General features: G+C 43.4%; 7 non-coding genes across 7 annotated transcripts; 3 read left to right on the top strand and 4 right to left on the bottom strand.

Annotated features, from left to right (window-relative positions):
* Window positions 1-49,766: 49,766 nt before the first annotated feature.
* On the top strand, window positions 49,767-49,839 carry Trnar-ccu (transfer RNA arginine (anticodon CCU)). Its single transcript has one exon. It is a non-coding gene; the product is annotated as a tRNA-Arg (tRNA).
* A 15,231-nt stretch (window positions 49,840-65,070) lies between these two features.
* Window positions 65,071-65,143, top strand: Trnak-cuu (transfer RNA lysine (anticodon CUU)). The gene has a single exon. It is a non-coding gene; the product is annotated as a tRNA-Lys (tRNA).
* Window positions 65,144-80,240: 15,097 nt separating this feature from the next.
* Trnad-guc (transfer RNA aspartic acid (anticodon GUC)) lies at window positions 80,241-80,312 on the bottom strand. The gene has a single exon. It is a non-coding gene; the product is annotated as a tRNA-Asp (tRNA).
* Window positions 80,313-80,597: 285 nt separating this feature from the next.
* Window positions 80,598-80,689, bottom strand: Trnai-uau (transfer RNA isoleucine (anticodon UAU)). Its single transcript is given in 2 exon segments — window positions 80,598-80,633; window positions 80,652-80,689. It is a non-coding gene; the product is annotated as a tRNA-Ile (tRNA).
* Window positions 80,690-121,547: 40,858 nt separating this feature from the next.
* Window positions 121,548-121,620, bottom strand: Trnar-ccu (transfer RNA arginine (anticodon CCU)). Its single transcript has one exon. It is a non-coding gene; the product is annotated as a tRNA-Arg (tRNA).
* Window positions 121,621-126,825: 5,205 nt separating this feature from the next.
* On the bottom strand, window positions 126,826-126,899 carry Trnai-aau (transfer RNA isoleucine (anticodon AAU)). Its single transcript has one exon. It is a non-coding gene; the product is annotated as a tRNA-Ile (tRNA).
* Window positions 126,900-134,647: 7,748 nt separating this feature from the next.
* On the top strand, window positions 134,648-134,720 carry Trnak-cuu (transfer RNA lysine (anticodon CUU)). The gene has a single exon. It is a non-coding gene; the product is annotated as a tRNA-Lys (tRNA).
* The last annotated feature ends 9,459 nt before the right edge of the window (window positions 134,721-144,179 follow it).

Below are 144,179 nucleotides of genomic sequence, written 5' to 3'. Positions count from 1 at the left end.
CTCAGGGACAACTGTTGATGTTTTCGTGCCCTCTACAATATAATTCTGTTTCAGATTACCTAATGATTGGTATTTGGGCAGGAACATGTACTGGCACTATGCAGTGTCGGCACTTACCGCACGGAACAATCCCGTAACATTCAGTTAGAGCTGTGCAACTATCTCTACACAGAAGACAAATGCACCTACTACATGAAGATGAAAACAGAAGTTGGACGTGAATTATGTGGAAGAGATCAGTTTTTTAAAAAGGAGAAACCTTTTGAAAATAGATAAAAGTATTGAAATAATTATCAGCATATCAGCGTCAAACAAAAGAATTGCGTGTCTGGTTTTAATGGAGAACCTCCTAACAGCTGAAGCTGTGTAACATTTGTATTTGTCACTGGCACCAATTTTGATGAAGTGATTTTTTTTTAGGATGTAATTGTAAAACTGTTCCTTGAAACTGTATGTCACAATTACAAGCCCCCTTAATTGTATGTTACAAAATGCGGTTTCTTTCCTTTGTCGAGATGTCATTTAGGAAAAAACCTTTCATATTTAGCTTTATAGCTTGGACTGGAGAAATGGAACTTGCAAGTTTTAAAAAGTCCACGAAAACATTAAGGACATGCAGACTGTATGCAGTTGAAGAATTTACACCATTTTTCATTAAAGTTAAATCTATTTCTGTGCCACAATTATCTCAGCTGACGTAATGTTCCAGTAGCTTAGAATCAAGAACACTTACACTCTTGGATTGTAGGTATTGAACGCACAGCAAGATATCGTCAAACTTAATGTTTGTCATGTTTTCAAATTTCATTTTTGAGCAATGCAATTATCATCGTCATGTCGCAATTTTTGTAAATTTAATATCGGATTCTGTGGGACAGTTCAGTGACTGTATTACTTTTAGTGGTGTGAAGTCATCTTTCAACCTATCATGTAGAGACAATAAGAACAGGTAAAACTGTATCATGTACTTCCGCAGTAGAAGTGTTTCCTCATTCCACTGCTGAAATACAGGGATGGAACACAGACATCGTGAAGTAAGAGAACGAAAGATCCACTTCCGAGAACTCGTATGCAAAGAATAGTCTTGCAAGTACTGGAGAAGGTTTATGTGGTTGGGGGTTGAAGTACAGCTTTACAGCAAGAAACTCTTTAATAAGCAGCTGTAAACTAGGAACAAGCTCAGCCATCTACTTTTGCAAAATCTCAAATGTTACTGGTAATTAATATGAACAAACACACGGAACTATTTAAATCCGTCTACTCTAAATGTGTAGATAACAAAGAAATTGAAAATCTGCGTCTCTGTGGTTTTCTTGTGTTATTTTGTACATTGTAGAGTTTGTTGCCGTTCTGTAGTTCTTGTGGTTTTCTTTCCTCCAGGTTTTGTGGCTTTTTTTTTATTCTGTCCCTTGTGGACTTGTTTTATACGAAAAAGTAACGGATGACCAAGCAGTTTAGTCCCTTCCCCCCCTCCCCCTTAAACGAATCAACCAACCTGCAGTACTGCTGTTTCGACATCGATCATTAATAAGTATCGCCATCCTGCTGGCGGGCAGCTGTGCAAAATATGGGCCGGACAGCCAGCTATTGTGAAATTCTTGTTTATTTTATGCTTCAGCGATGAAAATATGTTAACAAATTTATTTGCGTGGCCAGTATGTTATTCATCTCCGAACAAAGAATACCCCCCGAAGTTGACAATAGTAATATCTCCAGGAAATGGAACGAATTTTAGGAAAATTTTATAATTCCATAAAGTCTCGGAAGTGTATTCATTTATTTTCTGTGATTTGTCGTTAGTAGTAGTGTGTAGAAATTCAAGATGTTCGTTTTTGAGTACCATCACTTTTCCATTCACAGTGTTTTGGAATTAAGTAAGTAATTTCAGAGGACCGAGGTTACTTACGCCGTATCTTCATTAAATGTTCCAATAACATTTTCAATAGAATGAGGAGCAAGTACACAGCTTCTGTTTTTGGTCCTACTACAATTTGTAGTGTGACGTGAAAACGGCTTCTCGCTCGTCGTTCGAACTTTGTTGTGTGACAAAATATCGTCAGATTTGAATCGCTAATAATTACGAGACAGATAATACGTAAACCGTGGTCGAGCTTTCAACGGAGAGATCATGTCTTTACGTGTTGTTCGCGTGCATCTCTATTTCTCTGTGGCGCTATCTTGTAAGTATAGCGCATGTGCTTGATTGTTACAAATTAGCTTTGTGTGAAGTAACAAATTTGTGTAGTGTGGAAATACGTTTTGTTAGAACTTTTGAGTGTCACTGTGAAGAGCGTACGTAGCGCTATTAGGATCCAGAGCGAGACACTAAAAATATTCATCGGAATATAAATGAAAATCAATGTTGGACTGAAAATTACAAAGCAATGAAAGACATCGTCTCGTACGATTCGTAATTATGCTTGGAATTATAGAAAACGCAAGTCAGAGGAAAGCTCGCGCCGAAACGAATCCAGAAAACCTAAAATGTCCAGTGTAGAGCGAATGCGAGAGCTACGGCAGCCTGGAAAAGGAAAGGAAAAAAATACGCAAGGCGCTGACGTAGCCGACACATTAGGTATACAGCTGCTAGCGACATTCAGTAGCGCTTGGATTTTTGATTGAAGTACGAGGGTCAGTCAAAAAGTAATGCCTCCTATTTTTTTTTCTACGTTTAATTGTCAGGAAATTTAAATGCAATTACATAGGTTGAAAACCACAACATTGAGGATCATTTTGTCATTTTTCAATGTAATCTCCGCCCATCTCTACAGTTTTGGTCCATCTTTGAACAAGGGCATGTATCCCAGCACGGTAAAAATCACAGCTCTGCTTCCTAAGCCATTGACGCACGGATGTTTTGACGGCCTCCTCATCTTCAAAATGAATCCCACGATGAGCTTCTTTTAGTGGCCCGAACAGATGGAAGTCTGATGGTGCCAGGTCAGGGCTGTATGGGGGATGAGGCAAAACTTCCCATCCAATTTTGACAATCTCGTCAGAGGTGTGACGACTGGTGTGTGGTCTTGCATTGTCATGCAAAAGAAGAACATCTGCCATTGATTTTGTTGGGCGAACTCGCTGAAGACGTGCTTTAAGTTTGTTGAGGGTTGTGACGTATTGAACAGAATTTATTGTGCATCCCTGCTCCAAAAAATCAACCAGAATCACACCCTCTGTATCCCAGAAAACTGTTGCCATAACTTTCCCTGCCGATCGCACAGTTTTGAATTTTTTCTTCCTCGGCGAGCTTGTGTGACGCCACTCCATTGACTGCCTCTTTGATTCGGGTTCAAAAAAATGCACCCATATTTCGTCCCCGGTCACAATTTTTTTCAGAAACTCATCTCCCTCCAAACGGAAGCGCTGCAAGTGTTGGGAGGCTATTGTTTTCCTTGCCTCTTTATTCTGATCGGTTAACATTCTTGGAACCCACCGTGCACAAACTTTTGAGTACCCCAATTGTTTAATAATCGTGATCACACTGCCTTTACTAAGAGAAATAATGCGACACACTTCATCTGCAGTCACCCGACGGTCACCACGAATGATGTCATCAACTTGCTGAATGTTGTGTGGAGTCACTGCACTCACCGGCCTGCCGCTCCGCTTTTCGTCAGTCAACGGTGTTTGCCCTTCAGCTTCCTTACAACGACGAACCCATCGTCTAACAGTGCTGACATCCACTGTCACAACACCATACACCTTCTTCAGTCTTTCATGAATGCGTATGGGCGTTTCACCTTCTGCATTCAAGAATTCAATCACACAACGCTGTCTCAAACGAACATCGATGTCGGCCATCTTACAAACTTCTGCTGTGCTGCCACCTGTTGACACAGAAAGTTTCTACTGCAGTGGATTGCAGAAGAAGGTTTGAGGAATGGCGCCAAATTCAAATTTTTCACTTAACTTAATTTCTTTAAGTAGAAAAAAAATGGGAGGCATTACTTTTTGACCGACCCTCGTAACTGTACTAGGTCAGCAGTGGAGCTCTGATTGACAATATTCTCTAACAGATCGCACTCACCTTAGTATCTTACAAAGTTCTTAGAGGTTGTTTTACTCATCAGTTTGTCGCAGCATAAGTCCTGGAGACAGTTACTGTAAAATTCCAACTTCAAAAAAGTTAAAATTAAAAATCAGTATTGTATTATGTTTTTTAAACACATTTATTGTACCTTAAAAACAATATTAAAGTACTATTACACAGGCAAACAATACAAAACGAGCAGCTACATGCTCACTGCTCAAAACCCAAAACCAGACTGACTCCCTGCCAACATGGCGTTCACTATTTATATTTTCTTAACAATCCCGAACAATCCTCGGCATTGTTTAAGATGAACATTTGATTAATTAATTAGCAATTAAAATTTATACAGAAAAACTGGAAATACATATATAAACGTATGGCTGCTCAGTACAGTAAGTGCACTATATTAGTACATGTCTGTTATTTCTTTCGAGAATAAGCTCTCACATAAGAAATTAAAATAATACATTTATATTTTTTCATTAATTACTAGGCTCTCCCTTCACGGGAATTACTCCCTTCATATACAGAGCTTCTACACTTTGAACTGAAATAGATTAAACAGTTATTTTCTCAGTCATAAGTTTTTCTGGATGAGTTTCGTATTTTGTTTACATGTGCAATCCTGAATTAGACTGGGAAACGTTCATTTTAAATAGGCCTTAATGGGCTGTTACGTTTCAATCTTCTGTCCCAGGCGACGGACTTTGTCTCTTCTGCAGTAAGAAACTGGTTTACGAAAGGGACAGTAGGGAAGCCACAGACAATGAAAGTCGGGGTAGTCTGGCGAAACATAATCGGAAATGAGCACACGAATTCAGAGGTAGCCCTGTCACAAGTTTTCATACGTTGTTACACACGGAATGTAGCCGCTGGCGACCATACTTGCTGTAGGACCAGTTGAAAGTACACAAGATGACTCACAAACCCGTCTTCAGTACGAAGACCAGTCCCCAGAGAGAGCACAGAAATGAAATAGCTGGTATCGCTACAGCCAGAGATACTAACCATGGGCCACGCTAACAGCAACAGGAGTCGGCCAAAACGGCTTACTACCATACATGACGGTCTGCGGCATTAGTACCTTGCTGTACATACGTAGAACTAACGTAGTCGTAACCATCGTAATTGCGGAGTGGTTCAGAAACATCGCGAGTGATTCCCGGCGACTAAATCTACGCAGTTCCAGGGCAGTGGAAAGCATTAGTCATTAAATGGCAGTAACTGCCGTACACTGAATTCTGCGATGCTGACTCCTGTAGAAACTGCAATGGAATGCAGGCTGGAGATGCTGAAGCAGACGCTATATGACGAGTCTGTCCTTGGCTCGAGATGGTGCAGTTTAAACAGAATTAAAATTCCTGCAGTTCCTAAGGGGGAGAGAAAAATCTTACCTGTCTTCTTGATTCGTCCTTGCTGCTGGAAATCTATAGACGAAGTAAACACATGCTGTTGGGGATTAATAAAAGTTAACCCCTCAGCAGGTGAGGCCAACGCGTGGTTGGCCTGTAGTGTGGTTGATGACCCAGTCCTCGTATGAGCCGGTTGTAGAAGTGGCCCGCTTTCTCGTAGAACCTCCTGGCGATGGCGCAGATCCTATCTCGGAGCGGCAGGATCCCGGTGTCCTCATGGAGTTGGTGTGTCGAACAGCGCCTCGTAAGATGGGGGCGGGGGGGGGGGGGGGGAAAGGAGGGGGGCTGCTATCCTGCTTATTTAAAGGCCCGGTCGATGAGCTACAGTGCACCTCCGCGGTACGCGAAAACGATCTCGTAGCCAACCTAACAGGGGTGAGAGGTGGAACTGTTCCTGCTGTTCTTGCCTTCCGGAGTTCCGACCCTCACGTTAGGCGGGAAGAATTCTCAGAAACCGGGGCCCCCCTGCGGGTTCGGGGGTTAGAATAGGCCCGCGGTATTCCTGCCTGTCGTAAGAGGCGACTAAAAGGAGTCTCACATGTTTTGGCCTTATGTGATGGTCCCCTCTCGGGTTTGACCTCCATCTTTCTAAATTATTCCGAAGAGCGAGCCAATTGGGGAAGGGCGCCTTACATGGTGCACTGTATCCGTCGTGCAATTAGACCTTTAGCCGGCTTTCACGTCGTTGCAATGGTGTCCCGCTCGTTTTCGATCTTTAGGACGGGGATACGTCCCTGGGTGCGATTACCACGCTGCCCTCTGCAGTGTTTCTTTTAACTGCGACGACGACCTTGGACAGTTTTGCACCTAAGATCCAGCACGGTAGCCAGTCCGTTGTGGTGGGGCCGCCATGTACCCTCTTGGTTGTAGCCCCCTGACAACACAGGGATCGCTCTACTGATGCCTGCGCCGTTAATTCCCCACGTATGCCAAGGAGTAGATGCCTATCCTCCTGGGGTATCAGGACTCCCGGCAACGGCCATCCTGCCAGGTGACCTTTGCTGTGGCTGGGTGGCGCCCGTGGGGAGGGCCCTTGGTCGGAGTAGGTGGCATCAGGGCGGATGACCCGCAATGAAGCGTGGTACATCATCTCTCGCTGGCGGCCAGCCGCCAGCAGTCTCTAAGCGTTCTCGGGCTCAATTTAATGCTCAGAAGTACGATCCGAAAACGTTCCCCTCCCTGGCCACGCCGTGGGAAGAGCGTAAGTCCCAGGATGGAGGTAACAGTTATTCGCCCCGATTCTTAGTTTGCACGAGAGCTGATGGGGAGTCTTTTCTCTCCACAAAGCCTCAGTTCTTCGTCGAGCATTTAGAGGACAAGTTTGGGGAGGTGGAGGGCTTGTCTAAAATGCGCTCTGGCTCAGTACTGATACAAACGGCATCCTCCGCCCAGTCACGCAGGTTACTTGCTTGTGACAAGTTGGGGGATGTTAACGTTACTATTACTCCACATAAGAGTTTAAATATGGTCCAGGGTGTTATTTTCCATAGGGACCTCCTTTTGCAGTCTGATGACGAGCTGCGCGCCAACTTAGAACGTAGAGGTGTTCATTTCGTCCGGCGCGTTCATCGGGGTCCGAGGGACAATCAGGTTGCTACCGGTGCCTTCATCTTGGCCTTCGAGGGTGATACGTTACCGGAAAAGGTTAAGGTGATGGTCTACCGATGTGACGTCAAGTCCTATATCCCTCCCCCGATGCGGTGCTTCAAGTGCTGGAAGTTCGGCCATATGTCTTCCCGCTGCACTTCCAGCCTCACATGTCGAGATTGCGGACGCCCATCTCATCCCGATACTCCATGTGCCCCGCCTCCCATCTGTGTCAACTGCGGGGAGCACCATTCACCTTGCTCGCCAGACTGCAGAATATTCCAGAAAGAGCGCAAAATCATGGAATATAAGACCCTGGACCGACTGACTTATACTGAGGCCAAACGGAAATACGACCGATTACATCCAGTGCGAATGACAACTTCCTACGCCGCTGCTACAACACCTGTGCTAGCCCCATCAGTTTCGCGCCTTCCGGCCGGATCGACGAGTGGTACAACTCCTCCTGCCCCCTTGCCAGTGGGGGGCTCTACCCACCGGGTTGCTCCTGTGCCACCTACCTCAGGAGCAACACCATCCCCCCCATCGGGGACGTTGGTCCCCGCTTCTAAGCCGGAGAAGTGTCCAACTTCTTCGGCTTCTCACGCTCGCAAGGGGTCCCTTGGGTCCCTCCCTTCCCAGGTTTCCACCGGCGGGAAGGCTGACGATAGACAGTGGCGTAAGTGCCCACAATCTGCAGGTCGAAGGGCTTCCCGATCCTCCTCAGTCCCGGAGACTGAATCGGTGAAGCCCTCCCAGCCAGTTAAACCCAAGGAGCAGCGTGAGAAATCAAAGAAGAGCAGCTCTAAGCCCAAGGAACGCGCGGTGGTAGCCACCCCATCGCTACCTTCTAGCTTTGCGTCTGAGGACGAGGTGGAGATTCTGGCGTCCGCTGAGGACTTCGATCTCGCCGGTCCCTCAGACGCCGTGAATAGCAATAGCACTAGCACGGGTGCTCAATCGGAGGCAGCAGGTGACCCAGCGGCGTAATCTGCCGTCCCAGTCCCGGCACGCCTTTCTCAGCCATGGACAAAACCATCCTCCAGTGGAACTGCAGCGGTTTCTTCCACCATCTAGCTGAGCTCCGCCAACTTATCAGCCTTCACCCTTTCCTCTGCATTGCTCTGCAGGAAACTTGGTTTCCAGCAATGCGCACCCCCGCCCTCCGTGGCTATCGGGGTTATTATAAGAACCGAGCAGCTTATGAAAGGGTGTCTGGTGGCGTCTGCATCTATGTCCTTAACTCTCTTCACAGCGAGTCTGTCCCTCTACAAACAGCTTTAGTGGCTGTCGCTGTTAGGGTGTGGACGCCGCAGGCTCTTACCATCTGCAGTCTTTACCTTCCACCGGAGGGTGATGTCGCGCAGCATGTCCTGGCTGCGCTGATAGCCCAATTGCCGCCACCTTTCTTATTACTGGGCGACTTTAACGCCCATAACCCTCTGTGGGGTGGGTCAGTGGCAACAGGTCGAGGCGCCACCGTTGAGCATTTATTGTCGCAGCTCGATCTCTCGATTTTGAATGATGGTGCCTCCACACACTTCAGTGTGGCGCATGGCACCTACTCCGCCATTGACCTTTCAATCTGTAGCCCTAGCCTCTTACCATCTGTCCACTGGAGTGTGCATGACGACCTGTGTGGTAGTGACCACTTTCCGATTTTTCTGTCACTACCACAGCGTCACTCTTCTGGGCGCCCTAGCAGATGGGCTATGAATAAGGCTGACTGGGACTTGTTCTCCTCCACTGCCGCTATTGAGCCTCTCTCAGCTGATGCCATTGATGCGGTGGTTACATCGGTCACCGCCGGCATCGTCACTGCCGCCGAGTCTGCCATTCCCCGTTCTTCTGGGTCCCCTCGGCGGAGGGCTGTGCCTTGGTGGTCGCCTGAGATCGCTGAAGCGATTAAAGATCGCCGGCGGGCGCTCCAGCGTCACAAGCGACATCCCTCCATGGACCACCTTATCGCCTTCAAACGGCTGCGTGCGCGGGCCCGCCTCCTTATCCGCCAAGGCAAGAAGGAGTGCTGGGAGCGGTATGTGTCCACCATTGGACTCCATGTCACTCCATCGCAGGTCTGGGCCAAGATTCGACGGGTCTTCGGCTATCGGACCCCTGCCAGCGTCCCTGCGCTCTCACTGAATGGAGCAGTTTGTACTGACTCCGACGTCATTGCAAACCGCTTAGCAGAGCATTTTGCTATGAGTTCCGCTTCTGCGAATTACCCCCAGGCCTTCCGCTCCATTAAAGAGCGGATGGAACGTCGGAGCCTTTCTTTTCGCACCAACGCTTCTGAACCCTACAACGCTCCATTCAGTGAGTGGGAATTTCAGAGTGCCCTTGCCACTTGCCCTGATACCGCTCCCGGGCCAGATCGCATCCACTGTCAGATGCTGAAACACCTTTCAGTGGACTGCAAGCGACGCCTCCTCGACCTTTACAACCGTCTCTGGGTCGAGGGTGAGTTTCCGTCGCAATGGCGGGAAAGTATTGTCATCCCCATTTTGAAACCTGGAACGAACCCTCTGGAGGTGGACAGCTACCGTCCCATTAGTCTCACCAACGTTCTTTGCAAGTTGCTTGAACGGATGGTGAGCCGGCGCTTAAATTGGGTGCTGGAGTCTCGGGGCCTTCTGGCTCCGTCTCAGGGTGGGTTCCGTAAAGGCCGCTCCGCCACCGACAATCTGGTGAGCCTTGAGTCGGCCATCCGTACAGCCTTTGCCCGCCGTCAGCACCTGGTCACTGTCTTTTTCGACATGCGGAAGGCGTACGATACGACATGGCGTCATCACATCCTTTCTACGCTTCATGGATGGGGTCTTTGGGGCCCTCTGCCGATCTTTATCAGAAATTTTCTGTCGTATCGTACCTTCCGCGTGCAAGTCGCGGCCTCGTATAGTTCCTCCCTCGTCCAGGAGAACGGGGTACCCCAGGGCTCTGTCCTCAGTGTCTGCCTGTTTTTAATTGCAATAAACGGTCTCGCTGCGGCAGTAGGAAATTCTGTCTCCGCTTCCCTGTATGCTGACGACTTCTGTCTTTACTATAGTTCTATTAGCATTGCAGCAGCTGAACGTCAGCTACAGGGCGCAATCCGCAAGGCGCAGTCTTGGGCTGTAGCGCGTGGTTTTCAGTTTTCGGCTGCCAAGACCCGCGTTATGCATTTCTCCCGGCGCCGAACGGTCCATCCTGAGCCGCGGCTTTATCTTGCCGACGAACTTCTTGCTGTGGTGGAGACCCACAGGTTTTTGGGTGTCCTTTTTGATGCCCGGTTGACTTGGCTGCCTCATATCCGGCAGCTTAAACAAGCGTGTTGGCGGCATCTCAACGCCCTGCGTTGTTTGAGCCACACCCGTTGGGGCGCCGACCGATCTACCCTGTTGCGGCTCTACCAGGCGTTAATCCAGTCTCGCCTGGATTATGGGTGCCTAGCTTATGGCTCAGCATCCCCATCTGCGTTGCGGGTGCTGGACCCAATTCTCCACAGCGGGATACGCCTTGCCACTGGTGCTTTCCGCACCAGCCCTGTGGACAGCGTCCTAGTGGAGGCAGGTGTACCTCCACTGCGGTTCCGACGCCAACGTTTGCTGGCCGCTTATGCTGCCCATGTTTTTAGCTTGCCCGGGCATCCAAATTATCGTGTCCTGTTCCCGCAGTCAGTCGTCCATCTGCCAGACCGTCGGCCCCGGTCGGGTTGTCCGATCGCCGTACGCATCAAGGAGCTTCTCTGCGGGCTTGGGTTTTTCCCAGTTCCACCTCCTTTCCGGGCGCCTCTGCGTACACCCCCGTGGTGTGTTCCTCGCCCTTGCCTTCGGCTCGACTTGGCACAGGGCTCGAAGGACTCGGTCCCTCCAGAGGCCTTCCGCCGCCGCTTTTATTCCATCCTGGCCACGTATCAGGGCTCTGGAATTGTTTACACCGACGGTTCGATGGTTGCTGGTCGTGTCGGGTATGCGCTAACTCTAGGGGACCATTCTGAACAACGGTCCTTGGCGGCTGGCTGCAGCGTTTACACTGCTGAGCTAGTCGCCATCTTTCGTGCCCTAGAGTATATCCGCTCCTGCTCAGGTGAGTCCTTCGTTATCTGTAGCGATTCCCTGAGCGGTTTACGAGCTCTCGACCAGTGTTTTCCTCGTTCTCGTCTGGTGATGGCTATCCATGAGTCCCTGCATACTCTTGCGCGTTGCGGCCGCTCTGTGGTCTTTGTGTGGACCCCCGGTCATGTCGGTATCCCGGGCAATGAACATGTTGACCGCCTGGCGAAAGAGGCCACGAGTAAACAGTCTCTGGACGTTGGCCTCCCAGAGACTGATTTACGGGCAGTCCTCCGCCGAAAAGTTTTTGCGCTTTGGGACGCTGAATGGCGCAATCGGATCATGCCCAATAAACTCCGTGCCATCAAGGAGACGACGACTGTGTGGCGGTCATCCCTGCGAGCCAACCGCAGGGACTCTGTCGTCCTTTGTCGGCTCCGCATTGGCCACTCCCACCTGACACACAGTTATTTACTGTGCCGGGAGGACCCTCCTGTATGCCGCTGCGGGGCGGCTTTGACAGTGGCCCACATTTTGTTGGCCTGCCCTCTTTTAGCTGTGGTCAGGCAGACATTTGCGCTGCCTGATACGCTCCCTGCCCTCTTATGTGATGACCCTGGTATGGCTGACTTAGTTTTCAGTTTTATTCGGGCAGGGGGTTTTTATTATTTACTCTGAGTGTTTGTTCTGTTCTTTTGTGTTGATTCTGGCCATTGGCCTACGATTTTACGCTGAGTTTTTAATGTGTTCTCGGCGGTTGGCTTTTCCTTTTTATCTCTATGGTCGGCCAACCACTGTCACACTCTGTGTGATTTTACTTTGTTTCGTCTGATCTCTGTAGGAGTATTTCTTGTCCTGTGTCGTCTGACGTCTTTCCTGTTGTTCGTTTTTTTATTCTCTTTGGGTGGTTTTAGTTTTTTTTTTTTTTTTGGAAAAAGGGACCTATGACCGTCGCAGTCTGGTCCCTTTAATCCCCCCCAAACCAACCAACCAATCAGAAACCGGGAGAACCGAGTGTGCCTCCGCCACCGCGTGGGTCCAACGACGATTTGAAATAGTGACCTGTAGAGCCAGCTACATTTCGCCATCTTGGGCGGTTTCTATATTAATTAAACGGGGAATGCTAAAATTATCCTGCCACTTCTAACCGATGGTCCTCCACGTAGACAATACCTCAGTAGTGTCTGTGGATTTGGGAAAATTAATTTAGTAGTATTAATTCAATGATCAAGTTTTATGAATTGTTAATTATTAGGCTGGTCGGAGACGGGTATCAGTTTACTTGGAATTTTATATAGAGTTCGAATCTGTGCTCAGAATTAAAGGATTAGTGTTATTTCTCTCTCCTGTTTTATGGTGAGGAGTGGTCCGGACAGATGCTGTAGCGTTGCCACGTGCTTGACAAGTCCAGACTTGTAATTTACCTATCCCGTAATCATTATACTATCCTGTGTAACCAATGTATTCAAGAGATAGTTAAATTACATATTAAAGCGAAACACTTGTCATGATTTTATCCCCACGTTTTCAGGAAAGATCCGCAACACGGACCCTAACTGCACGAACTGAAATTTTTTGCAATCTGACATTCCGAAAACAACGCTTCGTTTAATTTTGAGGTACAGTTAGTTGTTTTAAAAGACACACACACTGTGTGAAATGCCATAGTCGCCTCAAAAGATTATAACCTCCCTCCACATGTCCAGCAATGAAACGAGTCTTTGATTTTAATAACGTGCCGCTTGGAAACGTTTCATTCAACCGTCGGGTCCTGACGATAACACTGTACGCTTTTGAAACTGATATTATTTGTCATTGTTAAAGTAACCAGAAATGTATGTTGGTAGCTGTAGAGAAATAAAATAAATATAATTAAACTTAATCAAAATATTTTAATATTAAATTCCTAGAGTAATATCCCATACATGTGTACAAAATTTAAAAGTGCCTGCCGCACACGACCTTTTGCTGGACAGATAGTAACCCTGCAGACCCCGAGTCACAGCCACTGTCTTGTACGTATCTGCTGGTCTGCATTGCTTTTTTTTTTTTTTTTTTTTTTTACCGCCCGTTGTTGAAAAATACCCTTCTTCTATGATTCAACGAGGAACGGTTATCGCGTCTTTCTTTGTTTTGGTTGGTTGAATATAAGGACCGAAGTTGAGAATCTTACTGAGGTAATGCTGTGCCATCCTCAGGGCACCACGCTACCAAGCCCAACCGTCCTATAAAACTACCTTTCTCCAATTTTTGCTACACAGATTGAATACATTTTATTCTTGTAAGCAGGTGTACTAAAAGTAAGGAATTTCTGAATACTGCTTCACTGAGGTATATTGATGATAAACATTTCATACAAAACAGTAAATGTATCAATACGAGGGTTGGACCTTTATAGTGGCAACTATTTATTTACAATTCGTACAAAATAGATACATGTTTTAAAGTATTACTGACATTCAGAGTAGTCACCAGCATTGTGTATAACCCGTTCCCAGCGATGTGGAAGTCATAGGCTACTCTTAGCAGTGCCAGTTGTGTCGTCAGTTCGAGCGGTGCGGTCTGTTGCCCGACGAATTTGTAGCAGTTCTGAAGAGAATACCGTGAAGTGTTTTCTTCCGTTTAGAAATAGAGTTGAACTTACGAGGGCTTCAGTCAGGGGAGTGCAGTAGGTGGTATAGCACTTAGCTGCCCCATCAGTCAAACAAAAAGTAACAGCTTGCACTGTAAGTGCTTGAGCATTGTCCTGCAAAATGATGGTCAAGTCATGCAGAAACTGTCATCACTTCTGTGTCTAAGCTGGTCATAGGTTGTGTTCCCATGTTGGGAAAAGTGTCGGCTTAGTTGTTCAAAAACATTTTCTGATTGAGAGAGACAAAATATTTTTCAAGAGTACTGGAAAATGTGAGACTTACAGAGGCACCGTGATTACATCGCTGCTAACATGACAACCGTGCAGCCAAGGTACCGCTATCAGAAGGAAGATAGTCGGCACCGTCTTTACACTGCTTTTCATTTTTATCATAGTGGTGGAAAAGCAAGAGTGTGTAAAAAGTTTTTTGCTGCTACTTTATATGTAAGCGGACGAATGCTGGAATTGTTGAGGAAAAGAGAATTTCTGCTCAAGGAGGAGTTATTTACACTGATTTACGGGGAAAACATGGCAAACAACCGACTGTGTCAACAGAAATAAAAGAATACATTAGAATGCATATCAGCTCAGTTCCGAAGATTCCTAGTCATTACTGCCGTGCCAGAACTTCTAAACATTGCATTGAAGTTGGTAAAACAATGTGACCTTTATAGAGATTACAAAAAGATTTGCGGAGAAGAAAAGTTGGGAGTATGGTGATTACCTCATGTGTTACACAATTTTACCAGAGAATTTAATCTGGCTTTTTTTTTTTTTTACCCCGAAGAAGGATCAGTGTAAGCTCTGTATCAAATCTGAAAATGCATCTGATGAAGAAAAAGAAAAATTTGCAGTGCAATATGAGAATTTGAACGCTAACCACTCGGCTGCCGGCGCTTCCTGGTAAACAGCGGCCACGCAGGTGTATATACGTATATTTGACGATCGAAATTATCTTGAGATTTTCTCAATAACGCTTGAGAAGTACGCGCTACTGCTTACACATTTTGTTGTCCTAATGGAGTGCTACGAGTGTACGAAGTTTGCAGTAAATCCGCGATCCAAACGTCGTGGCCTCCCATTGTGTGTTTGACCGACGGTCGAGTGTGATGGCCCGGAGGCTCGGCACGAGAATTTCGGAAACTGCACGACTTTTCGGGTGTTCGAGGAGTACTGTGCTTACTGTTTTCAACACGTGGCGAAACCAAGGTGAAACCACGTCCAGGCGTCATGGGGTTGGGGCGGCCACATCTCATTACAGACGTCGTAGGCTGGGCAGACTGGTAAAACAGGAAAGGCGGCGACCTGCATGGCGGAACTAACGTCAGACTTAAATGCTGACCTGCTGACCAGAGTACAAATGTATCTCAACACACAGTGCACCGAACATTCCTAACGATGGGCCTCCGCAGCCGACGACCCATGCACGTGGCAATTTTAACACAACATCGGCAACTGCGACTGAGATGGACACGTGACTATCCGCGCTGAGCGTTGGCGCAGTGGCAGAGCTTTGCATGGTTTGATGAATCCCGCTACCTTCATCATGCCGATGGGAGTGCGCGAATCCGTCGTTCTTCCAGAGGAACAGCTCATGGACATCTGTAATACGGGACGGAAACATGCTGGCGATGACTCTTATTATGCTATGGAGAACATTCACATTGGCCATGACAGCCAAGAAGCACCGTACACTGGTTGCAGACAACGCACACCCCTTTACGAAGATCAAGTTTCACGACATCGACGCTATTTTTCAACAAGATAATGCGCCATGTCAAAAGGCTAGGAGTTTGATGGAGTGGTTCGAGGAACACAGTGGCGAGTTTCAGTTGGCTGGACCCTAACTTGGCGGAACTGAACCCGATCGAACGCATCAGGGATATGATTGAACGTAGCGCTGGAGCTCACAGCTCCTCTCCTCTGAATTTACGGGAATTAGGTGACTTTCGTGTGCCGATGGGGTTCCAACTCCTTCCAGCGACCTATCAGTCTCTTTGCTTCCATGCCACGACGTGTCGCCGCTGATATCCGCGCCAAAGATGGACATACCGGCTGCTGGGTGGGTGGTCATAATGTTGTGGCGGTCAGTGTGTACCAGGATGGCGAGTAGAGATTTGAAACCTGCTCGTCCTAAAAATGGGCCCATTGCCTTAACTGAAGCGCCACCTGACTCGCTGGCAAAGACGTCATGGTTTTTTATACACGACATTTCCATTTTATAGACACACATTATAGAGAAGCAGAGGACCACCTTTGCGAAGTATCCAACTTACTTCACTGTGGATAGTCCTGTGAACCTCGAAGATGTGGTTATAGTTTATTCGAGTGTTTCGCGCATTCATAAAACAAATCTCTTCCTTAATTTTACAAGCAGCGGCAGTTTCCATTCCGGCGCACAGGGTTTCTGGGTTTACAGCAGAGTTATCATTTTCACTTCACACAGTATTTCGACAACTTCTCATGTTGCCTTCGTCAGGTATCCCCCCCTGCGGGTCCGGGGTAAGAATAGGCCCGAGGTATTCCTGCCTGTTGTACGAGGCGACTAAAAGGAGTTTCACCGTTTCGGCCTTCCATGTGATGGTCCCCCTTGGGGTTTGACCTCCATTTTTCTAAATTTCTACAGAAGTACGAGCCTTTTGGGGAAGGACAACTTACGTGGTGTACCACTGGTCCTAAGTGCACTCAGACCTTGGCACTCAGCATTGCACCGGCGTTGTAACCATACCCACTATTACTCAAATTGGGCCTAAACGCCTTTTGGGTTGTCCCAGTTACGCCCATAGTGCGTCTCCATCTGCACCAGCGATCATGATGGACTTTCCATGGCACCAGAAATCCAGCACGGTAGCCAGCCCGTTGTGGTGGGGTCGTCATGTACCCTCTAGGTTGTAGCCCCCTGACAACACAGGGATCGTACTGCCGATACCTGAGCTGCACCCTCCCCACGTCGGCCAAGGAGTAGATGCCCGTCTCCTTGGGGCATCAGGACTCCCGGCAATGGTCATCCTGCCAGGTGGCCCTTGCTGCGGCTGGGTGGCGCCCGTGGGGAGAGCCCCTGGTCGGAGTGGGTGGTATCGGGGCGGACGTTTCGCAGATGAAACGTCACCACGTATCGGGTCGCTCTGCGGCCGAGTCTTTCAAAAGAAAAGGTACCGTTTCTAGTTCTGGTTCTCCTGCCCCTGCCCCTTCCCCCTTGGCCACTCCATGGGAGGAGGGACAGGCCCGCCGGCTTGGAGCGAAGTACTTCCCCCGCTATTTGGTCTGTTCTCGAACCGATGGGGGGACATTCGCCACCTCCAAGCCCACGTTCTTTGTTCAGCACATTGAGGACATCTTCGGGGAAATCGAGGCTCTCAGCAAGATGCGTTCAGGGTCCATTCTTATCAAGACCACGTCCGCCACACAGTCGGCGGCGCTCCAGGCGTGCGACCGCCTAGGGGACATCCCAGTCTCCATTGTCCCACATCTGGCACTCAATAGGACGCAGGGGGTTATTTTTCATCGTGACCTCCTGCTACAATCTGATGAGGAGCTCAGGGCCAACCTGGAGCGCCGAGGCGTGCATTTCGTCCGGCGAGTCCAGCGCGGCCCCAAAGACCGTCGCATCGACACTGGGGCCTTTATCCTCGCCTTCGAGGGGGACGTTCTCCCGGAGAAGGTAAAGGTAATGTGCTACCGGTGTGACGTGCGACCCTACGTTCCGCCTCCTATGCGCTGTTTCAGGTGTTTGCGCTTTGGGCACATGTCGTCACGGTGTGAGGCTGAACCCCTCTGTGGCGGTTGTGGACGTCCTCTTCGTGAGGAACATACATGCACCCCACCACCTCGGTGCATTAATTGTCCTGGCGTCCACTCGCCTAGATCCTCAGACTGCCCCGCATATCAGAAGGAGAAGAAGATACAAGAAATCAAAACTTTGGATCGGCTGTCTTATTCTGAGGCCAGGAAGAAGTACGACCGCCTCCATCCCGTGCCATTGACCACTTCGTTTGCCTCAGTTGTGTCCACTCCTTCCGCGGTATCCTCGCCCCTCTCCTGTCCCCCCTCCGCCTCCTCCGCCCATCAGGGGGCTCTGCCTCCGCCTCCCAAATCCCTCCCTTCCAAATCCTCCTCCCCCGTGGCCCCCACCCCCTCTGCCCCAGGGGCCACCCTTCCTCCTCCTTCTCCCCACACGCCACCTGAGAAGCGATCCTCTTCTCAGGCGTCCATCGGGGAAACGTTCCGGACCTCGGCTTCAGAGGTCCGGCGTTCCAAAACGGACCCCGCGCGTGAGGACCTTCTTCGGGTCCAGCCCACCATCCCTGTGCCTCCTCGGCCTTCCAAGAAGGCCTCCAAGAAGAAGTCTCTATCCCCTTCTCCACCCCGGCGCGTTTCGACTGACGCTCCATCCGTGAGTCGCCGCTCCCGGCCGTCCTCAGTTTCGCCGGGACGCTCTGCTGCCAGGCGCTCAGCTGGCCTTTCGTCGGCAAATGATGCTGCCCCTCCTACACAACCAGGGACAGCGGCCGCAGCTGGCGACCAGTCGATGGAACCGGATCCGCCTCCCGTCGGTTGTAGCGTTGTTCCCTCGCAACCTGGCCCTCCGCGGCCGTCGAGGTGACCAGCTCTTCCCCCGTCTCGTTCCCCCAACTTTTTGACTAGCGATGGCGTTGTTTCATTGGAACATAAGAGGTATTCGATCTCATCGGGAGGAATTACAACTGCTCCTCCGCCTGCACTGTCCGCTCGTCCTTGGACTCCAGGAAACCAAGTTGCGCCCGACTGACCGTATTGCCTTTAACCACTATACCTCGGAGCGGTATGACCTCACCCCTGTGGACGGTGTCCCAGCTCATGGTGGGGTCATGTTGCTCATTCGGGACGACGTCTATTACCATCCCATCCCATTGACCACCCCACTCCAAGCAATAGCTGTCCGCATTACTCTTTCTGCTTTTACTTTTTCAGTTTGTACCATCTACACTCCACCGTCGTCTGCTGTTAGTCGGGCTGACATGATGCACCTGATCGTTCAGCTTCCCCCGCCGTTTTTACTGTTTGGCGACTTCAGTGCCCATCATCCCCTTTGGGGCTCTCCTGCATCCTGTCCAAGAGGCTCACTCTTGGCAGATGTCTTAAACCATCTCAATCTTGTCTGCCTCAATACCTGCGCCCCGACTTTCCTCTCGGACTCCACTCATACCTACTCCCACTTGGACCTCTCGATATGTTCTACCACTCTTGCCCGTCGGTTCGAGTGGTATGTCCTTTCTGACACCTATTCGAGCGACCACTTCCCCTGTGTCGTTCGTCTGCTGCACCACACCCCATCCCCACGTCCTTCGAGCTGGAACATACTGAAAGCTGACTGGGGACTTTACTCATCCCTGGCGACCTTTCCGGACCACGATTTTCCCAGTTGTGACAGTCAGGTCGAATACCTCACGGCTGTTATCATCCATGCTGCCGAACGTTCCATTCCTCGTACTACTTCTTCACGTCGCGTTTCCGTCCCCTGGTGGAACGAGGCTTGTAGGGACGCTATCCGTGCTCGACGACGTGCTTTACGCACCTTTCGCCGCCATCCTACGATGGCGAATTGTATTGAATACAAACGACTCCGAGCGCAATGCCGTAGAGTCATCAAAGACAGCAAAAAAGCTTGTTGGGCCTCTTTCACCGGCTCCTTTAACAGTTTTACTCCCTCTTCCGTCGTTTGGGGTAGCCTGCGCCGGCTGTCGGGCATTAAGGCCCACTCCTCGGTACCTGGCCTGACCTCAGGTAATGCGGTCCTTGTTGATCCGGTGGCTGTCTCCAACGCCTTTGGCCGCTTTTTCGAGGAGGTTTCAAGCTCCGCCCATTACCATCCTGCCTTCCTTCCCAGGAAAGAGGCAGAAGAGGCTCGGCGACCTTCCTTCCACTCGCTGAATCTAGAAACCTATAATGCCCCCTTTACTATGCGGGAACTCGAACGTGCGCTTGCACTGTCCCGGTCCTCTGCTCCGGGGCCGGATGACATTCACGTTCAGATGCTGGCACACCTTTCTCCGGCGGGCAAAAGCTTCCTTCTCCATACCTACAATCGCGTCTGGACCGAAGGTCAAGTCCCCATGCGTTGGCGTGACGCCGTTGTTGTTCCTATACCCAAACCCGGGAAGGATAGACACCTTCCTTCTAGTTACCGCCCCATTTCTCTTACAAGCTGTGTCTGTAAGGTGATGGAGCGCATGGTTAATGCTCGGTTAGTCTGGATTCTTGAATCTACGGCTACTTACTAATGTCCAATGCGGCTTTCGTCGCCGCCGCTCCGCTGTTGACCACCTCGTGACCTTGTCGACATTCATCATGAACAACTTTTTGCGAAGGCGCCAAACGGTAGCCGTGTTCTTCGACTTGGAGAAGGCTTATGACACCTGTTGGAGAGGAGGTATCCTCCGCACTATGCACAGGTGGGGCCTACGCGGTCGCCTGCCCCTTTTTATTGATTCCTTTTTAACGGATCGAAAGTTTAGGGTACGTGTGGGCTCCGTATTGTCCGACGTCTTCCTCCAGGAGAACGGAGTGCCTCAGGGCTCCGTCTTGAGCGTAGCCCTTTTTGCCATCGCGATCAATCCAATTATGGATTGCATTCCACCTAATGTCTCAGGCTCTCTCTTTGTCGATGACTTCGCGATCTACTGCAGTGCTCAAAGAACATGCCTCCTGGAGCGCTGCCTTCAGCGTTGTCTAGACAGCCTCTACTCATGGAGCGTGGCAAATGGCTTCCGGTTCTCTGAAGAAAAGACGGTTTGTATCAACTTTTGGCGATATAAAGCGTTCCTTCCGCCATCCTTACATCTCGGTCCCGTTGTTCTCCCATTCGTGGACACAACTAAGTTTCTAGGGCTCACGTTGGACAGGAAACTGTGTTGGTCTCCACATGTCTCTTATTTGGCGGCCCGTTGTACACGTTCCCTTAATGTCCTCAGAGTTCTGAGTGGTTCATCCTGGGGAGCGGATCGCACTGTCCTGCTTCGCTTGTATCGGTCCATAGTCCGATCGAAGCTGGATTATGGGAGCTTCGTCTACTCGTCCGCTCGGCCGTCCCTCTTACGCCGGCTCAACTCCATCCACCATCGGGGGATACGTCTTGCGACCGGAGCCTTCTACACTAGTCCTGTCGAGAGTCTTTATGCTGAAGCTGCCGAGTTACCGTTGACCTACCGGCGCGACGTACTGCTGTGTCGGTATGCCTGCCGGCTGTCGTCTATGCCCGACCACCCCTCTTACAAGTCCTTCTTCGCCGATTCTCTCGACCGTCAGTACGGGTTGTATGTGTCTGCCCTGCTGCCCCCCGGAGTCCGCTTCCGTCGCCTGCTTCGACAATTGGATTTTGCCCTCCCTACCACCTTCAGAGAGGGTGAGAGCCCGACACCACCTTGGCTCCAGGCTCCGGTTCATATTTATCTCGACCTCAGCTCACTCCCGAAGGATGGTACTCCGGCTGCAATGTATTGCTCACGGTTTGCCGAACTTCGTGCTCGACTTGCCGGTCACACCTTTATTTACACCGATGGCTCCAAAACTGACGATGGTGTCGGCTGTGCCTTTGTCATCGGGGCCGCCACATTTAAATACCGGCTCCTCGACCAATGTTCCAGCTTTACGGCCGAGCTTTTTGCTCTCCATCAGACCGTTCAGTATGCCCGCCGCCACCACCATTCATCATATGTACTCTGCTCTGACTCACTCAGTGCTCTTCAGAGCCTTGGAGCTCCCTATCCGGTCCATCCCTTGATTCAACGGATACAGCAGTCCCTCCATTATTTCGCTGATAACGGTGGTTCTGTCAGCTTTCTGTGGGTTCCCGGACATGTGGGAGTGCCTGGGAATGAGGCTGCAGATGCTGCGGCCAAGGCTGCAGTCCACCTGCCTCGGCCAGCCTCCCATTGTGTCCCGTCATCCGACGTTCGTGGGGATGTCTGTAAGAGGCTTGTATCGTTGTGGTGGGATGCTTGGTCATCCCTCCAAGGAAACAAGCTCCGGGCAGTGAAACCGCTACCAACTGCTTGGACAACATCCTCCCGACCATCTCGGCGCGAGGAGGTCCTTCTGACCAGGTTGCGGATTGGGCATTGCCGGTTTAGCCACCGCTACCTGCTCTCCGGTGACCCAGCCCCGCAGTGCCCTTGTGGTCAGGCATTAACAGTGCGCCATGTTTTATTGTCGTGTCCCCGTTTTAGTCAATTTCGTGTTGTCCTGTCCCTGCCATCTACTTTACCGGATGTTTTAGCTGATGACGCTCGAGCAGCTGCTCGTATTCTGCGTTTTATAACTTTAACTGGCTTGTCCAAAGACATTTAATCTTTTTACTTATTTTGTCTGCATCTTTGTCGGGTCCTTCTGGTGTCCCCTCCATCCCCTTGAGTTTTACCAGATTCCATGTGCTCTAACAACAGTGACTGGGCGCTAATGACCTCAGCAGTTGAGCGCCCTTAAACCCAACCAAAAAAAAAAAAAAAAAAAAATTCGTCAGGTATCGAATGCAGATTTCGGTGACTGTTGTTTGAAATGCAGTCAGTACGAAATCTTCGCATCTAACGTCCAAAGTTCACAACTAAATGCGAGTGTGCGATAACGAGGTGTTATGCAGCCAGTAAAAAGGATAATGCGTAATTTCGGTTTATAGTGCAGTATACTTGACCAAACTGCTTAGCATTTACCTGTGGCCGCTCCAGAACCGACAGGAAACAAGACACCGCGTATTCCAGGAACCAGGAGGAAACCATTACTTGGTATTACCAAGCAAAAGTACAGTACAGAATTATGAGCTTTCCCGTTTGAAGGATTTCTCGATACACGGGTCAACTGGCCACAAGAAAATAGTCTTCCTGGTGGGGACACTTACTTTCGTGCTCCTGGCAAATCTAGTCATCGCCTTACCTTATTAAACAATAATATAGGAAACGGGATTTGACGTCCTGCAAGGACATTGTGTCTTTTTCTGATACAACCACCTCTCTGTACGTGATAAGCAGGTGTCCATATTCGATTGTTCTTCCTCGACAACCGTTAGCCGTCCGCATACCGTTGCTCTTAGTGAGTCACGCAGTTCACAGCCGACTGCTATCAGCGAGAGTTGTCAGTCTGCGTAACTGAGGAACAGAATGGTTCTACGTCACATCAGCCTTATGTGTTATAAACAACGTGCTCTTACAAAGAACAGTAAAGTATCCTGAGTTAAGTCAAAATATAGCGCCCAACGTGGGGCTCGAACCAACGACCATGAGATTTAGAATGTCATGCCCTACCAACTTCTTTTATTATTATTATTATTATTATTATTATTATTATTATTATTATTTACCTTTGCCTCTCGCGGACGAGTGCTCTACCATTTTTTAAAGAAAGGTAGGAAAACAGAAACCTGTATTATTCACAGAACCATATTACGTCCTCATAAATTATAACTTTCCTGTCAGGAACCTCGATGCCGTCCTACCGCGCAGCATGAAATAACAAAGTGGGGCCACCTCCGGCACCCTTTAAAAAAGTATTTATAGATATTAAAACAAAATTCGAAGAAACATTCCATTGCTAACTGTGCTAGTGTTAGTTCTTCCTGGGTCGCATACTCGGCGTAGATTTCCTTAGCAGATCACTTACTTTGTCGGTTTCACAACGGCAGCACCGCCGCTCATCTTTGCGCACCCAGCACACCCCAAGTATATGGCGGGTCCGTAAATACCGTTCCTAGGAAATTGGCATACCAGTCCTTGTACTTTCGTAGCCGTAACTGTGTGTCCACCTTGCAAGTGTTACCACTAATCCAGTACGCTCAGATGAGTTTTTCGATATTTGTAATGGACCGTCATATCTGTGATCCACGACACAGCGTTTTTCTAATGACGCGAAAAATACTTTTCCTCTGGAAAAAATACTGTCTGAAGAAATTGCTGTATATAAATGGCTCTGAGCACTATGGGACTTAACTTCTGAGGTCATCAGTCCTCTAGAACTTAGAACTACTTAAACCTAACTAACCTAAGGACATCACACACATCCATGTCCGAGGCAGGATTGGAACCTGCGACCGTAGCTGTCGCGCGGTTCCAGACTGTAGCGCCTAGAACCTTTCTACCACCTCGGCCGACATTGCTGTGTGTGTGTGTGTATATATATATATCCCTCTAACCGGAACATCGTTTACTCGGCGGTAAGATGGAACATCGGTCTGCTAGACCGCTAGGACATTTAAAGTGTATTTTTCTCTATTTTTATGACTTTTCCGCACTTCTACGTTGCTTCTCTCTCTCTTTAAGGTGTAATTAAACATAATAATAGGTTTTTGAACCATAATATTTGTTAAAATACCAGTAAATTCAAGTTTATTACTAGGAAAAACTTTAATTTGCAGTGTTTTGTTGTTTACACATTACTCCTTTAGAAATACTTTTTTTTACATTATTATAGTTACAACACAAAGAAAATGAATACTAAAATGTAATGCAAAGAAAAAATTTAACTTTTATTTTTAATTGCACAAGTCTTGCACACTTTTCGTGAACACTCCAAGCACGTTGGTTCTTCGCAAGAAATACACTTGTAGGCAGTTTTCCTCTTTTTTTGATATGGACAAAATCGACAGGTTTTTCTTTTACCAAGTGTGTCCGTCGGACACTCATCAACTCGAACAACAAATTTATTCCGTTGGCTAACGATTTGCTTTTCTTTTGCTGCCTCTTCTTCTAAAGATGAAATAATACTTTGTAGCTCTTGAGGCAGATTGGAGATTGCCAGTCGGGATTTTACGAAATCGTAGACCAAATATAGAGAAACTCTTTTCAGGAAATCAAAACGTGATACGGTTTTCTTCTCTCCAAAAAGTCCATAAAGTATACTTGCGTTTGATCCAGCCATGGCCACCATGTGGTAAAAAATAGCCAACGGCCACCTTCTTGTTTTGCGATTAGTAGAATAAACACTGCACTTCATATCTAGCGTGTCTATTCCACTTTTTGTGGCGTTATAAAAAGATATGATTTCAGGTTTATCATTTGAAACGTCAGTGTAATTGGAATGATGCATTGACGAAAGAAGTAGGACTGCCTTATTCCTTTTTGGGACATAAGAAAGCAGAGTCATTTCTTTCGTAAAGCCATAAAGGCTGGACCCAATTTCACGATCGCTTCTTGCTTGAAATTCTGCTGGTATCTGGGGTCTGTTTCTTTTTAGTGTCCCAACTAATGTCAAATTGTGAGCTAGTAGCTCCTGGGCAAGTTCCACAGAACAAAACCAATTGTCGCAACTAATATTTCTGTTTGTGCCATACAGCCCTTTAGATAGGCGGATTACAGACTGCGTGGGAATGCTCTTTTTCTTTTCTGCTGTAGAAAGTGTGGCTCCATCACAGCCTTTGCCGGAGTAGATGTAGGCATTGTAAATATATGCATTGTGTGCATCTGCCAGACCCATGACCTTAATGCCATATTTAGCCGGTTTATTCGGCATATATATACGAAATTTAACCCTCCCTCTGAAAGGCACCAAAGTTTCATCAACTGTCAAATGCGCTCCAGGGCTATAAATTTGTTGGCAGTTCCAAATAAACTTATTAAATATGTCTGTAATGGCAGCAGCTGGGTCATATTTTTCCCTCTGTTCCCTCGTGCTCGAGTCATCGAATCTAAATGCCCTAAGCAATATTCCTAATCGCTTTTCTGTTATTATTGATCGAAAAATTGGCCTCCCCAAGACCGAAGTGGAAAACAGCGAGGTCATAGGCTCCCTCGCAGATTTGAATATGCTGCAAAGAACTGTGACTCCAATCACAGCGTTCACTTCCTGCACAGTAGTGTCTCTGTAAGCTACACTTTCTTTTAGTTCAATAACAGAACGAATTTTGGCCAACTTTTCATTAGTATGCTTTACAATCGTCTCAATCATGTCGTCAGTAAACAAAAGGCGCCACACTTCACCTGGGAGTGGGTTTTTCCCCACGGTAAGAGCAGGCCCTTGTATCTTTGATAGCCGTACCTTTATTATATTGGATGCTGCTGTTCGCGTCTTAGAGCGAACAGGAGTTGATGACCATGTGAAACACTTGTTTCTTCCGTAGTAAGAAACTGGAAGACGACTCTCATCTAGAGTGTCATCAGAACGCGTAGATGAGCTAGCAACATCAGCAGGCTTCTGTGGAGTGATTAGTCTGCTTCCACCAGAAGTTATGTCAGACTGTGGTTGCTCTCCAGTTTCTTCGCGAACTGCGGTATTTTCGACTTCAAATATTTCTCGAATAGTTTCATCATCGCGATCATCATCATTGGGAGAGTCATCGTCATTATCTGTTTCATTGCGAAGATCTTGGATAGTAAGGTCCTCATCTGGAATGCATGATTCATCTGAATCCACTTCCGAGTCTGATTCTTCAAGGTAATTTTGAGAGCGTGCAAGGGCTACAATTCTTTTCGACCGATTTGAAACATATTTCGGACCTTCCATTGTAAACCTGCAAGGAAAAAGGGAAAAATGAGTTTTAACGAAATTTAATGGGGATAATTCTATCGCTGTAATAAGTTTGCGCGGTAAATTGGAGAATGTGTGTGAAAAACGGAAAGAGGAAAAATTAAAACGTTAAATACGAGTTGTTACACTTTTTTCTCGTTCTTCTATGAACACAAAAGTATTAAGCATCGTGTGGTGGCAAAAATTTCAATCAAATAGATGAAATGTTGCTACACAGAAAACAGAAGAGTTCAAAGAGTGGAACATCGGTCATACAGACCGACAAATGCGTGATACTTTAGGAACACCGGTCTGGGAGACCGGCAAAAATTTGACACTTTTAGGAACACCCGGTCTGTCAGACCGGGAGGGGAATGCATTTTTTCGGAACACGGTCTCACAGACCGACAATACGTAACAAAAATTCTACTTACTTGAAAACAATGCATGCGCCGACAATACGTTGTTGGCCAGCTGCGGTTCGGGACCCGACTGAAGATTACTGGGCTTCTCCCCACCCTCACGAACAATGCAGCGCCGTTAGCATTGTTAATGTCAACTATGGCGGTATCTCAGACCGATGTTCCGTTCAAAGGGATATATATATATATATATATATATATATATATATATGTATATATATATATATATATATAGTGCGCCACATGAACGCTATTAACTTCCTTGCTAGAGTCCAGACAGCCAATGCCTCGCCGCAGACCATTCTGTGGTCGTCCGCATGCAGCATGCTGCATTGCTGACACATGAGCGAATCCGCTAAATGTATTGCGTACTTTTTGTCATTCGTTGGGTATTTCCGGTTCACTACAATGTACCATGTTGACCTGACTGTTGTAAGTAGGTGCCGGCCGAGGTGGCCAAGCGGTTCTAGGCGCTTCGGAACCACGCGGCTGCTACGGTCGCAGGTTCGAATCCTGCCTCGGGCATGGATGTGTGTGATGTCCTTAGGTTAGTTCGGTTTAAGTAGTTCTAAGTGTAGGGGACTGATGACCTCAGCTATTAAGTCCCATAGAGCTCAGAGCCATTTGTGGTGTACTGTGCGCCACACAACGTGCCAATTAACTGCTGGATGTTTCCGTTCCACCTGTAAGTAGGCTGTTTATGTTTTCTTTATGTAAGTAGGCTGTTTATGTTTTCTTATTGGCAACGTTACGTAGCGCTCTGTATGAAAATCACTGGCTGTGCTGTGTGCAGCCTGTGGCTAGTTTGCATTGTTGTCTGCCATTGTAGTGTTAGGCAGCGGCAGCTGGATGTGAACAGCGCGTAGCGTTGCGCAGTTAGAGGTGAGCCGCCAGCAGTGGTGGATGTGAGGAGAGAGATGGCGGAGTTTTGAAATTACATATATTATGACTTTTGATGATATTAAGGTAAATACAGTGTTCTCTATTAAAATCTTTCATTTGCTAACTATCCCTATCAGTAGTTAGTGCCTTCAGTAGTTTGAATCTTTTATTTAGCTGGCAGTAGTGGCGCTCGCCGTATTGCAGTAGTTCGAGTAACGGAGATTTTTGTGAGGTAAGTGATTTGTGAAAGGTATAGGTTAATGTTAGTCAGGGCCATTCTTTTGCAGGGATCTTTGATAGTCAGATTGCGTTGCGCTAATTAATATTGTGTGTCAGGTTAAGCACAGTCTTGTATAAATTTTTCTAAGGGGACGTTTCACACCCTGTTCCGGGCGATCTGTCGAAGAAGCAGATGGTACACGTCCTACGATGTCGAATGTCAGGACGTCGATAAACGCTCTCGAATGTAACTGTGTTCAACGATGAACGTGCGCACATACGTTAACGGGGGCGATATATGGCCGACACTGACCGGGGGAAGATGCTCTGTCGGTACTAGTTCTTAGATGATCGTCCCCGTAAGCAAGTGAATGCTGTTGTGCCACCGTTTTAGCATAGTATTAATATACACGGCACGCGCCTTCTCGTAAACGCTCACTAAACCCAACATCCCCTTCTCGCGCTGGGAGGGTACGCGTGTTGTACCCTACCTTAAAGAGCTATCATAGGCTTACATATTACCCAAAAGCCGCCTAAATCCTCATAGCTATCATGCACGTCAAAGGGAGAAGGTGTGTCAGCTGGGACATCATGGGAGCGAGATGAGGGTTGACGAGTGACACTCGCTCAGCATATTCATCGACCGTTGGGCGTTTAGTTGTACTGACGTGCTGACTCTGAGCAACAGTCGTCGGTAGTTGTCCCGCAGTCGTTCCTGCCGTCTCCTTATGAAAGGTGATACCCAAACATCGGAGGATTTGCACCACAGGTGATGGTCCTTCCGATTCTGGGTCTCGTCCACGCCCCACGTTCATGAATTGTGATTTTCGCAAGTTGACCTCGTTGCCAGCTGCCATCCCATACGTCTGTAGCCAATCCAGTGCTGATTGAGTCTCCCCCTCATTCCGGACGAGGAACACAATGTCATCCGCGTATGCTCTACGTTTGAATGATAGATGCCGCAGGGAGATCCCGGTAAGACGGCGGCGAAGGGGCACGGTCATAAGGCGATCGCATATATGAGGATCGACAAGGGGAAACCCTGTCTGACTGATCTAAGATCTTAAAATACTGTTCTCCCTCCGTTGATCATCATCGTTGATCTGGCGCGGTGCAACAGCCGCATCACTGCAGTGGTCAATAATGGCGAGACACCCATACTATTCATCACCGCCGCAAGTACACATGTAAGCTTATCAGTCCGTCGCTTACATAGAAGACTGCAAACCTTATTTCCTTCTCGTCTGGGCAAGCTGTGCAGTGACTAGAGTACATGTAAAGCTTATTGGGACAGGGTAAATGCTAGTTACAATGAAGTCGATAATTCGATCGTAATATTGGCATTTTAATTTGATATTCCCCACAACTGACAAAATTTACAAAAAAAAATGTGAATCTTTGTCCACCCACCCACACCTGAGAATGGCACATTAACAATTTGCAGTTACGCGCCCCTTTTACCGGCAGCTGCGTTGATAAATACTCGGCACCTCGCGAGGATAACTTCTAGGTCGAGAATATTAGGTAAGTTGTTGGAAGTGGTTAGGCGTTGGTGAAAATCTCGATTCTGAGCACAAAAAGAGCTCTAACCGCAGAACTGCACGGAACACGCGTTGGTGCAATGCTGCGATACAGACCGTATATCTCCCTTCGAAGACGATGGCCAAGACGCCGTCTCCAAATCCGTACCGCTCAATGGCTGAAGGCGAAGTCCTTCCACAATTCTCTCGTCTCCCACGCGTACGAAAACGCGGCGGAAGAATACCCAGTTTCGGCCAATGTCGAACGCTCTATCATCGCCGAAATCCCTCCACTGAGATCTACCCAATGATCGAGTAGGTCATAACGCCCCTAGGCAAACGAAATTCCCGTCTTCGCCACGTGTTGCCCAGCACAGATGGCTCCGGATGCCGGACTATCCCCAAAAGCTCCGTATTGTCCCTCGTTTCCGGTGAGCGCTACCTGCCGCCCACGGCGGCCCGGCGAGCTACCGCCATCTGCAGACTTCACATTGCACAGTCCTCAACTTCCGATACTTTTCACCAACGCTTTAAGTTAGTGGCTCAATCATGCAGACATGCAGGGAATACTGCTCTAGAGTGCCTCATATTTATCATTCAATAGAATCATGATCTGATGCCCTTGCAAGTCCCTTTATTATTAATAATTTTTAATTATTTATTATTAATACTAATGTTGGTAAGCAAACTTGTGAGTGCCCATGTCCTGGTACCTTACACGCGTGATCCTTTCGATCAAAAGCATGATAGAAATCTACAGCAACCAGTGCCTCCCGGAGGTGGCATGCAGCCGCGAGGGCGACGACGTCACGTTAGTCTCCCAAGGCTCTGTGTACATTACTGATGCCACCAAGACAAGTCTGATCGGCCTGTATTCAATCCGCCAGAGACGTTTTGATACGGCTGCCCAGTACGTGCATAAAGATCTGTAGTCACTGTTAAGGAGGGTCAAGGGGCGATAATCACAAGGCCGTTTGCCACCACGGGTTTTGGGTATTGGGATCATGAGTCCTTCCGTGAATTGAATGTGAACCGGTACTTCTTGCCGCAGAAGCTCATTAAACATGCATAACCATATCGGTGTCATAATGGTCACAAAGGTACGGTAAAATTTCAACGGGAATCCGTCTGCCGTCTGGACCTGGGGACATGTTGCAGGTACCTCGTGAAATCGCTTCCTTGAGCTCCTCGGACGTAATTTCAGATAACACGTCCGCTTCGGCGTTCACACGCATGGCGTCTGGGATCTCTTTCAGGGCGTTCTCCAGGTCCCTCTGGCCCTCCCCGTCGCTCGCATAGAATCTGCTAAAATGATCCGTGAACGCCTGTACTATTCCCCTTTGTGTTGAAAAGCAACGGCCATCACCGAAATCGATCTCGTGAATTAACATTCTTCGTATTTTCCTTCTTTCCTTTATCACATAATGCATCGAGAAGACCTCGTTGGGCAGGCAATCCTGCGACCTCACGCGTATCAACGTACCCACCATCCTTAGCATCGCAAGTTGTACCAGCTTCTCCTTGACTCGGTGGACGGCTCTCTGGCGTTCTGGTGTAGGTGGTTGAGCGGACAGTTCCCGCAGGGCCGTAAAGTAAAATTCAGTGGTCGTGAGCTGCCATTGAGAAACCACCTTCCCATAACCTATTAACGTCCTCCGTGAAGCTGATTTCGCGCACTCGATCCACAACTGTAGTACAGAACCATAAGAATTTCGTTGACGGAGGCAGCCATGCCACGCGTCCTCCACCATGCGTCGGCATTCTGCATCACGCAGGTGGGAGACGTTCATGTTCCATACCTGCCGCCTATCAAGGTTAACCGTATAAATATGACTCATGGTCTGTAAACGCGGTCGGCCAGATTTCTGCGTCCACCGTCGACATCGCTAACGCCTTTGAAACGTAGATCCGATCCTTCGGCTTGCGGAATGGCTCGTAAAAAAATGTATATACTGGTTGGTTGCGATACTCCAGGTCGCATGTATGAACTAATTCCACCCCGATGACGACCAGCTCCCGAAGTTCTTGGCTAGGAGTGTAGTTAGGATATTGGTCGTTTCGGTCGAGCACACAATTAACATATCCGCCGAGTATGCAAGCATCGTGTGTAACCTCATGAGCGGAAAAATCGCCTCTGTCTCTTCTCTTATCATTGCCTGACGGTCCGCGTATATTGATCGAAGGTATTCCACCTATGGCCACCGCCGTACCACCGGCAGAAGGCAAATACTCTATTTCGTCTGCACGTATCCATTCCTTCAATAGTATCACAGTGCCAACGCCTCTCTTGTCACACGGGGAACAGTAAATATCGTAACCGTAAAATGCCGGGGGGGGGGGGGGGGGGGGGAAGCACCCGAACTTCCTGTTTTAGCGCTGTGTCTAAATCTGTAGCCTTTATCATGTCACTGAGCATCTTGGTTTTTACCGGCGTCCCAGTGGTATTGATGTTAACAGACCCTATCCAATAAAATTGTTGCATGGCTGTCAATGTAGATAGGCCACCTTGCGGTCGCTAATTCTTCCGTACACAGGCTGCTTTATTTCTAACGTCCCCCGCCGTCCCCTCATATGGTCTGTCGTTATTCCGTGCACTCTTCCGGTCTTACACCGGACCGCACGGGGTTGCCGTGCGGTCTAGGGCGTCTTGTCACGGTTCACGCGGCTCCCCCCGTCGGCGGTTCGAGTCCTCCCTCGGGCGTGTGTGTGTGTGTGTGTGTGTGTGTGTGTGTGTGTGTGTGTGTGTGTGTGTGTTTTGTCCTTAGCGTAAGTTAGTTTGTTAGCGTGTAAGCCTAGGGACCACAAATTTCCAAATTTTTTCTTACACCGGGAGTGTGTTTGGGAGCAGTTCCTCCACCATCCTCTGTTCCCCGCGGGGGGTGGGTCTTCCGACCAGTCCCCTACCGTTCCATCGTTGTCGTGCGTTGTAGGCGCCGTAGCCTCCTCAGTAGCCTCTTGCCGTCGATCGAACACCTCCGCTGTTTCTGGAGAATCGTCTTCGGTAGGTCGTGCCGCCGTCCTGCTGACCACCCTTGCTTCCACGCTAGGCAGTTCTGTCTTCACAGTCGTCTGCTCTGTACCAGAAAACGCCTCAGAGTTGCCTGCTGGATGAGATTGGTCGTCCTCCACCGTGAGGCGGCGCTTCTTCTGGCGTTTTGGTGATCGCAGTTTTCGTTTCCGAGCCTTGGAATCAGAGGTGAGCCCGGCCTCTTGTTGGTCGTGGAGGAGGTAGGAATTGTGCACCGTCGAATTATCGACGTCTGTGCGTTATCTGAAGGGGCCGCGAGCGGCACCAAAGAGAGGGCGTCCTGTGACTGCTCCAGGCGGTCCAGCGCAACGTCGATCTTCCGTGGATCGCCACGATCTGCCTGTCTGTCTTTCTCACGGACTAAGTCATCGCGGAATGCGGCGACATAGGTCATGGGGAACACAGTGGATGCGGTGTGAGTGGTGGATCATCCCGTGGCAGCTGTTAACAACCTTTGTTGAGTACACTCAGAACGTACGTGTCCCTCCTTCCCACACCCAGAGCACACCCTTTGTTGACCGTCGTAGATGACAATAGCCCTACAACCAGCGATGTACAAGTATGACGGATTTTCGGAGTTCTGTACGTATTTGTGTAACGCCATTGAGGACAGCATACGTTGTGAAACTCGCTCATTTTTCAGCCACATGGGATTGGACCGTTTCGTAAGGAGGCAGGGCGTCTGTCGCCAGTTCTTCTGGCACTTCGAATGGAAGCTCATAAGACACGGATCGTTCGTAGTCCCATGTCGGCGTGTTCGACTGTAACCGCTCCAACATTCCCATCCGAATGACAGAAACGAAGTCCTAGTCAGTGTCGGAGTAGTAGTTCGCCACATGCCGTTTCATTAATGAGCTTGACACAGAGCACGCTGCTGGCTGTAGATAAGTGTATTCCAACTAGAACGTCAGGTTCGATTTTTACCCCGTCCAGTAAATAACGTTCTATCTCGTAAGCCTTCGGTCGAGCTTATTCGTTAACAAAACTAAATTTCAATGTCGATTTGCGGAACGACAAGGCCATGAGTCGCTCTATGTATTACCGCGGCACACTGCTGCCCCACTTTAACGTTAATACCTCTCGCGCACACGTGCGACAGGGACGTTAACACCGCCCGAACCGCTGCGCCGCTCAAGACCGACTGAGCTAGCCCGGCTGTGCTAATAAATGGATTACAAATACACTGACATAGAAAATACCAAAGCCGAGGTAAATCATTTGACGTGCATTCCGTCACTATACACTGAGCGCGAATTAGTTTTCGTCATTGTATGGTGACTGAAAGTGTTACGCCTTAGCCGAACCAATCAACCTGTTACCTCAGTAGCCGGCCGGTGTGGCCGTGCGGTTCTAGGCGCTACAGTCTAGAACCGCGTGACCGCTACGGTCGCAGGTTCGAATCCTGCCTCGGACATGGATGTGTGTGATGTCCTTAGGTTAGTTAGGTTTAAGTAGTTCTAAGTTCTAGGGGACTGATGACCACAGATGTTAAGTCCCATAGTGCTCAGAGCCATTTTGTTACCTCAGTATTTCCATGCCTATGGTAAATGTACATTAAAATTTCATCCTTACCCAAAATTATTCTCACTGTACAGAGAGAGAGACCACTCCTGCTGATGAAGAATGATGTAAGTACACCTGTCTCCTGGGTGCGTGTAACGTTACTGGAACTTTCCTGCTAGGGATCGCAACTTAGCATGCACAGGGGACGTGCACGAGGAACTTGTAATCTTCCAGACTTCGGAGAAAGACTGAATCATTGCCATGAGGGATAAGGGAGCATCGTTGTACTTATTTCAGCTACAGGTCTTCGTTCCTCTCCCCTTATTTCGACACCAGTTTTAAGACAGAATACAACTTGTTATACAAATATACATGTATTCGTGTAAGGTTTTACAAAGTGCACAAGCCTGCTCGCTGCAACGCTTGGGTGATGGGAACTGTGTCCATTCGCTATGAGGTCCAGCATTGTTGCCAACTCATTTTAGATCGTGTCCCTACACGACGTGTAGTAACATTTCCTCATTATTAACAATTTTGTTTTCAAACAAAATGTTCACAATGTTATTTGAGACGCTGTTAGTGTTCTGGGCAATTTTCGACTCGACAAAAATGTCTTACGAGCTCATCCATATGACCTATTGTTGACAAGGCTAGTGAGTGTTCAACAAATGCTGTCTTATTTCAGCAGCTTTGATGTGCTCCTCGACCTTAAGACTTGCAGTGCTTATGCTTCGTTGATGCACCCACGATGGAAGCACTGATGGTTTATTAAACTGGGACATTAGACATTTGTAGGAAACGCAATTTGCATGTTTTAAAAATTCGCTTCTTCCAGCACACAAATCACTATCACGCGCCCTGCAAAGAGCACGATAACTGTCCTTGGGATCTGTTAAACAACGGTTCATTCTCTTGCCACACTTCCCGAAATTTCTGTTTTCGGCTTGGACTGCCACTGTTTTGTAACTCTCTTCTTTTTGGTGCTGAAGCGATAGTAAAAATGTACTAGAGTTGTGTTGTTGTGGTCGTCAGTCCTGAGACTGGTTTGATGCAGCTCTCCATGCTACTCTATCCTGTGCAAGCCTCTTCATCTCCCAGTACCTACTGCAGCCTACATCCTTCTGAATCTGCTTAGTGTATTCATCTCTTGGTGTTCCTCTACTAGAGTTACACACCCGAAAAAAAGAAACTTTAGAAGCTTATGTTAAGGCTAAAGGAACTGAACTGATCTACACGAGCTGTTTATCTTTAATTTTCAACATGTGAACGCACAACAAAGATTGAAACACAATTGTCGCAGACGTTAAGAATGTAATTGTGTAAGTAATTGATTGTCTTCCATTCGCAATTGTTGCAAGCGTGAGGATTTCTTCAACAGTTGTCGTTTTTCTTCTAATCTTTGCCTTGGATTCAAAATGGTTTAAATGGCCCTGAGCACTATGGGACTCAACTGCTATGGTCATAAGTCCCCTAGAACTTAGAACTACTTAAACCTAACTAACCTAAGGACAGCACACAACACCCAGCCATCACGAGGCAGAGAAAATCCCTGACCCCGCCGGGAATCGAACCCGGGCGTGGGAAGCGAGAACGCTACCGCACGACCACGAGATGCGGGCTGCCTTGGATTGGAACAACGGTAGTTTAATTTACGTTCTTTGCTACAAATAGCCGTCGCATTTGAAAATGATTGCCTGGAAATGCGCGTTCCGGAATCTATGTTGCATCGGTGCGAAATTTGTACCTTAGTAGGCAGCAGCACATCGGCACGAGGAGCACCAAGCAACAAACATGTCAGTAAGTCCCCTTTCACGTACCCTCTCCAGACAGTGACTATAGTGCGTTTAAAATAAGTTGCGACTTTAGACAGTTCAGCACAGAGCGAGTGGAGGGAAGCGTAGTTGCCAGAGTGTGTACCGCGCGTCAGCACGTGACCACAGTCTGAAAGGCGTGTCCTACTCGTCGCGGAACCTGGCGTAGTCGCTCGACTGCGTGAACAGCAAGCCGGTCGATCTGCGATCTTTCTGAAACGTTTCTGAAGAAACTATTCGGTAATAAACTCTCATTCTCATTCATCGTATAGTTTAAGTTGTCATCTCCATGACCAACCGCCTACCGTTTCGGTAATGCTTATAGTTATTGTGATATTTCGATAGTAGGTAAATTACGGCAAGAAATTCCTAGTTTGCAATGAAAAATAGGTTTCGCTTTGAATTTGTTTGATGCGTGATAGGTTACATGTTGCTGTGTATTAAATCTAGCATTACTCTTTAAATTTGCCAGGATATCGCTGTCTGTTTCCAATCTTGAGAAAGCGCTCCGACACGAACTCCGTGCCTCAGTGAAAAAATTAGAATGAAATATTCATACATTCCTCGTATCCCCTAAATGTTTTGAGATATCGAAACAAGATTTTGGCAAATGATAACGATTACGAGACTGTTGTGCCATATGATTAATAAGAGGAATTTCCATTTCTACAGCGATATTCAGCGACTATTAGATTTATTCAAAGAAATAATGTAATGATTGATGGCCATGGTGAAATGAGAACTGCTGTGGATTTTGTAACAATATAAATAAAGAAGTTATACGTTTACTTGCATACTGAAAATTTGCTGTTTCGTAAACTATTGACCTGACTTGCACCAGTTTAATAATACACGACCGGCCACTGTGGCCGAGCGGTTCTAGGCGCTTCAGTCCGGAACCGCGCGACTGCTACGGTCGTAGGTTCGAATCCTGCCGTGGGCATGGATGTGTGTGATGTCCTTAGGTTAGTTAGGTTTAAGTAGTTCTAAGTTCTAGGGGACTGATGATGACCTCAGATGTTAAGTCCCATAGCACTCTGAGGCATTTGAACCATTTTTAATAACACACTATTCAGGATTCTGTAGCAAGTTCAACTGCATTACAATGTTAGCGAAATGAATATTCCTAACTCTGCTGTATTTTAACAACAGAAGCAGATTTTAAAGTGGTAACAGGAGAAGTTACGTATTCCTCGAAACTCATCACAGTCCTTCGTGAATCAATGTCTCCTCACAACATTCTTGGTATTACGGCTGACAACTCGGAACGAGCCCTGTCGTCTAACATTTGCAGTGGCTTGTTTTATCAGTATTTCAATCTCAGCGAACGTAAATTTCTTGCTGTCTCTTGCCACATTACTTTGCACGTAGGCCCATATACTCAGTCGAATTTAAATGAGCATGATAAATATGAAGCCTGATTAATCTATGTCCTTTACCGTTAGTCAGTTCGTCGACGTGGTAGCGTGAAGTTTGGCTTGTACAACACTGAAAGTTCCATTAACTTCGCCTTATACATAGTTAGTTAAACTTTGTCATGGAACATTTCTTTGTTCCCAGAGCAAAATACCCGCTTTTGTTCACGGCATTGTCGCAGCTTCATGGATCACAACAGAGAGGGATGGCGTTTTGTCCATTACTATTGTCGAATTCCGAAAAATGTTTTACAGCAGAACGTTATCTTCCCAGCCTGTGAACGTGTTCTTGGGCGACTTTTTATTGAAAATCTCATGTTCAGACGTGCTGCACTGTTGTCGTTAATGCAAGGCCAACACAAAACACTTGTTCACAATTCCTGACGACTACAGAACACTTCAGTGCCAGAAAATACGACTTAACTACTTGAGCTGGCGAACGTTAATGCATCTAATGCGTGGAACCACGTTGTACTGTTGACTTTTGGTATTTCAACAGGGGTACTTTACCAACTTAACCGCCGGCGGTTTGGTAGGGAAAGCCGTCTCGCCATTGGTGTTACATGGACATCGCCGTCACGTCCCCCTCCGGTCAGTCAAAAGTCGCAAATAATTTTAAATGCACTATAAAATACTCTTCTTCTGCACTTCATCTCGTTCCTGAAGTGGGACCTTAGAGACCAACTTTTTGTGCGCATTGGTGACAGACAAAATACAGTGTCTAAAATTTATACAGCTCGCCAACTTTTTATTTTTTAATTATTTGTTTAGATTTGTAATGTTTCTTTCTTGGACAAAAAGGCCCTAAGTTTTGCAGAGGATTCGGAAATCCGTCCCAACGTACCTACATTTTGGAAAAAAGAGCCAAAAGTTCTACGCGTAGAGTCATGTCCTTACGGTTGGAAACTAAGATGGCAAGATATAATTCACTCATTGCGGTGCTTGTCACGCTGATGCCTGCTGCCTCCCCCCACTGCGGCCTCTCAGAAGTACCTGCCTGGATGCCTGCCCTGAACAAAGCGACAGGCAGGTGCTCACAAATACAGTTGCAAAGTTCCCGACAGAGAGCAGCTTCTACCGGTCAGGTTCACCTGTCCAGTTTGGTAGATTCGGTACTAGATGCCTCTGGGAGTGGCAAAAGCGCACGGGAGACATAATTATTGGTGGTACTTCCCTGTGACGTCGCTATGACGTATGCATGCCCACATTCGACCGTTTGGGGTGTCTATCGACTTTCATGGTCGTATCGAGTTCTAACAAGTGGAAGAATCTATACTGGATTTCGTCGTTATAGTTGAAGCTCGTATTTAATAAGTTTTAAATTATAACGTATGACCTTCAGATACTGAGCATATATCGTAAACGCATCGTTACTGGTAGGATTTATTACAAGTAAATGTAAGGCAAAGACTTATCAGCGGTTACAGTCTTCGGCAGGTATCCGTGAAAAGTAAATTCAGAAATTGGGAGTGAGTGCGATGGCATAATAGGGAAGTCAGGTTACGAAGAGAAATGTGACTAGTGCGCGAACTGGAATAACACAAAAAAGGTCCTTGTACATCCAGTTTCTCTCACTTTCGCTTTTATAAAGGTTCTCAGACCATCTTATTAATTTAATGAAAGTATTTTATATAATATTCGATGTTACGCACTAATAAGAGCGCTCTCTCATAGAAGTGAATTGTCGTTGTCAATAATTTACAAATTAAGCATGAAACATAGAAATGATAGTAATATCCGAAAGACGTTGATCTGGTAAAATAAACGAGGCACCAATTAGAAACAGAAGCATAAAAAAAAGACGGTCACATTTGAAAAAGAATTAAAGGGTAACGCAGTCTCCGCCGTGTATAAAGTATATAAAAAAATTTACGACCTAGTTATTGCAGGAGTCTTCTTTTCCAAACAAGAACATCTCAATTAATGTTGGACTACAAATGGTACAAGAATGTTCTTGCTGCTGTTTTTTGTCGTTTCAGTAACTTTAAACTGCAAAGTAAGAACGTTTTTCTTGCAGTGAATTGTAGTTTTTCGCACAAATTAAAACATAATTCTCACAACTGGGACTCTTTTACCATTTAGAGAGCTTAAATTTAAGTACTTTTCGTAATACTACGTAAATAACGAATATGAAGTTGGAAGGTTCTCACTTTCAGAGAAAGAAAAGATAACAATAGTTTCCAAAATTGTAGTGAATATACCAACTGAAGATATTAGTTGCTGCTTTAATTTATGCGCAAGAATTCCTGTCAGTCACAACGATACTCCGTATTTACGAACCTTTTACGTATTCAGAAGAGCGTTATGGAAGTACTCTCTGTGTTATTATCCTGGTGTGCAAAGGACATATACTTTTGTATATGTAAGTAGACGACATTAAGTTATGTATATAGTCCACAAATGAATAAACAGATCAATTAAAACGTAGTCAATAAACAGGCCAAGATGTGACTTACGCATTGGCACGCAACCTATAAATACGGATCCATTTGTTAATGATAATGAGGCACACATAATATTTGTGCATTTGCAGCAGCATTTCCTAAATGAACACAACCTGGTTAGCCACACACTACTTTCATGCTCGGAAGTAATTAGGTATTGAAAAGAGCAATTAGTTATATTTTTTTCTAAGAATCATTAAGTTAGACGCCCAAATGGTCGAAATTGGGCACTGAGATGGATAGTGACGTCACGAAGAGGTGAGGTCACTTCGATGAACCTAACGTCTTCCAGATTGCACAGATAGCTGTATTGGAATGACTGCAGTGCAGAACGAGCACTGACGCGATGGGTTCAAGAAAACAATGTGGCAACAAGAGTAGGCACCTGTCTTTCCAGGACTACACGATGAGAAAATAATAGGAGTGTTCGACTAGACGAAAATACGGATGACAACAGCTGAAATCCGGGCAGAGGTTACATGCAGATTGTCACAACGAACCGTTGAGAACAGATTACTGATAGTTCGGTTGAGATATCGAATTGACAGGCGTCGTTTACCGCTGAAACCGTACCACATACAACAGAGACTTGCTGGCTCACAGCCTAGAGTCATCCTGGAGATTGTATGTCACTCTGTGAGGTTCAGTGATGAGTCTTGCTTCTGTCTGCTGCGGTCAGATCGGTACTAATATGTCCGTAGACTACGTTGCGTGCGGTAAAAGAAAGCAGCGATTCTCGAGATCCATATCTATAACTTACTAGATATGATACAGGGACTGATTTGGCAGTTGTTAAAGGAGCGCTAAATATTCTGCAGTATGTGATAGTAATGGTAGATCCTGTTTCGTAACTTTCATCACCACGTGGCATATTCCGTCAGGGTTGTGTAACCCCCCAAACAGCTGTTCACATCAGGAAAGCTTTGAGGACTTCCAGATCCTTGACAGTCCTGAGTCTTGCCCGATCCTCTGGTCCATAGAGAATGGGAAAACTTTTGCGTTTTTGTTAGCCTCTGGCTAGCAGTCTTCATGAACTTGGACATCATTTCAGTATGCCAATAAATTCTTCAGAACGATGTTTGCCTTCATGCCACAATTAATGCAAGAGCGTATTATGCACACCTGTAGGGGACACACTTCATACTGATATTGGTTAAAATGGCTCTGAGCACTACGGGACTTCTGAGGTCAACAGTCCCCTAGATAGCGATACATCTGGCTGATGTATTAACTTATCTAACCTCTCCTATACATGTACACTGCATAAAATAGAAGAGACTACCAGTATTTTGCTGCAAAAGCTACTCATAATTGCATCATGTCCTCATTAGTTCAAATGGCTCTCAGCAGTACGGGACTTAACATCTGAGGTCATCAGTCCCCTAGACTTAGAACTACTGAAACCTAACTAACCTAAAGACATCACACACACCCATGCCCGCGGCAGTATTCGAACCTGCGATCGTAGCGGTCGTGCGGTTCCAGACTGAAGCGCCTAGAACCGCATGGCCACCGCGGCCGGCTTACACAGCTCAGACTCTCCACTTTTACAAAAGATGATGAAATGATGCGGAAAACATAAACACCCAGTCCCTGAGCGGAGAAAATCCACTAATCGGCCGGGAATCGAAACCGGGACCCCGTGATTCCTAGGCAGCAACGCACAAAGTTCAATGAACATAGGACTAGTGCTTCATGGGCTAACACCTACCCTATTTGTCAGTCTGCTTCCCATATCGGGGGATGGACAATCTAACCTTGTTACCTTTGCGTTTCCGGTATAGATATTCTATGGGCTTCTGAAAACACTGAACTTCAAGAATATGTCATTGCGTATGCTTCTGCGGCCAGAGACAGTTGACAAAAAAGTTTTTTTAGTTTGTTACCGCGTCATTATGTAAAAAAAAACAGTTCCGGAAAAACCTAACATTGCGACCAATGTTGCAGTGGCCTTCTTCTGTATGTACTGACAGACCTAAAACAAAGACCACTGAAACCGTGGCCGAAAAGTTTGTTTCTCTACTGCAGTTTTTAACAAATCATATCACGGTATCACACTTACTTTTATATCATATCAAGAATATATGCCACCACTTCGTCAGATTTATATTTTCTGTTAGACAGTGACCAAACACTCCTTACTAAAATCACCCATTCTACTATTTCCAGCATTTTTTTAAGATTGCAGTAACATGCCATGGTTTTTTTGTAACTTTTGATGATTGACTCCTGTGTATCTTGGTGCTTTGAACCCGAAAATGACCTTAGTTCTGTTCCATCACCTCAGAATTTTTGGAAAACCCATTTTGACAAGTGTAGTATATGTAGAAAACTATCACGAATATGAGATTTAATGAAAGAGTGAAATATGTTTGTTTCGTATAAAAGTATAAAAATGTGTGTGAATTCCTAAGGGACCAAACTGCTGAGGTCATCAGTCCCTAGACTTACAAACTACTTAAACGGAACGCAAAGGACAACACTCACACCCATGCCCGAGGGAGGACTGGAACCTCCGGCGGAAGGGGCCGCACGGTTAGGGACATGGCGCCTCTAACCGCTCGGCCACTCCGCGCGGCCGTATCAAAGTATAACTTGCGGCTTATAGTTGACAATAATATAATAGAACATAGAAGATAAAAAAACTCCCTATTTTAGCCGCCGTCTCGACATCTCTTTGGGCCAGCCGTGCTTTGTTTCAGGCCTTTCCGTGCATGTGCTCCTCTGGGATCATCTCGCTAAAAGACCCAGCAGTAGTCCGCCATCATTGTACTATCCCATCCTCTTTGGTAACGCTTTTCCATTTGTTTGATGCCCGGATGGGATCTCTTCTATCTTTTCACTAATAGATCCAGATTCTCACGAAAGTAGTCCTGATGTGAATGCAGGAATGAACCTTCAGACTCATGGAACAGTCTAAATTTTGGTACTTCTGCAGCATAACCTCAACAGTAGACTTGAAATTCGAATCCTTCTTGTTGCCCAGTAATATGGTTACTTAGTCTTTAAAGGCAATCCACGGTTCTTTTTCTTCAGCTTTCATTTCCTTTTCAAAATTGCCATATTTCCAAAGTTTTCTTATGTCCGAATCCGTAAGTCGCCCTTTTTTATTTTTGTGGTTGACAAGACTGGAAATTTGTTACAAATGCACTGGAAACAGCCTTTTACCAAAACTTTCACAAATTTCTTTATCGATCTTAATTCAATAGGTAAAGGTGGGAAGGAGAAATTTCGTCAACACGATGACAGGTTTTTGGAGCACATTTTTTACTCCAGATTGTAATGAAGATCGCTGTCGCCAATGTGTCTTTTTCCAAAGATTTTTTTCCTGCCTCTGCTATCCCACTCACATAAAAAGAAGGAAACTGTGTACCCGCTTTGCTGTCCTAGGATTATCAATATTACTTTGAGATCACCACACATAATGCACTTACGATCGTCGTATTTAATTTTCTGGAGAACAATTGTAAATTGACGTACCGTTCTTTTAAGTGTGTAGAACGCGCTGTGGGTATTGACGCAATGTTTCCATTGTGAAGCAGGAAAACTTTACGGCTTCGCTTCGACGAATCGATTAATAGTCTCCAGTCAGAGCATTCGTACGGAATGTTGAATGTCTTTAACGCACACATTAATGCAGGACACGTAAGTCTCCTTTTTCCGAAAAGTACGGAATAAAATCTTTTTCTCTGTACATGAACAAGGAAAACGAAGCGCCATCTGCGAACAAATTCTTATCTTTAAGCCTTGTACTGCTCAATTTTGAAACCTGTTTGGTCAGATGTAAATCGCGAATCAAAATTTTCAGTTCAGTTTGTGTAAATGGTTGTGGTGCAGGATTGCCAGGTTCGTACTCAGTTATCTTCGGTGTCTTACTTGACTCAGTTTCTGAACTATTTCAGGTAAATGTTCTGGCTGCATAGGCACTGGTACTTCTGCACCATGAGGGACAGGACTTACACCGTATCAGTCCTTCAACGCACGCATATCAAACATGAGGAGTTTCTCAAGTTTTGTTTTGATCTCCTAATTGCGAGATACATTTGCTGCACGAATGTATTAAGTCTTTTTTGCCTTGACATCATTAACTCACCACAAATGTAACAAAAGGAATGTGCAGACCTTTTACATCTTCTTGACGCCATTTTGATCACTGTGTTTGGTTTTTAGCATATATCCACCGACACAAGCACTTCTGATCGCGTAGGATATGTACGATCGGTTGTAGCAACACTAACAGTTGAGACATACGACATATTTAATGACGGAAGTGCTGCTGGTTTATGACGTCAACAGTTCGTTTTTATCGTAAACCAACAGTTGGCAGCATTTCCGATGTATTTAAATCTCACAGTACATCTTATACTTGGGATTTTTCTATAACACATTTTGACAAACTTTGGTTTGCAAAAAAGCTGACGTGATGGGAAAACTGTCAATTTTGGATTGAGCACACAAACATTACATACATAGGAATCCATAATCAAAAGTTGAAAAACATGATACAACTGAAAAAATGCAGGCTACTTAACATTTGACTGCCACTAGACTGAAATTAACACCAGCGGGCGATAATAAGTCTCCCTGCTGTAAAGAAACAACTGAAAGAGCTGCAAACAAATGTGAGGTCCGGATGGAATCCCAGTTCGGTTTTACAAAGAGTACTGAACGCCATTTGCCCCTTATTTAGCATTTATCACGAATCTCTCGACCAGCGAAAAGTCCCAAGAGACTGTAAAACAGCGCAGGTGACTCCTGTACGTAAGAAAGGTAAAAGAACGGACCCGCAAAATTGCAGACCTTTATCCTTAACATCAGTTTCTTGCAGTACTCGAAAGCATATTCTGAGTTCGAACATAATAAATTTTCTAGAGACCGAAAAAATCATCTCCACGAATCAGCACGGCTTTAGAAAGCATCGTTCGTGCGAAACCCAACTTGCTGTTTCCTCACATGATACAGCCTACTGCGAAACTATGGATGACGGGCAGCAGGCTGATACCATATTTCTAGATTTCCGAAAAGCATTCGACACGGTATCTCAACTGCAGACTGTTGACGGAAGTATGTGCTTACGGAATAGGCTTCCAGATATGTGAGACTGGCTCGAAGACTTCGTAAGTAGTAGAAGCCAGTGTGTTGTCCTGTCCTCGACGGCGAGTGTTCATCGGAGACCGGGGGTAACATCAGGAGTGTCCGAGGGAAGTGTGATAGGACCGTTGCTATTTTCTATACACGTAAATGATCTGACAGACAGGCCAGCTGCTGTGATGTACAGGAAGGTGTCGAAGATAAGTGACTAGGTTGATACAATATGACGTAGCAAAATTTCTAGTTGGTTCGTGAGTCGCAGCTGGCTGGCTCTTAATGTAGAAAAATGTGAGTTAACGCGGATGAGTAGGAAAAACAAACCAGTAATGCATTAGTAGTATCCTACTTGCATTAGTAGTATCCAATTTGACCCAGTGACGTCGTTCAAATATCTGGGCGTAACGTTGCGATGCGATATGAAATGGAACGAGCACATGAGGATTGTGGTAGGGAAGGTGAATGGTCGACTTCTATTTATTGGGAGAATTTAAAAAGGTGTACAACTTTGCTTCCGCCGTTTCTCCCCAACATTTGAGGTTTTAATGACACATTTTTGTTACACATGTATCATGCGAAGTATTTTCCGTTGCTGGCCACTACTTTCTCCCATCTTTCGGGCAGTGTACGAATCCCGCGTCGAAAAAAATTGTTCTTCTTTTGAAGCGATCCACGAATCGATCCAGTTTGTGACTTCTTCATGAGATCGGAAGTGTTCGTCAGGCAGATCATGCGCCATTGATCTAAACAGGTGATAGTCAGAGGGAGCAATGTCTGGAGAACACGGCGGGTGGTGTAGGACTTCCCATTTTAACGTTTCCAAGCACGTTTTGACCTCTTTTGCAACGTGGGGTCGAGCGTTGTCGTGCTGCAAAATCACTTTATCGTGCCTGTTGCTGTATTGCGGCCGTTTGTCTTTTAATGCTCTGCTCAGACGCATTAATTTCGTTCGATAACGAGCACCTGTGATTTTTTCACTTGGTTTCAACACCTCATAGTACAAGACGCCGAGCTGGTCCCACCAAATGCAGAGAATGATCTTTGAGCCGTGTATATTCGGTTTGGCCGTCGACGTGGAAGCATGGCCGGATATCCCCACGATTTTTTGCGTTTAGGGTTATCTTAATGAACCCATATTTCGACCCCGGTCACAATGCAATGCAGGAATCCCTTCCGTTTTTGACTCGGAAGAAACTTCACAAACACAGAAACCCAGTTCAACGTCTCCTGGTTTCAGCTCACGCGGGACCCAAGTTCCTTTTTTCTGAATCATGCCCATAGCCTTGAATCGTTTTGAAATGGCTTGCTGTGTCACTCCCACAAATCGTGACACTTCTTCTTGAGTTTGACGCGGGTCTTCGCTCAACAATGTCTCTAATTCTGCAGCTTCGAAAACATTCTCTCTTCCACCACTCTGCGACGTCAAAGTCACCGTTCTGGAAGTGTTGAAACCACTCATGACACGTTCTTTCACTAATAACGTCCTTATCACAGGTACATAAGAGCATTCGATGAGACTCAGCCGCTGTTTTCTTCATATTGAAACAAAACAGTAACACCTCCCGCAAATAACGAGAATTAGGCTCGTAAACTGACATTTTCAATCAAGAACCACTTTGTGATGCATACACAGATCGACTAAAGTTTGAGTGAGGCTATGTTGCCCGACGTCCAAGCTAACTGCCTGACGTCTGCGATCTGTTTCTTTCGACCGCCACTTACCGTTGTCGCCACCTATCGGCAAACGGCGGAAGCAGAGTTGTACACCTTGTAGGAAAATGTGGTTCATCTATAAAGGAGACCGCATGTAGGACGCTAGTGTGAGCTGTTCTTGAGTAGTGCCCGAGTATGTATTTAGGATCCGCACCAGGTCGGATTGAAGGAAGACATCGAAGCAAGTCAAAGGCGAGCTGCTAGGTTAGTTACCGGCAGGTTCCAACAGCATGCAAGTGTTACGGATATACTTCGGGAGAGCAAGTGGTGATCCCTGGACGGAAGAAGACATTCATTTTGAAGAACACTACTGAGAAAATCGAGAGAACCGACATTCGAACGAGACTGCAGAACGATCCTACTGCGACCAAAATACATTTCGCGTAGGGACCACTAAGATAAGATACGAGAAATTATGGCTCATACGGAGGCATATAGGCAAAAGTTTTTTCCTACGCAACGAACGGTGGTATGTGGAGTGTGTATGTAGATGGAGGTCACCTTTAAATCTGCTAAAATACTTCACACACAGACCTTATCACATAGCTGTGATACTAGTTCCTGGAACAATTAGTTTCATAGCAGCATTGTTAATATTAGAAATTTAGTCTTTCTTGTGGTCGCTTCAGATAAAGAATTTATTGGTAATTATCTGTTACGTTACTAAGCAGATACCCTCGTAATAGCTTCTTAAAATTCTATTAAATTCAGCGCAAGGGGGAAAAAATCGCCGATATCTGCGGAAGAGCGAGAATGAGAGTACGTTCTACAACTGCAACATACTAATTCACACACAGATTGGTATGAAACCTTCTGATCATTCAACTGCGCGGATTTTGAAAAGAGAAACACCCAGCTGTCACTGTATCTTAATCTGTCACGAAGTATCGAATCTTCACTAATACCGCTTCATCTTTTGCCTTTGCAGATACGCGTTCGCAATGTGACTATTACTACACCACCGTTCTGTTTCTACTAGATTGATCACCCAACATATATTTCAAGTAATTCAAAAGTTTTCCTTTGGGGAAGCTGCTTTATATGAAAGGTCTAGCAAGGAAGTGTGTAACAATAATTTACACTAGGCTGTGGTTTCTTAGGCTTACTGTTAATTAAAAAAAATAATTTTACCATGAATTTTATTTTTCATATTATGCAGTGCACTCATTGCCTTAGCTGTAAGCGATATCCGGTTGTGCTGGATACAATGGTAATACTGTTTTGTTGCAAAAGTAGTACTTTGGAAGATACTATCATCTGCTTCCATCGAAAATAAAGCGTCGCAAATCGCGTGATTTCCAATCTCTTAGACAGTGGGAACAGACATTGCTGCCGGTAAAAACATTCTGATTAATGCCCAAATAAAATGAAGACACGAGCGTATTTGCACCAAGTTCAACTCGTGCCGTGGAGTGCTGAACAATTAGACTGCATATCCGAGACAGCTTAGTTTGTACTACACTTTTTAACTATTATTGCGAGCTCGCACTCAATTTTGAAATGGGCATGATTTCCAGATCTGTAATCGCGACACATAATTTGCTTTTATTTAAAAATGACACCCAACACGCGCCATATCTGTTGCAATTTTGAAAGGGAACGACGTATTACTGACAGTCAGGAAACGGCAGTCTCTATTGAGCAGATGTTTGGCTACTTACAGTGAGGCAGAGCATGTGTGAAGTCAGAGTCTGAGTATTCATAATATTAGATATTGCTATGAGTTCTCCGTGTGTAGTGATGGAAATACTTTCGTATGCCTAGTTTAGAATGTACCGACCGTTATTACGCATTCAGATTTCCTATACTATCGTTCAGTAGATCTTTCGACACACAGTTTCTTTCTTAAAGCTAATGCTTAAAAATGATACTGTGTATCTCTTTGATGGCATTCTACATTTATGGGGAAATGAGTTTATTATTGCATGTTATGTTTTACAGTATTTAAAAATCCGATCATTTCTTTTAATCAAGTGTAGTTTCTTCGTTTTATTAAAATTAATTCGATGGTTAACATTCAAGAGTACGTTGTTCACTTTCTATTACAAGTGAAGCACTAGTTTAAACGAGAGAACACCGAAACTTTTTATTTTTGCTCTAAAACTCCCTTTATATCAACGAAAACTCCCTTTGTATCAACGATATGTTGCGCTAACGTGATTTAAGTGAGTATATGTGAAAGAAGGGACCATGGGGGTAACAATTTCAACATGTTGTTCCCTATCAGTTATAAACAACGAACTGCTGATTTATGTGAGTCATCTTCGAAAACTGTGACTATTTTTTCTTTACTAGCTTTCTATATTCCAACGATATATCAAACTAGCGTGAAGTTACATTTATATATTCAGGAGAAGAGCACGTGGGCGTATTAATTTCTTAGTAGTTGCTTGGAGCATTTTATTGATATTTGTGTTTCTTCCAACTTAAATATGCTGATAGCCATAATTCCTTTTATGCACAATGAATTAACGTCCCTTAATTGTAGATGGGGCTGGATAAATTCATGACCAAAAATATATTACTTTCGTAGTGAACACACTGAAAGGGAGGGGGGAGTTTTACCTAGATTATAGACTTGTACGGAAGTGAAACGTGGACGACTCATATTAGTGACAAACGCTGTCATAGCAGGCAAGATGTTAGGTACTGCTATGTGGTATATATCCAACAGTTAAAAAAACTTCATTGAAAGATTGACCTTTCCTACTGCTATAGGCTTAAATAAAAAAATCTTAGATGTCGTTAGTTTTAGTAAGCTAATCAAAGGGAGTAAACTAGTTCTGCTATTTGGACGACACACAGCAGATAAACCGTTACTGAAAAAAGAAATTTTTATAAATTTAGGTGTTGCGAAATCTTTTCTGAAGCTATTTGTTTGGAGTGTAGTCTTGTGCGGAAATGAAACTTGAACTACACACATTCCAGCCAAGAATAGAATAGAAGCTTTTGAAATGGTGATGCTACAGAAGTTGGTGATGAACAGGTGGACCGATTGGAAAATATATCGAATGGAATTTTGAAGAAAAGGAATTTGTCGCACAACTTGATTTAAAGAAGACATCATTTGACAGGACAGATTCTGAGTCATCAAGGATCGGCAGTTCGATAATATAGGGAAGTACAGAGAGTAAAAATTGTAGATGGAGACCAAGATTTGACTGCGTTAAGCAGGTTCGAATGGATGTAAGTTGCTGAGAAACTGGGAAGAGGGGTTTGCACGGGCACTGCTGATAACCTTACGTGGAGAGCTGCATCAAGGTTCTTCTTATTTTATGTCAGAAGCTTCACATATGCTGATCATAACTTAGTGGAACTTCTCTCGAAAATAAATAGCAGCGGCGAGGCTGGTCAGTATTCCATGATTGTCTTTGAAATCTCTCTGTGAACAGGATACGACTTCACTCATGCGTTTCTTGCGTGTTATTATCTCCTTCAACACAGCTACCAAGGGACAGGCGAAAGCCGCGTACAGTGCAGTGGTGGGGAGACACCCGTTACCGTATACAGCTTCCTGCTCTGTCTGACGTCATCCTCGTCTGGAGCACCTTTATCTCGTGAGCCCCTGTGGCCTAATGGATAAGGCATCGGTCTCCTAAACCGGGGATTGTGGGTTCGAGTCCCACCAGGGGTACACATTTTAGTTTTCATTGTTAGTCCGAGAAGCCAAAAATTCTGGCGAGAACATACGCAAAATCTCAGCTGCTCGCTCAGAGATCCCAAGGAATTGTGTACAAATCTTCTCCGAACCCATTCCGTAACTGCACAACCTGCTGCGTGTTCCACTATTTGTGTGTTCAACTATTTTTGCCGCTTTACTCGCAATATCATCTACGTTTATATTTTCAATACTGTCTCTCGTACCTCCTGAATAACAAAAAATTCTGTTTAATTTCGCATAGTTCGTCAAATTTTTTCGACTGTCACATTACTATTTGCCAAAAAATTTGAAGTATTACTTCGCCGTTGTCCATCGTGAGATTATTGCAAGTTGAGAAAAAATTTCGCTTTCTTTGCGAAGCACCCTCATTGATGATTCTGTAAACATTTGAATACATAATTACTTCCGATATTTCGATAACAATCCTAGTTTGATGTATTGCAAGTTATTTACATCGTTTTCGTGCCCTATGTTAAATGGAGTTTGTTTTCTTTCTCAGCAGAGATTGAAAAGCAAAAGTTGCGCTGCACATGCACTTGTTCCTTTTATCCAGCTTTTCGAAACCTGTGTGTTCTTTAATTGCGTTTGGTTGTTGTGCACTTCACTTTCAATTTTAAAACTGAATTACACGCATCCTTTGTAGGAATACTCAGAGAATAACTGAACTGAATTGGGGGAGCGGGCGGGGTTTATTGGCAATTCCTTCATAGTTATAAGCGTGTGTCAGTTTTACATGCTACTGATCTTGAAAACAGAAAGTTAGCTTAATTTTGATGCACCGCGATAGGACACTTAAACATACAAACCTGGGGAATGCACTGCAGTTCTGCACGTTACAACTTTGCTTGAAAAACGACGTAACTGTAAAGCTGCTCAGACAGACGGTCGACACCGAGGCGATGCGAGAGAAATACACACAGTTGTTGCCCAGTAGTTCCATATTTAGTTTATTTTTCAAGTAATATTGGTACAAGCAGATCCCTAATGTATACGCCGAATTTGTACGCAGTGGCACAACTCTGCAGATCACGGATGATTCCTGCATCCTTTCAAGTTGGCTACAGGCGAGGCCATCAATCTTAGCGATCGATAGTATGTAAAAGTGTCACTAATAAATCCAAGGTATCCCGGGAGGAATGGTCTACATTCAGGAATACGACAGAAACGCTCATTCGAAGAAAAATAGTCTAATAAACATGGGCTCTAAAAGGCATACATTAAGAGCTGTCAGAACTTGTTCATCCACGCTACTGTGAAAAACATTTCTTCTATTGAACAACTGGTCATAGCTCTTCAGATACGCATTTGAGAGTCCATGTTTACTAGACAGGTTTTTCTTGATATGCTCCATACTACAAACTCTCGAACTGTGGAAAGCAAGTACTCTTATGGTATTCATTTTAGAGCCCATGTTTAATGGACAATTTTTTCTTCATTTGGTCCATACTACCTACTCCAGAAATCTGGAAAGCAAATAGAAGTGGTTTGTTTCACAGTATCGAAGAAGGTATGCATTTTAGATTTCATTTTTACTAGACTTGCATCGAATGGTCGTTGCTGTCATATCCTTGAATGTTGACCATTCCTCCTGGGACACCCTGTGTAGCTGACGGAAGAAACAATTTTCTTTCAGTAATTAACATATGACATGCCTCCTCTGCGTGACAGAAGTGCACACAGCAAGACTGCAAACCGCCACAGATCATACCAGACATGTTCTGTGGGATTCAGGTTAGAAGATAGAATTGGCCATTCCAAACGCTATATATTTGACGAAGAAACAAGTCCTATGATGTCAAACGTTGACTTTCGTAGAATGAAATCATCATCAAGGATGTCATCTTCACACTCCTGTACAGACACAATGTGAAGTGAGAGGACGCTGATTCAGTACGCCCTCTTCAAGCCGTCCTGTACAACGCACACATACTGCCTTTTTCCCAAGACGACATTATTACGGGTGCTTTATGACGATAACAACTAGCATATCTACTTTACGATCTTCAACATCAATAGTATGTAAATACTGGGATCCATCATCGATGTGTTCATGTTGACGTAACCACTGCAGTCAAGTGTTCTATATAAAGCGGTATCGTCGTGTCGCAAAGAGTCGATGACAACCGTTTTCCGACACTTGAATTAAGAACTGAATGTGACATGTCTTTTAACTAAATGCCGATATTTGATCCAATACCTTAAGGGCTCAATTATGAAATTGAGTGAGAAATTAGTAAATACGACAGCGTGACTAAAACTGGAGACAACGTTGTAGGATATCGTAGGAGTCGTAACGCGGCCTAAACAAGTACTGCTCGTCACGTCTTTCATGCGACGTCCAATGTCGACGGAAAGGGCAGTTTTGTTTCTTGTTACAAACAAAATGATTTTTAGTGCGGAATTCTACGAGACTGTTCGATAAAGCCGTTCCAAATAGTCTTGTGCGATATTCGTTTTATCAGCATATACAGGGTGGTCCATTGATAGTGACCGGGCCAAATATCTCACGAAATAAACGTCAAACGAAAAAACTACTAAGAATGAAATTCGTCTAGCTTGAAGGGGGAAACCAGGTGGCGCTATGGTTGCCCCGCTAGATCGCGCTGCCATAAGTCAAACGGATATCAGCTGCGTTTTTTAAAAATACGAACCCCCATTTTTATTAATATTCGTGTAGTACGTAAAGAAATATGAATGTTTTAGTTGGACCCCTTTTTTCGCTTTGTGATAGATGGCGCTCTAATAGTCACAAACGTGTAAGTACGTGGTATCACGTAACATTCCGCCAGTGAGGACGGAATTTGCTTCGTGATACATTACCCGTGTTAAAATGGACAGTTTACCAATTGCAGAAAAGGTCGATATCGTATTGATGTCTGGCTATTGTGCTCAAAATGCCCAACGAGCGTGTGCTATGTATGCTGCTCGGTATCCTGGACGACATCATCCAAGTATCTGGACCGTTCGCCGGATAGTTACGTTATTTAAAGAAACAGGAAGTGTTAAGCCACATGTGAAACGTCAACCACGATCTGCAACAAATGATGATGCCCAAGTAGGTGTTTCAGCGGCTGTCGCGGCTAATCTGTACATCAGTAGCAGACAAACTGCGCGAGAATCGGGAATCTCAAAAACGTCGGTGTTGAGAATGCTACATCAACATCGATTGCACCCGTACCATATTTCTATGGACCAGAAATTGCATGGCGTCGACTTTGAACGTCGTGTACAGTTCTGCCAATGGGCACGAGAGAAATTACGGGACGATGACAGATTTTTTACACGCGTTCTGTTTAGCGACGAAGCGTCATTCACTAACAGCGGTAACGTAAACCGGCATAATATGCACTATTGGGCAACGGAAAGTTCACGATGGCTGCGACAAGTGGAGCATCAGCGACCTTGGCGGGTTAATGTATGGTGCGGCATTATGGGAGGATGGATAATTGGCCCCCATTTTATCGATGGCAATCTACATGGTGCAATGTATGCTAATTTCCTACGTAATGTTCTACCGATGTTACTACAAGATGTTTCACTGCATGACAGAATGGCGATGTACATCCTACATGATGGATGTCCGGCACATAGCTCGCGTGCGGTTGAAGCGGTGTTGAATAGCATATTTCATGACAGGTGGGTTGGTCGTTGAAGCACCCGCACGTTCACCGGATCTGACGTCCCCGGATTTCTTTCTGTGGGGAAAGTTGGAAGGATATTTGCTATCGTGATCCACCGACAACGCCTGACAACATGCGTCAGCGCATTGTTAATGCATGTGCGATCATTACGGAAGGCGAACTAAAACGCTGTTGAGAGGAATGTGGTTACACGTATTGCCAAATGCATTGAGGTTGAGGGACATCATTTTGAGCATTTATTGCATTAATGTGGTATTTACCGGTAATCACGCTATTAACAGTATGCGTTCTGAGAAATGATAAGTACACAAAGGTACATGTATCACGCTGGAAAAACCGAAATGAAACGTTCAAACGTACCTACGTTCTGAATTTTAATTGAAAAAACCTACCTGTTACCAGCTGTTCGTCTAAAATTGTGAGCCATATGTTTGTGACTATTGCAGCGCCATCTGTCACAAAGCGAAAAAAGTGGTCCAACTAAAACATTCATGTTTCTTTACATACTACACGAATATGTATTAAAATGGGGTTCCTATTTAAAAAAAAAAACGCCGTTGATATCTGTTTGACCTATGGCAGCGCCATCTAGCGGGTCAACCATAGCGCCGTCTGGTTTCCCCCTTCAAGCTAGACAAGTTTCGTTGTTTGTAGTTTTTTCGTTTGACGCTTATTTCGTGAGATATTTGGCCCGGTCACGATCAATGGACAACCCTGTATTAGCGGGAACAGCAAACCACAATGAATGAACTGTACTGCAGCACTGAGAGGCCACCACGGTGCGCGCTGACTGCTACCACAATGCACCAGCGCTGCTCAGTCACTGCTGTAGTATGGTTACTTTTCGTGTCTTACTGTCCCTGTTAATACGTACCGCCAAACCGAATATCACACAAGACTAATTTGGGACAGCTCTGCCGAGCAGGCACGAAAAAGTGCCAATTTAAAAATGGTTTTGTTTGTAACGCGAAAAAACCGGCACTTTCCGTCGACACTGGACGGCGCTTGAAACAAGTGATGAACTGTGTTTGTTTGCGTAAACGAATTTGCAGATATCTTCCGACACATCAGAGAAAACACTCCTGACAAAGTTTAGAAGAGAAACCATATATACAGCGGGAAACCGACAAACTGCAGGGGCGGATTCCTGGCTGGAAAGGGAGGAATAAAGATACTATGAACATGTGTCCGGAAATGCATCGTTGCCACGGTAGACGGCGCTGACGAATCCTCCTCTGACCGCGAGCGTGTTCTTCGTGCGTTGCAGGCTGAGAGATCGTCGCAGCGTACTGTAACCAGCGGAATGGTCCGGTATTCATGTCGGGAAGGAGCCGTAAAGGTGTTTGAGTACGGCCAAGCAAATGGAAACGGTTATACCAAAACAAGTACTCTGAGACCCCAACGACATAACACAATAGTTCAAGCCCGCTTTGGGCGGTAATGTGATCATGGGGCCTTTCAGACAGACAAATGTGCAAGGAGGCGGCGGACTGTGCGCACAGCAGATCTGGAGGACCGGGTTCGACAGGATACGCAAGGGAAATTGTTGTCCAATCAGAGTTGATGCCCATCCTAGCTGCATCTTCCCGGATATTCTCCATCCACCTAATTCGAGGTCTTCCTCTTCTTCTCTTTCCTTCTAATTTCTTAGTGGATGCTATTTTGGGTAGTCTGTTCTCCGGCATCCTTGCTACATGACCAGCCCCCATCGTGCACATCTCGTGAATGACTTCCTTCAGGATAACGGCATCGCTCGACTAGAGTGGCCAGCATGTTCTCCAGACATGAACCCTATCGACAATGTCTGGGATAGATTGAAAAGGGCTGTTTATGGACGACGCGACCCACCAACCGCTCTTACGGACATCGCCGTTAAGGAGTGGGACAGTCTGGACCAACAGTGCCTTGATGAACTTGTGGATAGTATGCCACGACGAATACAGGCATGCATCAATGCAAGAGGATGTGCTACTGTGTATTAGAGGTACCGGTGTGTACAGCAATCTGGACCACCACCTCTGAAGGTATTGCTGTATGGTGGTTCAGCATGCAATGTGTGGTTTTCATGAGCAGTAAAAAGGGCGAAAATGATGATTATGTTGATCTCTCTTCCAATTTTGTGTACAGGTGATGCAAAACCTTTTTTCTGTAACGATGTTTTGTCTTGAAGCAGTTGGGGTAGGTAATAATTAGGACCGTCTGTTTTCTTCAATTCAGTGAGAAAGCAGTAAAAAAAAGGACTACTGGGTAGGTGGCTCTTTAGAAACAGTCGATAACGCACCATTTTATTTAAATTTGCTGCATTTTGCTAAAAACGAGCTCCTTCTGTGCTATCGGGAATCCCTGCTAAATTCACGATGATGGTGATGGTGGTGACGGTGATGGTGATGATGAGTTCGTGGGACGCTTATCTGCGCCCATACAGATTTACAACTTGTACACAGTCCAATCTAGCCACTTTCACGAATGATGAGGAATGATGAAGACAACACAAACACCCAGTCCCCAGGCAGAGAAAATCCCCAACCTTTATAGACTTTTATTCACAAAATAAAAAAATTTCGTTTTACAAATGGTTTAAATTTTACGCTTTTCAGTAGACAATGTTTTGTTCTTGTTTTTTGTGTTGTTGTCCTGGTAATTGTCTCTGTACTGCATTTTGCTAATGTCTGTCAGCCTGAGTTTGCTAGTACTTGCTTACGCTGTTTACTATGTCAGTTTAGCATTTTCTGAAGCTTGATACATCACATTTATACATTTTAATAGAAGGAAGTCGGAAAGAAACATTGATTGCAAAAACCGAGCTAAGTAGAGAAATAATAGTGATGGTAAAGTATTTTTACTTAATGCTTATTTTATTTTTTATTATAATATATTATACAGGGCTATTACAAATGATTGAAGCGATTTCATAAATTCACTGTAGCTCCATTCATTAACATATGGTCACGACACACGACAGATACGTAGAAAAACTCATAGTTTTGTTCGGCTGAAGCCGCACTTCAGGTTTCTGCCGCCAGAGCGCTCGAGAGCGCAGTGAGAGAAAATGGCGACACGAGCCGAGAAAGTGTATGTCGTGCTTGAAATGCACTCACATCAGTCAGTCATAACAGTGCAACGACACTTCAGGACGAAGTTCAACAAAGATCCACCAACTGCTAACTCCATTCGGCGATGGTATGCGCAGTTTAAAGCTTCTGGATGCCTCTGTAAGGGGAAATCAACGGGTCGGCCAACAGTGAGCGAAGAAACGGTTGAACGCGTGCGGGCAAGTTTCACGCGTAGCCCGCGGAAGTCGACGAATAAAGCAAGCAGGGAGCTAAACGTACCACAGCCGACGGTTTGGAAAATCTTACGGAAAAGGCTAAAGCAGAAGCCTTACCGTTTACAATTGCTACAAGCCCTGACACCCGATGACAAAGTCAAACGCTTTGAATTTTCGGCGCGGTTGCAACAGCTCATGGAAGAGGATGCGTTCAGTGCGAAACGTGTTTTCAGTGATGAAGCAACATTTTTTCTTAATGGTGAAGTGAACAGACACAATGTGCGAATCTGGGCGGTAGAGAATCCTCACGCATTCGTGCAGCAAATTCGCAATTAACCAAAAGTTAACGTGTTTTTTGCAATCTCACGGTTTAAAGTTTACGGCCTCTTTTTTTTCTGCGAAAAAAACGTTACAGGACACGTGTATCTGGACATGCTGGAAAATTGGCTCATGCCACAGCTGGAGACCGACAGCGCCGACTTCATCTTTCAACAGGATGGTGCTCCACCACACTTCCATCATGATGTTCGGCATTTCTTAAACAGGAGATTGGAAAACCGATGGATCGGTCGTGGTGGAGATCATGATCAGCAATTCATGTCATGGCCTCCACACTCTCCCGACTTAACCCCATGCGATTTCTTTCTGTGGGGTTATGTGAAAGATTCAGTGTTTAAACCTCCTCTACCAAGAAACGTGCCAGAACTGCGAGCTCGCATCAACGATGCTTTCGAACTCATTGATGGGGACATGCTGTGCCGAGTGTGGGAGGAACTTGATTATCGGCTTGGTGTCTGCCGAATCACTAAAGGGGCAAATATCGAACATTTGTGAATGCCTAAAAAAACTTTTTGAGTTTTTGTATGTGTGTGCAAAGCATTGTGAAAATATCTCAAATAATAAAGTTATTGTAGAGCTGTGAAATCGCTTCAATCGTTTGTAATAACCCTGTATTATAAAGTGATATGTTATGTTGTGTGTGTTTCTATGCATTTAAAATCATGTTGTATTTTAACTATTTGCTTGTTATGTCTAAATGTTGGGGAGCAAAAGGAAAAACACGTTTCGCAGGGCCACGAAACAACCCATGGAGGATTTTGTCAGATCGAACGAGGAACAACACTCCAGGAAGCAGTAGTCAGATCAAATGTAGCGCTGATTTGACAATGATGGCGAGCGAGTGTAAAAGTGACTGGGAGGAGAGGGAGGAGGTTATTCATGGTGGAGGAAAGAGCATATTTAAGCATGTGAACACTACTTGTTTTAACTGTTAAACTGTTTTGATATAGAGCTACTCACTGTTCGGCACACGTATTGATTACATACGAGTGAAGATAAAAAAAACAGTAAAAACAAAAAAACAAGGGTAACGATGGCACTGTAAGGAGAACTTTACATGTGAGAGACTTTAAGGAAGAGAGAGAGAGAAAAAAAAGACAATTTTCACTGCCAGTTTTTACCCTTTGGGACAACACGCATCACTATTAGCGATTTCAGGGTGTGGGAGGGCATCGGCGGCGGCGAAGAGGGCGTGGTGGGTGTGAGGGTGGGCGTCGGAGGTCACGTCACGTGGCAATTTCATAAATAATGTACAAACTACAACAGCTACTATGTGATTTCACTTAAATGCACTGCTGTTGTTCTGTTTTTTCACTGAACGATACAGAAGAATACTCATTTCAAAGTTAGGAAACGACTGGAACAACTCACTAACAGTTGTCAACAATGGAATTCTTAATGGCAAGCAAACAAATGTACTTGTATAATAATCGTTGCTTCTCTTAGAAGGGTTGTGTTTCAAAGTAGCGAAGATCAACAGGTACTCACAGCTGTTAAGGCATGCGTTTTAGACCACATGTTACTGGACCTTTTTTTTTTTTGTTCATACAATCACTGCCCAAAATATGGAAAGCAAAGAGTCTACAGTAGAAGAGACGTTTCACAGTACCGGAAATCAAGAATTGCTCATAGCTCTTAAGGTATGCGTCTTAGAGCCCATATTTACTTGGCTTTTTTTTGTCTCGAATGATCATCCCTGTCATATCCCTGAATATTGACCATCACTTCTGGAACACCCTGTGTATTAATTTTGGTATTTCATTCACCGACGTCCTGATATGGTCTTTCATTTTTCTGCATAACTGCACCTTATCATTTATAGTCATCTGTACCACTTCTGCTTTTATCTCTGCATTTTGCTCTTGTCTTGGGTATACCACCATTTGTTTAGGGAAACATCATTTCATTTCTTTAGATATTTGGTGTATAATTTATTAGAGCTACTCAAGTTTCGCTCCCGTACATAATAATGGAAAGAAACACCGGTACTCGTAATTGTTCCGAGAATTTTAGGTTTATTTTGTTCAATTTACGTTGTAAAGTTCGATGGATACACAAACTTATCTTAATGAAACCTATTATCTTATGTTGAAAACCAATGTATTTCGTGTGATACTTTATTTCCAATGTGTTTCAGATTTATTTCTGGTTCTACTATTTTTTTTCGTTTACTACAGTGTTGTAGACCTAATTTTGTTTTCGGCATAGAGTGCTGTGACATTTCTTTTGTTGCCTTATGTATGTTGGTTGTTCTGTATAATTAATGAGCTGCTGTTTTTACTTCATTTCATTACTTGCAGTAATACCTTCTTTATCTGTAAATACCATCGTCAGTACATTGTAGGATTTTTAGGATCAAAAGACTAAAACGACAGAACTTTTTTCCGTTGCAAAAGGATCTTGCTTGTACAAGTATTAAATCCACAGACGATTAACTGCATCCTCGTCTTAAACCTAGGTTGATATGCTGGCTTACTTCCGTCTACAAGTGAAAGGTGTTGCTAACTATCACGGGAGTTATCGACGAAAGACTGCAATGAAAGTTATATGAATGATACGCGCCCTGACCCAAATTGCACCAAGAGCCTTTCAGTCTTGACCATGAAGATATTAAAGCAAGCATCTCGCCAAATAACGGAACCTCCTCAACTTGACGGAACTTTTATTGGATTCAACTGTAACTGATGAAGGGGTGGATAGCAAAGCATTGCTGTTATAATGAACAGAAAGTGGGGCGCCGTGGCCCACATGCATTGTGACACTGGATAAAAGTTATTTGCGGTGGGGAAGATCGCAGCAGGACTCATTTAGAGGAGAATTTTTTCACGATGAATGCAGAGTGAGGAGATCTCGCCTAAAATGGCGGCTGATTTGTAACTAACAGTTGGTTTGACGCTGCTAATAGCGCAAAGTGGCCAGTCTAAAACGGCTGAGAAAATAAAGATACACATCAGCTTTAGACTGCTCATTGATACACTTACAGATCACACATTTCGATTAAACGCCTTTAAAGTCTTCGGTTTGAGACTTCAATCTGAGATGACACGTAGCTTTTTTCTCATGAGCGAAGACTCAAGTTATCACCCAGACGTTGCAGATACAGTGTAGTACAAGGCAGGTAGAAATTGAAGGTGTATGATGCCATGCTGCCACTTTTACTGCCGACCACCCCATGAAATTTACATACGTGTATTCTTGACCATACACATGACTACGTGCGTTAGTATTTGACCTTTCCCAAAAATATATATTTAACTGTTCATTGAGACACTTAATGTACGATTCTTTGAGTCGTCAGTCTTTTGACGTGTTGGATGCTCACCCCACGGATTCCTCCCCTGTGTCAAAACTTTTCATCTGAGAGTAGCACTTGCAATCTTCGTCCTCAGTTATTGGATGTATCCCAGTCTCTGTCTTCCTCTACAGTTTCTGCCCTCTACAGCCCTCTCTAGCAACGTGGAAGTTATTCCATGATTCCTAATACATTTCCTGTCATCATGTCCTCCTCCTTGTCAGTGTTTTCCATATATTCCTTCCCTCTGCGGAGAGCCTCTTCATTTCTTTCTCTTATCAGTCCACTCTTGTACAGTACAAGAAATATAATGAAGCGCAGAATATTATAAAGTTCTCGCAGGATATGATTGACTTACCAGTGTATATGTTTGTAGGTTTAACCGTAAACGCTCTGGAAAGGAATTCTTTCTCTCTTAGTCCTGTCTCCTATACACTGGCGACATGCTCGAACCATTAGGCTCAGATGAGTTACTCTCCATCTGAAGTCCATCCTTCGAAACGTTACAGAAGATCGCTTAATGCCCCCTGTTATGGAGGTGTGTAGGAATGTGCCACTTGTAGAATAGCAGTCTTTTCTGTGTGGAAGTATAGCTGTTGCTTTAAATTAAAAATGCCACTGCCAGTGACAAAGAATACACAGCCGTGTGTGTGTGTGTGTGTGTGTGTGTGTGTGTGTGTGTGAGAGAGAGAGAGAGAGAGAGAGAGAGAGAGAGAGAGAGAGAGAGAGAGAGTCAGTTGGGACATACACTTTCATATACAGCAATTACTAGATAATGGTTCGTTCATTACTCACGACTGGACGGACTACGTCAAAATTACACACGTACGTTAATACTGGTACATAAAAGCTGTTAACCGTTTTTCATATAACCTATATGTGTGTAGAAATTTGTTCACAGTGAAGTCATACATAACAAACAATAACAATATTATTTTGTCCAGTCATTGCTGAAAAATTCTCCAATAGAGTATAATGGGTGTTTCAAATCCTGGGCAATATTCCTTCTGAATAATCCTGGTGGCAGAAGTTGCACTTCTCGAGCCAGTGTGTTATACATTGCTAGAGCAACCATTGCTTGCTAAGCTATTCTGTGTGCCAGACAGTCGACAGCTTGGTATTTTAATGTTCCTCTTGTGTGTTTCTTGCCTCAAGCTGATTAGACGTAAACACACATACTGACTGAAAATTGTCATTATTATTCCTGATCGGATGAATATAGGCTTGCAGTGCTCCCGTGTTTTGCTTGAAGTGATGATCCTGACAGCTTTTTTGTAGCATTAACATGTTCTTGCAACCAGAAGAGTGGCCTCATAACAGCAGGTCATCTTTATTATTGTGGCCATTAAAATGGCGCATAATACACTGTCATAAGGTACTGGTCGGTTAATACACCCTTTAGTCTCCTGGAAAGGCGTATTACATGGGAGAGCTTGGAGCACACATATACTGTGTGCTCGTTCATTGATAGTTTGCTGTCAGTTGTGGAACCCAATACTTTGACAGCCTCCATGTAATCCTGGTATTCAGTGTTGCCCAGGCAGCAAATCAGATCTTTTTTCTTCATTCATTTCTATTTAATTGTTGAACCACTCTCTGATGTTTTCAAAGAACACATTTGTTGCTTGTAGAGCTTGCGCAGTAGTTTTTCTATCGGCAAAAAAGTTGGTGTTATTTGCAAACTGCAACCTGTGCTTGTTACAGCCTATATCACTGACATAAATAAGAAGCTGGAGAAGTTCTGTGATGGGTTCCAGCACCACATCATTCTCCAGTTTTCGTTATTGGGAGATTGCTCTATGGCCGATACTACCTCCCTTCGATTTTCAAGGTAAGACGGAAGAGTTGCCAGAACAGTACCTCAAATACACTACTTTAGCTTATTAAGTAGTATCTTGTGCGAGATACAGTTGAATGCCTTGCTGAGGTCACAGTGTGTCAGTGCCACATTTCCTCTGTTCTCAGCCCATTGCCTTATCTTCATAATTAAGTCCAGTGTTGCTGTAATTATTGATTTTCCTTTTCGAAAACCACGTTGTCTGTCCTGGAAGAGTTTATTGCCTTCAAAACAACTTAGTATTGGGTGTTCTATCATAAATCCTACAACTTTAGCTGAAATCGGGATTATTGAAACAGGTCTAAAACTGGGCGCTTCACAAGGGTCACAATTTTTGTGGACTGGTATTGTCCATGCCAGTTTCAGGAATTCTGGGGAGAGTAAACATTTGTTGGATACAATGGCTACTGCTGGAGCAAGCTGCAAAATAATTGTCTTCAGGGCTGTGTAGGACATGCCGCACTGTCCGAATGTTAATATGAAATTCAGTATTTTTACAATGTTCTTATAGTGCACTTATTCTAATTTTTAATAGTGCAAAAATTTACATTTTTATATGAGTTGTAGAATGTAAGCCTTAGTCTGGAATCTAACTTAGTGTTTTTCACTGTCCTAACAAAATAATTATTGAAGATATTATGACTTCATTAATTTAAGGCAGAGGATGACCTTAGTATGGAAGATTTATATGAAGAGTTTTGCATCTGTAAAATTGATTTACAATGTATTTGTGGATGTGAACGAAGTCAGTTAGCAAAATGGACTGTTGTTTTAATGAAACATGGCACAGCAAACCTTAAAGTGTTCAAAAGTTTGTGTCCTTCATTTTTTATTTATTTTTAGTGCTCTTGATTTGGCCAATTTTTATTTGCTCAACATGAAACAGTGGACAAATAAAAGAAACACATGTTCAGCTTCTCTGATTAAGAGAGAACTTATGATTAGTATGATTAGTATTATTAATAATATGCCTTGGCAGCCAGTGACCATTTTCTAATTTACTGTAGCACATTGTAAATATTGCACTAAAATTATGCCATTTCTCTTCGAATGTTCGCCTGACTGGATGATGGGAAAACGTAAGACACTATCCAAAGATTTGGAAGTAAACTGTGAGAGATTTTTGAGCAATAATGGATGTAGTGGTGTCGAGGTACAGTAGTTAAGTGCACCAGACTGGCAATTCATTGGTTTGGGTTTCATTCTCGCAGCTGCCACCATTTTTCTTCATTTTATTTTATCCTTCGCAATTAATTATAAAATTAAAATATATTTAAACATATTTTACATATATAAAATTAATAAATTCAATTTAGCCACGATTACTAACGATGTAACTCAGATAACTGTAGGTCGAAGTAAAAAGACCGAATATACCAGGAATTTTAGTATGAAAGAGTGTGAAAATAGCTGGGTCTGTGATGTTCACAATGCACTTCTTTTGCTTTCCATGTTTGTTGTTAGGAACATTGATATGTAGACTACAAGGGGAGTGAAACATCTAGGACATATTAATGCATTAATAAAAAATAATGGAAATAATAAACATACAAACAGTGTACTTGATCTTAGTGCATTAGGTAAAGCTAATATAAAAAAATAGTATTCATGCATTTATTTTTGTCATATTGTAGCACACAGGTAAAATATTGTTCAAGATGCCACTGATCATGTCTCGCAAGGAATTGTATAATGTGCTGAAAAATGACTTTACACTCATGATAGCAGCTAAATCTGACTTGAAATGCATTTTTAAAATTTTGGCTGTCAACTTATGGAAGAAAACAAACATTTTAAGGTTAAATTTCACATGTTGTTTTCTTAAATTATTCTAATTAATGATGTAAAACCTGTAAGTTTATTGTTGAGTGTCTAACCTTCACATTTTCTGATGTAGTGTAGGCATCTGAAAGTTGATTTTTTTTCATGATCTAACCAAATGACATGGTACATATAAAACTACCCCCTCAAAATAAGTGGTAGCATTATGTGGGAGAGAATAAAGGCAAAAAAAGCACTGAAGATGTCACAGAAAATGCTAGAATATTTTTGGGTAAAGCGTAAATAAACATTGTGTCTTGCATAAGACGGAATTTCTTTCTAATTCTTCTTGGCAAGCAGTGAAAGCATCAATAGCTGAAGCATCCAAAAGATGATTATACATGATTGCTTATTTTTATACCGAAATGATCCTACACTGAATTTTAATTTTTCTACTTGTGTACAGTCTGTCTTCTCCAATACTTGCAACGTAGATTTTTATTCGCCGTTGTCAGTATCAGTAACACTCTGCTGTAAATGTGGCCGTCGTGTCCATTTTATTGAAAACAAGCCCTCTATGTAAGTATAAATGATGTAGGGACAAATGAAAACATTATTTCTAGTTCTGTTACAACCACCATCTCATACTATGATACAGACAGTTACGCCACTTATCCACAATTCGGAATAAAGTAACTACATTAGGACGTTGTCTTAGCGTGCACGAAACTGTTGGAATATTTATTCTTTTGGCACGTGTATACTGCGTCATCAAAGCAGCACCGCCAAAAGGATTTCGGTAATCAAAGGCGAACGCAAAATGCTAACAGTACGATCAATGTACACGAAGGCATCATTGGAAAGTTCGAGGTGTGCTAAGGGTGCTGTGCGGTGGACACTGTTCGGGTGACGCTTACTGGCGTTTCTAAGGAGAAAGCGGAACTCGAAATAACTTACCGAAAAAAGAATGGAGGCATTTCTTATTGCACGTTAAAGAAAAATAAAATTTCAGCTTACTACGGAATGTCAAATGCTAATAGGAAGATATTTTCAATTAATTCAGGGCGCCCGGCTAGCTCAGTCGGTAGAGCATGAGACTCTTAATCTCAGGGTCGTGGGTTCGAGCCCCACGTTGGGCGTAAAATTTTTAACATCGCTTTGGAATTTCTACAGTTTTTCCTTAGAAAATTCGATATAGTATGCAACAAATGTATTTGACTTGGTGATGTGTTCCACCGCGTTATGCAAACCTCTGTTACTTTATTTTACTTTTCGCAAACATATTTCAGCAATTTCTTTGCAGTCATCAGTGGGATATTTTTATGTTCTCGCCTGAAAAGTAGTGTGATACTGCTACATTTCAATTTCAGCCTAATGTTTTTTTTATATACATATGAAGGAGTAGTGACTAGGCATCAGTTTTCCATAGATTTACATACCTAGTTAACTGCCCATGTCAACTGGCTGATACACGGAGTATTGCATGTTTTCATTGTGGAGAAGGTAAGGCATAGAACACAGGCGTGGATGACAAAAATTTATACAGTTTTGCACATACCTCAAATAACACTAATAAGGTGTATTTATGTTGGTAGACGCGTAACTACCATAGACTAGGGGTGGCTATATTTTCTACGTAAAAAAAGGAATACTTCTGAAAAGTAGAAATGAGAAAACGGGACATTACGTTCAAAGAAAATATACTTCATATATGCCAGCACTGCTTGAAAGAGACAAATGAAAACTAACGTTCATACGCGGAAATAGCTATTTATTTTAACATACTTAAAAACATACGTATCATGACGCTGAATCATATTCTAATACATTATTTTTCCAAGAATTCTGCCAGAATTTGAAATACTAAGGAAAAAGTAAACAATATCGTAGATATCAAATACCTGCTGAACATGGACTTCTGGATCCTGAACCAAGAACATCACTATTAACTTTTTACTTATCAGAAGACCTACCGTCTTGCAAGAATTTTGGATAGCGTAATAGCAGGTTGTACAATTCATTGCACGTAACGTATTGAAAATGAGTTAACAGTTGAAATCGCGTCAGTAATTTCGGTAGTAAAACGATTTTTTCATCAGTCCAAAGGGAGTTAACGACTGAAAACACTTCTTCAGCAACAGCATTTGTGTCTGCTATCCAGCAAGAGAAAAAGTATTATATATTTATACATGAAATGCCTACTTTTTAAGTTTGTGGAATACATCAGTCATCTCGTATCAGTATCTACATTAACTTTTCCCCTTTCTTCAAGTTTCTACGAACAACTTTGTTCACATCTCCTAATTCATCAAATAATTCATCTTCATTGATCTGAATCTTTGAACCTGAATCTACTGTCTTAAGAATTTTCTGTTATTTTTAAAAACCTCACTCCAAGATGCAAGTTTTTCAGTGTCATCCAGTGAAATGATTTTAGAATATTATATAGAGAAACACACTTTTCTAAATAGCTTAAAAAACTATAATAAAATACATTTGTAATAGTTTCATATTTGAATGAGTGAAAATACCTTCATTTTCTAAGTTAATTATCTTTGAAGAAATAACTTACTATGTTTCCTGTTAATTTTTTTATTTAAGCAACTATTTCCTGTACTGATTCAGTAGTAGAAATTTTGGTTCTTCCCAATTTTTGGATTGAATTTGAGAACATTTTCAATTGGTTTTGTGTGAAATGAAGACAAAGAAGTGAATGATTTGTCAAAAATACTGTTTTGGCAATGTAGGAGACCTATCCTGAGAGATGAAATAAGACTTTAGAGGGGCATACATTCCAATAATTTTTGTAACCTCTGGCAACAATAACAACCATCTGGTTTTAACACTACCTAGAAACTGAACAAAAAGCACTACCTAGAACCTGCTTATATTCAGTAGCAAAAAAATCACAAAATGATTTCAGTTCTTACACATGCACAGTATAAAAATGAAAATATTGTAGTAGTTTATTTGCTACAGTTTATGCATCGGTAGGCAGAATGTCTGCACTCTTTTGTACAGTCGTGTGTACGACCAATGCTTTGAATGTTCATTTGGAGCACACTGTTAAATTTGTAACAAACTTTGAAATGTTGTTTGTCCCAGCCCCCTTGTACCCACCAAAATTAGAGATACGGCTATCTGCACAAAACGCAACGATCTTGTCAATTAAATTCTTAAGATGCCCACGAGGTACTAGCTAATAGTTCTGCTGGTTGTCCACCAATGTTCTGGAAAAAAGATTATTTTGCACTGAATACCTTTGGTAGAAGTGATATATCTTACTATAATCGGGACTAATTTTAAGCTTTTGTGATTTGCATCAACCATGACAGACACGTACTTAGCGTCTTTAAGTTCTTATTATTCTTCATGCATTACATATGGCGATAAAACATTCACTAAAATCGACTCGCCCTTTGTCTTGAAAGATGTGAATTTCTTTTCAAAAAGTACTTTGTAGATAAATGCTGTGCAATCCATTGAACGGAATGAGTAGTTGTTTTGCAGTGTGAAAGGCAAACAGCCTTTCTTCAGCAGCGATGCATTTATCCTGCTCAGTTTGCAGTCGATTCGTTCTTACGAGGGAAGCTACACTACTGGAAGTTCTCGCGGAAGCTGCCAACTCTTGCTTCTTAAACGTGCTGTGTTTTATCGGCACATCCTCCATGTTCAGTGGAGAAAACTGAACGATGTAAAGAACATTCTACGTTCGTAGATGTTACCTTCTGCTTCCAGAAAGGAAACTCTTTAGTTTTGGAGAAAGTGTATTTTCTTTTCCCCGTATTAACACGGACGTATGTCGCGAATAAAGCGTATAATAAACAATAGAATGCAGTGGCGGAAACTCGCCGTGTCATAATTGTTAAAAACTTTTAATTCTTATAGGTTCTTTTCGGTAGAATTCGGGAGACTGAACCGCTTGCTGTTACTGCCAATCTGAGAGATCTTAACAATGTGTATTCATTATTATAGATAAGCGCGACTTTTGAATTTTAACACCCTAGAACGGGCATTCACACAACCTTGTTAATTCTGTGCATCTCTACAAAAAAAATAAAAAAAAAATAAAAAAAAATCAGTACGAAGTCGTTGCCAGAGTTGCCAGCACTGAGGCTCATTGACTGAGTAAAATATCGGAATGTCTTCTCTCCGTACCTCTACTGTCAACGTGTATTTTCGCTCCCCTCTCTCGTTACGCTGAAGGACGAAGAAAACTTTATGCCTAAAACATGACAGCTAGGAAAATATTGCGTTCCGTTGAACATTCAAGTTAGGCCTGGATCTACGTACGAAAGTATGGAAAATGTATGGGACGAAGCTGGCGCATACAACAAATAACCCATAACCGAGGCAGAACTAAATGAAAACGTTACAATTATTGACAAGTAAGAGCCTACGGAAAAACGTCCAGTCAAAAATTGTCGGAACAACGGGATACGTAAGGAAAAAAGGGACAGTCCCGATAAAAATGGGGCACCTGGTAAGTCCACCACAGACGTTCTTACAGACTGTCATCAACAAAACAAAACAAAGGTCTCTGTTTCTGTATTATTTCAGATCGAAATCCAAGTTATTTATATTGTTACTTGCGAGTTTTGCTTCTTCTAGCCTTTATTCCTCTTATTTACGACGTGTTGAGGTACCTATTTTATTTTTAACGGAAACGTTTAAAATTAACTACATATGTAAGCCAATGCAAAGCTGATGCCTAAACATCAATCCTTCATATGCATATAAAAAATTTCCGGTACAACTGTTTAATCAAAACCTGTATTTTAAGCCTAATTTTCGCCATAACAAAACCCATGCAGTATTTCTTGTATCAGCTGGGTGAACATGGACACTTAACTGTGTATGTGAACCAATGCAAAATTGGTGCCTAATTATCACATATTTTACAAGAGGTCAATTTCAGTAGCTACAGTGTAATATTTATTTGCTTGTGTCTAGCTACTCCTGCACAACAAGCTTGTCCGTTTCGACTTACAGCGCAATATGCAGGTGAACCTGTGGTTGTTGTAAATAATGAAACTTATTTACATCTTACTTATCAACAATAACGTATTTTTGTAGATTACATTTCTACTTATGTTTAGGTGAAGTTGAGGATTATATGACATCCAGTGGCCAATTTTGAGCTTTGTGTTGTGAAATACTGTTATATTCACGTGGCTTATTTTATTTTATTTTATTTTTTTTTTCGCGATAGTGATGTTTCAGATATTTGACAGTTGGGTTCCTTTGGTGCTACATGTGTACAGATTATTTCACTTCGGGTGTCAGGGATGGTGCGTTTGTTGCATAGATATTATAGGGTTAATTTTGTGTGTGTGTAATCTGTTATTTCATATGTTATCCTTTCTAGTGACAGAAAATTTCAATAAAATTTTCTAAATAGGGCTTGTGTTTCAGGTCAGTTTGTTCAGTGAGTGAGTCTTCGGGAAATTTTTCGTGAGAGTGTGTATTTCCAATTTTTTCAAAACATTCATACCAAGTCCTTTATTTTTATTATTTATTTACCAGATGTAGACGTATGAAACCGGAATGCCCCTATAGATTGTGCTAACCGTCAGTGTAGTGCCCGTGAGACCGCATCTGCAGCGCCATTTGCGTTCTGTAACGCCTGATGATGAATGTCAACACACAGTAACCCGAGTTCCATACATCGGTATGTTTCAAACCAGTAAACATGTCCAGCGGACAAGACAGCAGCTCTCAAAAAACAGTTTTAACAAATAACCTTATTAAGCAGCAAGATCTAGGATTTCTGGACGAAATCAGTGACCACGAACTGGACGATAACAGACAGTTAACTGTACCAAATTAATTTAGGGTAATGTCTCATATGCAGCTGCTATTAATTATAAAACACCTTTCATACACTGAAACGAATTATAGGTTTCCTCGTAAGTGACAAACAACTAATTTTAAAAGAGGGGGCGCAGACAAGACAGCAGGCTTCAAAGAAACAGGTATAGCAAATAAACGTATTGCAGTGTGATTGATCACGCTTGAAGGTAACACAAAACCCACCGAAGGTGAAAGACGAGAAGGAGAGTAGAGTGGCAGTTCACTTAACGTCGGCAGGACGGGGTCGTTCTTCCGCTCCTTAGGACGTCAAGAGACCGGGCTGCCTCCGCTGGCGTCGAAATGATCAAACCAACTCCAAGTAGTTGTCGGCTCCAAACCACGCTAGGATGGCCTCTAATAGAAACCACTTGGTGGGACAGACAGCTATCGCATGTGAACCAGACTCTCCACCTCCACCAGGCTTGACAGTTGGGCCCCACACCGTCAAAAGCGTCGAGCCACTCGCACTTCCAAAACAAACTCCTGTTCTTCAAATGGTCAAATGGCTCTGAGCACTATGGGACTCAACATCTGAGGTCATCAGTACCCTAGAACTGAGAACTACTCGAACCTACTAACCTAACGACATCACACACACCATGGCCGAGGCAGGATTCGGACCTGCGACCGTAGCGGTCGCGCGAGTCCAGACTGAAGCGCCTAGAACCGCTCGGCCACACCGGCCGGCATGTCCTGTTCCTCACCGACCTTTCTGATCTCGAAGCCTTCACGGATTGCGCTTTTATCGTTAACGAGGACGCCACTCGCGAGGTCCATAGCTAAGAGGCAAAGACGTTCCTAGAGGGAGGAAATCGATTGAATATTGAGCCCACAAGGCTCAGTAATAATATTTCACAACAGAAAGCTCACAGTTGACCCCTGGATACCATATGATCCTCAGCTCCACCTTGACGTATGTAGAAATGTAATCTATAAATATACGTTCTTGATCGTAAGAAAGATGTAAATTTAATTATTCACAGCACCGACTGGTGCACTTGAAAATGGCATAGTAAGCCAAAACAGGCAAGCTTGTTCTGCAGAAATATCTAAGAGACAGGCGAATAAATATTACATTGCAGCTACTGGAATTGACGTAATGTAAAATGTCATATTTCGACGTAGTTCATTGTGCAGGCCCTACTGACAAAAAACTATCACTCACTCATATATATATATGAAAAAATGGAGGTTGAAATTCAAATGTAACTGTATTATTATAATCTTCAGACAGTAAATTAAAAATCCCCCACTGATGATAGCATAGAAAATATGTTTGGGAAAAGTAAAACAAGTTTCTTGTATAAGGCGAAATATCTCACCAATTTTTCTCAGCAAGCACGCACAGGAAGAAGAGCATCAACAGTCAACAGATGATTAAATGGAATTGAAATAGGAGAGACATTTTGTTCGGAATAATCCACGGATCGGTTTGCCACTTAGTGCAGCTAACAGAAGAGTGACAAGAGGAAGGCTACCAGGACCGTGGTGATGCTGCTGTAAACAGCAATAAGACTTTTACATCTCCTTTGGCTATTGATCGTGGTATTTACTCCATCGTATGAAGTCGCTAGTTCTCTGTGCTCATTTCCGTACAGCAGGGTGTGGGTGGTAAATCAATGCATCTACTAACGAAAATGTGCATGTCGTTTTTCCTCGGGCTGTTTCCCCGTCAGGTATGGCAGCTTCCATCAAAATATCTACTACTACTACTACTAATAATAATAATCACGACTGACGCGGGAAGTATAATTGAGGGTGCGTACGTTTCCAACTTAAAAGACGTATAAAATCCGCACTTTCCTAGGAGATAGAACAGCAGTTTCCTGACTTCATTCTAGTTGGTTTATAAGCAGTTCGAGTGGTAGATGTACACCGATGATACCTTTGCAGTGTGGTAAAGCTCAATCACTTCCAAGGACCCGTGAACAGTATGGAAGGAAGTAGTTTTATGATTTTAAAGTTTGTCGCCATAGTGATCGGAGTAAAAAAGTTGCAGGGTGGTTGTATGTCAGATGGACATATATGTACTGCTTTAGAGTGTTAAGAGCGTTGTATTTCGCGTAACTAATACTTCAAAACCACATCAGTTTAACAACATAGTGTTGTTAGGTGCAGAACTGTGCCCTTGGGAGTGCATGTGTGTATGCTCTACGATCATATCTGTGTTGCCGGTACCTCCCTGGAACTGGCTCAGGCAGTAGAATAATAGTCCAGAATTGATATCGCAGTTGACCTACATAAAATATTTCAAGCTCCATCCGTCTGGAGCTCCATCGTGCATAAGTCACAGGTTTGTTCTTAACCATCTGTTATATCACATCATCATTCTCATGACTACTATACACCGTTGAGTTACAGACTCAAGATCATTCGGTTCTTTCACAAGATGTGGAATGTAGTGGATATAGTATCCTCCTACTTCTGGTCAATTGCAAATTAAATCGGAACAGTGTTGCCGAAAGTCCTGGTCAAGGATAATGCGGGGGGATCTTATTCTATAAATGCAAGAATACTCTGTAACTCCTGTCAACATAGGGAGACATCGTAATTGTAAATTCTGCTCTATGATCAATGTGCTAGAAACATGTAGATAACCTAACTGCATCGGCATGGGACACTGTGTGGTGTACTTCGGTGTAGATGACTCAGTGGACGTACTGTCATCTATCTGCACTCACAGTCTAGTATACGATACTCACCATTTAGTGGAGGGGTGATTTAGTGACGGTACAGAAATTGGAATGCATTCTCCTGCGTCATTGGCTGGCATTGAAATTATGAAAAAACTGGTAAAATTGCAAAAATTGACCATGCTCTCAACTGCAGTGCTTATTACAGTACGTTGTCCCATATCGACGGGTTTTCCATCCCATCCTTGTATTGATGTGCTGTTATTTACTTATAATGATTGATTGACACCACTTGTTTGTGATGGATAGAGTGTCGGCAGAACACTGGACATCTGATACTTGTCACTATGGGCATGGGGGTAAATGTAGAGGTCATCACCTTCAGACTGCTGTTGGAGACATTCCTCAGTGCTGCAGTCTCACCCTATATCCGTATGCTGTAATGCTTGCCACTTCTTTTTTTTTTTTTTCGCGAATAAGGTAACAGTACCTCTATTTATTTCTACTATGCTGTGTGTGTTGTGAACAGCACCTTCTGTGGATCAACCACCCTCCGCTATCCTGTCAGATTGAAAGATGAGATTAAACATATAGGTCATCACCTTCGGACAGCTGTTTGGAAACGCTTCACAATGCCGCAAACTCTTCCAGTTTCCATATGTTGTGATGGCTTCCACATTTTTGTCAATGAGAAACATCACCTCCGTGTTTTATTTCTACCACCCTGTGTGTTGTGGGAGCAGCATAGCTTACACCATGCAATGGCCAGCTTTCTGTGAGAGCCAGTGAATCGAAACTTGTTTAAGTCAGTTTAGCACTTGACACAGATCTCAAAGTCACGACAGAAAAACAAAATTTATGGCTGTAGTCATACATTGCTTGGATGTGTTACAGCAGAAAAACAATGTTATCAGACTGCTTGTGAAATAACAACACAGGAACCCTCTCTTGTGATTGATAGTCTGTGGGCAACAAAACTTTACACAGGTTTGTGCAAGCGACTTCGATCACTGGCCACCTGCTGCAGTGAACCAGTACATGTATATGTAATATGACCAATGTCAACACTCAGATGGTATTTGTCTTTCGATGTATCGGAAGAGAGAGAGGCGGTAAAATGTCATAGGCGGTTCTATTACAGGGAGTGATATGACTGGTTAAAGTTTGGATGCAGATAGTTAGTAGTTTTTTTCTTTACCTGCTCTGTATGTGTCAAAATAACGATGAGAAGTGCTATCGAACGTAATAAATAACTGCATGGATGTTGATGTGTATTGGTATTTCATACGTCTGAAATAAATGTAATGCCCTCACGCATGACAGTTTGTAATGTGAACATGTGAAATGCTCTCAAACTCTACCGATTTTGCTCATAAAACTAAGAGAAATCGACTGTATATAAATTTCGTGGAATCATGACTGTTTTTATTCTTATGATCACAATCACATGTTTAAAAAATGTTTTACCACAAGTCCTGTGTTATTTCATACTCGACAGCCTTCAATTTTAGTAGACACCACTTGAATAATAGCTTGTTGTAGAACCTAGAAACGAAAAGTTTTTCCCTACATATCAGTATATTGCATAAAACAGGCTGTTCTGTGATGACCAAATCGCTTGTGAAGCTACAGCACAAGAATCTGCTATTGCAAATGATGGTCCGGTTGAGGCGAATCATGGAGCAAATGTGCGAATTGTTAGCATGCAGACAATATTTGTTTTTGATGTACTGGTGGAATCTTACGGAGTTCTCTACTAAGTGACTGTAGGAAGTTCTGCTACAACCCATGTTGTCACGACTTGTTTTTTACGTTTCTTAAACATGAACATAATACAGCATCGAATTGGTAATACGGGACCTGCCATAGTGTACCAAAACAGCGACGACCTCTTGAATTATAGCTTGTTGCTGCTGAATGTACAATGATATTTCTTTTCCGACCTATGAGCAGGTAGTTTTATTTATTTATGGCTGGGGCCACCCCGTCGGGCAGACCGTTCGCCGGGTGCCGGTCTTTCAATTTCACGCCACTTTGGCGACCTGCAGTCGATGAGGATGATAGGCTGATGACAGCACAACACCCAGTCCCTGGACGGAGAAAATTAGCCTACCCAGCCAGGGATCGAACCCAGGAAGATTGACAATCCGTCACGCTGACCATTCAACTACCGGGGACGGACTGAGCAGGTAGTGTGAAAAGGTTGTATTCTGTAATGTTATTTCGTGTGTCAGAAATGTTTTTAATACACACGTGCATGGCAATTTATTTACAGACACCAATCAGAATGCCAGGTACCGTCTCAAACCATGTAATTTTGTCCATCAAACTGAAAGAAATTGCTTAAGATAGATGTTACGTTAGACTAATTTTTTTCTTAGGGGTTTAATAAATTCTCGTTTTTTCTTTACTCTGGTGGAAGTTTCGAGATGACAAGGACATTCTGCAGTGATCGATTGTTTTCGCAGCAACATACTGGAAGTTTCTTTGATTTTATGCAGGGTGTACATGCATAGGAGATGTGAGATAAGTTGATAAATCTTCAGACGCGTCGCTATAGAGCTCTGACCTTTGCAGTTTGGTCATCAGTAAACAGGAGCAGTGCCGTAGTTTTTTTTTTTTTCACATCATTGGATGCCACAGAATAACAGGATGCAAGGGGAGGGAGAAAGATGCGAACTGTGTATCCTGCAGGTCGAACGTAAAAGAATGACTGTCATTCTGTGTTGGTAATTAGTTCGTGTGAAAAGAATGTAATGTCTTTGTTCACCACAGTTCATAATTTGAACACTAGGAATGCTCTCAAACTGTACATATTTTCCACAGACAGCTAAAAGATAAAGGACTGCGCCTATTTTTGTGGAAACAAGACTTTATTATTCTCATCATGAATGTGTTATGTTAATAGATGCTCGCTTATATGAGGTGCATTGACGGTTAATATAACTGTTATACTGAAGTGATTTCTCTCTCAGAATTCTCGGCGCCAACAGAAGCACTCGATCATGGCAGGGGCAGTGCGGCACAACTGCAGTTTTAGACAAACAGCACGCGGTCAGTATAGCCGTCATTTTTCCCGCTTGGTTCTGCCTACCGTTGACAGCCCCCAGCCGCGTGCTTCGCCGCGGAGACAGCATATCCCACTGCGTCTGGTCGAAGACTGCTTGCTGGGGCGGCTTGGGGAGCAGCATGCAGAAGCAGTAGCAGCTGCCCATTTCCCCAACCATCGGACATTAGAAAAAGTTTTGGAGAATTGTCTAGAATTTCGTTGTTGTTACGGGGGGGGGGGGGGGGGTCTGTTCGAGAAATACGTTCAACAGCTTATTGGAAGTGTCCTCTTCTTGAGTCTTTTGTCCATCTGTGACTGATTTCTGCAGACTGGAGACGGTACATCACTAACACCAGATGGATCTCTTTGTGGACCACAGTGTAAAGATAGAACTAGTCTGTATCCCTACCTGTGGTGAGGAGAGGGTGGGATCAGGGACGGTAAGGGGGGAGGTAAGACTGGCTCTAAGCTGGTTAGTTTGTGACTAGATATCGATGCGAACACAGATGCATCTGTATCCCCTCTCTCCTTGTGCGATGTTTTGGGGTCGGTTTTTGTGGTAGTTGTGTTATTACGATAATTTTTCTCAATTCACGTGTTGCATTATGACTCGTTGTTTACGAGTGCTGGCTTTATTTCACGACAATTTCAATGAGTAATTAGGAGCGATATTTGTAATCAGTTACCTACTTAGGACCGATCTTTACTTCAGTTTCCCAACCAAAGTACACTAACCTAACTTTCCTCTTCTGCATGTGGAAAGTTTCCCAATTTTGGGGGGTGCACTTGGGCTTTCCACCCAAAACTCCGTTTCGACTCCCGGAAAGGTGACTGTCATTTTGAATTTCCCGCAAATTCCCGCGCGGTGGCACATCAGCAAAGCCTTGGGACAAATTCCCGCTATTTTTGAAACTTACAGCATTTTTTAAATTTACCGCCAAAATTCGAAATTTCTGTGAATAGAGCAGATGGGGGAGGGGACCCACAAGCCGGTTGGCGAAAACCCATGATGTCCTCTAGGGTTGGCCGGCCGCTGTGGCAGAGCAGTTCTAGGCGCTTCAGTCCGGAACCGCGCTGCTGCTACGTTCGCGGGTTGGAATCCTGCCTCGGGTATGGATGTGTGTGATGTTCTTAGGTTATTTAGGTTTGAATAGTTCTAAGTCTAGGGCACTGATGACCTCAGATGTTAAGTCCCATAGTGCTTAGAGCCATTAGAACCATTTGATCATCTGGGGTTGGGGTGAAGGTAATGAATTCATCCATTTAATTGGTCTGCATATTAATTTGATATCACTTGTGTCATAGTACTGCCATCAGCCCACTACTCGTATGAATATCTGCGATGCTATGGTTTTCCGCTGAAAGAAAATTACATCTCTCTGCCTGGAACGAGCTTCTGTTGCAGACGCCGTTTGGAAAGCTATGTACAGTCCAGTAACCTACTGGAACTTCATGAAACTATAGGTGCTGAAGGGTTGAACTAGTTCTCAGTTTTCTCCGTGAGAGTAGTTTGTATTCTCAGTTATAAGGTTGTAATCTATCTCTGAAGTCGGGCTGGGGTAGCTGGGGATAGGCGTCTCCTGCTAGTTGGGGGACACCGATCTTACCTACTGCACTTTACCATGCTACTCTTTCATTCCTCGTTTTACTCTATTTCGATCCTTTTCTACTTGTCGCATGCAGAGCGCTGGGGCCGCCCAAGTGCTGACTTCGCCATCTGCTTCGTCTTAATTTTATTACTGATGGTGCAAAAGATGCCCATTACGTTTTTAGTCTTCTCGCTTTTACTGTTATGAATCTCCCGACTAGATCAGAAAACATTCTCAGTGGATGTCTGTGCTTTTGGATATACCACCACGGAATTACGACCTCTTTGTTCCCAATCAACCAAACAACCAACCAATTAAGGGCTTTCCAGGCGAAGCTGAGCACTTCCTTCCGTCACTCTAATAAAGTTTCCCAAAAAAATTAACGCATACGGTCGGTTTTCCCCTCCGACAGAAAGAAAAGCAAATGTTACCATCTTCTCCCATTTATGCTTCTCGATCTTCTCATTTCTCAGTTATTCACATCACATTCTTTTTTACTGTATTCGTTAACTGTTTATTCTCTGTCTCTCCTATCAACTCTATCGGCAGTCTCGATCTCCACCAGTACAAACAGAATTCCCTCAATCCAAAATCTTCGTCTTCTTCTCTTGAGACTTCATAGATACCTTGATCTTCAACTTCTTTTATGTGTCTTGTCTCATCTAAATACCTTAAATTTGCTGGATGGATTTTTCTTTGAAAACGACTTTATTCTGCCTGCAAGCGTCAGTCGAGACAAGTCAAGCTGAGGAGATGTTACGCAATTAAATATAGGCGTGTGAAAGCGACGCAGACAACACTTTCCAAGTGTCCCACGTCACGTGACCAAGAGCCAGTACACCTCCACACAGCAGTGGCGCAATGGAAGCGTGCTGGGCCCATAACCCAACAGTGGTACCGAGTGACAAACAACCATAGGGCACTCGGAGTGGAACTACAACAGTGCCCATTGAAAATGGCAGCACAAAACTGGCGCAGCGTCTTGAACACAACGAGAGGGCTCGTGAGGACACACGCGAACCGGAGCCTGACGCTGAGCCAAAGAGTGCAGTTGGTAAACGAAACGATCCTGTCGAAATACTATGTGCTCCGACAGAAATTGCGCGAGCGATAGGAGGCGCGGCGTACTACCTGCTGTGGAGGCGGGAAATCTTCAAGGTCTCCCAGGCGACGGGTTTCCTATCGAGGGATGAAGGCGGACTCGGACTGACGGACGTAAAAACAAAATGCGCGGCACTGCTCCTACGCCGTGCGATGAAAATGGAGCACCAGAAAAACAGCAGCATAACGTCCAGCCTGACCAACGAATACAAGCCGGCATCTGAAGAGGCTCCTGTAGACGCTACCCACATTCCATTCAAGTTGCGGCACATAAAACAAATGGCAATCGACAAGAGTTACATCACCGCGGTTGTTGCCAACCCACAACAAAGAACGGCGAGGAAGATATACAGCGCTCTGAGGGGGAAGGCAAGCAAGACCAAAATAGAGACGAGACTTCCAGATCACGACTGGCCACAGGTCTGGAAGAACATCTCGGAACGGATACTTCTGAGCACGCCAGGGACACGTGGTATAAAATCATCCACCAAACAGTGCCGACAAATGAAAAACTAGCACGCATAAAAATGCGGGAATCCCCAAACTGCGAACTCTGCAACCAGACCGATACCATCGAGCATCGTTTTGGTTGCAGAGAGAGCGGGGAAATATGGGCGACAGCGAGAAGAATGATCGCCCACATCAACAGAACCGACTAGAGGGCGATACATGTCACAGTTGTCACTGTCCCGGACGCGAAGCCTTTCCCCAACGCAAAACGCCTGGCCACAATGTGGATCATCGCCATGACGGCACACGCCATCGTCAGCAAACGGCAGACCGACAAGGCGCAGTTCCTCACGGGCCTGTGGGAGGAACACAGGAGGGCCAAACAACGTTCCAATACCTCGAGACCTTCCAGAACTTCCAGCAGGTCCCGCTGGACGCCGCCTTCCGAGACGCCTTCAACACGACGTGACCGACGCCCTCCCACAACACCCACACCCCGGTCGCTGAGGACGTCGCCCACCGATCCTTCCAAAGCCCCGATGTCAAGTGTGGTGCAGCGCGGAAAGCGTTTGCGAAAATGTGCGCAAAGTGAAAGTGTGTACGTGTAGCAGTGCCAAAGTGAGAGTGACGTGTGCCAATTATAGCCATACAGTGTCCAGTGGCCAATAGCCAAATAAAGCAGGCAAAAAGGAAATGATCAGTCATTAATTTAGTGCAAAGGATAGAAAGAAGTGTTCCAAAATAACATCGAAATGTCAAACGGTGTATTTCATGTAATTAATTTGCTCTCTCTCTCTCTCTCTCTCTCTCTCTCTCTCCATTCAAGGTACTTTTTTTCCTCTTTTCGTTACTCATTTTTTGTTGTTGTTTTTGTTTGCTGTGTTTATTCCTGTATATATTTCGGCTCCTCATGTTGCGTTCACCCTCACTCAGTACATTAATAACCTGCTGCATTCATTAATTTATTCACATAGATGTTCTGGTCTATATTCCCCTTTCGCCTTTGGCAAACATATAGCAAACTTGCCAAAGTAGGTGCATTTCTAATACTATAGAGGAAAATTAAAAAAAAATCAAAGCAACGCAAGTTTGTAATTAAAAAAAAGATACATAAACAATTGACAGGAAAAATTTATCTGAAGGACACTCAGAGAATAAGTGTTGTAACTCAACGAAAATACTACTAAAAGAACCATCAGAACAGAAAACGAGAAAATGAACATGACCGCTCGATAATCAAGCACACCATTTCATGTAAAGATATGTAATTGTTAAAAATTGTAAATAAAAGTTTATATACGTTACAAAAAAAAGAGGTCCGTGGATCGAAACCACGCTCTGCTAAAATTATTTCTTTTCCTCATTGTGTCGAGATCGATTATTACGCCTAGAGCGTCGGCTGGGGGGCATTGATTCAGCGTCAACAGCAAACCCCGTAATTCTGAAGTGTAGCATTTCTTTTTTAAGATTTTGCAGCAAGTACACTCCTTGATCGCAAAGTTAATGTTCTTCCGCACCACACGCGCAACACTCGAGCAGGTTTGTGAGATAAAAATCGCGTCTCCCCGGCGGGGAATCGAACCCCGGTCTCCCGCGTGACAGGCGGGGATACTAACCACTATACTACCGAGGATGCGTTACAGGCAGCTGCCTGTGTGGGAGACACTTGTTGCAAGTAGCCGTAAACGTTCTACACTAAGTTCGGAGAGTGATAGTGCAGTAATGATAAATCGTATATGCCTCCCCGGCGAGGAATCGAATCCCGGTCTCCCGCGTGACAGGCGGGGATACTAACCACTATACTACCGAGGAAGACGTAGCTAGCGAATAGAATGCACATTAATCTTACTCAAATAGCTGATACATCTCAAACCTAGCCTCCTGATGCTGTCAGAGACAGCTGCTACGAAAAAAAGTATGCCCCAGGTGAGGCTCGAACTCACAACCCCGGCATTGCTCACGGCTACTGCCTTATAAGTACCGTGCGCTAACCAATTGCGCCACTGGGGCTACATCACAGTGCTCTCAGTTAGCGGTATTCACTTAGCTGCAAACCAGTGGTGGCCACTTCGAAGTGAAGTAACCCAGCAGGCGGGAAATTTCACATCCTGCTGTATCCGAAGTAATTGCGTATAGTAGCAGATTCGGGTCTCTTTTTTTTTTTGCAGATCTGAATGTAAGAAATGAATTCAGTTTCAGTACCAGATAACTCTTTTAAAGCTGTCGCAATCAAGTATTATTCGTTCTCCTTGATACTCGTTGCTACGCCAACCAGCAGCGATCTCTTCTCAACGAACTTTTAATGTGTTACTGGTCGATATTTAATTGGTTTAGTAAATATTAATAGACAGTCTCGTTCACTGCTTCACCGAAATTAAGTAAATCGTGTCCATTAAATTAACTTCAAAAGTAACTAACACACTCGCAGGCGTAATTTGAGTTAACCAGAGATGTTGCAGCCCGACCTTTCGTTGACAATTGCTGCTGTGAAAAGCAAAGTTATTAATTCCCCAGAGTTTAAAAAATAAACGTGTTTGCTCGTCAGACAGAAGCACAATCTTTTTATCGCACTTAAACGCATAACCAAAATGTCAATTTAGTAAGAAGTCAAATGTAAGCCGACTTCCCAAAAACGGGTTAACGTTTATTGCATGTCACTGCCCCCATTTTATCTTTAAAGTTGCCTGCCACAAACTGAGTGGTCTCTAGGTAGCGGAGTATTCTACCGTCAAAGATATGCATGCATATTTTCCTTCACTCAAATTTAAGCTTGAATTGTATTTCCATTTGTCAGAATTTCACCCGATAGGATCTATTCAAAGTTCTTTATAAATCACAGTACCGATACTGGCGGTTTTTCGATAAACGCTTTTTCATCCAGTTTTATTGACGTAATAAATACAACCTGAGCGTCTACACAATACACATTTCATGTACACTGAGGTGACAAAATTCGTGGCATAGCGATATGCACATATACAGATGTCGGTAACCAAACTTCAGGTAGTAACTCTCACTACGGACATGCAGTGGCCGACGGCCGTCACTTAACGACCGGGAGCAGCGGTGTTTGCGTAGAGTTGTCAGTGCTGACAGACAACGAACACTGCGTGAACTAAGCGCAGAAATCAACGTGGGACGTACGACGAACGTATCCGTTAAGGCAGTGCGTCGAAATTTGGGGTTAATGGGCTGCGGCAGCAGTCGACCGACGCGAGTGCCTTTGCTAACACCACGACATCGATTTGGTGACCGATGGATTAGTAGAGGCGGACCAATTCCATGGCATCCACGCTCTCCTGACCTCAGCCCTCTTGACTTTCATTTATGGGGGCATTTGCAAGCTCTTGTCTACGCAAACCCGGTACCAAATGTAGAGACTCCTCATGCTCGTATTGTGGACGGCTGTGATAAGCCATTCTCCAGGGCTGCATCAGCGCATCAGGGATTCCATGCGACGGAGGGTGCATCCATGTATCTTCGCTAACGGAGGACATTTTCAACGTTTCCTATAACAAAGTGTTTGAAGTCACGCTGGTACGTTCTGTTGCTGTGTGTTTCCATTCCATGATTAATGTGATTTGAAGAGAAGTAATAAAATGAGCTCTAACGTGGAAAGTAAGCGTTTCCGGACACACGTCCACATAACATACGAGGTGCATTCAAGTTCTAAGGCCTCCGATTATTTTTCTCCGGTCTGGAAAGAGATAGAAACATGCGCATTGTTTTAAAATGAGGCCGCGTTCATTGTCAATACGTCCTAGAGATGGCAGCACCATACGGCAGATGGAATTTTACCGCCAGCGGCGAAAATTAGAACTGTTTTAAATACTTAAAATGGCGACGTTTTCCTCACTTGAACAGCGTGCAATCATTCGTTTTCTGAATTTGCGTGGTGTGAAACCAATTGAAATTCATCGACAGTTGAAGGAGACATGTGGTGATGGAGTTATGGATGTGTCGAAAGTGCGTTCGTGGGTGCGGCAGTTTAATGAAGGCAGAACATCGTGTGACAACAAACCGAAACAACCTCTGGCTCGCACAAGCCGGTCTGACGACATGATCGGGAAAGTGGAGAGAATTGTTTTGGGGGATCGCCGAATGACTGTTGAACAGATCGCCTCCAGAGTTGGCATTTCTGCGGGTTCTGTGCACACAATCCTGCATGACGACCTGAAAATGCGAAAAGTGTATCCAGGTGGGTGCCACGAATGCTGACGGACGACCACATGGCTGCCCGTGTGGCATGTTGCCAAGCAATGTTGACGCGCAACGACAGCATGAATGGGACTTTCTTTTCGTCGGTTGTGACAATGGATGAGACGTGGATGCCATTTTTCAATCTAGAAACAAAGCGCCAGTCAGCTCAATGGAAGCATACAGATTCACCGCCACCAAAAAAATTTCGGGTAACCGCCAGTGCTGAAAAAATGGTGTCCATGTTCTGGGACAGCGAGGGCGTAATCCTTACCCATAGCGTTCCAAAGGGCACTACGGTAACAGGTGCATCCTACGAAAATGTTTTGAAGAACAAATTCCTTCCTGCACTGCAACAAAAACGTCCGGGAAGGGCTGCGCGTGTGCTGTTTCACCAAGCCAACGCACCCGCACATCGAACTAACGTTACGCAACAGTTTCTTCATGATAACAACTTTGAAGTGATTCCTCATGCTCCCTACTCACCTGACCTGGCTCCTAGTGACTTATGGCTTTTTCCAACAATGAAAGACACTCTCTGTGGCTGCACATTCACCAGCCGTGCTGCTATTGCCTCAGCGATTTTCCAGTGGTCAAAACAGACTCCTAAAGAAGCCTTCGCCGCTGCCATGGAATCATGGCGTCAGCGTTGTGAAAAATGTGTACGTCTGCAGGGCGATTACGTCGAGAAGTAACGCCAGTTTCATCGATTTCGTGTGAGTAGTTAATTAGAAAAAAAATCGGAGGCCTTAGAACTTGAATGCACCTCGTATTTTCTTTCTCTGTGTGTGAGAAATGTTTCCTGAAAGTTTGGCCGTACCGTTTTGTAACACAATGTATAAACAGCCTCATCTCAGCGTTTATGGACTGCTCGTTTCTATAGATGTTACAGGACACTGCCTTGGGATAGGCCATTCTTTTGCCTCCAGCGGCTGTGCCTCCCCTAGCGTAAAAAAAAAGTTTATTTTGGAGGAGACATTCCACTGCTTTTATCACTCGAAAGTTTTAAATTAAGGAGCAACCATCGGTGGTTGACAGTATCATAGGCACCTGAGAGATCTATGAAATAGACTACAGTTACCTGTTTCCGTTCGAAGCCGTCTTCTGTGTGTTGGGCGAGGTTGAGTATTTGGCCCCAACATTACTTACTAGGCATAAATCCTGGTTGTTCTGATATGATTTTGGTCTCTATTGCGCCAGAAATACCTAGTATATTGTTGTAAGTAGATCTATGAAAGTGAAATGCTGTGTCAAAACTATTTCTTGGAATTTGTGATTTTCATTAATTTTTTGTTAAATATATAATGTGCAACTTGTTTTTTTTCCTTCTCTTTTGTATCAGTAATTTGAAAACTATTAGATCTTAGTTCGTTACCCAGCAAATAGATAAACATGGAACTGGCAGACACGGCAGTCCCGCAGTACGACAGCCGTTCTCTGCAGTGACAAGCCACGGCGACGCACAACCACTTGGCGTGGCTTGTGGGAGCACGCAGACGTGTGTAGAGCCGCCGGCAAAATTTGATGCACCTTGCCCCTTCTGTCCCCAGCTCGGTAAACCTCGTGAATCATGCGATGTCTCACTCCTCACCCAGCGTTTTGTAAGCTCAGAGTAAAGTTCACCGCGCTTCTGGAAACTAGAACCACGATTCCCGCTATTACTCATCCAGCCTGAAGCAATGAGACTGATTTAGACAGCAGAGGTTGGGAGGTTATCGACTGCTAAAGAAGATCGTCACGTAAGCAAAGCGTAGACAGACGCCTTGCCCAGTCTGTTCTATGGCAGCGTGGCTGAGGAGGTTATCTTGTTAGAGGCAGGCGGTCACGGAAAGAAGCGCGCTACACTAATAACTAATCCTTAATTGATAAGGAGTAGATAGTTGCGTTTTTAAGTGGACGAAATAAACTTTACTTACAATACTTACTGTAACAACTAACAGTCAGTCTTTTCTGAACAGAGTTGGAATTAAAGGTACATAATTAACAATTATTAACCAGATTTATGAAGTATTGTGGGTGAAAGTATATCACATTCGTTGCAAGTTGTAAGGTAGTCGATTGTACACTCCTGGAAATGGAAAAAAGAACACATTGACACCGGTGTGTCAGACCCACCATACTTGCTCCGGACACTGCAAGAGACCTGTACAAGCAATGATCACACGCACGGCACAGCGGACACACCAGGAACCGCGGTGTTGGCCGTTGAATGGCGCTAGCTGCGCAACATTTGTGCACCGCCGCCGTCAGTGTCAGCCAGTTTGCCGTGGCATACGGAGCTCCATCGCAGTCTTTAACACTGGTAGCATGCCGCGACAGCGTGGACGTGAACGTATGTGCAGTTGACGGACTTTGAGCGAGGGCGTATAGTGGGCACGCGGGAGGCCGGGTGGACGTACCGCCGAATTGCTCAACACGTGGGGCGTGAGGTCTCCACAGTAAATCGATGTTGTCGCCGGTGGTCGGCGGAAGGTGCATGTGCCCGTCGACCTGGGACCGGACCGCAGCGACGCACGGATGCACGCCAAGACCGTAGGATCCTACGCAGTGCCGTAGGGGACCGCACCGCCACTTCCCAGCAAATTAGGGACACTGTTGCTCCTGGGGTATCGGCGAGGACCATTCGCAACCGTCTCCATGAAGCTGCGCTACGGTCCCGCACACCGTTAGGCCGTCTTCCGCTCACGCCCCAACATCGTGCAGCCCGCCTCCAGTGGTGTCGCGACAGGCGTGAATGGAGGGACGAATGGAGACGTGTCGTCTTCAGCGATGAGAGTCGCTTCTGCCTTGGTGCCAATGATGGTCGTATGCGTGTTTGGCGCCGTGCAGGTGAGCGCCACAATCAGGACTGCATACGACCGAGGCACACAGGGCAACACCCGGCATAATGGTGTGGGGAGCGATCTCCTACACTGGCCGTACACCACTGGTGATCGTCGAGGGGACACTGAATAGTGCACGGTACATCCAAACCGTCATCGAACCCATCGTTCTACCATTCCTAGACCGGCAAGGGAACTTGCTGTTCCAACAGGACAATGCACGTCCGCATGTATCCTGTGCCACCCAACGTGCTCTAGAAGGTGTAAGTCAACTACCCTGGCCAGCAAGATCTCCGGATCTGTCCCCCATTGAGCATGTTTGGGACTGTATGAAGCGTCGTCTCACGCGGTCTGCACGTCCAGCATGAACGCTGGTCCAACTGAGGCGCCAGGTGGAAATGGCATGGCAAGCCGTTCCACAGGTCTTCATCCAGCATCTCTACGATCGTCTCCATGGGAGAATAGCAGCCTGCATTGCTGCGAAAGGTGGATATACACTGTACTAGTGCCGACATTGTGCATGCTCTGTTGCCTGTGTCTATGTGCCTGTGGTTCTGTCAGTGTGATCATGTGATGTATCTGACCCCAGGAATGTGTCAATAAAGTTTCCCCTTCCTGGGACAATGAATTCACGGTGTTCTTATTTCAATTTCCAGGAGTGTATATCCTGCACTTCTCCATTCTCATACTGTAATATGTTTAATTGGAAATGATAGCAATGAAGTATTCTTCATTCAACAGCATCTGCTAATTTTCTACGACTTTCTTGAAGTGAACTTCGAGTTAAGAACAAGTCATATTAATCTGATGTAGTTTAGGCGGACTTACTTCATGAACAATCTACTATCAATTAATAACAACAATTTGCTTTATTCCCATTATCTTCTCCCAACCATGGTCCTAGCGTGGACTGTGAGGCTTCGTTATTTCGTTAATACGGTCTTTTCAAGAATTTTATGGTCTCCTACGAATCCTTCAGCTCAGCGGTTTTTATTCCATTTTGTTCAAATTTTAATTAAAATTACTTCAGTCACCTACATTTTTGTAATTTTGATCTGAAGCACTGCTTAACATCCATGATTAATATATTGAACTAGATGCAGAGTTGCACATTCCGCTAACACACGGCATTTCTGTTGTGAACACACACTCCGTTTCAGTTTAAAAACTGTAGACCGTAGCAGGGTGCAATGCCCAACTGAAAATAAAAAAGAGTGCTGTGGTTCTTGCGTTGTGTTAAAACAGTGGTTACCAATTTGGGTGCAAAATGAAATTTTCTAAAGCGTAAAAACGAAACAAATGGCTAGTTATTATTTTTAAGAGCTCATTATTACTGTCAGTATTGTGTAAGACTGTCATACTGATTACGTAATCCAGCAATATCTACATTTAAAAAAAAAATACTAGCATTAATGCATGGCACAAAGTTTTATTAGAGTTTAGAGCTTGTGAAACGAATGTATTAATATCGTCTTTCTCACATAGTCCACGCATACTTCCTACTTTATACCATGCATATGTGACAGTAAGATTGAGACATGTATATTACAAATAAATATCCCAAAAAAATGCCTTGTCCTGGTTGTAAGTCGTTCCCACAGTGGACTAGATATTGCTTCGTTATTCAGTTCACAACAAATAAATGAATAGTTTGACAACACCACACTGCAGTAACTATGTAATACCTATTACACTGCTGTAGCGCCTACACGCTACTCGCTTCCCACGCCCGGGTTCCCGGGTTCGATTCCCGGCGGGGTCAGGGATTTTCTCTGCCTCGTGATGGCTGGGTGTTGTGTGCTGTCCTTAGGTTAGTTAGGTTTAAGTAGTTCTAAGTTCTAGGGGACTTATGACCACAGCAGTTGAGTCCCATAGTGCTCAGAGCCATTTGAACCATTTACACGCTACTATTATTGGCAGTGACAGTGGTCAGACACACAGCATTGTCAACCTGTAGTCTTACAAATTCTGTCAGTTCAGATGTCGTGTCCAGAAAGCAAATGATTTGCAAACTCAGCATAGAGTGCATCTACATCTACATTTATACTCCGCAAGCCACCCAACGGTGTGTGGCGGAGGGCACTTTACGTGCCAATGTCATTACCTCCCTTTCCTGTTCCAGTCGCGTATGGTTCGCGGGAAGAACGACTGTCTGAAAGCCTCCGTGCGCGCTCTAATCTCTCTAATTTTACAATCGTGATCTCCTCGGGAGGTATAAGTAGGGGGAAGCAATATATTCGATACCTCATCCAGAAACGCACCCTCTCGAAACCTGGACAGCAAGCTACACCGCGATGCTGAGCGCCTCTCTTGCAGAGTCTGCCACTTGAGTTTGTTAAACATCTCCGTAACGCTATCACGGTTACCAAATAACCCTGTGACGAAACGCGCCGCTCTTCTTTGGATCTTCTCTATCTCCTCCGTCAACCCGATCTGGTACGGATCCCACACTGATGAGCAATACTCAAGTATAGGTCGAACGAGTATTTTGTAAGCCACCTCTTTTGTTGATGGACTACATTTTCTAAGGACTCTCCGAATGAATCTCAACCTGGTACCCGCCTTACCAACAATTAATTTTATATGATCATTCCACTTCAAATCGTTCTGCACGCATACTCCCAGATATTTTACCTAAGTAACTGCTACCAGTGTTTGTTCTGCTATCATATAATCATACAATAAAGGATCCTTCTTTCTATGTATTCGCAATACATTACATTTGTCTATGTTAAGGGTCAGTTGCCACTCCCTGCACCAAGTGCCTATCCGCTGCAGATCTCCTGCATTTCGCTACAATTTTCTAATGCTGCAACTTCTCTGTATATTACAGCATCATCCACGAAAAGCCGCATGGAACTTCCGACACTATCTACTAGGTCATTTATATATATTGTGAAAAGCAATGGTCCCATAACACTCCCCTGTGGCACGCCAGAAGTTACTTTAACGTCTGTAGACGTCTCTCCATTAATAACAACATACTGTGTTCTGTTTGCTAAAAACTCTTCAATCCAGCCACACAGCTGGTCTGATATTCCGTAGGCTCTTACTTTGTTTATCAGGCGACAGTGCGGAACTGTATCTAACGCCTTCCGGAAGTCAAGGAAAATAGCATCTACCTGGGAGCCTGTATCTAATATTTTCTGGGTCTCATGAACTAATAAAGCGAGTTGGGTCTCACAGGATCGCTGTTTCCGGAATCCATGTTGATTCCTACATAGTAGATTCTGGGTTTCCAAAAACGACATGATACTCGAGCAAAAAACATTTTCTAAAATTCTACAACAGATCGACGTCAGAGATATAGGTCTATAATTTTGCGCATCTGCTCGACGACCCTTCTTGAAGACTGGGACTACCTGTGCTCTTTTCCAATCATTTGGAACCTTCCGTTCCTCTAGAGACTTGCGGTACACGGCTGTTAGAAGGGGGGCAAGTTCTTTCGCGTACTATGTGTAGAATCGAATTGGTATCCCGTCAGGCCCAGTGGTTGGTTTTTAATGGCTGTGGGGAATGTGGCTGAAGGTAGTGTCGCTAGAGAGAGAAGTGATGCAGGGGAAGCATGTTTCGTACCAGGTGTCTACCATCCATGTGGATAGTTAGCTTTCTCTACTGATAAGGAGTTGTAGGTAGCATTCACAGTACACTAAGAATTGCTTCATCACTCTACGAAAAGACATTGTTAAAAATAAGCAGTACCGTTTGTCTCACTGTCTCATTACTTCCTGGTTTGACAAGATGCCTACAAAAACTAAGCGTTATTTCTCTTTCGTCATTCTGAAAATAAAAGTTTTGAAAGAAAGTGATTCCTCATTATAAAGTTTAGTTAAGTCCTAATGTTAATGATGGTGGGGGAAGGGTGGGAAATGGGGCGGTACTTGTGATATTATCTGATCGTACTCAGGGGTAATGGTCTCAGAAAGGTTAGGAACCACTGTCTTAAATCCACATAAATATATGATTAGAAATAACTGTCGATGTTTTGTTTCAAAGAAGACACAAATACAAAAATTAAAATGCTAGTGTGAAGGAATCCCGATGGAGGGTGTTAATAAGAAAGAGAAGACGTTGAGGTGAAACACGCAGTAAGGTGGAACTCGCAGCTGGCTGTGAAGAAGGAAGGAAGGTTAATTAGGGTTCAGCATCCTGTAGAGGACGAGGTGGGTAGAGACTGCGAACCCTCAGACTGGTGAAGGAGTTAAGACGTGTTATTCCAAAGGAACAGTCTAGCCATTTACTAACATTTACGGAAATCACAGGACACATGGAATGACTTGCACATATAATATATATTAACAATGTTAAAACGCACTACGCTTGTTATACTTAAGACACTATATACATTTAAAGAGTCAGAGCTTTGCACGAGGACTGCACTATAGCTGATTCCAAGTGACAGTTAGGACCCTCTTGCACGGGAGGCCGTGCATCCAGCTGCTGAGAGCTGAAGCAGTTCGCTGTTACATTGGACCTCATGCGGCCTTGTCACACGACTCAGAGCTTCAAATTTGGTTCACGGAGTCACAGTGTTGCTTGTCGAAAGTGCGTCGCCTGCTACTCACTTCAAACAGAGCGTTATGGGATCTTTCACACAGGATACAGTGAGCCTCTTGTCGCCCTCCACGCGAAGTTTCAGCATATATTCTTGACTCAGCCAGAGTCAAGTTTTACATAAATGTATTAATTACAACCATCATATTTTTTAGGGTATGATATGCAAAAGATGTGGAAGACTATGACCTTATCATATGTGAGGGTTATGAAACGATCTACAGAAATAAAGCGTGGTGTTGCAGCAACTGACAAAACTAAATATATTTATTTCCAATCTGTCATTCCTATCACCTGTTATTCAACACAAAATGTAAGCAAACAGAATATATGGTAGTCATGTACACTACTGGTCATTAAAATTGCTATACCAAGAAGAAATGCAGATGATAAACGGGTATTCATTGGGCAAGTATATTAAGGTTCAAATGGCTCTGAGCACTATGGGACTTAACATCTATGGTCATCAGTCCCCTAGAACTTAGAACGACTTAAACCTAACTAACCTAAGGACATCACACAATACCCAGTCATCACGAGGCAGAGAAAATCCCTGACCCCGCCGGGAATCGAACCCGGGCGCGGGAAGCGAGACCGCTACCGCACGACCACGAGCTGCGGACAAGTATATTATGCTAGAACTGACATGTCATTACATTTTCACGCAATTTGGGTGCATAGATCCTGACAAATCAGTACCTATGGCCGTAATAACGGCCTTTATACGCCTGGGCATTGAGTCAAACAGAGCTTGGATGGCGTGTACAGGTACAGCTGCCCATGCAGCTTCAACACGATACCACAGTTCATAAAGAGTAGTGACTGGCGTATTGTGACGAGCCAGTTGCTTGGCCACCATTGACCAGACGTTTTCAGTTGGTGAGAGATTTGGAGAATGTGCTGGCCAGGGCAGCAGTCGAACATTTTCTGTATCCAGAAAGGCCCGTACAGGACCTGCAACACGCGGTCGTGCATTATCCTGCTGAAATGTCGGGTTTCGCAGGGATCGAATGAAGGGTAGAGCCACGGGTCGTAACACATCTGAAATACAACGTCCACTGTTCAAAATGCCGTCAGTGTGAACAAGAAGTGACGGAGACGTGTAACCAATGGCACACCATACCATCACGCCGGGTGATACGCCAGTATCACCACTCTTCCAATGTGCGTTCACCGCGATGTCACCAAACACGGATGCTACCATCAGGATGTTGTAAACAGAACCTGGATTCATGCGAAAAAATGACGTTTTGCCATTCGTGCACCCAGGTTCGTCGTTGAGTACACCATCGCAGGCGCTCCTGTCTGTGATGCAGCGTCAAGAGTAACCGCAGCCATTGTCCCCGAGCTGATAGTCCATCCTGCTGCAAACATCCGCAAACTGTTCGTGCAGATGTTTGTTGTCTTGCAAAGGTCCCCGTCTGTTGACTCAGGGATCCAGACGTGGCTGCACTATCCGTTACAGCCATGCGGATAAGATGCCTGTCCTCTCGACTCGACTGCTAGTGATACGAAGCCGTTGGGATCCAGCACGGATTTCCGTATTGCCCTCCTGAACACAGTCATTGGATCTCGACCAACGCGAGCAGCAATGTCTCGATACGATAAACCGCAATCGCGATAGCCTGCAATCCGACCGTTATCAAAGTCGGAAACGTGATGGTACGCATTTCTCCTCATTACACGAGGCATCACAACAACGTTTCACCAGGCAACGCCGGTCAACTGCTGTTAGTGTATGAGAAATCGGTTGGGAACTTTCCTCATGTCAGCACGTTGTAGGTGTCGCCACCGGCGTCAACGTTGTGTGAATGCTCTGAAAAGCTAATCATTTGCATATCACAGCATCATCTTCTTGTCTGTTAAATTTCTCGTCTGTAGCACATCATCTCCGTGGTGTAGCAATTTTAATGGCCAGTAGTGTATTATTTTATTCTATTGTAAGGTGTTAAACAAATAACACACCTTACATTGAATTAATGAAACAATTCGGGTTAAATCGATATGTCACATGACATAGTTACGTGAAAATGTACGAATTATTGATAGACAAAGTGAATAAACGAGCCAGCATTTCGTGAATATAAACCATTAACACTCACACTATAGCTTGCGTCACGTAAGACGGCGCTTCCATGCATAGAGGCGGAGCAGTGTAGGGGTGAGAACTGCACATGTGCGACAGCAGAGAGTGGGCAAACAAAGCCCACGTTGCCAAACTGCAATGGTGCGGACAAATGGCTCTGAGCACTATGGGACTCAACTGCTGTGGTCATAAATCCCCTAGAACTTAGAACTACTTAAACCTAACTAACCTAAGGACATCACACACATCCATGCCCGAGGCAGGATTCGAACCAGCGACCGAAGTGGTCGTGCGGTTGCTGCGGACAAGTCAGGCTCATTTGCCTACGGTAAATCATATTATATGGACAAATGTATGAGGGGAATAGCATCAGTCATCATGAGAGAAATATTAATTCACGTCTCGATGACGTTGCGTCCACTGCTCCACGGATTTACTATGCGTGATGTCTAGAGGCGAGAACAGGTGACACAGCTTTGTGAAGATGTGAAGTACAGTTTTTCTCAAAATGACAAAATCTTTGAAGCTGCTTGCAATAATTATCATTTATTGCGATTTGAACTGTATTATTAGTAAAAATTTAATACACAACAAAATTAACTTCAAGCACAATCCGGAATCGTTATATTTGCTTGACAACTGCTCCTAATGAATAGAATTTTTAAAAACGTCTATAAGGTGTGTGTGTGTGTGTGTGTGTGTGTGTGTGTGTGTGTGTGTGTGTGTGTGTGTGTGTGTGTGTTTTGATGTGCTTGGGTGTAGTTAAGTGTAATCACACCGCATAAAAAAGCATTAGTGGCAGAAAAGACTAATGAAAAGACCATCGTAAAAATGGTCAATAAGTTGTCATATTTTCGCTGTTAATCGGCATTGTGAGTGTAAACTTACTCCTTCAACAGTACAGTGAGAGACCACATTAATAATCCATCGATCAGGCAAACAACCATCATCTGCGAATAACTCCAGGGAATGATAACCGATAACATCGATAACCACCAGTATCTCGACAAGTAACAGTTGCTGTCATTTTATTACCTCATCCAGTTCCTGGCTTGAAAATGACGGGGGTTTACAAGTGGAAATATAAGACTTCTGTCGAATTTATCCAGCTGCATTCTCGCATGTTATTAGAGCATACAACATGGTGGGAGAAACTCATCTTTTCCTTGGGCAATATGTTGAACATTATAGTCGGCATAATTCAAAGGATACAAAGTCCTAATCAAAAAGGCCAGGAAGTTTTCATTATTATGCACGCAACTGTTACGTTGACAAACATTTTTTTAAACCACGAGCCTTTAAAACTGAAAAACATTGTCTTGTCCCAAAGTCTACCTCGCAATACCACCATCACTTCTATTTGAGTCTGTTTCCAAACAATGTGATGGTAAATTTACGATGACAGGTTCAAGGCTTATATCCATCATCGCTTCCCTTTCAAATTATTCTTTTTGAAGCTTTTCAGCATGCCGCACCCTGTGCCCACGCTACAGGTGGGATGTTGCCTATGGCCTCATACACAAACGATTCAGTGAATGTTGCCTTGAATGTTTTTTTTTTCCTTCCACATAGCCTGATTCTTTGCCCAAATTAATTCAATAGGGCTACACTGACAGTGACACGTGGATAAACGCAAAATTTTGTCATCCCATTCATGTGCGAGGAAGTTTGTACGTTCTGTCACGTGACTTATATAGATTAACGAACTGCAGGAGATCGGCACGAATCTGGTTTATACGGTGCTGAATATTTTTATTTTTAAGCCAGTGAAAATATCCGCTTTTCTGGTGTTTATACGTGGTGTTTTCTGTGACAGTTGAATTATAACTGACAGTGACTGACTTGGAACCAAGGTATGACATGAATTGTGAATCACGTCACGAAACTGACAACGTTCATTTCCGAATGGTAGTAACTGCTGTCTTTCTTACACGTAAATGCATGTTTACTCTCAGAAACAAAACCAGAAGAAGAATCAGCATGCAGAATAATTATCCGAGAACCTATTCCCATGAAAACTTAAAACGACCAGTCCCATCACTCATTTTACAGCAGATATTCCTGGAATGATTTTAATTGACCCATGTTTCATTGAGGTAATACAATGTTGAACTACCTCCTTCTCTTGTATCGTGAATCTTTATATGGGATGTAGTTCGTGCTGCACTTCTTTCAACTAAAAACCCTCTTGTTAACATATCAGGAACCAACGTCTTTTAAAATTCTTTAAATTGATGAAGCGCTCACCATTGAAACTAATTTTCTCCTGCATAGCTGTAACACGTTTTTGTGATGTTGGCATCCATCATTCACATGGAGCACTTTAAAACATCATTGTTAAACCCATCCATTTGTGCTACAAGAGAGCAGGATGCGATTTCGACAGGAAATAAACTTTTGCTACTGTTCCTACAGATCTGACACCTTCGTTTACAATTATATTTGCAGTTATCTTGCCGACACCACATGGTTTTGGAGTCCGTTCTTGTCTTCAAATGTCAACAGTAGGAGATCTGCTTCCAAATTCACCTTTGAAAAAGTTATAAATGTGGTAAATAATCCACCTCGCCTGCATGTGAAGCACTTCACATTTTTTGTCGTCACTTGGCTTTTTGTTAATCGAACTTAAACATTTACAGATACACATTCACATCCATACTGCTACAAGAAGAAAAATACAAAAGAAACTGATATTTGAATGAATAATTTAGTTGCCGTAAAGTGCGGCAACTGTGCAGCATGTAGCAGCTAGATTCTCACTGCTAGCCACTCGGAAAAAAGAGTATGAATATTATTGGCTGCCAGTGGCTAGCGGAGGGGGATGTGGAGAACGGCTGAAAACTGGGCCGCCTTGGAACATGATGTGGTTCAAAAAATGGCTCTGAGCACTATGGGACTTAAAATCTGAGGTCATCAGTCCCCTAGAACTTAGAACTACTTAAACCTAACCGACCTGGACACACATGCATGCCCGAGGCAGGATTCGAACGTGCGACGGTAGCGGTCGCGCGGTTCCAGACTGAAGCGCCTAGAACCGCTCGGCCAAACATGTGGCCTTTAGTAATTGCATACAAGTAATTTCCCCGACCCAAGCTAGGAGACGCAGTTCGGAGGGAAGGAGTATTTTACGTTCGGCTGAAACCCAGACAGTGGGACACCTAACGGACACAATGAGATGCCGCAGCCACTGCGTAGACTGCCGGCCAAAGCCGCCTTGTCCCTGCTTTTAACGATGACTCTTCGAAAACCCTTTCTACAGGAAAACGGCTGGAGATAGCAGATAAATGTCTGGCGAAACCCAACATTGTTGACTCACTGTAGCCACCTGCATTAAAACTCGCGTGAAAGGGAAACCTGTTTATCTCAGTATTACATAGCAGAAGTTAAACTCTGCCCTATGAAACAAACAACACCTGTGATAACCTACAAAAATTCTAGTGGAAGGAGTTATAACAAGTTCGAACGCTCTGATTGGCCAGCAGGAAAACGCGTGGCCACCAGCTTTGGTATAGGCAAATGTAGATAGAATAATTCGCTCTTTCTTTTACAGCAAGTCTTCGAGTGTTTGAGCAAGGCGATTTGCGCCTCGCTGATAAGATTGCGAGAGTCATTATGTGAACAGTTGTTCACAGGCTCATCTTAACTCGTAAGGGGTTAATTTGCGAAGTCTCCTAGTATGGAGAATCGTGCCGAGCACTGACAGTTAACACTTGCTAACGATTTGAAGGCAACGATGTATGCGCTATTCCAGTCAAATAGAATGTACCATGCCAATTAATTTAAGAGTCTCGGCTTCACTGAAGATGTAGGAAATGTATCAGGTTGGGGTTTAACAGTCAAGAGAGATTTAGTATATATTCTCAGGTTCACAGCTCGCGCCGCCGCCGATGAAGGGTAAACATGCGCGCTCGCGCTATGCCAGCAAGTGATATTCAGTTGACACTTAGAACTGCGGTCGTCTGCCTCTCCCTTTTTTGTACATTCAACCATGACCTGTAGCTAAACATATTCACGATTGTTGGGCTTAATTGAAGTAGAAATGCAAGACATGTGATTTAACGGAAAGAATTGATCAGTGACTTTAGAGTCATTAGACCCTGAAGTTATTAAAGTGTTTCTTTGTGTACATCTTTCTGATTGCTCTTTACCTACCCCATCGGTTAATTGGTTATTTTAATTGTGAATTTTTAGCTTAATTGATATATGTGGCCACAATTGTATTCAATTTGTTTGTATGTTATCAAAAAATGGTTCAAATGGCTCTAAGCACGATGGGACTTAACATCTGAGGTCATCAGTCCCATGGACTTAGAACTACTTAAACCTAACTAACCTAAGGACATCACACACATCCATGCCTGAGGCAGGATTCGAACCTGCGACCGCAGCAGCAGTGCGGTTCCGGACTGAAGCGCCTAGAACAGCTCGGGCACAGCGGCGGCTTTTATGATATCGACCCCCAGACATAGTCATACACAATCTTACTATTTAAGAACCTTTGCTTCACACTTCTGAACACACCATATCAATATTTTACCATCCTGTACATATTATAATTATGAAGTCAGACTTAGACTTTGGTAGTCCCAGTCTTCAAGAAGGGTCGTCGAGCAGATGCGCAAAACTATAAACCTATATCTCTGACGTCGATCTAATGTAGAATTTTAGAACATGTTTTTTGCTCGCGTATCATGTCGTTTCTGGAAACCCAGAATCCACTCTGTAGGAATCAACATGGATTCTGGAAACAGCGATCGTGAGAGACCCAACTTGTTTTATTTGTTCACGAGACCCAGAAAATATTAGATACAGGCTCCTAGGTAGATGCTATTTTCCTTGACTTCCGGAAGGCGTTAGATACAGTTCCGCACTGTCGCCTGATAAACAAAGTAAGAGCCTACGGAATATCAGACCAGCTGTGTGGCTGTATTGAAGAGTTTTTAGCCAACAGAACACTGTTGTTCTAAATGGAGAGACGTCTACAGACGTTAAAGTAACCTCTGACGTGCCACAGGGGAGTGTTATGGGACCATGGCTTTTCACAATATATATAAATGACCTAGTAGATAGTATCGGAAGTTCAATGCGACTTTTCGCGGATGATGCTGTAGTATACAGAGAAGTTGCAGCATTAGAAAATTGTAGCAAAATGCAGGAAGATCTGCAGCGGATAGGAACTTGATGCAGGGAGTGGCAACTGACCCTTAACATAGACAAATGTAATGTATTACGAATACATAGAAAGAAGGATCATTTATTTTTTGATTATATGATAGCGGAACAAACACTGGTAGCAGTTACTTCTGTAAAATATCCGGGAGTGTGCGTACGCAACGATTTGAAGTGGAATGATCACATAAAATTAATTGTTGGTAAGGCGGGTACCAGGTTGAGATTCATTCGGAGAGTCCTTAGAAAATCGGGTTGACGGAGGAGACAGAGAAGATCTAAAGAAGAGCGGCGCGTTTCGTCACAGGGTTATTTTGTAAGCGTGTTAGCGTTACGGAGATGTTTAGCTAACTCAAGTGGCAGACTCTGCAAGAGAGGCGCTCTGCATCGCGGTGTATCTTGCTGTCCAGGTTTCGAGAGGGTGCGTTTCTGGATGAGGTATCGAATATATTGCTTCCCCCTACTTATACCTCCCGAGGAGATCACGATTGTAAAATTAGAGAGATTCGAGCGCGCACGGAGGCTTTCCAGCAGTCGTTCTTCCCGCGAACCATACGCGATTGGAACAGGAAAGGGAGGTAATGACAGTGACACGTGAAGTGCCCTCCGCCACACACCGTTGGGTAGCTTGCGGAGTGTAAATGTAGATGTAGAGTAAAACCTTAATAACGAAAATCTAAGATTTTCAGTTTTGCTAATGTATAGTTACGCCTGAACCTGTACACCAATTTCTGTTAGAAATAACGTTTCCTTTAGGTGGAACCGACATTGAAATCATTATCTGATCACATCACTGTCTGTACTGCTGCACTCTTCTGAACTCTGCATGAGATGGTATCTTCCTACCTTGCAGGCCGTAGGTTCAACACCAAAGTCCTAAAACACTCACAGAGGTTCTTACGCAGTTGTGGCAGGAAGTTAGATCAGAACCAATCTCACACACGTTAGACTATCTCACTGAACATATTCAAATTATTTTCTTTTTTAATGCTGTCATATACATGATTCTTTCAATAACATACTATAACTTACGTGAAGAAGACACGATTGAAAACGAAGAAGCTGAAGGGGACAGTGAGGAATTGCAAGTAGTATTAGTGAGGGAGAACGGATCCCTTCAGAAACAAGAATTGCAAAGCAAAGTCCAAAATCAGACATAGACAAACTGTGTAATGTTTTACACTGAAGCATCATCTAATGAGGATACCTTTTTACTCCCCTTGGTGAAAAGACTTGGCAGCTATTCCAGAATACAGCACACTTCAGGTAAAACGTGAAATAATGCAAGTGGTTGCTAAATATAGGCTATAGACCTGTACCACTATGAATCATCCAGGTTATGCACAGTTTACAGCACGCTTGGCACAACAGTGTGATGTTTGTTCAGTTGTTACCCACCCACAAACGTTTGCTAGAAACGCCTTTAAAACGAATCACCCAACTCCCCCACACTCATCCCTAGTTGTAGTAAACAGCAGTTTACACAACAGTCGTCTAGCTCACTCCAGAAATCGAAAACACAATCTGATAATTCGTCAATTCTGAGTCTTTGAAAAAACTCCTTGCTTCGTTAATACATATAATACTTCCGTTGTACAATTCGGAAAGGCTCCCATGGCATTAGATTCTATTATGTTGATAGATATTTGTATCTATGACAAGTTGTTACTATTTTAATAAAATGTATCATGTTTCTGCAACAAAGAAGTTCGTTTTGTATCCGCCTCAGAGTAACACACAGTCTCTCTTCCACTGTTAATATGCTTCTTCATGTTGATATGCGCCAACCGATAGAACGATTTAGGTGTTGCATAAAGTTCATCTAACGAAGTTAATGACATGTGATAGGAATTTCTCTGAATATTTTCGCAGTGTCCCGTGGAGGAAAAGAAAAGCTCCTAAGCTTAATCGATAGCTAATCATTGAGTGGAACCAAAGCATTCTTTTCTGCACGTAGCGTTTCCTCACAACAATTGCAGTAGCAAGGACTACTACTTCCTTTACAGGAAACATTTTGTTACTGTCTGGTTCTAGAAACAACACAACAAAAGGCAACAGTTCTTTTTAGATACGACGTGACAGCTGCAGTGGACGGGATTTCGGTTCTGAGAGGCGAAAACAGGCTCCAGTGAGCGGGACTTCCACTCTGTGCGCCGAAAACCGGCGACAAGTAGCGGCGAACTGCATCCAGATGCCCGGCCTCCCGCGTGAAAGTGCTCTGGTAAGCGTATACACGTGCTTTGCGCTCGAAGAAAGCTTGTATCCTGCGGATTATGTCTTTCGCTTATTTATTTAGAAATTACAGCTTACCACCATCATCAGCCTTGACAACTCGCAACAAATGGAATAAAAATTCACTAAATGACTCGCTGCGATCTCGATTAATGACCGCAGTAGCCATGGCGTTCCATCAGAGCGCTCAGGACACTTCTGAACGGTTCTTGGCATTCGGAGAATGCGTGATGTAGGTGCGCAGAAAGAGCCGAAAATAGGTTGCTATCGTTCGTGCCTCCAATTTATAAACAGTGTGGCGGAAGAGAGAGAATTTTGAGGTACGGGAGAGTGTTTCGAGAGCTATGATCACATGTTTTTTCTAGACTTTCAGCTACTAGCCCGTGTTTTTATGTGGACTCCGGCACGTATGGGTACTTTTAAGTAATTTCTGTTAAAATTAAAATGTGTACTCCTGGTAGAACTGGAACTCACAATCCCCAGTTCAGCAGACCAGTGCGGTATCCATTTTAGCCTCCTCCCACCCATTTAACCTATCTTTTCGCTCACCAATTTACTTTCTCGGCCTGGCTTTATTGTCGTTTCTGTACTGCAAAACTGAAGTAATCCAACTGTTATTTCAAGCTGAAAATACATTTCCTTACTTGTAAAACTTTTATATATTATGAATATGGACTACTACGATTGCGATGAATGAAAATTTTCAGAAATAACTGTAAGCGGTCGCGTTTCCTGATGGTACAATTTTTATTTTACTATTGTTGGCTTTAAGTCGCTAGGCGACTTGTCAGTTGATACTCAGTGATTATTTATAGCGTTACGTGGGTCGTTGTGTGGAATCAAGGATTCATTCTGGTGCGCAAATCCCCCTGGAAAACACTCTTCATGTTTTCCTATTCTGTTAATTTGTCACCTCTGGCAATGTTGGCTGATGTGAAAAAATACCGAGTTGTACCGTGGTTCGGAGTATATGTTAAACTGTAGCTCCCCCTGTAACTGTACATGTACACTGACGACTTCCAGTTGTATCAAAGTGGAAAACCTATGAACCTGAAGACTGCTGTCGAGAATCCCAGTACTAGCCCGTGTGCACTGTCAAAATAGGGACATAATGGGTTAAAACTCAACACGCCCAAAACTAAAGACGTACTTCTTCGTCATTCTAGGCTAAATACCCCGAAATACCGGGAATCCCTACCATCTTTAACACTTAATGGGAGAAGTACCAACTGTTCTCCTTCGACAAAGAGCCTAGGAGTAATAACAGATGAAAATCGAAATTGGACTGAGCACTTAACTGCAATGTGCAAGAAGACACCAGCATCTCTCAATGCCCTACAAAAATATAAAAAGTTCTTCCCTCTCGATCTGAAAAAGAAACTTATAAAAACACTTGGGTTATACTTCCAATTATTGATTATAGCGATATTTATTCTACAAGGAGAACCTCATGGCGCCCAGAACTGGTTATGAATGCTTGTGTTCGATATATCTGTGATGTTCGATCCTTTGATCACATTTCCCCATCATAAGTACAGCTGTGCAGACAAGCGCAGCGATTTCGATACCCTCTGTCTTCTCTACTGTCTTACCAACGAACACTGTCTCTCATACCTGTCCTCAAGCTTACTGCTCTTGTCTGAACAACATGGCAGAAACGTCGATTCCCATCAGAGCAAAATCCTTTCTGTTCCACTCCATCTTTCAGCCATTTTCGCGAAGTGCTTCTCAATAGAATATTATCTCCGGCTTTAGAAAACAGTAATGACATATCCACTAAAGCAGCAATAATGATAACCATTCTCCCTGGACACACTCGGTACCCTTGTACATCCTTGCCAACAGATGTTCTCCATTTCCCAATACTCTTAGTTGGAACAGTCTCCTTAAATTCCCTTTCCCCAGAACTCGCTATATCAGAAAAATCTCTGTTTTATACACCTATAAATTCTTTTTATATCTGCCACCGTCATTATAGCTGCTGTTATTATCACCATTGTTAGTGACAGCAGCAGCAACAGAAGTACAAGTACTGCCAGTATTAACTTTATTAGTTCGTCAGTGTTACTTACGCACGTTGTCGCTATTAACACTCAAACCATTTTAGTATTATTTATTACAGTTGTTTTCCTTAGGTAGCCGTGACGTAAAAAAGGTACTGTGTGTGTAAAACCTTGGTCCGGCGTAAGAGAGGGCGTGGTGGTCCTAATCAGGTGAGGTTACATAAATGATTGGCTGGGTGAGTCAGCTCAAAGGTCAGAGAAAGGCAACGGCATACTACTTCCAACAGGACCACGCGTAGTAAAGTGCTGTGGTGTTCAATGCAACCGTCATGTTGATGAGAGCATTATCTTGTTATATTAATTACAAAGCGTTGTACAAGGTTGCATGGGGGCTTTATTAAATAATTTTTACAATTATGCAAATAATTGTTTTTTTTTTTACTGTCTGTCCGATTACGCAAGTCTCGTAAACAGATGGCCCTGACTAGTTTTCGTACGCAATCTGACTGCTTAGAATGACAACAAAGAATGTAAGGAAATTTCTGTTAGCACAATTAATTAATTAAGTCCCCAGCAACTATAAAACCTACGAAGCCAACAAAGCACAAGTGTAGCTGTTCTGTGTGTGGAAGTGTGACTCAACGTACACATCTGGCACGGTTCTTCTTCAACAAGACAAGAATTTTTAAATACCAATTATATTGACGTGATAAAAGAAAATTAGAAATACTATAATTGCGCAAGAAAATCAGAATTACACTCTAATACAAGAACACACGCCAGATGCTTTGTTGACTGAACCTGTAATGACACATTATTCAGGACGCTGAAAGAATAAAAGAAATTAATGTTTATTACCTCCATATATATTGACGAAATGCACTCTGACCATTACAATATCTCCATTAGAACAACATCTGCTATCTCTCCCATCAAACCACAGCATAAAACATAGAACAACACTCTCCACTACCACGTCTCACTCTAACTTCAGCTACAAGCAGTGTCCACCACAACTTCTCGGCAAGAACTGCTTGCCGCTACGTCTCAATAATCACTGCCAGTGGAGGTGGCGGAACAATACTCCCTGGCGCGATTTCTGGCGCTGTGGCTCAGTGTAGCCACCTTTCATATGCCCTTCCTCCACGGGCTAGAATTTGATGGTATTTTTGCCAGCATTGGTGGTGAAAATACCACCAAATTCGTCAAAAAAATACAGACAAAAATAAAAGATAATATTAATACGTAAATATCATATAACTAGATAAAATTTTGGCTTTGCACTGACCTTTCAATAGCCTAATATATAAAATACACTAAGCAATACAAATTCTTTCATACATGTGACTTTACATAATAGTTTACACAAGTATTATGTGGTTAAACAGTTCAATCAATAGCGTCAGCAATGACGAATATGTACAGGTAAGAGTCTCATAACTTTTCACAAACAGTAATACACAAAAAATCAGTTTATACAAATATTCACATAAAATGTTTACACCTCAAGTGGTTGACAGTTCCAGCAGTAGCACCCAGCAATGTTGAGTAGGTGCAGACTCCAACAGGTGACATCATTTCAGTAGAAGCAGTCCATCAGTGGCACCCAGCATTGTGGAACAGGTGCAGACTCCAACAGGTGACATCATTTCAGTAGAAGCAGTCCATCAGTGGCACCCAGCATTGTGGAACAGGTGCAGACTCCAACAGGTGACATCATTTCAGTAGAAGCAGTCCATCAGTGGCACCCAGTAATGTTGAGTAGGTGCAGACTCCAACAGGTGACATCATTTCAGTAGAAGCAGTTCATCAGTGGCACCGAGCATTGTGGAGTAGGTTCAGACTCCAACAGGTGACATCATTTCAGTAGAAGCAGTTCATCAGTGGCACCCAGCAATGTTGAGTAGTTGCAGACAGCAAGAAGTAACATCATTTCAGTAGAAGCAGTTCCATCTGTGGTACCCAGCAATGTTGAAGAGGTACAGACAGAAAGAAGTAACATTTCTCAGTAGAAGCAGTTCATCAGTGGCACCCAGCATTGTGGAACAGGTGCAGGTGTGAACAACAGTTTGAATCCACACACAATTGCTTTTACAATGCTCTTACACTAAACATACAAATCATAACAAACACACAAATGATGTCAGATAATTGTCAATGTGAAAGGTGGCTACACTGAGCCACAGCGCCAGAAATCGCGCCAGAGAGTATTGTTCCGCCGCCTCCACTGGCAGTGATTATTGAGACGTAGCGGCAAGCAGTTCTTGCCGAGAAGTTGTGGTGGACACTGCTTGTAGCTGAAGTTAGAGTGAGATGTGGTAGTGGAGAGTGTTGTTCCATGTTTTATGCTGTGGTTTGATGGGAGAGATAGCAGATGTTGTTCTAATGGAGATGTTGTAATGGTCAGAGTGCATTTCGTCAATATATATGGAGGTAATAAACATTAATTTCTTTTATTCTTTCAGCGTCCTGAATAATGTGTCATTACAGGTTCAGTCAACAAAGCATCTGGCGTGTGTTCTTGTATTAGAGTGTAATTCTGATTTTCTTGCGCAATTATAGTATTTCTAATTTTCTTTTATCACGTCAATATAATTGGTATTTAAAAATTCTTGTCTTGTTGAAGAAGAACCGTGCCGGATGTGTACGTTGAGTCACACTTCCACACACAGAACAGCTACACTTGTGCTTTGTTGGCTTCGTAGGTTTTATAGTTGCTGGGGACTTAATTAATTAATTGTGCTAACAGAAATTTCCTTACATTCTTTGTTGTTGTTCTATGCAGTCAGATTGCGTAATAATACTAGTCGGGCCAGCCGTTTACGAAACAGCGTAATCGGACATACAGCTACTAAAAAATATTTTCATTAATATTTAATAAAGCCCCCATGCACGTGGCGACCGCTACTTCGGATCGTCCCTTGGAATCTTCTGATTGTAAAAATAGTAGACAGTAGTATTGTTGTAGTAATTTGTAGTTTAGTAATTGTAGTCTATTTTGCATGTGTGGATTTGGTAATTGTCATTCTTCTAATGGTATTTCATAATTTAATTTTGTTGTCTTGTATACGCGTTTGACAGTCTAGTGCAATTATTTCAATTGTTCGTTAATCGTGTTTGAGGGAAACATTGCATGTAAATGGTATTGTTGGAGATAAAGAGTCATTGTGTGTAATTTTCGTACAGTGACGAATTTTTTATGTTTTGTAAATGATTACGCGATCTATGAAAAAGGCAAAAATGATGAATAGTGAGAATGACGAAATTGTTAACATGGCGAACTCGCCAACAGAGGAAAACAGTGTGATGAATAATGAAGTGGAAAACAATGTAATAAGTCGGGAAAATAGTCCGGAACCATTTCAAAATTTTTCTCAATCAGAAAATTCACAGAATACGAGATTAACGATAGAAGATTCTGAAATAGTATCGAACACAGATAGCTTTACAGCTATGACGAAGGAAGCTGGTTTTGTGGGAAATGTTAGGGGCAAAAGGAATTTCGAACAAGTTAATATGGAGCAGTTGATGAGTGTAATATTAAATTTTCGATCTGAATTTAAAACAGAGATAGGAACAATTAAAACTGAGATGGGAACAATTAAAACTGATATGGGAACAATGGAAACACGGTTAGACTCACTTGGATCGCAGTTAGGATCTGAATTAAAAACAGAGATGGGAACTTTGGCAACACGATTAGAAACTGATATGGGAACAATGGAAACACGGCTAGACTCACGAATAGGGACATGTTTCAAAAACATGAAAGATGAATTAAAGAAAGAAATTAGAGAAGAAGTACAACCGATTTTGAATTCTCACAATAATAGATTAATTGCAGTAGAGATTAGACAAAAGGAACAGGATAGAGAACAGGAAGAAAGAGATCGCGTGATAGTACAGAAATTTTCAGAGTTAAATTTACAACGTGCAAACGATAAGGAAGAAATATTTGAAAGAATCGAGGAATCCGTACCAAATGACAGGTTAAATAACCTAACACAACAATATGAACAGCTAGCTACCAAATGTGTCAATACTGAAACCCGAGTCGCGACACTTACGGAAGACGTAAATAAACAGAAAGAACAATTAGGTGACTTATCGGAAAGAGTTGAGGAAATTTCAGATAAACTGACAAATCTTAGTTTACATGGGGACAGAGATTCGGATGATACAGCACCATTGCCATTTGCAGAAACCGAAGAGTATCAGAACATAAATAAACATGTTGAAAATAAGGGAAAATTTAATGAACGCGTGAAAAGGGAATTTGAGGCTTTAAAAAAGCAAGTCAAACAGATCGAAGGCGAAATTGTAGGAAAAGACAGCAAAAGAAATTTGGAATCACAGATAGCAGAGGGGTTTGAAGAAAATAATTTGTTTCATTTACGGAATGCGACAAGAGAGCGCCAGGCGCGCGAACTTGACAATAATCGTCATTGGGACTGGGACAGACGCGGTAGGTCTTTGTCGCCACGAGGCGAAAACTTTGACTATAAACACTTTTTGACTGTTCGGAAATTTAAGATCTTCCGCAATTCTAAGAATGACATACATCCATGTGCATGGTTAGATCAATTTATGTACGCACTTCCACCAAATTGGCCACTAAGTCACAAACTGGAATTTATGTGTGGATATTTAGAAAACGAACCGGCGACGCGGATGCGCGCACTCATTAGAGATTGTAATAATCTGAATGATTTTTATCATGCATTTCTATCGGCATATTGGTCCGAAAACACGCAAGACAGAGTCAAACACAGTCTTATCATGCAGCGTAATTTCAAACAGTCTGAATTCCGCACGCCAGCGGAATATTTTGAAGACATGATTCGAAAGAATCAGTTCCTTTCCAACCCTTATAGCCCGACTGAATTAATTCGCAATTGTTTAACTAAGCTGCCACAATCCATAAGACAAATTGCTTAAGCTGGAAGATGTAAAGACGACATCGAGACTTTTAAGACTTTGTTGCAAGAACTTGAGTATGACAACGACGACGGGACTTCTTGTAACTTTTTCAGTAACAGTAATTACAATAGATTTTCAAAGAAAAGGGATAGTGATCGGAACGGGCGTTATATGGGTAATTTTGACAATGACAGACGTAACAGACAGGACAATAGATATCAGCCTTATGACAATAACAGACGTTCTAACAGAAATTACACAGACAATTATAATAACGGTAATTTGTACCGGAATGATCAATCATACGGAAACAGTAATCGGTATTATCAAGACAGAAATTATTCATACAGTAATAGAAATTCTTACTACAGAAATAACCAGGGTAGTAGATACAACAATAATTTCAGAAGTGACAGTCGAAATTACACAACAAGTAGTTATGCAGACAGACAGGAAAACAGAAATTTTAATAACAGACACAACCAAGAATTTGTATCTAACAGACAGGAGGGACCTAATTGGCATCCTCCACGTGACAGAACTTCAGAGAGACAAGTGCAAATCGTAGAAATGGATCCGCGGAATGACGCGAATACTCAAAGACGTGACGCAAACAATCGACAATGACTTGCAGCTTCGGCTTCTGGCAGCAATATAGACGGTTCAGAAAGTAATGACACTACGACTTTACACTACGTACGCCTGGAAGACATGAGAGACATTTTGTTAGACGAAAAGGAAAATAATGTAGACTCATTTTTACATCCTGTTATTGAAGTATGTGTGGGTAAGAATAAGTTCACTGCAGTTTTAGATTCTGGGAGCCCATTGAACGTCATTAGTGAATCAGCTTTTCGTATATGTGAAAGGACTATTGCCTGTCCTGTGTTACCTATTTCTAAAACTACAATTCGAGGAGCGATTTCTGGAAAAGGTGTAGAAGTTAAACAACAGACCAACCTAAATTTCAATTGTCAAGGATACGAATTTTCTGCTAATTTTATTATTGTTCCATTACTCAGTACACAAATTATATTAGGTATGGAGTTTCTTAACGCACATAAGGCAATTTTGAACTTTAAAGAGGGAAGTGTGAATTTGACTGTTGCCGGAATGCCGAAATGTTTGAAATTTTTCGAGTGTTTAACAAGATCTGAGTCAGATACAAAATGTTTAAGGTTTCTTACTTCTGATGTTTTCGTTGAGCATCGACAATGTGTTTATTCATGACAATGACAATAGATACAGAGACGCGATGGATGATATAATTAATAGCGAAGAACTAATTAATGAAAAGGTTAAGAAAGCTGAAGTGCCAGATGATGTTGCAAGAGAAGAGCTGCACCAAATTTTGACTTCACATGCTACAGTGTTTAGTCATCACACGGGTACTATACAAGGCTTACAATATTTATTTAAAGTAAAAGAACACACACCATTTCGCGGGAAAACGTACGCTATTCCTTTGGCTTACAGAGACAAGGTTAAGAATGAACTTCAGTACATGTTAGATCAGGGCATTATTGAGCCTGCAGTCAGTCCTTATACTAGCCCATTACACGTTGTTCTTAAAAAGGATGGGTCAATTCGTTTGGTTCTGGACTCCAGACAGATAAATAATATCATCATTCCTGAAACTGACCGTCCACAAAATTCAGATGAACTTCTTCAACAAGACAAGAATTTTTAAATACCAATTATATTGACGTGATAAAAGAAAATTAGAAATACTATAATTGCGCAAGAAAATCAGAATTACACTATAATACAAGAACACACGCCAGATGCTTTGTTAACTGAACCTGTAATGACACATTATTCAGGACGCTGAAAGAATAAAAGAAATTAATGTTTATTACCTCCATATATATTGACGAAATGCACTCTGACCATTACAATATCTCCATTAGAACAACATCTGCTATCTCTCCCATCAAACCACAGCATAAAACATGGAACAACACTCTCCACTACCACATCTCACTCTAACTTCAGCTACAAGCAGTGTCCACCACAACTTCTCGGCAAGAACTGCTTGCCGCTACGTCTCAATAATCACTGCCAGTGGAGGTGGCGGAACAATACTCCCTGGCGCGATTTCTGGCGCTGTGGCTCAGTGTAGCCACCTTTCAAGGTTTACCACAGTCATTTGTGTACCAAGATTAATCCCATGAATCCATATAGTTCTATACAACGCCCCCCACAATGCTATAAGCAATCACTAGGAGATGTGTTCTGATGGATTTGGAAGACGACATTACACGACATAACAGAAAGCCTCTTAGCTGTCTTCTGTTTCATTGTGCTTGAAAATAAAAAGGAAAGTTAAAATACAATAAACTAAAATACTGCTCTTTTAATTTTAGTACTTAGTACCTTGCCTTCCATTGCACATGTAAGTATTTTACTTGGAAACATTCACACTTGTTGATCTGATAAGACAATAGATAAGTAGTAGGGCAGTCTGCGTTCGTCAGGGACCGCCGCAGCTGCGGAACCACGCTAATCCTCCGCAAAACCAGCATGCAAACACACACAGACCAAGATGTCGTACCCTCCCTCCTCCCTTCCATCCCCCTCCTTTGTCACCATCGCCACTCATGCATACCCGGCGCTGGTAGTCGCTATATCCTTTTGTCCTCACACTTCCACTGCTATGGGAACTTGCAGGGGATGGAACAAAGACATTCGAGAAGTAGGTAGCGTCTGTCGTGTGCCATACTAATCCCTCCTTTGTCCTGAACAAAGTAGTGAATACCTGGTAAACCTCCAGCTGTGGATGTCTTGGAAATATTCCCACCCTCTATCAGATTGATTGACTTATTAAACTGATACCCTTTGTGTGTGGCCAATTATTCATTGCGTTCTATTCGTGGATACTAGGACTGATATATTTGGTGGGATTAAATCCCGCAAATGCACGGTTTCCAAACCCTTCCGGATATTTTTCCCTTGCCTCCTATTCGTGGATACCGGAACAGTTAGGTAATTTGGTAGGAAGTCCACTTAGTTGTAGATAGCTGAAAATTTCAAATTTCAGCTCAGTTGCATGCTATGTTCTTAAACAGTCTGCACAGGGATTGGATTGGTGCGTTTGCTCCCACTACCACAATCAGAAACTATAGACTGATCAATCGGGGTTGTTGTCACGCTTAGATGTGTGAGATCGCTGAAACAGTAGTACATCCCGTGCACTCATATCCCGATGTTCACATGCAGTGCCCCAGGCCAGAGAGTGGTCCAGGGTGATTGCTGCCGTGCACGCGCGGAGAGGACCGCCCAGCCGTTGAAAGTGTCCGGGGATGATTGGAGTGGTAGGAATTCAGATGTTATCAGTACCTCCAGAACCAACACTAGTCAGTGATTGATATGGAAGCTTCTCATATATCTACATAAAAACCAAAGAATACTCGCAACACCCACGACCATGATGGCTACGCAACACATATTGAATGTTAGTTTGCTATTGACCCGCTTAGATGGCAACACGGTTGTACCCCGCCTGACCGGTTGGAAATTTCAATTCGTTCCGGTCACTGGCTACCTTCACCAAACATGCGGTCGGAGGGCTGAGTAATCCTAGGAAACGAGCCACATATTTATCAGTGTAATTACAATTAAATATTACGATCATACGAGGGCAGTTCAATAAGTAATGCAACACATTTTTTTTTCTGAAACAGGGGTTGTTTTATTCAGCATTGAAATACACCAGGTTATTCCCAATCTTTTAGCTACACAACACTATTTTTCTACGTAATCTCCATTCAATGCTACGGCCTTACGCCACCTTGAAATGAGGGCCTGTATGCCTGCACGGTACCATTCCACTGATCGATGTTGGAGCCAACGTCGTACTGCATCAATAACTTCTTCATCATCCGCGTAATGCCTCCCACGGATTGCGTCCTTCATTGGGCCAAACATACGGAAATCCGACGGTGCGAGATCGGGGCTGTAGGGTGCATGAGGAAGAACAGTCCACTGAAGTTTTGTGAGCTCCTCCCGGGTGCGAAGACTTGTGTGAGATCTTGCGTTGTCATGAAGAAGGAGAAGTTCGTTCAGATTTTTGTGCCTACGAGCACGCTGAAGTCGTTTCTTCAATTTCTGTAGAGTAGCACAATACACTTCAGAGTTGATCGTTTGACCATGGGGAAGGACATCGAACAGAATAACCCCTTCAGCGTCCCAGAAGACAGTAACAATGACTTTACCGGCTGAGGGTATGGCTTTAAACTTTTTCTTGGTAGGGGAGTGGGTGAGGCGCCACTCCATTGATTGCCGTTTTGTTTCAGGTTCGAAGTGATGAACCCATGTTTCATCGCCTGTAACAATCTTTGACAAGAAATTGTCACATGACGAGCAAGCAATTCCGCACAGATGGTTCTCCTTTGCTCTTTATGGTGTTCGGTTAGACAACGAGGGACCCAGCGGGAACAAACCTTTGAATATCCCAACTGGTGAAGAATTGTGACAGCACTACCAACAGAGATGTCAAGTTGAGCACTGAGTTGTTTGATGGTGATCCGTCGATCATCTCGAACGAGTGTGTTCGCACGCTCCGCCATTGCAGGAGTCACAGCTGTGCACGGCCGGCCCGCACGCGGGAGATCAGACAGTCTTGCTTGACCTTGCGGCGATGATGACACACGCTTTGCCAAACGACTCACCGTGCTTTTGTCCACTGCCAGATCACCGCAGACATTCTGCAAGCGCCTATGAATATCTGAGACGCCCTGGTTTTCCGCCAAAAGAAACTTGATCACTGCCCGTTGTTTGCAACGCACATCCGTTACAGACGCCATTTTAACAGCTCCGTACAGCGCTGCCACCTGTCGGAAGCCAATGAAACTATACGAGACGAAGTGGGAATGTTTAAAAATATTCCACAAGAAATTTCCGGTTTTTTCAACCAAAATTGGCCGAGAAAAAAAATGTGTTGCATTACTTATTGAACTGCCCTCGTAGTACCAATCTTGTGACTTATGACAATGAGCGAAGTACTGGAAGTACCCCCTCCTGATGGATCCGGCTCTGGAAATACCAATATCTATACCATTCGTAAAACTGGACGTAATTTTTGACGTAAAATCTTTCATCCTCCTTACTGCCATCGATGTGTTGAAATTGCTATTTTCCACGTGAAATCCGTAGCTCCCTTACCACCGGACATAGTTATTTCCTTTGCTAACATTGGAACACTGACCATAGTAACTTTGCACTCTCACACATTCGCCTTTGTGTATAACATCAGAAAAAAATTTGGTATGTCCACACTTACTCTGGCTAGTGTCTCGATTATCCTCAGTTCTAGGAAATTATTTGACATTGAAATCTTCCATCGAATCAGATTCGATAATAGACAGCAGGTATTTTCATATCGCTAGGAGACGTGAGTTACTACACTTTCGGCTACATGGTCTTGGATACTTTTCAAGGTCACCAGACTACCCACTTTCCCCACCCGAAATAAATGCGCGTCGATCATTGTAAATAGGAAGTGTCTTGGGATTTTTGGTAGGTTAGTGAGTAAGACAAGCAAATATGATAGTAAAATACCTTTGTTAACTTTTGCATGCAGAAATCAACTCTGTGTTTGTTTGGTTTAGTTTTAGTTACATGCAGCTTAATTTTTATCTTGTGATTTAAATCCACTGATTTAAATCCACATCTGAATCAGCTATTTCATCCTCCAGCCAGTAATCTGACAGGTACAAAGAAGGTATGTTCTCGAATTCCGGTATGTATCTAGTTTTTTCCTGTAAACTATCTCTTTTATGGCTTTAACTACTTCCGTACCTACCGGCAGTTCTTCCACATGGGGCATTTGGAGATTTTAAGTTTTCCTCTTATTTCCTGAATAACATTGTTATAACACTCCACATCTTCCCGGATATAGGTTGTCAGTTGTTCTGCTGCACATTCTTGTGGAATTTCGGAATAGAACTTTGAGTGTACAACTTTTGCAAACGAACTACCATTAAAGGTTGTTACTTCGTTGGTTTTAAGCTCTGCGAACGGTTGTTCTCTTGCTAAGTGTATTGACAGCGTATCTGTCACATTTCGGTATATTGTAACCACGCTTTTTAGGCAGATCCGAGGACAAATAGAGTTTGATGAAGATATCTTCCGTGTGTCCTTTAACATAGTAAACGTGCTCCAACTCGCTATTTTCGGCCAGACTCCAACATATGGGCATTTACCACCGCTGTTTACAGTAAATGCTGTAATCTTGTATTCCACAGTCGTAGTCAGATTTCTTCATGCACTGTGTTTAAAGTCATACGTAGACCTGTCCTGCACATCCGCAATAGCCTCTTCCTTTTTCATCTCCAACTTATATTCTTCCTTTATGGCAGTTGTCTTCTCCATATATTCCAGTTTTCTTTCTTTACTTCGATGTCGTCCATTTGCAGTTTCCTCTTCCCTGCGCAAAACGATTAACTGTACTTAAAGGTGTAATTTCTTTAATGAGGAATGGCTTAAGTCTGTGTGATAAATCTACTCTCTTTTTTGGCGCTTGTGGAATAACGTTGCTCATGTCTACCAATCCCAGTTACGCAATATAGATATAGGACACTATTGTGTAGTACGATGTTCTAGACTGAGAAAAATAAGTTTCTCCTGCTTCAACATAACAATTCTGTGTAATACTTATATCGTTTTTATTGGATACAGAATTACGAATCTCCGCGTAGTTTATAGGTAGATAATTACAATTGCATGCGTACAGAACATAGCTCGTAAGCTTTACTGTATCTTGAGTATCTGTTAGACTTACTCGTACTCCTGTTAGTCTTGACTATCCCCCCCACATACACACACCACTCAAAAAAAAATAAAAAATAAAAAAGAAATTACCCCGGTACACAAACTGCAGAACATTACTATACCCTAAACAATAGTTTTTCTGTAAGTTATTTGTTAATTGTCGCCACATGGAAGCAAGTGGCACAGACTGAAGTGGAGTACATTGTAAATATTGTTTGTTGGTGTTTAATACACGTAAACATCCTTGCATGGGGTCGAATACACGATCAATTCTGTAAGTGTATAGTGTAGCCTCCAACCTGGTAATTACATGCTGCTGAGCCAAGGAAGACCTAAAAGTTTCTCATAGTCACGTGTCCGGAAACTTTACGAAATCTGTAATGTGGTTAACAGTATCTTTATTCATTCCCAGACTTGTGATTTGACATATAAATTTGTTATATATCTTTACCCCGCAATTGGACCTTAACCACATTAGACAGTTTATTCCAATTGTCTTATCGTTGTCCACAATAACATTGATGTTTCCCTGGCGATCCCCTTCCATGCAGAAGTCATGGTTTGTTAAGTAGTCGCGCATCTTCATTCTATTAAAAATTCATGGCGTGCAAAGTGGTTATCATGAAATTCACTGGTATCCCGTATAAAGACATGGTGACGTCACTTCGATTATTCTACCAGCCTCTACACCAAGGGGAGGGAGAAGATCGCATGGGTGCATCAAATCTTCTATTTTGTTGCTAGTCAAGACGTGGAATTCTAAGGGTGTCCTGCTGTGCATCGGCTCAAGAAGACGATGTGAGAAAATAGTCTTGCTGTATTTGGTTATGAAACTGCAAATTTACTTCTAAGTTGGATGAGAAGTAAATAAATTTCTATCACACGATCTCTGTAGGATTTCTCTTGAACCTGTTCCGACTTTGATAGTATATACTTTTGGGCAGATACTGTGTGTGTGGTTTCCTTCAAGCACAGGAGATATAATTTTAGAAATATTTGCTGTATGTCTGTGGAAGCGGACTCAGTCACATGCCTCCTGCTCCCATAAAGCCAATATGTGCAACACGATGGGTGTAATCCCATGCAACTGTTCTAATATTTTATCATCTTCTATTTTAAACTCCACCTTCTTAATAGCACTCATCTTCAGAAAAATTAATGTAATTTGTGCCCTGCATATCATTTACGTACACGATGCAAAGGGGATAGATTTTATTCGTAAATAACAACAACAAAGACATATGGTAAATAATTTTTTCATTTTAGTTCACACAGATACAATTTGATTTTTGAGATACAGTTAAGTTCTTGAGACACAGTTAAGTTCGTGTGATACAATTTTACTCTGACATTTCAGTGCAGAGATACTTCTAACTTTCACACTATTACTAATAACTAGGGAAAAAAGAACGTTCCAACGGTAACACTGGTTTGAGAACAATATTACAATTTTTCGAGTAGCACTGGATGAGAATATTTTACAACTTTTTTTATAAATCTACGCTAAAAACTAATGTGGATATACAACTAAGTTTCACAGTCCCAATAGGTTGAAAAAGAATTTTGATGGACTGTGAACTACATACACTTAGAAATTTATCAGTCTTGGACAGATACCAGCAGTTGAAATTTAAAAAGTATTCTGTCTACATGGCACACACATTCACATGAGTGTACATATACGGTGTGCATGAATAAATAAGTAGTTAGATGACATATATTTGTTTGTGCTTTTCTAAATTTTTTAAAGCGTTTCCTTTTTTCTACTTTTCACTACTTTTTTTACACTACAAGAGAATAGTGTGAAAAAGGGAGAGTTTCAGTCACATCAACACAAATGATCCTTTTATCATCACCAGGTAACAGACCGATTTTATACTGCGGCACATTGTGCACCTCATGTCCCCTAAATCGAATACTAGTTTGCCGTATCATATGCTGCAGTTATGATGCGACAGTGCGCACACCGCTGTACAGGCACTGCGAATAGTCTTGGATAGAGGGGGCTCTCAGTGCCTTTCAACGCACAACCTTAGCCCACCTGTGTGTGGCAGCTTTCAATGTTCGAGACACATACGTTTTTGCTCGCAGGCCTACAAACTCCACAATTGGCAATCCATTCGTCTCGTCTTTCGTAAGGCCGATAACGACCTTGTTCTGTGGAACAATACCACAAGGATTATCGGTCGTGTATGAGGGCGTGTCGAATTCATTACCATGGTGCATCAGTATTTCGTATGGATCACAGTTCTTCATCCAATAGATGAAGCTGTCTGCAAGCATATAACGTAGTTTAGGATCTGCAAGATGAGTTTTCGCAAACCCATAATGAAAGTGGTACATGTGGAGTGTGGATAGGTCTAGTATGCACGTCGTCACATAAATAGGCTTCGTAAACTGTATTGCGGTCTTCGCCCTCTCCACAGCAACAAAATCCTTACGAATAATGTGATCCACTTAAAATTTGCTCTGGCGACGTATTTTCTTACGCCGTATCACCCGTCCCATTCTGTGCTAATCAAAATTTCACGCCATTCCCTCAAATTCTCCATTGTTTTTTCGAATATTGAATTATCCAGTAATTTAAAAAAAAACATTTCTCAAAGTAACACATCGCGGGAACTCTCAGTGTCATATTCAGATCAGTACACTCCTTCATCCAGAGGGCTGCTTGAAGGAGATAGCCCCGGTGATTCTAACCAGCTCCATTACCAAGCCGACACACTGCTGAAGTTTACAATAGTGATTAATGTATCTCCGCTTATTGAGAGAGTTGTCATCAGTTTTGGTGTGGAGCCTCCTCGCGGAACTTGTTGCTCTGGACACAATGGAAAGTCAGTATTCATACCCCCCCCCCCCCTGTATTCATCTTTGGGAACCTATCAAAATTCGCTAATCGGCTGTGATAGTTGCATGGCGTGCCCGTATAAGCTATTTACATCCAGATACATGATGTAACTCGAATCAAGGGTTGTGTTGCACTTGTCACCTTGCCAACGATTATTTGGCTTGGCGTGCCTACAGACACATTTACGAAGTCGCTATGGATCCCTCGTTCAAAGAGAAGAAGAATGTCAGAATCGGTCAATAATTCGATGATGTGTCCCAGTACAAGCCAGGTGCCGTGCGCTAAAAGGTGGGATCCAGAGAATATGGGGCCATGCATAGACTCCACAATTTCTAAAAACGTCCGCAAGCCAGGTCACATGTGTGTCCATGTAAAACTGTGTGTGCTCTAGTGAAGTGGAGATGTTGAATTTCCGCCAGACATTCACAACATGCTTATACTCTGCATGTGTTATGGCACTACATATCACGTTGCTGGAGAATGCAGTTACACTGGGCAGCCTGGTTTCGTTGAGTTTTGCCATACTATCATGGGGAAACCCCCTGCCTAGCCACAAATTGAAACTTTTCCTCATCAGGAAATGCAGGTCGAGTTATGTTCATATCCTCCTGAGGTAAAATTTCAACAAATTTCTGGAGTGGCACCTGCATAAAACATAGCAAGTCAAGGAAATGGACCGTAATTCTTGGCTCATTCGTTTGTAGGATGAAATATATTTCTTGATGCTCTTAAGCAGGATACTGACCTGATTTTTCTCCCAGCCGAAATCAGCCAAGCGCTCAGCAAGAAAGTGAGTGTCATACCTTCATATGGAAGGAAACTGGTATCTGTCTTGGTAACTGGTACTTTAAATTGCATGTATTGTGAGCTGCGCCACGGAACTTCCCCATAAGATGACAGTGGTCTCTACGAGGAGTTTCCGCTTTTCTATCTAACGGCAGCCGACCAGTATGACAGTCAACCGTGGTGTTGTACAAATCTTCATTCTCTTTCGATTTCGTAATGGGAGCGTTGTTACTTTAAAGCGTATCAACCTCCAATGAAAGTTTTTCTAACTCAGTTAGGTAAGAAACGAGGTTTACTATACTTTTGGCTACTTAGTTTCGGCTACATTTCCATCTCACCCAAGTACCTACTTTTGCAGCTTTGCACTATAACCTTGCGAAAGACCACCCACATGTGGTTTACCGTAGATAGGAGACTATTTATGGATGTTGTACAGGGCAAGGCGTTTTTAGGAAGCAGCGGGTAGTCGGCTGACCTGGAAAAGTAGCCGAAACTACGTAACCTGAAGTATAGTAACCGTTCTTCCTTACCTGGATAAACGTAAAGTTACTGTGGCTTATATCCAGCATATCACCTGATCGAACTACTGTGCACGTAAAAAAATTACGTATGTCTAGTCATAAGGGGAAGATAGATTCAACGTGGGTAATTGTGATTTCAACGCATAGAGAAGTACACCCGACCATAAGGGAGTGATAAATTCATTTCATAAACAGCTGCACAATACAGTACAAACTGGGTGGACAATATGGCTGCTATAAAAGGGATGCAGAGAACATCCTCTCATGGGCCCCCCCTAACCAGATCCTCACATGTTCCTTATTGCACTGTCGACTGTGATGTTTATTACAGTACACCAACCCATGTCAGTGATTTTTTCCAACCCTTTCGTACGCGGAAGTGCTGTTGACTATCATATAGCGCCAGACACAAATGCCTCACAACACTTGTTTGAGAGAGCCTTGGCGGATGCAGCACCTTCCGGGAGCGCTGACTGAAAGTACCTTTCGTCTGTTCTCGAATCTGATAATTTCCTAGAACTGAGGAGAATCGAGACAGCTAGGCGGTGTGAATGTGTCCATATCATAATTTTTAGATGTTGTGCACTTGTAAACGATAATCGGAAATGTGTAATTGTTAGTGTGTGAAGTTACTGTGGTCAGTGTTCCTTCATATTCAAAGAAAGTGACTATATCCAGTCGTAAGGGAGGTGTAGATTTGATGTGGAAAAATGCGATTTCAATGTATCGTTAGCTGTAAGGGGAATGAAAGATTTTATGTCGAAAATTATGTCCAGTCATATGAATGGTATAGATATAGGTATTTCCAGAGTCAGAGCTTTCGGAAGGAGGTACTTGCAATACTTCTCACATTGTCAGATGTCACCAGATTGGTACTATGATCGTAATACATAACTGGAATTACACTGAGAAATACGTGGCTTTCCGAGGACGACTCTGCGTGCTTTTTTTAATGTGTGAAATCTTGTGGGACTCAACTGCTAAGGTCATTAGTCCCTAAGCTTACACACTACTTAACCTAAGTTATCCTAACACACGCACCCATGCCCGAGGGAGCACTCGAACCTCCGCCGGGATCAGCCGCAGAGTCCATGACTGCAGCGCCCAAGACCGCTCGGCTAATCCCGCACGGCGACTCTTCGTGTCTGGGTGTTTGGTGGAGGTAGGCAGTGACCAGAAATAACTGACATTTCCGGCTTAAAGTTCCGAGCCGTTAATAAGCCTCACGAACTGGTCAGGCAGTGTACAACAGTGTCACCCTTTAGGTGGGTGAATAGCGATCTAATACTCAGTATGTGTTGGGTGCCCTTCATGATTCCATGTGTTGCGAGTATTCTCTGATTTTTACGTGGGTATTTGAGAAGATTCAGCATCGATCACAGACAAATGTTGGTTCTGGAGGTATTGATACGATCTAAATTCCTACCACTCCAATCATGCCCAGTCGCCCTTAATGGTCGGGCAGTCCTATCCGGCGGGCCAAGTCCGGATGCTGGCCTGGCGCAATCGCTGAGACGCGCGCACACGGTGGCAAGTAGCTCTATGCCACTCTTGCCTGAATCACTGCATGTTGACATCGGGACACGAGCACACTGGATGTACAAGTGTTTTAGCGCTCTCTGACACCTGTGACAACTGTTACTACTACTGCGACTACTACTACTACTACTAATACAGAGTAGAATGTGGTTTAAGTGTGTGGTATTTAGTGCTTCTCAATACAGTCCACTGGACTCTGTCTTATCAGATTATCGATAGATTAATTTATTATTTTCCTCTGCAGATTGTTTAAGGACATAGCATGCAACTGAGCTGAAATTTGAAATTTTCAGCTACCTCCAAAAAAGTGGCCTTCCTACTAAATTATCAAACTGTGCCAGTATCCACCAATAGGAAGCAAGGGGGAAAAATCCGGTAGTGTTTCTAAACTGGGCAATTGCACGATCGAATCCCACCAAATGTACCAGTTCTGGTTTCCACCAATAAGAAGCAAGGAAAAATTAGCCACATGCAAAGGGCATCGATTCAATTAATTAATCAATAAATTTGATAGAGTGAGAGAACATTTCCAAGACATCCACAAGTGGGGGTTTACCAGGTATTCACTGCTTTGTTCAGGACACAGGAGGGATTAGTATGGCACATGAGAGACGCTATCTACTTCTCGAATGTCGTTATTACATCTGCTACAGAACAAAGTAGTGCTATTGGCCCGACGGTCAGCTATATGATTGGGAATTTTTTTTTTGTCAGGTATATGTAGCGTGATCTGTGAGAGTGTAATTACGTGTGGTGCTTCACGATCGGGATAAAAAAAGCACTGCAATTGTTCAAATATTCCATACTGCCTTCTCACCCACAAATTGTTTAAATAAACAGTACTCCTTAAACTGCAGTAAATTTCCTAACAAATTCTTTAAATAAATAAACTGTATTCCAAACACTGCCTTGCGTCCCATAAATTGTTTAAATAAACAATATTCCACACATTGCCTTGTCTACCAGAAATTGTTTAAACAACATTCCATATATCACAATCGATTTCCCGCCAAATAGCCAATCAACTGAGTCTTTTTCCTACCAATTTGCAGGTGGGGAGTGGAGTTCTGTGGGATTTCCCAGAGTGGGAAATGTCAATTAATTGGTAAAATTAATTAATTAGTCAATTAATTTGATATTAATTGTGTGCTTGTATCTGCTAGGGGATTTCCCGGAGGGGTGGGGGAGAGGTAGGTGGTTTCTTAGGACAAATTACCCTCAGGGGGTCATACATCAACCCCCGAGGGGTTATAAATCAATTAACAGAAAATAGGTGAATGGGAGGGTGTGGGGTTACATGAAAAACCACTTACTAGAACAATACACGAAGATCATAAATCAGTCAGATTTCAAATTCAATTAATTTGCATATCAATTTGATATCAAAAGTGCACAAGAACATAGATAGTCTTGGTATGTGTCTTGATACTTGCAACATAGTCGATTAATGACTCACCCATATTGTGCAGAGAGCTGCATCAAAAACCTAGGATGTCTGGTTTGGTAGTGTTGAGCAAAGAATATACAGAATGAGATTTTCGCTCTGCAGCGGAGTGTGTGCTGATATGAAACTTCCTGGCAGATTAAAACTGTGTGCCCGACCGAGACTCGAACTCGGGATCTTTGCCTTTCGCCGGCAAGTGCTCTACCAACTGAGCTACCGAAGCACGACTCACACCTGGTACTCACAGCTTTACTTCTGCCAGTACCTCATCTCCTACCTTCCAAACTAGGGCAGAAGTAAAGCTGTCAGGACCAGGCGTGAGTCGTGCTTCGGTAGCTCAGTTGGTAGAGCACTTGCCCGCGAAAGGCAAAGGTCCCGAGTTCGAGTCTCGGTCGGGCACACAGCTTTAATCTGCCAGGAAGTTTCAAAGAATATACAAATTTTGCTTGGGTGTGGGTTCACAGCCTCTAGAAATTTTATAATAGAAACATACTGCACCATATTCAATATTAAACCCCGTAACTATAAAATATTAAACCCCGAAACTGATTCAGATTCCCCTTCAGCAAAATCAAAGAGGTCCATGATTGTAACCAATGTTACACATGAACGAAATCATGTCATTACATCTACATGAACACATGATAGCTGTAGCCATTCGATATCTCAGTTTACATGTTTTTTTTTCATAGTACTTTATACAAACTGTATGGCGAACCGTACGATTCTATTACGTTTGACTTCAGGAAAAAGTCAGCTCGTTTTGAAAATAATCGCTGTAGAATCATGTGCTGCCGTCGGGTTCGTGAGCTCATCTTCTTCCTTGTCCTTTTTTTGTTTTTGCTTCCTCTACACCAGGTGAGTATATATGTACGTATGTGTGTATCCGTAGTATGTAGGTCTATGATTGAACTTTTATGGAAGCTCTCACACGAAAGGTTACTTCTTCAGTAATTTGTGTTAAAATTAAAATGTGTACCCCTGGTGGGACTCGAACCCACAATCCCCGGTTTAGGAGACCGATGCCTTATCCATTAGGCCACAGGGGCTCACGGTAGCAGAGTGCTACACATGAGAACCCGTTTGGATCACGCTGCGGTGATGCAATAGACAGTAGCTCTCTCCCTTACCAGGCACGCTGGCCGCAGCCTGCCTCTGTGAAATATTCTGCCTCCGCTGCCAGAAGTGATTCGAATTTCGAAGACACGAAGCACATATCGTATTAATTATGTGTTATGGTGCACAAGATTTGGTACGTAGGACATCCGCAACTGGGAGGCATGGTAATTTTAGAGCGCTTCAGTTGTACTAATATTTATTTGAGCCACGACCGGTTTCGAGATTTTTATATCTCATCTTCAGGTGTCTGAAATTGTAGTATGTAGTAATACATAACATGCAGTCGGGCCAGTCAGTGGAAGAGTGCCAATCACTGCATGTTGTCGGAAACTGTCCGCCGCTGGTCAGCCGCACGATAGGACCGCCACCAGCCATTACTGACTTAGCCGACCGCGTGTTATGTACTACCAAAAATTGTAATTTCATACATCTGAAGACGAGATCTTAAAACCTCGAAACCGGTCGTGATTTAAGTAAATATTAATACAAATGAAGCGGACCTTTCTAAATTAATTATGTTTTGTGGTAATCATAAAAGACTGACCATTCTGCAGGAAGAGCTGCAAAATAGCTTTGGCTACATATGTGACGGTCCTGTGAAGATGGTAACTACTGGAGTCTGAGAGGGAATTCTGTTTTGCTACCAGTGACAATAATTAGAATGGTCTGGTCCCGTACTGAATTTAGAGCGCTGGAATCCATTACGATGGTGCATTACATCCACGAAATTAGCTTTTAATACATCTTCATTGCTATAAACCTTGGGTTGTGACACCTCGTAATTCAAAATTGTGACAGCTAATAGTGCAACAGGAAGCTATTTATCGTAAGTTATCACAAAAATATTACATGTCAATTACTTTCTGTAACTATCCAGTATTCATACCCAGACAATATGAGTGCTCATTTCGAAACTGCATGCAATACCGCAAAGACAAAAACGTACCTTAACTCCATATACCTGAAGCTATATTTCACAGATGACTTATCTTGGAATATAAATATAATTACCAGGACATTCAGTACATACTAGACAAGAATAAATTATGTACGAGATTAACCTAATTCAGTACCAAAAAACCGTAATTATTTGCATTAGATGAAAAAGACTGTACCTAGAGCAAATCAATAATCGCCTATTCTACAACAAATCTCATCAGGACTAAAACAGTGAGAGTCTCTAAAGTCTCTTGCTAAACAAAACTACGTGTAACTTCCGTGTATACCAATTAAAAACCATTAGGGTGTGCTAAAAAGTAAGATATCAGTTTTTTTTGCGTGGAAGCCTTTTTAAGTAAAACAAACGTTATTAACATTGTACTTCTTTGTTCTTCATGGCTATATATTTATTTCTCAACATAGCCACTCTGGCGACGAACATATTTCTCCCAACCAGAGACGTGTTCGTTGTTTTGTCACTGTGAAATATTTGACTTTGTCGACAGAGCCACAACCTCACCTCTCCGTGCACCGCTTCATCAGTATCAAGCTGAAGTTCTTGAAGGTGTTCTTCAAGTTTTAGAAACAGATGATAATCGAATGGGGCCAGGTCGGAATAGTATGGAGGATGATCGATGACGATTACCTCGAACTTCGGATTGTTGCAAATGTCGCAGCGCTCCTGGCTGGTTGGCTGAAGGGGAGATTTCTCCATGTGTTGACGAACTCTTCGAATCTGAAACTCGATTACAGCCCGCTGTTTCACCGCCATGTCACACGCTACAATTCGGAGCCATCTAGCGTCATAGGACTGCAAATATGTAGACCTGAAGGATAAAACGTAGAATGTTGTTAACGTTTGTTGTATTTTAAAACCTTTAAGAGCACTCACATAAAAGTTTAGAAGCATTACTTTTCAGCATGTCCTCGTGCGTATAGTCATCGCCGTTCTTATCCATTTCAGTATTGCGGCTTTTCTTCATCGGCATCTTATACTTTACTTGCACGTATAAAGTTGACATCCATAACATTCAACATCAGAAAAAGATTCAAAATTTTGCAATAAGGTTTACGGACGAACACTCTCGGAATTTCAACAGTAAACTTCTCTGTGATGCACAACGCCTCCCTTAAAGCGTCTGCCACATGAATTACAGCATCTCCATAACGCTGTCGCGCCGACTAAACGATCCCATTTGGAGAGGGCCCTCTCTTCGTTAGATTTTATTTCTGTTATTAATGCAAACTGGTAAGGATGACGGACTAACGAGCAAACTCAAATCGGTCGAACAAGAGTTTTTTTAAATCTTCTTTCGTGGATGAATTATATTTCCCAAAGATTTTTCTTACGAATCTGTCCACTGTCATCTGTGACTATATCCAGCGATTTGCCGGAATAATGGAATCGTACACTAGTGAATTTCTTTTCCTCTTTCTGCGCGATACGTCAAGTTTATTTACGTTCAGAGTCAACTGGCAGTCCCAGCACCTGTCATCAATGCGCAGCAGCTATTGTTGCAATTCTCTACACTATCCTAGCGTCGCTGCCTTGTGCTAGACAACCGCATCTTTTGCGAACATCGTTATGTGGCTTTCGATGTTAGCAACTAGATCATATAGTTACAGTGGTGTGCAAAACATAAAGACGAGAGTAACTTTCACGTGATGCGACTCTGTCAAGTAACATAGCTCTATTTTATGTAGACCTTACAAAGTAATAACTGTTACAGTATAGTACAGAATGTAACTACAAGAGGTATGCAATGACACGAACGAAAATAGCACTTCTATTCAAAGACAATAATTAGACTGAAGTCACTGTGATTCATAATGGTTCCCTGGACATTACAAAAGGTGGGACCTGCTTCTTAATAGCCTATGTAATCACCACGGATGACCTGCTACGATGCACATGGAGCGAGAACTGTGTTACTTGTTAAGTGGACACTGTATAGGACATGGAGACGCCTGTACACGTGTGAGACAATGTTATCAGCAACTGAAAGAGTTTGAAAGTGACCTCACTGTGGGGCTCCATTTGGCCATCTACATCTGTGATTACTCTGCTATTCACAATAAAGTGGCTGGCAGAGGGCTCAATGAACCACCTTCGAGCTGTCTCTCTACCGTTCGACTCTCGAACGGCGAGCGGGAAAAACGAGCACTTAAATTTTTCTGCGCGAGCCCTGATTTCTCTTATTTTATCGTGATGATCATTTCTCCCTATGTAGGTGGGTGCCAACATAATGTTATCACAATCGGAGGAGAAAACTGGTGATTGAAATTTCATTAGAACATTCCGCCTTTGTTTTCATTACTGCCACTCCAATTCACGTATCATATCTGTGGCAATATCTCCCCTATTTCGCGATGAAACAAAACGAGCTGCCCTTCTTTGTACTTTTTCGATGTCATCCGTCAGTCCCACCTGATGAGAATCCCACACTGCACAGCAATATTCCAGAATAGGGCGGAGAAGCGTGGTGTAAGCAGTCTCTTTAGTAGACCTGTAGCACTTTCTAAGTGTTCAGCCAATGAATTGCACTATTTGGTTTGCTCTACCCACAATATTATCTATGTGATCGTTCCAATTTAGGTTATTTGTAATCCCTAAGTATTTAGATGAATTTACAGCCTTCAGATTTGTGTGACTTATTGCGCAATCGAAATGTATCGGATTTCTTTTAGTACTCATGTGAATAACTTCACACTTTTCTTTATTCCGGGTCAATTGACACTTTTCGCACCATACGGATATCTTACGTAAATCATTTTGCAATTCGTTTTGGTCATCTGATGACAGTAAATGACAGCACCATCTGCAAATAATCTAAGTGGACTACCCAGATTGTCTCCTATGTCATTAATATAGATCAGGAACAATAAAGGGCCTGTAACACTTCCTTGGGGAACGCCGGATATTACTTAGGTTTTACTCGATGACTTTCGTCTGTTACTACGAACTGTCACCTTTTTGACAGGAAATCACGAATCCAGTCGCAGAAGTGAGTCGATATTCCATAGGCACGCAGTTTAGTTAGAAAACACTTCTGAGGAACGGTGTCGAAAGCCTTCTGGAAATCTAAAAATATGGAATGAATTTGATATCCCCTGCCGATAGAACTCATTACGCCATGAGTATAAAGAGCTAGTTGTGTTTCACAAAACGATATTTTCTGAATCCGTGCTATGTGTCAATAAATCGTTATCTTCGAGGTAATTGATAATGTTAGAACACAGTATATTTTCCAAAACCGTATAGCAAATCGACGTTAGTGATGTGGGCCTGTAATTCACCGAATCTTCGGTAAATGTCAGTACGAATATCTCTAGCCTCTAACGAATTATTCACTCTGCAGCGGAGTGTGCGCTGATTTGAAACTTCCACGTAGATTAAAACTGTGTGCCGGACCGGGACTCGAACCCGAGACTCTTACTTTCGCCGGCAGGTTCTCTCTGGCACCTGTGCTACCCGAACACGCCTCGGGACCGGCCTTCACAGTTGCACATAAAAGGCAAAGTTCCTGGGTTTGAGGCCTGGTCGGACTCACAGTCTTAATCTGCTAGGAATTTAATCTCTAATCCCACTCAAGAGACTTACTACATGACTTGTTTTAGAAAAGTTGGTACAGTGTATCAGAAGAAAAATTTAAGTACGTCTTACAAGGAAACATCACCAACGTAATATCACATTTTATGAAGCTAAAAGCACACTTTAAAGACAACCCAGTAATCGATCACGCGCGAAAATTTGGGTCATAATTTTGATAACTAAGTTTTTAGGAACTTAAAATCTCATACCTTCTACCAAAAAAGATGCGTTGTAAATTCACAGTTTTGTATCTATCTTATACAGTAAGTAAATGCTAGCATCAGTATGTGTGTTTAACAGTTCAGGTAATCTCTGAGAAGCATCAAGTGGAAATTTTGGAGAGCCATAGGGCGAGTGCTTTAATTTTACAAGGTAATGCCAGCGCTAACGCTGCTTCGTGATGTAGTAAATTGATATTAAGAAAGCAAACGACCAGAAGGATAAAGAGCTCACGTATGAAATTACTTAGAAGAGCAGCGGGTGCACATTCCTTTACGAAATCGCCACGCGATGTGTTGAGTATAAGTTTCAGTTTCTCGACCGAATAAGCTATTGTCACGTACGTAAAATAGTGGACGTATTTTGTAATAGATTGGTAAAACAGTGGCCCGTGGGGGGATCGAACCCACGACCTTCGCGTTATTAGCACGACGCTCTAACCAACTGAGCTAACGGGCCCACGTGTCAGGAAAGCTCTACGGCGTTTAAACAGAGTCCGACCGCTACTTTCTCAGAGATAAATTAACGTTTTGAACACATTTGTGAAGCACTGCTGCACCAAGAGGTATGGGAGTCCTTTCCTTAGTGTGACTGCGGCGAAGAGGTGGAGACACTACATCACATAACATGTGTTTCCTCAGTGCATTTACAAGGACATTGGAAGGCCTTCACAATTTATCTGATCGGATTTCAAACATGGGCTTCGGAATGTAAAACCATTATGAACTAGAGATTGTGTGTATCTATGTTAAAAGGTATATATTTGTTGTAAACAGTTATGTAATACTTTCTCCTCTCTTTATAAGATGAATGAATAAATAGTGTTAAAAGCTCCATAAACAAAAGTAACACGTATTTGTTACTGTTTAATTGAGAATGAGTTTTCCAAGGCCTTTAATCCAGAAACACTATCTATCTTCTTCGCCTGTTATCAGTGACGACCGTATAATCTGCTGACTGGAAGACTGTGCCGGAAGTGTCCACAAATATCTGGATAACCACAGGAGACGTGTGTGTAACAGCTTATCTTCTGTAGCTACTACAGATTTTAATCTTCGACAGCCGATTCTTCTAGCTGATGTCTATAACGAGGCTTCTGTAACACATGCAAAACCGAATACCTCACCAAAGTTTCGAACTTTTTAAATGAAATAATTTCATTTTGTGTGCTGGTTACTTGCTGTGAGAACGATATTGGTCGACTATCTTACTGCAGAAGTGAAACAGCGGTCAAAAGGGTGGACAGAACTCGGTCGTCGCTCGGCAAAATTGCGCACTCCATTTCATCTGCGGTAGAGGAGGTATTTTCTCGGATAGAAACTGCATTCTCTTAGGATATCGCCTTGCAAAGGCAGTAACTAGGTAAAGCTAGTATAGTTTGTACATACTGAGAACATTAGTGGTCCTGTCATTCGCTGTACTGTATAAAGTGCTGAGTTTTATTAGCTAAACATTCTTCGAATCGATTACGTGCTTGCGATGACATTACGCATGGCTGTATCTTGTTATTAGTCGACAGTGGGGTGTGTTTCGGATACCTAGTGAGACGGCATGGTTCAAATAGCTCTGGTCACTATGGGACTTAACTTCTGAGGTCGTCAGTCCCCTAGAACTTCGAAGTACTTACACCTGACAAACCTAAGGACATCACATACATCCATGCCCGAGGCAGGATTCGAACCTGCGACCGTAGCGCTATCGCGGTTCCATACTGAAGCGCCTAGAACCGCTCGGCCACCTGGGCCGGCTGAGACGGCATGTACCTGTTCACATGCAACTGCTATTTGCATGACGTCATGTAATACACCAACCTGTGTTCCACACTAGTGGTCCTGAACTCCTGCTGGTTTCTGGAGAGAAATTTTTTTTCCTTTCCAAACGGTATAATCTTACAGTTTGAAATACTCTGTACGATCGTGCAGGAGATAGACATTAGCGATACGAATATGGCGATCAGAAGAAGACTGAAGGAAGAAATATGTTCCAACTAACAGAATCTTCGGTAAATGACAGTACGAATATCTCTAGCCTTCAACGAATTATTTACTCTGCAGCGAGAGTGTGTGCTGATTTGAAACTTCCACGTAGATTAATACTTGGTTGCCGGACCGGGACTCGAACTCGAGACTCTTACCTTTCGCCGGCAGATGCTCTCTGGCACCTGTGCTACCCAAGCACGTCTCAGGACCGGCCTTCACAGTTGCACGTATAAGGCAAAGGTCCTGGGTTTGAGTCCTGGTCCGACGCTCATTTTTAATCAGCCATGAATTTAGTCTCTAATTCCACTCAAAAGACTTAATACATGATTTGTTTTAGAAAAGTTGCTACAGTGTATCAGAAGAAAAATTTAATTACGTCTTACAAGGAAACATCACCAACTTGACATCACATTAAATGAAGATAAACAGCACACTTTCAAGACTACCTCAGCAATCGATGCTGCGCAAAAATTTGGGCCATAATTCTGATAGTATGCATGCAGTTGTGACCTTCTGGATGTACAGCTTTCAAACTTCCGCGCTCGCACTGCAGTCGCCTTACGTCCGAGCCCGAAGCAATGTAGAGGAGCGACAGCCAGAACCCTCCTATTCGTGGGATGTCGAAGGCGTAGGCAGAGGAGGTGGGGGAATGTGTCACGTCTGTCCAACAAGTTTCAAAATCTTATTCGAGAACGGATGATGTTCTTTGCGAAAAATAGGTAAATAATATGATTACGTAATACCGCAGCCTCTTCGTTCAATATTACTCATATTTTAACAATATTCCCACAATATTCGCCTCAAAATTAAAATGAATACACGTAAGTAACCGAAGAATTTACTGATTTTCGGGTTACAGTTTAATCATGCCGATAACGTGAACAACCGCGCAGTAGCTTAAAATTTACGTCGGTTTAACAGTGTTAGATTTACAACAAAAAAAGACGGACAACATCGATGATGATAATAACTGAGTAGCGCTACGCTACTTCTGTAATGACACACACATTTGTTTCATTCATTTATACTGTATTCGTGCATCATAACATAAAAATCATGGCGATAAAAAAGGAAGGGGGTTGTCATTACGTCATAAACCTGTAGCTGACGTCCACCATCTCACATAGCCCAAAACATTTGGCCCACCGCACTTATACCGCCTTGGTTCACCGTTGTGACACTTTCCTGTGATGTCACTCTTGCGACACGTTCCCAGTTTCAACAGTTGGAGACATCTATCGACTTTTTTAGTCGTATTCCAAATAGTGTCTGGTACTTTGATTGTGTGGAGACGTAGTTGTTTCATCAAAAATACCAGCTTGAGTGGTTACTTACGGGTGCACCAATCAGTCCGATTGTAAGCTAAAGTTTAAAAAATCACATTTCATTCGTAAGTGGAGCCATTAAAGAAATATTTTTTTTTCTTTTGTAGATATGTATTGTGCTTGGCGCTGTTTACATTTGTTGTTTCCTGTATTTTTCATTGCCTTACAAATCAGAAACACCTCGACATCCGAGCCACTCCACATCAATGATCTCGTTCCCGCATAACACCCGGCGATGTGACAGTCGAAAGACTGTAAGATGGCAAGGACTATGCCCCTTACATGAAGTCATTAAAGATCACTTAACTCACGTTGAGCGAACAGTAGGGCTGACCAAAAATGACTGACAAGGCACAATGCATCTTGTAGAGGGTATAGTATGGACGTATTGGAATAATGTCGGATGATGGTTTTAAAGTAATTCACAGAACATGAAAACTTTGTGGAAATGCGTCGATTTACTGGAGGCTAGTTTACCACAGGGAAGTACTCAGAATTGACCGTGGCCGCCGGGGGAGCGGCTAAGGGAAGCGACAATAGGCAGCTTAGAGCGGCTCAAGCTCTGAGAAAGCTGTAACGGTGCACGGCCTCCAGCTGCCTTAAGATGAGTGACAGTGAGTGGGTGGTTGACCCCGACTCCATGCTGGTGTACCGGGAAACAGACGGAGAACATGTACGACTGTTGATAAATGTCCGTCGTCCAGTTTTCTGTGAAACATGCGAGAAAGCCGCACAAAGCTACGATGGAGCTGTCAACAGAGGTCAAAATATGCGTGTTCGTGACTATAGCAACTTCACGCTGAATTCACGGTCCACAGAGTCTGAAGCAAATCAGGTGAACAGCGACAGAACGAAATACGCCGGCCTCCGATGGGAACGTAGGACCAAGGAATTTGAAGTACTCTCCTGGGTGTCAGAACCTAACCTTGATGGGTTGCCTGGGAGGAGCAAAATAGAAGTTGAGAGAAAGGGAAATTTTGTGGAAATTTGTTCACTTCCCAGAGCAGGCATTGGTCGGCACTGGGAAGCGACGCATAATTAATGCGACTTGCGCTGCAATTGGCGTAAGTGATTTTGCTGGAGGGGAAACCGAGGCGAAGAGTGGACTGTGAGAAGTCTCCGTAGAGGTCTTCCGTTCCCAGCTTGCCTAGAGTGCGGACGTGGCGTTCTTTACTCAGCTTGCCTGGGAAAGAGTGAGCATCTCTGCAGTTTATGACTTAGTAAATGGAACGATTGAGCTTGGAGATAGAAAGTTTTGGTTCAGCTATGTACTGAGCAAGGTAGCTAGGAGTGAATAGACGAGCGCAGCCTTGCAGCACCACGAGGTCGGCCGACGTCCACACAACGACGCCGCTCCGCCACGCTGTATTCGGTGATATTGCGCCCTCTCCGGCTACTGATTAATTTGTTGGATCATGTCGGCAAAGTTTCCACGAGGGTTTCATGGGCCGTGTACTGTAGAATTCTTCTCGCACTTCGCATTACGCCTGGGTCAGTCGACAGGAATTACTTTTGAGGTATCGAGCTTCACTCCACGCTAACGCAATTTATTACCACTGCCTGGTAGAAGAGTCATGTAATGTGATGATTGAAGGTCGTGAGTTAAAATAAATTTGTGATAATCGACTGCATCTGTTTTCAATCAAGTAGTTGAAATCCCAAGTCACTCTCTTAATTAATTTTATGTTCAACATTTGCATCTGGTGTTCGATAGCTGCATATAACTCCAATGTGCACCTCTTTTTAATTAAAAGTGATCAATTCTGAATCAATTAAAGTCAACACTGCCACCGCAGTTCAATCAGGAGTCACAGGGCCTTATTACTTTCTTTGCGTTATCCGATATTGCGGCAGTTTTGCACTCTCTGTTGATCTGTTAGTCAATTAGCTGGGGTGAACACACGCCAAAACCAGATAAGTGACGGGTGGGGTGTTAGAATACTCTGGCCAGAATAGCCGGAAATAGTGTGTGTGTGTGTGTGTGTGTGTGTGTGTGTGTGTGTGTGTGTGTGTGTGTGATCGCCAGAAGAATACAATGACATTCATTACGCCACATTGGGCATGTCTGTATCACAAACAGGGTTTGTTCACAAGCTGCAACCAAAACTTTTCACTGCCTGACAGAGAGCAAAGTAAAATTTGGAACTAAACTGAAAACGTTTCTCTTTGACAACTCCTCCTGTTATGCAGAAGACTATCTATTATTGTAATGTGTAAATGGTGATAGGTAGGAAAATATTGACTAACGTCTGTCGTTAAATAAAAAACAAAGAAACTAATGAATGATCAGCGTGGAGACATGTTACAAAAAATTGATGATATACAAATTGACTCGGTTCACATAATTAAGATTTATCGTGCAAATGGTACATGGACCATCTGACTAACTAACTAACCCACTGTTGGTATATCATAAAGCATGGTATAGACTTACATGCTTTGAAAACCTGAAAATATTCAAAAGTGAAATGAAGCAGATGATCAAAGTAGATGTACATTCCAATCGCGTTTCGTTATTCCTGAAAAAGTGACGGAGCTACTGGCGAGAAATATTCCGCGAAAAGAAATAAATTGGCTATTGTTGGATAGGTGGGCCTATATGTTACACAGGTTAGGGTATTATTACTAAAAGAATGTGGTACATACATGATAAAGCAAAATATCCATTTTACGACGTCTAAGCGTTTGAGACATTTCCTTTAATCACATTTATAGTATTGCAAAACAATGGAATATATATACTGCATGGAGGTGTACGGAGGTGTACTACTATGCTATTCTGTTTCTTTGACATTTAAATAATAGTTCACATTGGTGTACATATACAAGGTACGATAGCATGAGTTGCTTCCTTCCTTATTGCACACATTTATGGTCTAGCGAAGGACACGTAAGTTCTTTTGCAAGCGTGAACATGAAAATGATTGCCATACGAATTTAAATCAGAAAACACAGTAGCAGTAAGCAAACAAACATTGGTTTCGGAGTTCCAGCTTCGTTCGCTGTTGATGCAAGAAGAATAAAAGTGGAATTACATGGACTACGAAAGCATCCTTTTCACGTCAGTTCCTCTTGTTGGTTATTCTAAATATATCAGCAAAGAAAAAGTTACATTAACGAGGCCGAATGTGTCGCATTGCTAGAAAAACTACGTATTAAAGAACAGAAAAACATTCGAAAGTGCCTTCCTAACACTATGTTATTCATGTAAGCACTGCAATATTTAGCGTTTAAAACAGCTGTTGCGAACACACGACAGAAATGATGAAGGAGAAGCAATCGTGTAGTCTGATGTTCTGGGCTATCTGAGATAGCGGCAGGCTCTGGCCACTTCGGTTTCAAAACAACGTGCAGCCTAAGTGTATAGCGGCGTTTCCCTCTTTTCTGTCCCTGCGTGGTATAAATGTTCAAAGCCGAGAGATTTCTGGCACAAACTACATGTTGGAAACCACTGTGACACAATGAACAAAGCATGGTACCAGCGTCAAAATTGTAATTCGAAAACCTCTTACTGTAGTGTACAGTACAGTACTTCGAGCTTGGACATAAATCGATTGCAGTGTAACGGGACGAATATCAGACAAGAGCACATATTTAAAAGCTGAACGTTTAAGTCATGTCTGCGTTAAATCTAAATTGCGGCCCAAATTTTCACACAGGGTCGATTACTTGGGATGATATCTTGCAACAGTGCTTTTTTCTTCTTAAAATATGACGTTAATTTGGTGATGTTTCCTTGTTAGTAGAGGCGATAACATCTGTAAATGCAGTAGGTTTATAAGGAAGAAAGTGAGTATAAGAGAGGAATCAACTGGTCACTTTAGAATTCCAGATCAAAATACTAAGGCACCTACGCTTTCAACAAATACTTTAAATTTTTGCTAGGTTTGAAACGGTACAATCGGGTAAGTAGACGATTTCATATCATTCTCCGTCTTAGCTGAAGTTCTAAATGGTTCACTGTCGGTAAGGAACGGTAGGTTCCCAGAATGAGATTTTCACTCTGCAGCGGAGTGTGCGCTGATACGAAACTTCCTGGCAGATTAAAACTGTGTGCCCGAGTTCGAGTCTCGGTCGGGCACACAGTTTTAATCTGCCAGGAAGTTTCGAACGGTAGGTTGCTTTACGTCTGGAACAATGCAGTTCTCGCTCCTCCAGGGTTCATCCCTGGTGTTATGCCGCGAGAACTGAAATGATATTAAATCTTATAATTTCCATTGAAGACTGTCTGTCTAGTAACATAAAATATAGACACATACAAATTTTATGTGTGAAATTGATGTTACGTAGCGCTCTTATCGAATAAAAGACAATGTCACTCCGATATCGATTAACTGTGCATTAACGACATTCTTTCATTATACGTGATACCATAGTGCCATCAACATTTGTCCACGGTTTAAAGTGGTTTTCATGCTTGAGGATTACACTCCCAGAAGAAATACTAAAACTCTCTCCTGGCCCGAAACCGTGTGCCACTTTTATCGGAACGCAACCGTTAATATTATTGCTATCAATTAAATGACATCGCTAGATATGAAATTGTGTGGTTAGTCTTACAGGCCCTGCTGCTTATTCTAATTACTTTATCATTTTTCAGAACCTATATAATAGGTGTACTGGAGGGCAGCTACTTAATTTCAGCTACTTAATTTCAGCTACTTAATTTCAGTTGTCCGCCGTCGGGAAGGGAAAGCGGTGTGAAAGTCTGATGGACGGAGGAGAGTGCGATAGTGAACGTAAGCTGATTCATTTGAGAAACATTTAACTTGATATTCCGCTCAATAGAACAGACAGGACGTAAAAGAAATAACTCTTATCTATGAGAAGAACGACAGTTGTATGCAAGCGAAGACTGGTATCTTAAGTATTCATAACTGTAATGTTATCACTGACAGATGTAGCCCGGCTAGCTCAGTCGGTAGAGCATGAGACTCTTAATCTCAGGGTCGTGGGTTCGAGCCCCACGTTGGGCGTAAAATTTTAACTTCGCGAAGAAAAATTTGTCGTAATACCTCTAGTGGAGAGGTATGGGTCGGAATAAATCCTGCTGGGAAAACCGTAGGCCATTTTTGTTTCACGCAATGCTCTTGAGGCAGACTGCCAACTGTCGCCCGTTGACCTCTGCTGTGGAGAGGATGACTCACGGGAGAAAGTCAAGGGCATTTTGGGAACCACTAAATTTACTGAGATCGGAAATCAAAATCTGTAAACTTTTATATTCCAATAAAAGCCGTTCCTTAGTGCCACATCGGCTTCTGTTATTGCCTTTTCCGATATACTGTTATCACGTTGACAAGACGTATTCAAATTGTTCGGGTAATCAGATGTAATCAGATTCCCTGTACGATTCCTCTGTAATCGTTCTACATCCTACACTTTTTTTTTAACATCTACCAGAGCAGAAGTTATTCGTTCAGATAACGATCGCTGAAGTGTTGTGTATAATTGGTTTTACAATCATGTTATTTGTTTACATGTTAGGCCCATTAAGCACCGTATTACACAATGTTTAAAACTGGAAGGATCAGAAAGGAGTCAATACCGACTGCTAAGGTTCGATTTAAACTACTCACTTCGGTGAGAACCTTCTTAGAGATACTATAGTTAGAGCTAAATGACATACTACCTAATAAAACAGAACTTCTTTTGTCGAAATTATTGTTTCAAGCGTTCTTATAGGCGTTCGAAAAAGATTAACGAGGATTGGTAAGCTCTTTCTTCTGTAGGCAAGTTCGAGAGCACCGTGCGACGTACCCATAGGACCTATCTTGACTCTCGACGGCCTGTATAAATGACTGTATAAACCATAAAAGTCTGGTAATTCCCTTGAAAAAGAAAAAAAAAAGAAAAAAAATCTACAATATTTTAATAAATAACTTAGGTTAAGTTTAAACGTTGTATGTTCCCGATAAACCTAGACAAATTAAAGCTTTCATACAAAATCTACTTCGATAGTCATACATTGCACTTGAGCTAGATATAGGCTACAATAAACAGTTACTTGATGTGTAGATAAATATTGGTAACCGGATGGTATACAAAATCACTTAAAACAACACACAAAATTGATGTGTTGGCAGAAGAGCCAACACCGTGTAGCTAGAGGAGGCCGAAATGCACGCGTTTAAGCTCACACAGACCGGCGTGAGGTCTGGAACAGTTAAGGGAAATTATAGTAGCAAATAAAGTACGTAGTTGAAGTAATACTTAACTTTATTCCATAATTGGTGAACATCGGTCTGACGGTACAGGCTTTATAAGATAACCAGCAAAAGATAAATGGCGCCTTGCTAGGTCGTAGCAATTGACGTAGCTGAAGGCTATGCTAACTATCGTCTCGGCAAATGAGAGCGTATTTGTCAGTGTAGCATCGCTAGCAAAGTCTGCTGTACAACTGGGGCGAGTGCTAGGAAGTGTCTCTAGACCTGCCGTGTGGCGGCGCTCGGTCTGCAATCACTGACATTGGCGACACGCGGGTCCGTCGTATACTAGCGTACCGCGGCCGATTTAAAGGCTACCACCTAGCAATTGTGGTGTCTGGCGGTGACACCACAAAAATACCAGATCATCATCATCTCAACTCCTCTCTCTGTCACACACACACTCACACACACACACACACACACACACACACACACACACACACACACACACTACTCTACTCCATTTCACGTCTCCTCCCCACTTTTCTCCGTCTCATTATCACCTTCCTCTCTCTTCTTGTACTTTCCATTTACTGTTCAATACCTTCACTTAACCGTGCTCTCCCCATCTGACCTCTCTCCTCTCCCACTGCCTTACATGTGCTCTCCATTTGGCTCTTTAGCTGCCACGCTAATGTTTCATTTCACTACATATTGAATAAATACACAGTAACGTAATTAAAACGACAAAATACACATACGACAATCACAGATGAAGAGAACATTATTAGATCAAGTGGAAACGAAAAAGAGAGGTTACGTTAGCAGCACTGCACACAGAGAGACAAGTTCAGCGAGTCTGCAAACCAACACTAAAGGTCCTATCTTGTGTAATATCTCACTTCAGAAAACTTGTCTTGCTGCAAACCATCGTGAGATTAGGCGAAAGACTTCAGTGACAAACAATGAACTACCTCAAAAACGTGCAAGCAGGCGATGCTTCGTGAGGTATGCGAATGTCGGATATAAAATGCCGTATGTTGAAATCATACCGCAGTATCTTTGTGTTTCCAAAGTTAGAAACCTAACAAAAAATTGGAGACCAGTGACAAAATATTGTATCGAGAAAACGAAACGAATGAATATTTTGGAAAACGCGTCTTACATTTCACAGGATCGGCTGGGTGCCCGCCTGTGCACACGTGTGCTGCTGCCGTTTGTGCGTCGCAGATAGGAGAGGTTTTCCCGGCCGCCAACGGAACGAGCCTCTCCCGCGCCCGCCGCTGGGATGGACACCCACCCCGAGTCGCAGCTATCGCCGTGTTGGCGAGTACAAACTTTCATTTTATTCTTGATTTCTGTCTGTAATTAACTTTTGGAAAACCATGGCTGCCGTAAATGGTGGTGAGACTGTCCAGTGCACGTTTGATCGAATCTTTGAGAGACCTACTGCCTTTGAAATTATGGATTGGGTAATAGACAATGTAAAAATTCCCGCGGAAAACATTACTGGACTGCAGCTGGACTTCATAGTGACCTCGTTGTTCTTAAAAATTGATGACACTGGGGAAATAGGGGGGATTCTGGGGACAAATAATGGTATATGGAAATTTCACCATAGGGACGGAAAATCAGCATTCAGGATATGGCGTTAGAAACATAAAGATATACAACCTACCCTTTGAGGCGCCAGACAAGGGGGTTGTGAAAACTCTCAGGATATATGGGCACGTAATCGGAATAGCCAGGGCTGGTTCAAATGGCTCTGAGCACTATGGGACTTAACATCTATGGTCATCAGTCCCCTAGAACTTAGAACTACTTAAACCTAACTAACCTAAGGACATCGCACAACACCCAGTCATCACGAGGCAGAGAAAATCCCTGACCCCGCCGGGAATCGAACCCGGGAACCCGGGCGTGGGAAGCGAGAACGCTACCGCACGACCACGAGCTGCGGAAAAATGGTCAAGTGCGTATAGGATCCAAGTAGACTCTGGAGCGTGTGCGGTCCGTGAAAATAGGCCTGCGAAAACACATCCCGTCCTTCGTCACGGTATGTGGACACAGAGGTTTCGTGGCATACAGCGGACAGCCGCAACACGCTCCATCTGGGACGCTGCTGACCACATGTGTAACAACTGCCCACGTAGACGACCAGCGCAGTTGCCAAGAAAACACACGTACGTAGGGGCAATAACAAATTTGAATGCCCAATTCCCGGTGCTCACAATCGAGGAAACAGGAGAGGCGCTGCCATTAAAAACGGCAGCGATGGAAGTGGAAAACGCCACGCCCCCTGCCTGCTTGCCAACAGCCGGAGGAGGAGGTGGAGGAGGAGGAGACAGCAATGGTGAGCGAGGCCGCCGGCGGCGCCGGCAGCGGACACAGACCCTACCCCCACACAGGAACAAACACCTTCACGGTCCAGCCTCAACAAAAGGTAGATTAGCGAGGGGAGCTCAGAGGTGGCCGAGGTGCCGCGGAAACCGGCCCGCGCCCTGCAGCGAAGCAGACCACTGAGCCGAGACAATAGCGACGGACACCGCAAAGAAAAACACCACTCCTGAGATGACACGAGAGCAGATCATCAAGGAGAAGGCGCAAAACACCTGAAAAAGATATTGAAACTCAGCAAGGAAGACGACGTTAGCTCGAAAGCTACGACGAGGGCAAGTGGAGAGATTTCTAAACAAAACCCCCAGAGCACGGAAAAGAACAGGGCAACAAACAGAAAAGATGAAACGAAACAGAAAAGATGAAACGAAGACATCCAGACACAGCAGAAGGAGATAAAGAAAGAGAAGCAACTCCTCGAGCCCACAGGAGGAAGGCGGCAAGTCCACCGGACCTGAGAGGCCCCCTCACGCCATGGGCATCGACTCCAACCCAGAATGAGTACAACAATTGGTCGCAGGTACTCAGTTGCTACAATATATGTAAGTAAGATTTCCTCACCAGTGAAACTCAGCTTGCTAGCTGATCACCTCCGCCACAATGCGAGACATAGCGCTGCTGCAAGAAGTCGTCTCAACAAACATAGAGGACATAGCCGGATACAATGTTATAACAAACATCGACTCTGAGGTAAAATGCGACACAGCTACCCTCATTAAAGGCAATATTGAATTTGGCGTTGTACGCCGATTTCCTAACGGCCGTGGCATTGCAACAAAACTTCAAAATACTCTGTTTGTAAAGATATACGCTCCCTCAGGTACAGAAAATAAACCAGCGTGAGCCCGCTTAGGAAGAAATCTGCCGCCTACTCAGAGTAATTGCCAGAGATTAATTGGAGGTGACTTCAACTGCGTTGTGGCGCTGGAGGATCAGATACCGACTCCAAATATCTCAACGGAACTGCAGGATGTGATAAGAAAATTGGAACTCAGGGTTATGTGGAGACAAAAACAACGACACATAGCTGACTTCACATTTGTCCGCAACAACGGCAAAAATATGCTTGACAGAATATATGTCTCTTGCTCCCTAGTACCAGCAATAGGTAGTGTGCAAATTCAACCAATGGCATTCTGCGACCACAGTTCTCAGATATGCCAAATAAGCTTGCCACAACAGAAGAAAGAAAGTGGCAAAGTACAGCGGAAAATGGATACAAAAGATCTGAAAGACAGCAGACTTCGCAAAGAAATTACAGAAATGTGGGCAGATTGCCTAAAGACGAAAAACACAGCAGAAACAACGATCGATTGGTGGTCGTCGAAAGCTAAACCAATGATCAGGAAAACTATAATAAAATATAATGCTGACAATACCTTTTGGAGAAAATGCACTGCGGATTTCTACACACAGTGCATGAGACACATAATCAACTCTCCAGCAGCCACTGAAGCCGACTTCCTGCCGAAACTAAGAAGATTATAAACAAAACTCATAAATATGCAAAACGAGGATACACAAGAGATAGTAAGAAGAAGCCAACCAATGTGGACGATCGAAGAAGAGCCCGCTACAACGCACCACATCTGCCGATTCATACGAAAGAAGAAACAGAGGCTGATAAAAATACTCCAGAAAGAAGAAGGCAGTAAGATAACAGAGATATCACAAATTCTAGAAGAGATCCACAATCATTTCTGGCAATTATACAGAAGTGAAGCGACTAGCGAGGCCGAAGCAGACGTCCTCCTCCGCAAACTGTCAGATGTTCTGACAGACGAAGACAGAGCGAAACTGACAGAGAGAATGTGGAACGACGATATCTACGACATCGTAAAATCCAGCGGTAAAGCCGACAGGAGTGGATGGCACCCCGACGGGCTTTTACCGCGCCTTCTGCGATGTAATCGGAGACACCATCCAGGATGTCGTCAGCGACGTGGTCGGCGGCACAGAGCTTCCACAAGAGGAAACATGCCGACTACAAAGTAGTCGCGCGATGCATTGCGGACAAAATGAAACTAGTAATGCCCAAGAATATAAGTCCACATCAAATATGCGCGGTACCAAGAAGGACTATTTTTGAAACAGTTGCAGGATACAGGGCGGCCATCAGTCTATCGACCATAAACAGGACGGAAACGGCGATAATGTCGATAGACTTCCAAAAGGCCTTCGACAGAGTGAGCCACCACTTCCTGTTCAAAGCCATGGAAAAGTTCGGACTTGGGGATTGCTTCCTGCGAGTCGTAAAGAATATCCTAAAAAGTGCTACTTCAACAGCACAGATAAACGGCCACTCCACAAAACGGATACCCATACAAAAATCCGTAAGACAAGGATGCCCACTGTCTGTCTATATTTCTGTTCGCAATCGCGCTGGACCCGATGTTGAGTCCAAAACGACATCAGAGGACTCTCCCTCTACGGAGTGACACTCAAAATGCAAGGCCTATGCGGACGACGTAGGTTTTTTCGTTAGCGATAAAGCAAATCTCGGAAAAATAAAAGATACCCTACGAGGATTCGAGCAAGCGGCGGGAGCGAAAATAAATCCACAGAAGCCAATTCTACTACCTATCGGAAGCAAAAGATTGATAGAAAGAAGCGATTGGTACAAATTGGTAGACACACACAAGTGTCTCGGGCTCCAACTGTATGCATGCCCACTAAAAATGAGTAGGGGGACAAGGGGGGGCGTCACCCCAGTCTCCATTGTTGCCAAATTTATTCAAGATGGCGGCGATGACGTCATCCAAGATGGCAGCATGTAGACTTGGTAACATCGCATGACATCATCAAAGATGGCGGATTTTGGCGGGGGAATAGTCAAATTGTGCTACGTCCACTAACGTAACCTCAAGAAAAAATGGCGGGAAGTTTGAATTTTGGCGGGAAAATGGGCCAATTGTGCTACATCCACTAACCGAAGCCTCCAGAATAAAAAATCACGGGAAGTTTGAATTCCAACAGGATAATGCATGCAAAACTGTACTTCTCTTTATTATTATTATTATTATTCATTATTATTGATTATCATTTATTAACATTCATTATCATTTATTATTATTTATTATTATTGACCTGCTTCCACTAGAAAATTCCCTCCAAATTCAAATTCCAACATGATAATGGCTGCAAAACCTTACTTTTGTTTATTATTCATTATCATTTACAGGGTGTTTCAAAAATGACCGGTATATTTGAAACGGCAATAAAAACTAAACGAGCAGCGATAGAAATACACCGTTTGTTGCAATATGCTTGGGACAACAGTACATTTTCAGGCAGACAAACTTTCGAAATTACAGTAGTTACAATTTTCAACAACAGATGGTGCTGCGGTCTGAGAAACTCTATAGTACGATATTTTCCACATATCCACCATGCGTAACAATAATATGGTGTAGTCTCTGAATGAAATTACCCGAAACCTTTGACAATGTGTGTGGCGGAATGGCTTCACATGCAGTCGTGATGTACTGCTTCAGCTGTTCAATTGTTTCTGGATTCTGGCGGTACACCTGGTCTTTCAAGTGTCCCCACAGAAAGAAGTCACAGGGGTTCATGTCTGGCGAATAGGGAGGCCAATCCACGCCGCCTCCTGTATGTTTCGGATAGCCCAAAGCAATCACACGATCATCGAAATATTCATTCAGGAAATTAAAGACGTCGGCCGTGCGATGTGGCCGGGCACCATCTTGCATAAACCACGAGGTGTTCGCAGTGTCGTCTAAGGCAGTTTGTACCGCCACAAATTCACGAAGAATGTCCAGACAGCGTGATGCAGTAATCGTTTCGGATCTGAAAAATGGGCCAATGATTCCTTTGGAAGAAATGGCGGCCCAGACCAGTACTTTTTGAGGATGCAGGGATGATGGGACTGCAACATGGGGCTTTTCGGTTCCCCATATGCGCCAGTTCTGATTATTGACGAAGCCGTCCAGGTAAAAATAAGCTTCGTCAGTAAACCAAATGCTGCCCACATGCATATCGCCGTCATCAATCCTGTATATCGTTAGCAAATGTCTCTCGTGTAGCAATGGTAGCGGCGCTGAGGGGTTGCCACGTTTGAATTTTGTATGGATAGAGGTGTAAACTCATGAGACGATACGTGGACGTTGGCGTCATTTGGACCGCAGCTGCAACACGGCGAACGGAAACCCGAGGCTGCTGTTGGATCATCTGCTGCACTATCTGCGTGTTGCCCTCTGTGGTTGCCGTACGCGGTTCCCTACCTTTCCAGCACGTTCATCCGTCACGTTCCCAGTCCATTGAAATTTTTCAAACAGATCCTTTATTGTATCGCTTTTCGGTCCTTTGGTTACATTAAACCTCCGTTGAAAACTTCGTCTTGTTGCAACAACACTGTGTTCTAGGCGGTGGAATTCCAACACCAGAAAAATCCTCTGTTCTAAGGAATAAACCATGTTGTCTACAGCACACTTGCACGTTGTGAACAGCACACGCTTACAGCAGAAAGACGACGTACAGAATGGCGCACCCACAGACTGCGTTTCACATCACTTGCAGCGCCATCTGTTGTTGAAAATTGTAACTACTGTAATTTCGAAAGTTTGTCCGCCTGAAAATGTACTGTTGTCCCAAGCATATTGCAACAAACGGTGTATTTCTATCGCTGCTCGTTTAATTTTTATTGCCGTTTCAAATATACCGGTCATTTTTGAAACACCCTGTATTAACATTCATTATCATTTATTATTATTTATTATCATTTATTAGTGTTGATTATTATTGACCTGCCTTCACTGGAAAATTCCCTCCAAATTCAAATTCCTACACGATAATGGCTGCAAAACCTTACTTTTGTTTATTATTATTCATTATCATTTATTAACATTCATTGTCATTTATTATCATTCATTGTCATTCATTATCATTGTCATTTATTATCATTAATTGTCATTTATTATCATTCATTGTCATTTATTACCATTCATTGTCATTTATTATTATAGGCCTACCTCCACTAGAAAATTGCACCAAATTCAAATTCCAACACGATATTCTCTCGAAAACTGTACTTCTATGTATTATTATTATTTATTCAAGATGTCCGATTTTCTCTGTGAGAAAGCCATTCTTCTTACATCCATAACAAAAATCTATAAAGTTCAAATCCCCAACACCATAATTGATCACATGTACGAACTTCCTCCGTCACTTATCTTTTTTCACTGGTAGTCTATCATAATCGCGTCAAATAATAAACTGCACTACAGTAACGTAATTCACGTCCTTTGATTTTACAGGGGGGAAGGGACTGAAGACTTTATTTCAGGCAGTACGGTCATCACTTGTTCTCCAACTCAGTCAGCACACACATCTTTGATATTGCAGTGCAGTCACCACTTTGATTTACGCGATTCCCACCCTATGGCATGCTTGGTGTAAAATCGAGACTTCAGCGTCATAACTAAGTTAGCCGTGGGTATGTGTGAGGGGAAGTAATCATTGTGTACACACTTACCCGACAGACGGGTGCTTACAGAGTGGGTGACGGGATGACTTTTAATTTTCACATGTTGGACGCTGCTGTTATACGTATCTGTTTGCTTGTAGGATGTACAGGCTGCTAATACTATCATTTTTTATATAGACCTGATGGAGTAATAGTATTATTTCTGACTCGTGATGTGGTGTGATCATTGGGCACTAGACGTGTCCGCAGGGCTATATTGGGCTCGTATCATAGAAAGGAAAAGTTTTACGATTGGGGTAGAGATAGCTCAGTGTAAGGTGACCGGCGAGAAGGATGTATGTCTGACAGGACGGAAAAGTAAGCGATCTAAGGTTATTGCCCGTTTTTAAGTGCTGAACGTTCTAGTCTTAGGAGTGTGTGTGTGTGTGTGTGTGTGTGTGTGTGTT

This window comes from Schistocerca cancellata, chromosome 9, assembly GCF_023864275.1.
Source record: "Schistocerca cancellata isolate TAMUIC-IGC-003103 chromosome 9, iqSchCanc2.1, whole genome shotgun sequence".
Lineage (NCBI taxonomy): Eukaryota > Metazoa > Arthropoda > Insecta > Orthoptera > Acrididae > Schistocerca > Schistocerca cancellata.
Note: the sequence above shows the minus strand (reverse complement) of the source record. Positions and strands in the feature narration are given on the sequence as shown.